The following is a 140,247-nucleotide window of genomic DNA, read 5'->3' as shown; positions in this document are numbered from 1 at the left end:
AAAAATATATGCATCTGTAAAATCCTTAGATTTGATGGAACTATAATTATTCGAAGTTAAAAACAAATATTTTGGAGCAATGTAGAAATTGCCAGGTAGCAAGTTTGGTGTTGTATCTGATATTACTGATATTGAAAGTAGACTTAAAACATAGAAAGTATGGGGCTGGGGTTGTGGCTCAGTGGTAGAGTGCTTGCCTAACATGTGTGAGGCCTTGGGTTCAATCCTTAGCACCACATATAAAGTAAGTTAAAAATCCATTGGCAACTAAAAAAAATTTTTTTTAAAAAAATAGAGAAAGTGTGAAAGCAGAGATAATCCAGCAGAGACCAAGTGGCTATTAAACAAACTCATCTCTTATGAAAATATAGCAAGATCTCATTTTCCAGGTTGTCTTAGTTAAATTTAACAATGTGAATAAATTCTATTCAAGGCATAGGAAAAAAAAATTCCCTGCTAATTCTTCCATTGAGTTTTAAATTTTTTCCTTTGGTATTTTTAATTTCAAGAGCTATTTTTTTGTTCTGTGTATATTTTAAAAATAGTATCCTGTTTGTGTTTCATGATTGCCAGAATTTCTCTGAGTCTTTTGGATCTTTGTTGGTTTCTGATATACTTCTTTGGGTTATCTATTGCCACAAGATAAACCACCTCAACCCATAGTAGGTTAAAACAATAAGAACTCTTTATTTGCTGATGATTTTGCAGTTTGGGCAGGGCTGCTTTAAGTGTCAGCTGGAGTTCCCTGTACAGCTAATCCCCCTGGAAGGTAGGCTGGCATAGACCTATTAAGAATGACTTCACTCTCCTGTCTGCAGTGGCAAGTGCTGGCTGGGCATTTCTCCCTCATTCTCATCATTCACTGCATGGTTCCTGGGTCCCAGGAGGCCTCTGTAGCCTAGGCCATGAATTGGCAGAGTCATTTCTGATGCATGGCATGAGTCAAAGTCGGTCACAGGCCAGCACAGAACTTATGGGAAAGAAAAGAGGCTCCACCTCTTGATGGAAGGAAGATTTTTTTTTTTTTTTTGGTGGTACTAGGTATTGAAAGGGGATATTCTATCATTGATCTACATCATTGACCACCACCCCCCCTTTTTTTTTTTTACTTTGACACAGGGTCTTGCAGGCCTCATACTTTTGATCCTTCTGTCTCAGCCACCCCCAGTAGCTGGAATTACAGGTGTACACCACCACACCTGGCTTACAACACTGTTTTTAAGTCATCTCTTTACTGCCCTTTTAATGGGGGCTGGGAAGCAGGTAGAAGTTCATGTTTGTGTTAAATCTTCCAATTTTGACCAGAGTAGCTTAGGATACCAACCTGTTGCATTTCTTCATCTCTAATTCCCCACAGGTTCCATCAATATCACCTTCTACTGCTGTCTGTGCCCACTTGGCCCTCTGTATCTGTGAGCTTTGCGTCTGGGATGTGTACCATGTAGTCAGGCCTATGATGGCTACACCTGTATTGAACATGGACAGGATTTTTTTCCCCCTTGTCATTACTCCCCAAACAATATAAGAATTATTTTCAGGGGATGTGGCTCAAGTGGTAGTGTGCTCGCCTGGCTTGCGTGCGGCCCGGGTTCGATCCTCAGCACCACATACAAACAAAGATGTTGTGTCCGCCGAGAACTAAAAAATAAATATTAAAAAATTCTCTCTCTCTCTCTTTCTCCCTCCCCCACTCTCTCTCTCTCTCCCACTCTCTCTTAAAAAAAAAAAACTTAAAAAAAGAATTATTTTCAAAGCATTTACATTGTATTAGGTATTATAAGTAATGAGAGATAATTTGAAGTGTACAGGAGGATTATGTAGGTTCCATGCAAACACTATGCCATTTATATAAGGGACTTACGCATTCACAGATTTTGGAATTTGCAGAAATCCTAGAACCAATCCCTTATACGAATGTCAAAGGACCACTGTCCTTATGTTGAAGCTGGGGGTATCTTGACAGAGCTAACATCTAAGTTCTTTTGGCTGAATTTTGTGGAAAGTTATGAGAAATTTAGGGATAAGCAAAGAGGTGGGCCCTGGTAAAATGATTGTCTTTGTTTTTAGTTTATTGTTTCATATCTTATTTGTTTCTCTAAGCTTGCAAAAATTATTTGTTAAAAAAGAAGAATGACAGAAGGTAGGGAAGTGGAAAGAATGAGGATGGATTATTATTTTAAAGGTTTTGCTTTGGAGGGGAACAGAGAAATGGGAAACTTATAAGGGGATTTGGAATGAAAGGAGAGTTTCTTTCAAGATGAGTGAGTGTTCTTAATGATTCTCTGTCCTGGCCTCCCAGTAATGACTAGGGGTGTTTCAAAAAACAATGCCGAGGTACCTCCACAGACTTTGGGAACTAGACCCAGAACTTAGGCTTGGTTTTGTTTTGTGGTCTCAGGGATTGAACCCAGAGGCACCCTACTACTGAGCTATATCCCAAATACTTTTATTTTTTATTTTTAAGACAAGTCCTCACTAAGTTGTGGAGGCTGGCCTCAAACCTGGGATCCACCTGCCTCGACCTCCCAAATAGCTGGGATTACAGGTTTGCACCTCCCTGCCCAGCCCAGGTATCAGTAAAAGCTTCTTAAAGCTTCCCTGGTATTAATCAGTTGACAAAAGTATCTGAGGTGATCAACTTAGAAGGAGGAAAGATTTATTTTGGCTCACAGTTCAAGAGGTTTCAGTCCACGGTCACTCAACCCCCATGGTCACTTAGTCTTGTGGGGCAACTGTACATCATGGCAGAAGTATATAGCAAAGGAGGATTGTTCACCTCACGGTGGTTGGGAAGCAAAGAGAGAGAGGAAAAGGCTGGGGTCCCAGTAACCCCTCCAAGGTCATTCTCCCAATGATTTAACTCCCTCCTATTGGTTCTTACCATTTAAGGGTTCCACCACTTCTCAGTAGTATCACAGACTAGGGACCAAACCTTTAACACATGGGACTTTGGGGAACATTCCAGACCAAAGTACAGCACCTGCAGATTCTAGTATCCAGCCACCATTGAGAACCACTGGCCCAGAAGCATTTTTGAGTCATTAGGAATGAGGGAGGGAGGCTGATGAAGGAAGAAAAAGGACCCATTTCAGGTGTCCCCAAGCAGATGTCCCCAAGCAGGGACACTAGCAAGAAGTAGGACATAACAAGTTCAAGCAACAGAAAATTCCAACGCGGATTAACTTCCACAGTATAATTTACTGTTGCAACCCAGGCATCAGAGATAGGGTGTATGACACCGTGAATGACCCAGATCATGTCATTTTCCCCTCAACCTTCCTCATAAAACAAAAATTTGGTTCCAGGACAAGAAGGTAGCCAGGGACCCCTGGGTGCTAAATCATGCTTGTCTAAGCAGAGTGTGACGGTTCTGCTCTTTGCCTCTCCAGGCTTGTGGTTATGCATGGCTGCCCCAGAGAAGATAAAGGGTCTGATGTCTTTTCATCTCTTCTCTCTGCCTTCTGCAGAGTTGACCTCACCCTTGAGCTCCACTTGGGCTGCTGTTCCAGAAGTAGTTCCAGACTCACGTCCTCACACCACACCAATCAGGAAAGGAGGAGTCCCACCCAACTCACCCCGTGGCACCCTGTGGAAGAGGGGTGATGCTCCTTTTTTTTTTTTTTTTTCAAAATCCTAGCAAATGTCCTCTCACCCTCCTTTTTTTGTTTTTCTCCGTGGGTTACACAAGAATTCCTGAACAAACCAGTGCATCCAGGAGAATGAAATGCCCTGCGTAGCTGAAGCCCATTGTGGTATATCTCAGGAATCAGGAATGGAATCAGTCCCACCCAAACCACCCAGCTGAGAATGGAAATGGGTGGTGTTAGCTTTTCATCACTGTGATCAATACCCGAGAAAAACACTCACGTGGGAGTTAGAGCAAAATATGGGAAGGAAATCAGCGTTGATGGTGGGATCCGATACCGTAAATATATAGGGAAGATCAGTGGACTAGTGGAGAGAGAAATAGAAGGAGGGAGGAAGGATGGGAAAGGGGAGGAAATATGAATTGAATTTAACAAAAGCATGGTTCAATGCATACATAAAGGCACCAAAGGGAATTTCACCTTTATGTAAAAAGTATCAATCAAAAATATATCAATCAAGGAGCAGAAGGAAGACTAACAGAGCACAGGAAGGAGACTAGGGGTAGGGAGGAGGGGAGGAAAGGGGGGGTAGGAATTGAAATCAAGTTCTTTGCATGTATGATTTGGTCAAAATGAACTCAACTATGAATAGCTATCATGCTCTAATAATAAATTTAAAATGTAAAAACCTGAGAAAAACATCTTAGAGGAGGAAAGATTTATTTTGGCTCATAGTTACAAAAATTTCAGTTCATGGTCTATTGGCTCCATTGCTTTGGGCCTCAGGTGAGGCAGAACATCATGGCAGAGGATATAGCAGAGGGAAGCAGTTAGCTCACCGCAGCCGGGAAGCAGAGAAAGAAAAAGAGAATTCCAGCCACCCAGGAGGCTAGCCTCTGCAAATTAACAAGGCCCTCAGCAACTTAGTAAGACCCTGTCTCAAATTAAAAAAAATAAAAATAAAAAGGGCTAGGGATGTGGTTCAGGTACAAAGTGCCCTGGGTTCAATCTCTAGTACCCCCTAAAAAGGGGGTTGGGGCAGGGTCTAGGGACCAGAAATATCCTTCCAGGACACACCCCTATGACCTACTTCCTTCAATCAGCTTCCCATAGCCTCTACCACCTCCCAGAAATCTATTCAGCTATGGATGGATTAATCTACAGATAAGATCAGAACCCTCATTATCTAATCCCTTCCCCAAAGCCCCACCTCTGAATATTGCTCATTAGGAACCTGAGCCTTGGGGAGATACTTCATTTCAAAACCACAGGAAGTGGTTTCATAAGGAAAATATTAGGTGCAGGTATCAGAAGGAGAGGACAAGAAACCCCATTCACAACAGAGAGGGACACTCCAACGCTTGCACTGGGACATGCCTTGTATCTTAACAGACAATGGGTTAGTGCACATCAGTTCTGTGGCAGATGGTCTGTAGTCTGGGGAGAGGGATGACAGGTGAGCTCCTTGGTCAATGAGACCTGGGCAAAGTCATTCACTGAGAAGAGTCTGTTGTGCTTGGTGCTGGGGATGAAAGGATAAACAGAACAAGTCCTTGCTATCTAGCAGCTCTTGATTTCATGGGGGGAAAAACACAGACCAAGGGAACAAGTAAGAATTTGTGGATGGCAATATCCATTCCTCTTATTTTGGTAAAATCCAAAGGGCTGTGGTGTAGCCCTTTTTCTATTGGACGTTCCTACTTTCCTATAAGAATAACCTTTCCCCATTCTCAGCCCGCTCAGTGGCCCTAACTTCATCCTCTGGCTGCAAGATAGGCACAGGATCAAGTTCTGCCCAAACAGTTTCAGGCAGAATTTGGGAATTGGTCCAGGGATGTGGCCTTATTTTATTTATTTATTTATTTATTTATTTATTTATTTATTTATTGTGGTATTGGGGATGGAACTGGGGCCTCACATGTTAGTGCTCTACCACTGAACTACACCTCCACCTTTTCCATTTTATTTTGAGACAGTGTCTTGTTAAATTGCCAAGGTTGGCCTCTAATTTGCAATCCTCCTGCCATAGCCTCCTAAGTAGTTGGGTATAGACATGTGCAACCATGCCTAGCTAAAATAATAATAATAATAATAATAATAATAATAATAATAATAATATTTGCTGGTAGTTGGACCCAGGGCCTTGTGAATACTAGGCAAGCACTTTATCATGAGGTGCATCTCCAGGCCCTATTTTATTTTTTATTTTAAGACAGGCTTTTGCTAAGTCTAACTGGCTTCAAACTTGTGATCCTTCTGCCTCAACCTCTTGAGTAGCTCTAAATACAGGTGTGCACCACCATGCTCAAATAATTTTTTTTTTTGGTACTGGGGATTGAACCCAGAGATATTTAACCACTGAGTCACATCCCCAGCCCTTTTTTATATTTTATTTAGAGGTAGGATCTCACTAAATTGCTTAGGGCCTCGCTAAGTTGCTGAGGCTGGCTTTGAACTCACGACCTCCTGCCTCAGCCTCCTAAGCCACTAGGTACTTTTAAAGCCTTTCATTAATTAGGAGTTGCTAAGATGATGAAATGAAGCAAAACATTAAGCTCTTGCTGGTCATTTCTGTCACCATTTGGGGGAATCCCACCTGAGAATAAAGAATACAGAGGAAATGTTGCTGAATAATACACACACACACACACACACACACACACACACCCCTCTTTTTTATTAAATTATTTATTTATTCTAATTTGTTATACAAGATGCCAGAATACAATTCATTTTATATTACCCATATAGAGCCCATTGTTTCAAGTCATTTATCGTACCCTATTCGACACACACATACCTCTTGTAAGCATCTGGATGCAGCCATGCCTGAGGGGAGACCTACTCTTTTTGGATACACAAACCTAAAGTTTTTCTTTAAAATAATATGGAATCCCTTTTAATCAGAAGAATCCTGATTTAAATCAGAAGAAACCCTCTTAATCAGAAGAATCCAGAGGTCCAGCTTAGGCAGCCACGGAGTCAGGCAGGTCAGAGAAATCTTCCTCAGGTAAGAATAGTCACCCTGAATTTTGTAGATGAGCAGGTATTAATCAATGTAAGTGAGAAAAGTGCTTTGTGAACTCCACCTGCCAGCACACCTGTGTCTTTGATTCCTGAACTGGGAGTATTGTGCCCCTCAGTCTCTTCTGTCCCACTAATCCTGGGTCATTCTACTCCTGCCTCATCCCACCAAGTGGGTCATTTAAAAATTGTTTTTGTCATATATTCATTCAACAAGTATGTCTTAGAGTATGGCAGGGGAGGAAGTAGCTGAATGTTGTATGGGAAGGGAAAGATGTGTGACATGGTGGGTGTTCAGCCCCTTCCCATTCCATGCTCATGGAAGACATTGCTAATCAATCCATGAACCTAGAGGTGGCCTCAGAATCTTTCTCATCATAGTACTCTAGACAGGCACCACCAACTGATTGTAGTTGACATACAAGACCAAGCATAGGGTTTCCCCCAGTTCCTTGACATATGCCTATCATCTCTGGCTCTCCTCAGATTGTACCCAGTCTCCTACCTACTTGGAAGACAAGTGGTCAGGAGAAGTGTGTGGGGTCTCCACTCCCTTTGGTAGAGGACCACAATGTGGTTGTTGGTGCTGGTATTAAATTATGATAATTCTTCTCTGCCCTCCATGAATGTCACTCTCACTGGCAGTAAAGTGTGCATTAGTTGAGTCTGTGCACAAATAAAGTGTGCATATACCTATGTCTGCTTAGGCATGTCCTTCCATAAAGGACCACTTTATCATAGGATCCTAAAAAACAGTCTCTTGACATACCTGGTAAGGACCAGACCAGTTATACATATACGAGTCATAGTTAAGCCAGTAGGTGCCATGATGGAGACTGAGTGGCTGAAGATCTGCTGGAAGTGAAAGACAGTTAGATTTCCTCCCGTAGAATGGAGAACCATTGTTTCATTTGGAGCTTTAACACCTTATAGCAAATACCATGACTTTAAAACCATATAGCAAAGCAGTGCTGGGCACGTTGGCTTATGCCTGTGTTACCTTCTTCCCCAAATGCTGAAGTATATCACCAGAGAAGCACACCGAGGCAAGTAAAGAGTGGAAAGTAGAAACTTTATTAAAGGACAGCAGAAAAGACTTCTCCCCGGAGGAAGAAGGGGACCCAAAAGGCGGAATCCGTGGAAGGGAGAGGTCTTCCCTCTTTTATAGCTAAGGTCTTCTTTCAGCTTTCCCACATTCATGTCCTTTATTTCTCTTTATCCTGCAGTGATAGAATGCAGGTGGGAAGGCCCAAAAGGTGGGAGATAGGTGGGCTGAAGGAGTAATCTGGGCAGGAAGGGCCTGGGGTCGTTTTTTGATTAGCACTTTCCTGTTTGCTAGGAGCTGCTTTATTGCAGTTCCTTAGGATGGGTTCCCAGCCTTGGGGACATTAACATTTCAATTTCCCCAAGTGCTGCTCTGGTTTCCTGGACTCCATTCTCTATAATGGCCTCCATTTTATTTATTTTATTCAATATTAGACCTGATTTACCTAACTATACTAACTACCTATCCTCAAATCTGGCTTCACCTGTAATCCCAGGGATTCAGGAGGCTAAGATAGGAGGACTGCAAGTTCAAGGCCAGCGTCAGCAATTTAGTGAGAAATTGTCTCAAAATAAAAGAAAATAATAAAATAAAAACAGTTGGAGAGGTAGCTCAATGGCAAACGCCCCTGGGTTTAATCCCCAGGACCAAACCAACCAACCAAACAAAAACCCTTATAGCAAAAGGAAAACCTTTCATCTTGACCTCTTCAAACTATAATAATGGATCCCTTTCTTAAACATCTAGAATTATCTATGCGAACATAAACTGTAAAATTGGATAAACCTGAAGATAGTTGTATAACAGTTGTTTTCCTTGTATTAAAAAAAAAGAAGGAAAAGAAAGAATGAAATGAAGGAAGAAAGAAAAGAGGAAGGAAGGATCAAGTGTCACCCTCAAGGCAAGATATGGCCCCGGGGAAAGGTGGATTCATAACAGAAGGGAGACTCTACTGCAGTGCCTACTTTAGAGACTGGGAAGAGTGGGTTAATTAGGACCCTTAGTATAGAAGTAAAGAGGTACTCACTAGAGAGAAATTGAGTGAAAAGGAGAATTATTATTATAAGAATATAAGACCAAAGGTGCAGTCAGAACTCAGGGACAGCCTAGAGATAGAGCTTGGACCATGTGAGAACTGAGGAAATGTGCTCTCTCCATCTCTCTCTCTCTCTCTCTGCATGTCTATTTTGTCCTCTTTCTCTTTCCCTTTTCCTCTTCCTGCCAGTTCTTTCTGGTCCCAGGTTCACACAGCAGAAAATGGCTGCAACAGCGTCTTGTGTTTCTATGTTCTCTGTTTAAGATACATGTCTGAGAGTGGCCCATACGTGGCATTCCAGCTACTCTGGAGACTGAGGCAGGAGGATCACAAATTCAAGGCCAAACTGGGCAACTTAGCAGGACCTGGTCTCAGAAAATAAATAAATAAATAACTTAAAAAGAAAAAATAAGGAGTGTCTTCATTCCGGTCCAGTTCTCCAGCACAGGGTTCTCATGACCCATTTTAGTTCAGGGATCCACCCCTGGTCCCATTACCTAGATGCGGTGGGGGGAAGTCAGAAGCTGCCAGGCTGGCTGTGTCCACCATAGCCACGAGAGTGACGCTGATGAATTGGGAGGTTGTGGGGAGATTATTTCTGGGTATCCAAAAACCACAAGCAATAAATATTCCCTATCTAATTCAAGGAAGGCTTCTTATAGGAGGTGAATTTTAAACTAGTTAGTGTTGGTATAGTTCAGTGGTAGAGTTCTTGCCTAGTATTCTCAAGGTACTGAGTTCAGTCCCCAGCACCATACACACAAAATATTTGTTTTAAAGATAAAAGAGGGCTGGGGATGCTAGGGTTGTGGCTCAGTGGTAGAGCGCTTGCCTAGCACGTGTGAGGCGCTGGGTTCGATCCTCAGCACCATATTAAAAAATAAATAAATAAATAAATAAAAGTATTGTGTCCATCTACAAATAGAAACATATTATATATATGTATATACTCACACATAGGTATTTTTTAGTTATAGGTGAACATAATACCTTTACTTTATTTATTTGTACGTGGTGATGAGGATCAAACTCAGGGCCTCACCCATGCTAGATGAGTGCTTTACCGCTGAGCCACAACCCCAGCCCAGCTGAAAATATTTTTTAAAAAGGACAAAAGATGAAAAAGATAAAAGAGGGCCCTTCTAAACTAAGGTACTAAAGCATTTCCTCCCCAACACCCTAAATATTCCTGCTATGCTGTCTTGCCCTAGATGCGCCTGGTTGAGCCCCCTTTTCCAGCCCAGCCCCTGCACTAGGCCTGCTGAGTCATATTAGAGAAAATAAGAACCATGCATTTGGGAGCCTCCCAACCCTGGGTGGTGCTTTTTCAAAGCTCTCTGCTGTGTTCTGTCAGACAAATGCAAATCATCTAAGACCTCAGTCAACTTTGGCTGGTGTTGGGGAGGGAAGTGGCCCTTGTCTCCAATAATCACTGAACAGGTCTCAGAGCTGCCCGCAGGTCCCTCTGACCCTTCTGGACCTTCCCTGATCATCTGCTTGCCTGGGATATCTCCAGGTTTCCGTGTTCAGCTTCTTGGTGTCCTCCAGTGCTGCTTGCTGTGCTCTTGAGGTCTGTGAACACCAGACACTGCAGAGTGGCCCTTCCCTCAAGGTCTCCATACCCAGGGATTCTGGATCTGGGAGGCTAAAGACCTGGGAGATCTGGGATTCCACAGAGACACCAACTAAGCCCAGTGTCCCCTAACTACCCCCCTTACCAAAGCCTTTTCACATCCTCACCTGATTTCCCACAAACTCATCTTACTAATGGCAGACATGTGGTCATCTTAGTTTCTGGTGACACTGAGGACGCCAGAAAAGAAAGCTCTTTTCTTCCCAGTAAAAACTGGTAGACTCAGCCTCTCCTCCTCCCCACTCTGCCTCAGAGAAAGAGATTTGTCTACTGTTGTCCAAAGTGACTTCCATTACCTTAGGGACTTGATCCCATATCAGGTTTTACCTCTCTCTCTTTTTTTTAATAGCATAGTGTCTAAGACCTCAGGAAAATTATAGTCCTGACACTCACTGAGTAACTGTTGTGACCTTAGGCAGGTCACACAGCCTTTTGGAGCATCAGTGTTCTCATCTGTGAAACGGAATTATAATGGGACCTGACTCATGGGTTTGTGGAGGATATTGAATGAGCTTTCTCAAGAAAAGTGCTTAGCACAGTTTACAATAAAATAGTGTTCCTCCTTCCTGTCCTCTCGCCCACCTTCCTGGGAAAACAGAAAGCTTTGAAGGACAGTTCTGGAAAATGAACCTACCTGGCCCACAGGGTAGCTACTCCCAGACCCAAACCATCCTACTGTAATCCTCTTACTAGGGTTTTCTCTCCTCCCATCCAAACGTAATCCCTCCTCCTGTGACGGTCTATCCCCACTTGACACAGGAACCTCCTTCTCTTGTCATTAGGCCCAGTGTCTCCTTCTCAGATTGCTTCCTTCCCTCAGCATGTGGATGGGCTCAAATCTTTCAAAAAAGATGCGTGACACCTTCACCTACTCTTCCTCCTTTCTGGCTCCTGAAGGAACATGTTATACTGTTGTGTCATCACAGGGAATGTTCTCTAGCCTCCCCAGGAAAGTACCGACTCCTGGAAGGATGAGTTTCTATAACCAGCCTTAGTCTTGGGGAAAATCCAAGATTATTCAGTTCAGCCACCTCAGTCTACATGGGGGTTGCCCCAAGCTTGGGCACCAGAGCCCAGAGACTCCAACAAGATGGAGACCAGGTCTGGGTTTGTTCTACAATGGCCAGGAGAGTTTCCAGAGGACCAAGGGCTCAATACTGGTTCCTCCTTGTTTCCTTTGGTGAAGTTTGTCTGGAGTCTTTCACCATGAACTCTTAATGCCATGGATGCAGTCCCTCGGGTCTTGTTTCAACTCCCCACCCTCAGCAGGAGTATGGCGGGAGTGCTGGGTGTCCATCCATCGTGGGATACAGTTAAAACCCTAGGAGAGGTGACCCCAGAGACTGAGTCACCTTCCAGTGACATGCATGAGAACCCATGTGGCCTCAAGTCAGACTGTATATTAATGGTGGTAACAGGGATGTCCTAATAGACACACAGCTTGGCAGTGGGTGCTCAGGACCTTGGGAGAGGCCTTGGAGATTACTTACAGGGCAAATAATAAAGGGAATGGTGGTGAGGCAAGGCCACCAAGCAGGTGGACATTTATTTGCTTGGCTTGGTGGTTTGGGTGAGGTGATGGTGGGGAGGGAAAGCCTGTTGTTGAGCTCAGTCATAAGCACATTGTGACCAAATGGACCACATTTGGTCACAGTGGGTCAAGATGAAAAGATCATAAAGGGTTTTTGTGGTATAAAAGTGAAATTATTATTTTTTTTTTCATTTTTAAAAATGGTGTGTGTTAAGAGACAGGCTTAGTGGTACAGCCTGTAATCCCAGCTACTTGGAAGGATGAGGCAGGAGGACCACAAATTTGAGGCCAGCCTCAGCAACTTAGTGAGACCCTGTCTCAAAGTTAAATAAAAGAAGGTACTGGGATGTAACTCAATAGTTCAGTGGTAGAGCACTTGCCTGGCATCCCAGAGGTCCTGGGTTTAATCCCCCGCACTGCCGAAAAGAAACCCAAAAAGTGTATGTTAACAACCCATGCTGACTGGGTCACCCATTCATAAGATGCACATAGTCATCCCCTCAGTAGCTACAGGGGACTGATTCTAAGACCCACCCCCTCCATGGATACCAAAACCCATGTACATGCAATTCATTATATAAAGTGGCATAGTATTTACATATAACCTACATTCTCCTGAATACTTTAAATAATTCCTAGATGACTTATAATACCTAATACAATATCAATACTTCCTAAATAGTTGTCACTCTGTATTGGTTAGGGAATAATGACAAGAAAAAAGTCTGGGGGCTGGGGATGTGGCTCAAGCGGTAGCGCGCTCGCCTGGCATGAGTGTGGCCCAGCTTCGATCCTCAGCACCACATACAAACAAAGATGTTGTGTCCGCCGAAAACTAAAAAAAATAAATAAATATTAAAATTCTCTCTCTCTCTCTCTCTCTCTCTCTCTAAAAAAAAAAGAAAAAAGTCTGTGCAAATTTAGTACAGATACAAGATATATGTGTATATACAGATAGAACTAACTACATGGTATAGATGAGTAGGAATGTAAAAATTTTTACCAATATTTTCTTTTATTTTTTATATTTTTAGTTGTAGATAGACATAATAACTTTGTTTTCTTTATTTATTGTTATGTGGTGCTGAGGATAGAATCCAATGCTTCATATGTGCTAGGCAAGTGCTCTACCATTGAACCACAACCCCAGCCCATTCACCAATATTTTCAATCTGTCATTTGTTGAATCTAAGGATTTGGAATTAGCAGATACAGAGGGCAGTTGGAATATTGATTTGCTATAATAAGGTATCAAATGAAAATTTTCCTGAAAACACAGAATTAGAACTAGGGCCCATGATTAAGAACTAAGCACTCCTCATTCTGGAGAGGAAACAGTGGTCCAGCTGGCCCCACCTTACCATTATCCCCAGGGCTTCTGGTCCTGTTGTAATCTATACTCCCAACTCCCATTGCCCACTTCTCAGGCCACCCAGTAGGGACTGTGGGGTGTGTTGCGGGGAGCAGGTGGAGAGAGCTGAAGTGGGTGGGAGGCAGCATCTGCAATGAAGGCAACTCTTCTCCCAAAAAACACCAAGTGGCAACTGTCTGGAAGAATCACTTATCTAGGATGGAGGAGCCTTCAAGATCAGGAGATGGGCATCTCATTCCCAGCCACAGAGCACAGTAAATAGGGATCACAGCACAGAGGGCTGGGAAGAAGATGGAGGTGGCCCCAGCTCAGCTCCCTGTTTCCTGAGAGAGTGAGGAGCAGGACAGTTCCCCTGGCTTCTCAGAAAGAGGAAGAGGTCAGAGGGCAAGCTGAAGCTGGACCACTGTCAGGACTCCCTGGGCTTCCCAGACAGCCATGGGATACAGAAAGAGATGGCACGTCTAGAGAGAGACATAGCTGTTTTCTTCTGAGGGTCCTTAATGATGAAGAAAGCTGGGGTGAGGCTGAAACCAACCTCAGGGAACCACATCCAGGGAGAGGGGGTAGATCCAAATGTAGACACCTGAAGCTTGTCCATTTTTGAAGATGTTCTTTAAGAGAAAGAATACAGCCAGGTACGGTGACACACACCTGTAATCCCAGCTACTGGAAAGGCTAAGGCAGGAGGATCACAAGTTTGAGACCAGTCCAGGCAACTTACAAAGACCCTGTCTTAAAATAAAAGATGGTACCAGTGAAGTAGCTCATTGGTAAAGTGCCTCTGGGTTCATTTCCCATTACCTAAAAAAATGAAAATCTATACAGTTGGCCCTCTGTGTCCTGCATCCAAGATTCTGCATCTATAGATTCAACCAACTTCCAATTAAAAATATTTGGGGAAAAAGATTTGCATCTATACTGAAAACACAAAGATTTTTTCCCTTTGTAATTATTCCTTAAACAATACACAATAATAATTGTTTACATAGCATGGACATTTCGTGAGGTATTATAAGTCATCAAGAGGTTATTTAAAATATACAGGGGGATCTGTATGAGTAAGAAAGTATGCAAATATTATGTCATGCTGAGCATCCTTAGATTTTGGGTCCTGGAATCAATCCCCCAAGAATACTGAGGGATGACTATACAAAATTAGGTAGGGGGACTTACAGGTGAGGAAATATGAAGCCTCTTTTTCACTTCAGGAGGAACATACCCTGCACATGCCTCAACTGGGCAGGGATGGCCTCTCAGGGACAGTAGCAACTGAGCCAAAGACAGATCAGGGGAATTTCCCCACCAAGAGATGACCAGTTAAGCCTTCCATCATGCTACTTACTTTGGGGGGAAGATCTAGAGATCAGGGGTCTGAGAATCAAATGGTACTCCTCACAAGGTCCCTCCTCTCCTGAGCAAGTAGCCAGAGTGGGAGGAGGTAACAGACACAAACTTCCCTCTTGGGTTCCTGGCAGGTGAAGTGAGAAACAGGCACTTCAAGCATGTGAGGGATTGCAACTCACAACTGGATTGGATTTCTGGAAACAGTGATTGGAGAAATGATGTTCACATTCCACCAAGTCAAACCCTCCAATAACCTGACTGCATGGATATTAACGTGGAGTTTCAATTGTACTCTTTGCAAAAAAAAAAGAATCCAGGTGTCATGAAGCAAGAAAACTGCTTGAAAGGGACACATTTCCAGCACATCCTGGAGAGAGCCACCTGAGACCCAGAGTCAGAATGTGCCCAGAATTTGCTTCCTCATCCCAACATTTGCCAGATGAGTATCCTTTGACAAGTCAGTTCTCTGCTGGAAACCTCATTTCTGTGCAAAATGGTTTGTGTGAGAACCAGAGATGGTGTGTAGGGTTGTGTTTTTGAATGATGGGATCAATGTTCCTGGTGAGCAGAGGGGATAGTTGCTTGGCTGAAAGATCCTTCTCTGAATCCAGAGCTAGACACTCAGACTCAGGTATGCATGGTGAGGTGGAATGTCCCCAGTAAAATGGACAAAACTGTCTTAGCTTGGATGGGTGAGTCTCCAACATGTGGCAAATCACCCCGCCCTGCAAGATTCTAGGCTTCGCAGACATAACAGCTGTTCTACCCAATTCTTCTACTCCCTTTCCAGTTTTGGGATCAGGGAGAGACATCTATCTCCACCCCAAATCCTCTGTCAAAGTCTGACCATTTCACTCATAAAAATGTCAACATAGTGCTGTTGTAAGCTTAGCAGATTGCACCACTCTCAGTTGCATCATTCCTTCTGACTTATAAATGATGATCCAGGACAAGTGTCCTGACAAGGATTATATGCTGTGCTGATTTTCTCACCCCAGCTCCTGACCTACCCCAGCTCCTGAACTTCCCCTGCTCAGGTTTCCTAGAAATGGAACAGTTGTGCTACAGGGTAAGGGATCTGGCCCACTCTGGATAGAGTCAGTACTTGATGACCATCTTCTGTTGGTCATTCACCTTTCAACCCTCTCTCCTCCCTAACTGTGGTTCTCTTCTTTCTCATTAAACCCCCAATGCTTTTCTCAATCCTTTTAGGGAGTATCAGGACACCTCAGGCTACAAAGAACAGAAAGCCCACATTAACTTCCCAGCTGGATCTGGCTTCAGGCCCAGTCAGGTATGGAAGCTCAAACAGTGGCAGTCAGGACTTAATCTTTCTCCCTCTGCCCATTCTGATCTCTGCCTTTGTGATGGCAAGATCCATCAAGGTCCCATCCCCTCAGCAACCCCAGAGAAAAGAGACAACTGCTTCCCATGACTCCACCATGCGGCCAGCGCAATGGTTTCATTAATGAGGTTCTTGGCATAAAAGTTAGCTAGCAGAGATCGAAATAAACACACAGACTCAGTTACCTTTTTCTATGACCAGATCCGAGACGGCTCCCCTCTCTGGTTCCCATGTCTAACTGCCCGGCAGGGCAGCAAGGATTACTCAGGGCTAGCAGGAGAGAGAGAGAGGGAGCACGCCAGGGAATAGCCTTTTATTGGGGAACAAGAAATTCAGGGGAAAATTCCATCCAATGAAGGTTGAAGGGGGGCCGCACTCCAAGGTCAGGGTCAGTGATTGGGCCCCCGGGGTCAGTGGTCAGTCACACCCCCACACAGACGGGTTCTCTCAACAGGAGAGGACCGGGAAAATTCCGACACAGCCAGAAGCCTCAGGCCCAAACCGGGAGTCACCCAGTCACGTTTGGAAATGGCTTCCGACACATGACTTCCAGCAACACCTTAACCACTGAACTTCCTTTGCAGCCCAGGTTATCTGCTGGTCCTTGATGCAATTTCCATGTCCAAAGGAATGGAATAATTTGGTTGGGCTGAGAGAGAAAGTCAGGAATCAGTTCTACCCAGTTCCACAGGTCTTGAGCAAGGGGAAAAGACAGTTGCTCACCATCCAGCAGGATGGATATTCATCATAAGTCATCATATCAGGAACATCAGGCTTAGAGCCAGGCACAGAGGCACATGCATATAATCCCACTCAGGAGGCTGAAGTAGGACAATTGAAAGTTTGAGGCCTGGAATAGAAACAGGGATCTCCAAGAAATTTCATGGACTAGTCACTCATGGGTGGCTTTGGGTGGTCTATTCTGTTCTAATCACCAGAAGCAGTCTCTGTAGGGCTGGAGGTGGTGGGTGATTGTTGGTGAGGTCCTATCAGAGATCAGTAGACATCACCTTCTCCATTTGGGGGCCCTGCTCTTTCAATCTCAGATTCTGGCTTCCATAGGTCATGGATCATGGTCATAGACAAGCTCTGCCTTTTTCTTTCTTCCTTCCTATCTTATGCCTATGGTCAAGGGATGAAGCCATGTCATCTACTTTCAGAGCCTGAGAGTCCTGAGACTTCCCTGCCTGCTGCCTTCAGAGCAGACCCCTTGAGAAGGGGAGCTCAGAGACTCCTCTAACAGCCTGGGGCCACTAGTCCCTGCTTACCCTCCCCTGCACAGTCATCTCTAGGGTTTGCCCATTCTGAAACCTTCCCTGGCAATGCTGTGACAAGGATTTAGTGGCTGCTTTTGCTAAAAACACTGACTCTTCATTTGCACCTGAAAAAGTATCCAATGAATAACTAAAACCAGGATGAAAAATTTGGCATCTTTGCTTCCATTTTGTATCTGTTTCTTTGCTCTGAGATATCTTGGACTGTAGGAACAGTTCTGATCAGTAAACACCTTGAGATAAGTCCAAATCACCCCACAGGCCACAGCAACTTTCTTATAGCCAACAACTTTCTTTTTGTCCACCTGACTGATCTTGAGATAATAATCAGTCAGACCACAGTGTGACCAAGACTGCCTGGCCATGTGTATTTCTGGTCCCCTTGTCTATATAATCTGGAAGCTCATGTCAGTACCCCTGAGGCCATGGCTGGAAACACAGGTCCCCTTTGCCTTCCCAGGACAGATACAGTGATTAAGGTTCCTTTCCTGCTTTTCACCATTACTTTTTTCCATTTGTTTTTTTGGAGCTAAAGGACAGATATGATTTGTTGGGATCCTCAGAATTGGGTCTCTGGCCTAGGACTCAAGTAACAATGCCAGGTTTAAGCAGTCCAGAGGTGGGGGTGTTCCAATCAGATCACCCTTGAGGCCAAAAGCACCACACACCATGCAAGAGAGCACACCTTTATTTCAACTCTTAGTATCCTAGGACCCAAACACAATGGCACATAGCCTGGTGTCCCCACTGCAACGTTCAGAAGATCTTGGTGAATATAGCCCTACAATTTAGTGTCACAAATCCCTGGCAAGGAGCAGCTCACCCCACCTCCCCAAAGGAAGGTACCTGGGGTCCAGGTGGGAATGGGGAACAGGACCCAGACCCCAGGAGCAGCACAAAGAAAAGACGCCATGTGAGTCCAGAGACATGCTGTGGGTTCAAAGCAACTCTACCGGAGGTCCCTCTTTGGCCATAATAGTCCCAGCCTCAGAGCCCTCCCAAGGCAAGGATAGCCCCAAATGTGGGTTCCTGGTGCAGGTCAGCTGGCAAAGATAGTGTAAACACATGTGAAGGTAGGGAGTGCCAGTGACCAGGCCAGGTGCTCACAGGCTGGGAGTTGCCCAGACTCCAAGAGCAACAGGATGGGGAACTGGGGAGGAAGTCAGTAGAGCTCTAAGATTGATAATTGGACTAGGCCCAGGAAAAAAAGTGTCACAGAAATGGGAGAAATGGCAGAGAAAGGCAGGGAGAAACTGCTGGGTAGAAAGGGGCCTGGGGCTAGAGAGACAGCAGAGTCAGAGGAAAGACACAAAAAGGGATAGAGAAAGGAGACTGAGGGACAAAGAGGACGGTGAAGCTCGATCTTTCCCCTTCTCTTCTCCAACTGACTCTTTGGATTCTGGTGGGGGGATGGTCCCAGGCCTCAGCCCCATCATATCCAGTTATTTGAGATCCCAGTTGGCCTGGGAATGAGGCTGAGTCAAAGGTATGAAGGGACCTGCTGACTCCTGTCCATTCCACCTCTACCCTGAGGTGGGGTTTAAGACCCAGCTCCCTCCTCCTCCTCCTCTTTTTGGGTGCCCTGCGCAGGCCTGCCCAAGCCAATCTTCCAGCACCTAACCCTGGATGACTTTCTTGAGGCTTTCTGAATCAAACACCATTAACCACCCTAGGCCCTAGCAGAACAGAAAGGAGGGATAGAGGAAGAGGAAGTGGGGGAGGAAAGAAAGAGCAGGAGACTGAGAGCTACAGCCACACTATCAGGTCCACACTGTCAGGAATCTGCCCTCTAATTCTGGGAAAATCTTAAGGGAGATACTTAACAATGTAAATAATTTTAAAAAATGTGTATGTGTGCATGTTAGGTTTTTCTTGTTTTAATCTTTAATTCATCATCTTTGAATGTAGTTGAAAATGTTTTTTTAATTGCACTAAATTATTCACTATAGTGTCACCAGCTTAGGTAACCAGAACTTATAAATGCTGGATTTACTATTTCTGATAAATTCTTTTGTTATCTTTAGGAAAGAAAAGGAAGACCCCCAATCATCAATTAAAAAAAAAAAAAAGTAAAGCAACCTTCAAGAGCATCTGTCATTCTAACATCTACTGCTCCTGGAGTCCTAACTCAAGTTCTACAGGTGCCAGATGTAGGAAATGTTCCAAAAATCTTGATGCTTTGGAGGCTGTTGGGACTGTTAGAACTGAAGTGTGAAGCCCTGGATTAAACCTATTGTTGCTCCTTAGCTCCTGCAGAATGTTGCTAGGGGTGATGCAACCCCCACCTGCTGATTCTGATTTCAGAGGAGGAAACTCTGTTATAGTTGGTCCTGCATATCCTTGGATGCTACAGTCACAGATTCAACCCCTGGTGGATCTTGGACTATGTAGTTAGACCTATAATGGTTGCATCTGTACGGACCATGGACAGACTTTTTCTTGTCTTGTTTATTTCTTAAACAATACAGTAAATCAAGTATTTACACAGCATTTACATTGTATTGAATATTATAAGTAATCTAGAGATGACTTAAAGTATACAGAATATTCATAGGTTCTATGCAAATACTATATCATATTATGTAAGGGATTTGAGCATCCGAGGATTTTGGTAATGGGAGTCGTGGAACCAATCCCCGGTGGATATCAAAGAATGACTGTACATTTTTGTTTGTTTGTTTGTTTTTGTACTGGGTATTTTAACCCAGGGACACTCTACTACTGAGCTACACCTCTAGACCTTATTTATTTATTTAATTTTGAGACAGCATCTAAGTTGCACTGCTGAGGTTGGCCTTGAACTGATGATCCTCGGCCTCAGCTTCCCAAGTCACCAGATTACAGACATGCAACACCACATCTGGCTTTATATTTTTAAAGTACTTATTTGGTATAGCTGGGCACAGTGTCCTATACCTGGGAAGACTGAGACAGAAGGACCTTGAGTTTGAGGCCAGAATAAGTAAGGTTGCAGATCCCCATCCCAAAAAAAAAGTGATTTAAATTTGATTTTTAGGTGTTAAATCAAAACAAAAATACCCTATAAGTCAGTCAAAGCAATTCTACTAGCTCGTTTCTAGCCTCATTTTTAATGAAATCTTGAAGATTCTAAGAGTTAAGGAATCCTACAGTCATTGAGTGCTGTTATGCTTCATAAATTTTAGTGTGCCTAAAATATTTTGAGGGATCTTATTAAAATGCAGATTCTAATTCAGTAGATTTGGGACCAAAAATTTCTACATTTTAACAAACTCCCAGGTGATGCTGATGCTGCTGGCCCACCAGCCAATATTTTCCCAGTAAGGACTTGGTTCATCTTTCCACCTAGGAATTCCCTCTGACTGCCACATCCTTGTTTACTAACATCTCCTGTTCTGATTGCACACCTCCAAGGGATGCATGCTGTCTACTAGTGGGTGGTTGCAGCTGCTGCTAATTTCTTCCAGGGTGTGTGGCAACAGCAAATGACACCAAGAGTCAAACATGCCAAAGCCTAGGCTCTGGAACACCAGAGGAAATTTCAGCTAGGGACTTGCCAAGACTGAGCATTGACATTTGTAACGAACATCTAAGCAGAAGGAATTTTCTGTCCAACTGGCTTTTCAGTAGCACCCAGTGAAACAGAATATGATGGTGGTGCAGGCCTGTAATTGCAGCACCTGTGGAGGCTGAGGCAGGAGGATAGCAAGTTCAAAGCCAACCTCAGCAACTTAGGGAGGCCCTAAGCAACTTAGTGAGACCCTATCTCAAAATAAAGAATAAAAAAGAAGGGGCTGGGGATGTGGCTCACTGGTTAAATGCCCCCGGGTTCAATCCCTGATACAAAACAAAACAAAACAAAAAAACAGAGAATATGACTATTCCTCAGGTTTTCTGGTTAGTAAAAGTTTGGTGCAGTTTAATTTTCTTTCCCCAAAGCATTGAAGTAAACGTTCCTCTGCACTTGGGTAAGTGACTTGGTTTTGTCCACTGGAGAAGGAACCAGTTTCTGAACAGGGAGCAATGAAAATGAAAATGAGGCTTGAGGCTAAACAGAAGCCATGACCTCCCCACACCACACAACAACCCAAGCCTGGACACAATACACAATGCCTCCACTCCAGGGCATCCAATTATAGATCCTTCTTCCTGGAGCCCAGAGGGGCTCTGGAAAATGGGGAATGCCCCACCCATAATCTCCTGATGGGCTCAGGATCATTTGGGCTGGGGGCCACATGCCACAGTGTCCAATATCCCAAGGCCAGCCATTCTAAAGCCCAACTATCAGGGCCACGGGGGTGCTGAAAATCACTTAGGCCCCCCCTTCATTCCACCACTGGGGGTGGAATCCGAGCTTGGAGAGTGCATGAGACTTTTCCAAGGCTGGTTTGCAGCTGGCTCTTGTAAAGGCTCAGAATCCTTGGAGGCAGAGCTGGACAGAAGCCAGTTCTTAGTCAGACTTTAGGTCACCTATAGCAGCAACTTCCAGGAAAAACATCTTCCAGAATAATCCTGAGGGAAAGATGAATGTCTCAGAGGGAGAAAAAGGGTCATGGGGACTCACCTAGGAAGGGGACGGTCATGGTCAGAAGTTTTCCAAGGAGGGCAGTGAGCAGGTCTCTGCTTTAACAGAACTCCAGGGATAACTTTCACACTGTCCTCTGGCCAATGTTGCCCCCTAGAGTTCTGTCTCTTGTGCAATACACAGCCAAGTGTCCTGGGGAGGCCTGATATGTGCTGTTTGTGAAGGGTAGGGTCAGAGAAGTGACACATGGTCACAATTACAGGATTCCCTAAACCTGGATTCCTGGACCAGTGCAGGCCTACTGAACCAGTATCCCTGTAGCAGGTGCTTTCCTCCCAGGGTAAATCCCTGGGTTTAGGAACCAGCCTGGGCTCACTAAATCAGAGATGGATTAGGACACCTGGCTTAGGTGGGACTTTCTTCAGAAGGTGCTAGACCCTTAGGCTAGCAAAGGGGCACCGGTCTCCTAAGAAATATCTCCCACAAGTGTGTGGTCCGGGAGACTGAGGGAAGAGCTTGCACCTGTCCTGGCAAGGCTTCACTTCTAGGAGAACTGGCCAGGCCTCGCCTTCTCCAGCTTCTGGCGCCGCTCAGCGGGTATCTCCTGCAGGCTGATGCCATGGTTGCTGGCCCTGTGTCGAGGGATGGCAATTATCAGGGAAGGGGAATTCAGATGGGGGAGGGCAGGGTCCTGGTCATCGTAGCTTCTCGCTGGGGTCTGACACAGAGCCAAAGGCAGGGAGAATGCGTGAAGGGGCCCTACCCTGCTCGCGCCCGTCTCCCCTGCCCGAGCATGCCAAACCCTCACCCCGGTTGCAGGTCCGGAGGTTTGGGGATAGGCTTGTTAAAGCCGATTTTGCCCACCAGCCAGTACGTGTCCTCAGCGCCCTTGCCCTGGAAAGAAGACACGAGAGTGGGGAAACTTAGGCGGACTGAAGTGAGCGACGGAGAATCTCCAGATCTAAGTGGAACTTAGAGACCCTGGGTCCCTAAGAGTCCCTCCCCAGAAGGGGGCGGGGCCAAGCCTCACCTTCAGCTCAGTACGGCCTCGCAGCTCCATCTGGAAGCCCTGGTCCAGAGAGCGGAGAATCCGCACGGTGCTCATGTTCACGTGGATGCGGTAAGCTGGGACAGTGGTGACTTCGTGAGCTCTGAATTCACCTCACCTGACCTCTCAAGCTGTTTCCCTCTCTGGCTCCTCCCTCCCTCCCCCAGCTCCTCCCGCCTCTGTCACACTCACGCAGCCCGGTGGACTCCATGCGCGAGGCAGTGTTGACCGTGTCCCCAAAGAGGCAGTACCGCGGCATGGTGAGACCCACCACGCCCGCCACGCACGGGCCTGCGGAGATGCTCGAGTTGGCGGGCAGCAAGGACTTGGACTGAAACTGACAGCGCCTGGCAGCTAGAAGTGCCCAGCACCTAGGGTCTTGGAGGGACCTTAGCACTCTATACTTTCTATCACCTCTCCAAATAAACACTCTCAAGGGTATCCTTTTCAAGGCAAGCCCCCACCCCCACCCAGCCCCATCGAAGTCCGCCTCCTGTAGAAGGAATTTGGAACAAATCCCCAGAGAAGAGTGGCCGAGAGTTACCTGAGTGCAGGCCGATGCGTATGCGTACTGGCACATCGGGCATATGGCGCATGCGAAAAGAGCCCACCGCACTGAGGATGTCCAGCGACATGTTGGAAATCTCTGCCGCATGCCGCTGCCCATTCCTCTGGGGCAGTCCGGAGGCCACCATATAGGCATCCCCAATTGTCTCCACCTGGGAGAAGGAGTTGTACCAGTTCAGTACTGAGTGTCCCATCCCCCATACACAAAGCCAATGTCAATATCAAAAGGCTGAAACTGGGATTAGTGTAGATATCCTGCAAAGCCAGGCTGCAAATTGGAGACTGAGCTGGAAGAAGAGATTGGGGAGGTACAAGAGGGTTGGGAAAGAGTACTGGGCTAGTGGCCTGGGGCAGATGGGCTGGGATTGACAGAGTTAAACTGAAGGTCAGGACGTCTTCCCTGGCACACTCCACCTTATAGACATCGTGGGAACCGATTATGGCATCAAAGAGTGTGTAGAGGTCGTTGAGCAGGTCCACCACCTCAATGGGCTCACTCATGGCTGAGATGGTGGTGAATCCCACAATGTCACTGAAGTACAGTGTCACCTCCTCAAAGTACTCTGGCTCCACAGGTGTCCCCTTCTTCAGGGCCTCAGCCACAGATCTAGGCATGGCAGGCAGTGGGGTCACCTGGAGGCAGTCCCAGTCTGGCTGGGCTCCAGCTGCCCTCTCCACCCCCCTCCTCGCCATATTGGCACCCACGGAGGCAGCATCTGCGTGAGCAGCCGGTCTGTCTTCTGCTTTTCCAGCTCCAGCTCCTCCGTGCGTTCCCGGATCAGGTCCTCCAGGTTACTGGAGTACTGCTCCAGCATACGAAGCATTGAATCAATGATGTTCGTCTTCCGTCCCTTGTTGATGCTCTTGAACTATAACAATAGGGAGCAGGCAAAGCTGCTGAAGATCTGGACCACCATGCCCTTCTCATGGACATTTTATGGGACTATATTCCCCATCCCCTTAACCACCATTCATCTTCTATTCATGAAGCAGTCCTGGAGTGCTAGGCACTGTGTATTCAGACATTATTAGGAGGCATGTGGGAAATGAGGGTTCCCAAAGGTAGTCATTCTCAGGAATTGACAGGCACTGGAGCAGCTCAGCCTTTGGATTCCCAGACTAAGGTTCTTTTTGTCACGGTAAGCCAAACAAATATTTGGTTTTTAATTAATGTTATTTGAATTGAATTAAATATTTGTCTCACTCAGAGCTCTGTTTCCCACTTCAAAGGCCTTACAGTCCCCATTCTAGCTCACCCCCATGCTCCAGTCCTCAAGCTACCCCTTAGGAGGTCACCTTGAAGGTTAAAGATCCTTCCTGCCTGCCTCCCTGCTTGTGACCTTCCTAGGTTACTAACAAGAATCTGGGGTTCCCAGGGACCCGCCCAGCCCTCACCCAATCCCAGCCCTAACCAGGTCGAAGGTGCGGTCCATGGAGGGCCTCAGTTCTGGCTGTTCTGCCCAGCACTGTGTCATCAGATGGATGCACTCCACAGGTGCCTGGTCCATGGATACCGAGGGCCGACACAGCGGAGGGGGGCTCTGCACCCTCTGCACCACTTCTGGAGGCATAAGGAGACCGTGAAGGGTGAGCATTCCAGGACAGAAGACACCTCTGACCCTGGCCTGACTGATGAAGCCCAAGAAAGGATCCTTTAAACCAGAGCTTCAATGGGAGGGGGAGTTTAGTGTGTAAGGGGGTCTCTAGGAGTAATAAGAGGACCCTGAACCCTGGGATCAGTAAGATGTGACACAGACAAAGAAACTAACATTTATTGCATGTAAGAAAAATGAGAAGGTAATGAAGTAGTTTGCTCAGCGTCCCATATATATGGATTTGAATCAAATGGGACTGTGTTTTTATCCCAGCTCCCTGCTGCCTCCCTGGGACCTTTGAGAACTACAGAGGAGCCTGCTGTGTCACACAGGGGAACAGGTTGGGTCCAGCATCAGGACAAAAGATACTTCTGAGGTCTGGGCCCTGAAAAGCAACCCACCCACCCACACACCATCCTGATGCTTGGCTTTCTACTGCCCTGGCCCTTCAGACTCCAGCTTTAAGGGCGCCCCCACATAATTAAGTCTTATCATCAGGCTTTGCTTTAGAGAAAAAAGCAAGGCTGGGTCTGGGATGGCCCTGTTCTAATTGTAAGATGCCTTTCTGGCCCCAATTCGCCTTACCCTCTGCTGTCAACTCCAGCATGGCATAGGGGGGGCTGCGGCACACGACCTCCTGCATGATGATACCCAGACTGAAGACGTCACCCGCCATAGTTCCCCGGCGCTCCAGAGCTGGGTCCCGAAGCAACTCTGGGGCTGTCCATAATTGATCTGGGATGGGGAAGGACACATGGTCACGTGGAGAGCTGTGGGGAGCTGAGGACAGACCCTCATCCCTGCCAAAAAAAAAAAAAAAAAACCTCCCAAACTCACAATCAAGCCCCGCAGCCCTGCAACAACCCCAGGAGAGATTACCTGAAACTAAACTGTCTCAGAAGTCCTGCCCTCACAATAAGCCCCGCCCCTCAAACAAGGCGGTGCCCGGGAAAGACTCCATCTCCTGGGCACAGGCTCCCGCCCTCAGGCAAAGCCCCTCTTAGAGCCGACTGGGATGCACTGTCAAGAGCTCAGGCACAATCCCACCCCCTGGCCAGCCCCACTCCCCAGACAGATTCCACCTTCCAAATCTTAGAGGTCACCTGACCTTTTCCGTAGCAGTCGCGTCCAAGGGATAAGGAATGGGGAGAGTGCGAGGAAGGGAGCAGGGGACCTTGAAATTATGTGACTCCTGGGGCGTTAGTCCCTTGCGCGGTAGACCGCGGGGGACTCCTACCCTCGGCCGTGGGAGGCTGCGGCAACACCCTCTGAGCCTCCAGCAGTTTCCCGTGGCCGTGGTCGGTGATCTTGAGCACAAACCTCCCGTCTACCACGCAGTTCCGCGACTTAAGCCGCCCGTGAGCTACGCCGCGGTGGTGCAGGTACCTCATTCCCTTGGAGGAGGCGGGGTGAGAGGCAGCCTCAGCCAGAGCGGTTTCTCCGCTCCCGTCCTCCCAGTCCCCAGGACACGCCCCACTACGACCTCCCCCCTACCAACCTCCCCCTCACTTTGATGAGGTCCAGCAGGAGCGAGGACTTGAACATCCAGTCCAGCTTTATTTCTCTCTGGGCGAGGAGGTCGTGGAGGGAGCCCCGGGTACAGTGCTCTGAGACCACAGCCAGGACACCCTCCCCGGGGGCTGCAGGGCAGTCTGCGGCTTCCCCCAGGAAGAGCCCTAGGTACAGGGCCACGTTCTCGTGCCGGAGCTCTCTGAGCTTAGAGGAGAAAGGTTGACAGGCATTTTCTGCCCTGATAGCAATGTGGGGAGTGGGCCGCTATTCAAAGTCTGTTTTAAGGTATCTAAACTAGGAAGATGGGATAAGAGTGATGAATGAAATAATCTAAGACATATATAATATGTGTGTATATGCGTGTGTGTTTTGATGTTTTGATGTGTGTTTTGGGGTTCTTCTGTTGATTTTATGGAAAACAAAATTGTCAAAAGCCACAGTGCTCAGATACTGAATATGGCTGAACTTAAAGTTATGAATGAAAAGACAATCATGCATTGGTGATAAGGACCCAGAAAGGTTCTGATTTATTAAACATCATTCTTTGAACTGTCCCAGAGTTGTTCCTTCTCCTCCTCCTTCTTCTTCCTTCTTTCCCCCCTTCCCCCCCCCCCGCTTTTCTCCCCTCTTCTCCTCCTTCTCTTCCTCATCCTTCCTCTTCTCCTTCTCCTTCCTTCTCTGTTTTCCTTCCTTCCTCTCCCCTCACCTCCCCCTGCTTCTCCTTCTCCATCCTTCACTCTCCTTCTTTCTTCTTTTTCTTTCTCCTCCTTTTCTTTTTCCTCCTCCTCCTCTCTACCATTTCCTCCTTCTCCTTTCTTTCAGTTTGGGGACTGAACCCAAAGCCTAGCACATTGGGCTACATCCCCTGCCCTTATTTTTATCTCACAACAGGGTCTCCCTACATTGTCCAAGACTGAGGTAGAACTTGAGATTCTTCTGCCTTGGCCTCTTGCATAACTGGGATTATAGGCCTGCACTACTGCATCCAATTGAATGGCCTCAGTCTTTTTTTTTTTTTTTTTTTTTTTTTAAGTCAAGATCTCACTAAGTTGCTGAGGCTGGCCTCAGACTTGTAATCCTCCTGCCTCAGCCTACTAAATTACTGAGATTACAGGTGTACACCGCACATATCTGGCTGAACTGTCTCCATCTTAAGGGAAAACACTATATGAGGGAGAAGCCCCTGCCATTACCACCTTCTCCTTCTAAATGTAACAATCTCTGTGGAGAGGCACTAGGGCTTTCTGAACACATCAGAAATAGCTTGTGCCTTTAGCCTGAACTGGGGCTGCTCTATTTGGTGTTGCATCCGTGTTTCAGATGCTTCTGAGATGCCATACTCCCCAGGTTAGGTAGGACGGGACTGTGAAGCCAAGTCATGGTCCTAGAGGAGCCATCAAAAGATCATACCTACTTGGTAGGACAGAAGGCACTCAGACACTGGAAGAGTGGGGGCTAAAGGCTGACGGGTGCCCTTTCTAGATTTTCTTGGATTTCATTTTAAACACCTGGTTTTAAGTGGTGACTTAGTGTACTGACCCACAGTCTGTCCATTTAAATCATTCCACAGCTGTGACCATGAGTACCTGTCGGAGGCCTCAGGAAAGTAAGCCAGACAAAGATTTCATGGCATGGGGGTGGGGGGGAGAAGAGGAACATTGAGGTTGAAAAGATTAGAATCAGCCAATCTATTATCTCCTTGCCAACTTTCCACTCTATTAGGCACATATCAATACAACTAGGGCCATTTGGCATATGTGGCCTGACAGAAGTGAAAATTCATTTTCTATCATTCATTTAGCAAACATTCACTGGGTCTCAGTAATATTCCAGATCCTGTGTTGGGTGCTGGGTATACAATGGAGGGAAACTCTCACTAAGCTTGCAGTCTACAAAGGAGGCAGAAATAAGTCAGCCCATAGGTGAACATATAACTTATGTATAAGTTAATGTGTAATTTATCACATATAAGTTGTGATAAGATTATCAAAGAACTAGTGCCATGAGACAGAATAATGAGAAATCTGCTCTAGAGTGGAAGGAACACTTAACTGAAACCTATTACTGTATGCTGCTGTAAAGAGAAGGAAAGAAGGGAGGGACTGATGACCACCCTGCACCAATCATAGGATCACCTCTTACCTTGGAGAAGGCTGTCTTAGTTGCTGGGCGGATGGCTACATGATGATCCCCTGGGAATTTCTTTAGCCAAACCCAATCTCCCTGCAGAAGAGAGGATGAGGTTAGGGAACTCAGTTTCCTAAAGCCTCATGATACATTTCCATTGCCCACATTTCCATTGCCCACTGTCCCAGAACACATCTGCTATGTGACAGCATCAGAAGCAGGAGTTTGATATCTGCCTATCTGCTTCTCAGCCAGCTAGATGAAAACCCACCCCCAGGTGAGAGAGAAGCAAAAGACCTATACAGTTGTCTTCCCCACCCCCAGATGCACCCATTAAGTGAACTGTCACAACCACAATGTCACTGACATCACCATCCCTTGCCATGACAGAGCACCATGCTTTGAGTCAGGCATCTGGGTAGATGAGGCTTTAATGTAAACTAGATGGGAGGGGTAGGGAGCCTCCTTGTCCTCAACTATTGGCAGGCCCGGTTCCTCGCATGTAATTCCTGTGGCTGCTCAGAGGGTCCAAGCTTGATTCAATGATCTGCTGCTATCATCTCAAATGAGTGAAGGGTCTCTCCTACTTATTTTATCCTGCATCGTGCAAATTATATAAGTTTCCCTGACTGTTGGAAAGGAATTTGAACTAGAAGGGAGTTGTGAAAGTTTGGCATTGATCCTTACAGAGCACTTGGAAATAAATGTGAAGACATTTTTAATTGTCACAAAATTGCATTTAGTGGATAGGGCCAGAGACAAGAGAAACTAAATATTCTTCAAGGGACAAGGTCATCCTATGCAACAAAGAACAACCTGTCCAAAATGGCAGTAGTGCCTTCTCTGAGAAATGATCATGATGGTCTCTAGGTGACATAGTAGGAACTTCTGCATTCTCTCCATGACCTGGAGCTTGGGTACTCTAAATTTCTACTCTCTTTCTGATTAGTTGAGCTCTTTCTAGGCTCCCTCTGAATCTTTTCTCAGTATCTCTCATTCAGCCCATCATATTCAGATTTCCTGGCCCCACAGTATCCTAATGTCCTTGTGATGTTCTTACTCTAGGGCTTGCTGTTTCTGAGTCTGATCTGAATTGGATGGGAATTATGAGGGGGCAGGGCCAGGGGCTTCCCGGCCTCAGTGGCCACACCAGCCTGCATGCTAGTCTCAGTACACTGCTCAGCAGCTCCAGCCTGTGGTCACTGTGTCTGACCTTTGAGGAGTCCTCCCTTCGATCATGGCTAAGGGAAAGTCCTGTAGCAGAGAAGATTCCCAGATGCAGAATCAGGTCAGGATTGAGGAATCCATGACCTCTTCCCAGGTCCCACTTGGCCTCCCGCTGCCTGGAATCTGCAGGATTTGACATGATTGCATGCCTCCCTTGAGAATATGCCTACTCTCTCCCCAGGCCTGAGCACCTTCTCACTTCCCCTTCTGGAGTACAGCCCATCCTGGCTCAGGCTCACCTCATAGAGGCCAATGTTTGTGCTGTCTGAGGGCTGGCTGCGGATGCTTCGAATGTCTGCCGTGCTGAAGGCAGCCAGACTGGATCGACTCCCCTGGATCATCTGGGAGGCAGAGTGCAAAGAAAGAGTCAATATACTCTGACCCCAGAGTTATATTTTAAACCCTTGGATTGAGGTTAGGCTGAGTTTTGTGAATTAAACAGGGGAAGGGAAGAACTTTCAATGAGGGAAGATGATAATGATAGTACTTCCGAAGTGCACAACACTTTACAAAACAAATATATTCATTTTCTTGTTGCACCTTCACACCATCCCAGGAAAGTAGGAGGACAGGGGCTGTCACTCCTATGGCACAGATGAGGTTGCTGATCGCCAGAGCTCAGACCTCAGACACAGCTGGGGCAAAAATCAGGCTTTCTTCCTGGGGTCTGGGAGTGGCTGGGACGAGGACTGGTTCAGGGAAGGGAGAAGACAGCTGGTTCCTGGCTCCCTGCTTTCCTGACCTTTCGAGAGCTACCCCCATATGGATGGAGGAAGGTGATGTCCTCCAGAGACAGGATGATCTTGTTGGGGCCAGAAACCATTTGGATATGAAGGAGCCGGTGCCTGGTAATGGAAAGAGGTCATACTGGCAAAGAGGGCCAGTTTCATCTGAATAGGCGAGTAGGAATTGGGATGAAGGGATGATGTGAGCTCAGGGGAGGTATACTGGAGGGAGGCCATCCCCAAACCAGACATTTCCTTGGGACTCTGCCAGCCCTTCAGGATCCCTATCTCCCGCCCCAGGAAAAATCCTCCCCTCTTCTACTCTTGAGTAGCTGCTGTCTTTGCTGCAAAATTTCATCCCTGGCAGTGGAGAGCCATGATCACATCATACTTACCTCGCTCCCCTACTCACCTCACACAGTGGGCCAGGAAGATCCCGGCAAGCCCCATTCCTACCACCAGGAGGAAGCCTAGAAAGACAAGAGCCGGCTCCACTCCTAAAGGGACAATGAAAGGATGGATACTCAGGACCTTAGTAAGAAGAGGTTCCCTTTCAAATCCTGGAGTTCCGGGAAATGGGGATGGTAGCTGGAACAGCCTCTATGGAAAGTCACAAATTCCTCCAAGTCTGGAAATGCTAGAAAATTTCTCAGAGGGCTTTCAGACTAAATAAGTCGGGGCTTGGACAAGGGGATCCTGAGCTAGTCGGGGCTTGAAGTGGGGCCTGGAAGGGTCAGGAAGGACCTGAAAGAACTGAAGGGCAGGGCTGGGGCTTAGTGATACAGTGCTTGCCCAGGATGTGTGAGGCACTGTGTTCGATCCTCAGCACTACATAAAAATAAATACAATAAATAAAGGTATCATGTCCATTTACAACAAAAAAAAAAATTAAAAAAAAAAAAACTGCAGGGCAGGAGTTCACTCTCTTTCACAATTTTGTGGACAGGCTATACTGACTGTCCCAGAGGGGACTGGGATGCTCGCCCTCACCTCCATTGCAGACGACATTTGGCTCAAACCAGCACGAGGGATCTGGCCCTGGAGCGGGGCCACCGCGAGGGAAGTGCACTGGGGTCCCTGCAGAGCGCAGGGAGCCGCGGACAGGGTCCAGCACATATGTGGTGAGCAGTCGGTTTCCAGAGGCGTCCGTGTCCAGAAGTACGTAGGAGGGCTCCTCGGTTTCTCCTAGAGTCCCACAGAACCCTGGGACTTGGGCATTCCCGACGTGCCTGGCTACAGCTGCTCCAGACACCCAGCCCCCACCGGCGGCTGCCCGAGCTCCCGCCATGCCCCTTGCCAACAAGAAGACCGCGTCGTAGATGGTGCCAAACAAGGGGGAGACCTGGAGAAGGAAAGCAGGGACTCAGGTCTGGAAGCCACAGCCCACAGATAGATGGGAATTCACCAGCCCCGCCTATTCGCTCATTGGGCCCTTGGGGCCCTGCGCCTATTGACCAGTTCCCATCTCCTAATTAGTGGTTTCCCCTGAGGCTCTCTCCTCCTCTCTCCCCATTGGCTATCCCACTTGGTCTTCCCTACCGACTATTCCTCTTTTCAGAACTTGGGTTCTTCTCTCATTTTTGGTTGCTTGTAACTCTCCATCCCCTCTAGTTCTGTCCTTTCCTTTCAGTTGGTTGCCCTGCATATAGTTTTAATCTCATCACCTACCATTCACACAAAATCCTTCTTTCCCATCCTTTGTTTGTCTTCTATTTCCTATTTTCCCCCTTGCTTCCCCTTAAGGTTACCTCCTGATCTCATCAGGCCACTCTCCTATTGGCAGTTCCCATCTCTCAGAGTGCCAGACACTGTGTAAAGCCCTAGAGATACACTGGTATATGAGACCATCCCTGCCCAGAGGGAATTTTCATCTAGTTAGGAAAACAGACATGGTTGTGAAAGCAATGCAGTGAGTAGAGGCAGGAGAAACCGAGAAAGCTTCCTGGATAAGAATGAGGGTCTCCAACTCATGTGGTGAGGTAGAGCAGGAGGCTTCTAGAAGTAGTGGTCATCCCTCAGGGGATGAATCATAATCATCCAGGGGAGGGATGGGTAAAAGAGAGGAAATCACAACAGCTCAGAAGAAAAAAAGGACACATTTCCAAAATCCAAAGTAATTCAGCAGGGTTGAAGTTCACAGAAGACAGAAGAGAAGGGAAAACACAAGTTCTGATAAACCTTGTGAAGCAACCTGCATATATATGGGAAAAGTGTCCCCAACCTAGGCTAGAGGAAGGTTACCCAGAAGCCACTGTGACATGCTAGAATTTTCCAGATTTCTAAAGCTTGATCTGGTTGTTGGGTGACAAGAAAAGGCCTGAGCTAGGAGAGTTGAAGCAGAGACCATTTAGGAAGATTATGTTGTGAGATTTGGGCCAGAGGTGCTATGGCTTGAACCAGAGCAATGATAAAGAGGATGGAGAAAGTGAATGGATTCAGATGATTTTTAGGATATAATAGAACTAACTTCATGTCTAGATGTGGGGTGACAAAGTGAGAGGAATCAGGGAGACTTCCTTGCATCTGACTTGAGCAGCTGGTGGAAGGTTATGCTACTCACTGAGAACTGAAGAGTTTCCCTTCACTTTCTTTGCCCCTCTTTGTTGACTGATCCTCCCTCCATCCCATATCATTCTTATTCTCTCATCAATTATTCTCATCCTCTCTATCCATTGGCTACTCCAAATCCTCTTGGGAAAGACTGGGGACATTTGTGGGGACTATTTCAGTTCCCCTTGACCCACAACTCTCTCTGATGTAGTCCCTTTCAAGTAGGGTCTTGGTGGTGGTTGATTTCCTGCAATTGATATCTAAATTCCCTTCTATCTCAATGGTTTCTAAACCTCCCTTTGTAATTGGGGTGGATCTAGATGGTCTGAACTGGAATTCTGGGAACTCAGAATCCTGAATATGAGCTGGATGTTGAGAATAAACTTTGGATCTGAATATGGGAGCCCTTGGCTCCACCTGGGGATCTTTCTGCTCTTGCAAGATGCCAAGGCCCTCAAAAAGTTAAGACTGTCAGATGAGGTCCTAGAGGAAATACCTCCCATGTGGGCATGAAAAGTTGAACACCAACCATTTATTGTGTTTTGTGTATTAAGGTAGTGGTGGAAATGGGTTTACTTTGAAGCATACTGGAAATGATTTTGCGCTTTAGAGTTTACTCCTTGGAGCTGGGCTTGAGAGGTCTCATTGCCTGTTCTCTGGAAAATAATTCCCCATATAACAAGATCCCAAACAAGACCAAAGGATCTATCTACATTACCCAGGAAATTCCAGAATAGCTAAAGCACCTGTTCTCTCCCCATTGGCTCCATCCTCCTTTCCTCACTTTGACTCTTTTCCTGCCCCCTTCCCTCACTCTCCTCCCTTCTTCCTTGGCCCATCTACCTGCTGCAGATTGAGGTCAGAGGGCAACTCCCGGTGCTCTTGGGCTCTCCGCAGGCTGTCCAGCACACTGCCTTCCGGAGGACAGCGGCGGGTGAGGGTGAGCACAGCATCGTGGGCCCTGCGAAGCTGGGAGCTGTTGGCCAGTGGGGCCAAGGCTTCCGGGCCCGGTGACAAGGCATAGTGGAGTGTGTCGAAGGGCAGGAAGACCAGGGAGCCATCAGCCAGGCCCAGCTCCTCTGCGGCTTCCAGTAGATAGCGCTGCTCCTCTCCACCCAGTAGCACCGAGTGCATCACCATGATCACCACTGCGGACAGATTTGACTCCCTGAGGTGCCCAGCTGCAGGCAGGACTCACCATCTCCCAGTACCCCGCTGGAGAACCTACCTCTGACCCTGGGCCCGTCCCGGACCCTCTTCAGGGCCTCCCGGGCTCCAGACAGGTCGGAGGGCTCAATGGAGGTCACCAGCGTGACCGGCAGGCCCCGGGCCCTGAGAGCAGTGGACAGAGAGCGTCCCGCCTCCACCCATAGGTCCTGAGGGGCTGTCACCAGGGCCACGCACGCCCAGCGGAAAGCTCGAAGGAGGACGTAGAGAGCATCCGCCGCGGGAGTCACGGCAGGGGCAGTGGTGCCCGCTGCCGGCGACCCAGGGCAACCCCAGGGCACCAGCGCTACCCCAGCCTCTTGCGCTAGTAGTTCCGCGGGCCGGCAGGCTGCAGGATTCACCGGTCCCACCAGGCCGGAGACGCGGCTTAGCGCGGAGGACACAGCCCCCAGCGAGCCCGCCGTCCGGCATGGCTCGGGCAGCAGCGCGACCTCTAAACGAGGGCCGCCTTCCCGAGCAAGGTCATGGTTCAGGCGGGCGGCTGCCAGAGCCGCGGCCAGGTCCGGGCGGGCACTGGCAAAGATGGGGTCGCAATCCCAGGGGCCCAGGACCCCCACTTTGAACACCGCGGAGAGGGCAGAGGGCGGCGGGAAGAGGAGCAGGAGCAGGAACCGGAGCAGCAGAGGTCCGGGCCAGGGCAGCACCCGCGGGAGGCTTGGAGGGGACCCATCGCACGGCGCAGGGGCGCAGAATCCGACGTCAGGAAGCCCCCTGGTTAGGAGGGTGCACGCAGTCATTGCCAGCCTCTGTGAGCACAGACCGAGCAGGATGAGCAATTGAGACCCCCCCCCCGAAACTCTTGTAGGGCTTTCCCTGCAAACCTGTTTCTGAAAGCCCGCTTTGAGAAGTTCAGAATATCAGGTGAGGTGTCTCTGCTTCCAGAGCCCCTTCTGCAGACAGACGACTTAGATGCGGGCCAAGAGCAAGTCCTGGAAGCCCTCTCCGGCCTTCCCGCCTTTCCATTCCCAACTTGTTTGCCCCTCCCGCCTCATCAGGGCTGTAGGGGGTCGATGGGGACACGCCCACGCCCTTAGTCCTGAGGAGTAGGTGTCTAGGGGCATTTGCCACTCACCGGAAAGTCCGGGGCTCGGGCCCAGGGCCCGGGTGAGGGGTCACAGGGTCGATCCCCCTTCTCTCTCCCCTGCCATCCCATCCCAGGGTGGGGGTGTGGGAACAGCCGGCCAGAGCCCCTAATCTCCCCAAGCTGATTAGGGGCCTTTAATCAGTCAAGGAGGCGCTGACTAGTGGAGGATGGGAGCATCTACTGCACCCCTTTGGTATGGGATCTGTCTAGCTTCCAGGCAACCTGAAGTTGATTAGTGTTAGTCATATTGGCAGGGGTCGGGTTGGGGGGTAGAATTAGATCCCTATCTCACACCACACACAAAATCAGTTCCAGGTGAAACCAAAAGTTTTTAAATGATTCATTTTTTCCATCATCATGGCAAAGATTGGGTCTGGTAAGAATTATCCGTGGGTGCTAAAACTAGATGAGAATGTTGAGGAAGGGCAGAATATTTGTCTGGTTGTTTCCCTACAGATTGGCTTATGAGTTGGACAAGAGCATGTATATTTACAGCTCTTTTATGTGTGTCCCTCTCTCAGAGTGTAACCTCTATAGGCAGTTGATGTCCATATGTACCTTATTGATTCATTCTTATCACCTGGACAAAGTGTTGGCCTATTTCTCCATTTTCCCCATTCTACACTGCTTGTCCACACCCTTCCAACTCATAAGCAATCTGTAGGGAGATACTTTAAACTTATACATATAAAAATGCTGTAGTAAGAGAAAAAGACAACTGATATAATTGGAATATGGATTAGAAATTTCCTAAAACTTATCAATGTAAATTAATGAAGTTAATAACTACAGTAGTTATGTTAGAGAATATCCCTGTTCTTGGACAATACACACTGAAGAATTTAGGGATAAACCATCTAATGTATGTAACTTACCCTCAAATAGTTCAGAGGAATATTACATATGATGTATAATATTTTGTATAGGCTATATATTTATAAACAAATACAGTAAAATGTTAATAGGTGAATCTCTAAGTTGCTTAAGGCCTCTCTAAATTGCTGAAACTGGCCTTGAACTTGCAATCCTCCTGCCTCAGCCTCTAGAGTTGCTGAGATTATCGGTATGTGCCACCACATCCAGTAACACTTTGTAAATTTGCAGTTCTTTTGCAATAAAAAGTTGATAAAAAAATTTTTAGCTGGGCACGGTGGTGGCACATGCCTGTAATCCCTGTGGCTTGGGAGGCTGAGGCAGGAGGATTGTGAATTCAAAGCCACCCTCAGCAAAAGCAAGGCACTAAGCAACTCAGTGAGACCCTGTCTCTAAATAAAATAAAAAATAGGGCTGGGGATGTGGTTCAGTTGTCGAGTGCCCCTGAGTTCAATCCCTGGTGTACACACACAAACACACAAACACACACACACACACACACACACACACACACGCACACAAAGAAAATTTTAAAAGAAGATGTTTTGATCAACTCAGGTTAGGAAAGGAGTTCTTAAGACACATAAAGTACATGCCATAAAAGGAAAGATTAATACATTTTAAAACATTAAAATTTAAAATGTCCCAAGCCAGGTGCAGTGGTGCCTGCCTGTAATCCCAGGTACTTGGGAAGCTGAGGCAGGAAGAATACAAATTCAAGGGCTAGCCTGGTCTTGATTTGCCAGACCTTGTCTCAAAATAAAAACAAAAAGACCTGGGGATGTAGTTTAGAGGCAGAGCTCTTTCCTAGGATGCCCTTAGGCTGTGAATTCAATCCCAAGTACTGCAAAAATATTTTTTAAAAAAACTTTTTTAGGGTCGGGGTTGTGGCTCAGCAGTATAGCACTCACCTAGCATGTTCGAGGCCCTGGGTTCGATCCTCAGCACCACATAAAAATAAATAAATTAATTAATTAAATAAAGGTATTGTGTCCATCTACAACTAAAAAATAAATATTAAAAAATTTTTTTAGTCTGGCACAAAAAGCACACGACAATGAAAAAACATAAGCTAGACTAGAAAAAAATTTGCAAAACTCTAACCATGGATTGGTATCTATAACATTCTGCTTAGTTATACCTATAACTATCTATATCTACCTGCATTTACACCTCTATAAAAGATAAACAGCTCCGTATAAAAATGGGCAATGAAACGAGTAGCAGATCAAAGAAAAATCCTAAGGAAAATGCTAGGCCTCGCTATTAAGCAAGGAGATGCAAAATAAAACAACAAAACAATGAAATAACATTCACACCCATCAAATTGGCAAGAGCAAGGCAGTGTGATAATATCAAACTTTGGAAACACAAACTCTTAGATATTAGTGATGATAATGTAAATTGGTGGGCAGTTTGGCAATACTTAGCAGAGGAGAAGCAGCCCCACTTGTAGGAATCCACCCAGGAGAAACTAACATTTGCATATGAAAAGAATTGTTCAAGGAATCATTAATTTATTCATTCAAAAAATGTATTGAGAGCTGAGGATGTAGTTCAGTTGTAGAGCATTTGCCTAGCACACATAGTACTGGGTTCAATCCTCAGTACCACTCAAAAATAAATAAATCAAATAAAGGTATTAAAAATGTATTAAATTTCTCATTTGTGACAGATGATGTTCTAGGCTATAGGATACAGCAATGAAATAAAGAGTTAAAAATATCTGTTCTAGTGAGGATAAAAGATAATAAGCAAGATCTGGGCTGGGGTTGTGACTCAGTGGCAGAGGCCTCACATGTGAATCACTGGGTTTAATCCTCAGCACCACATAAAAATAAATAAACAAAATAAAGATATTGTGTCCATGTATATCTAAAAAATTTAAAAAGATATCTAAAGATAATAAGATCAAAAGATAAAGTATATAGTGTGTATGATAAAGCATGAAAATGTTAAGTTTTGATAGACAAATAATTGCTATAATTGGGGATTTTCTGTATATTCAAAATATTTTATCATTTAAATTTTTAATATTTATTTTGGTACCAGGGATTGAACCCAGGAGTGCTTAACCACTGAGCTATATCCCCAACCCCTTTTTATTTTTTATTTTGAAACAGTGTATTACTAAGTTGCTTAGGGCCTTACTACAGTTACTGAGGCTGGCTTTGAACTTGAAATCCTCCTGCCTCAGCCCTCTGAGCTGCTGGGATTAGCCACCATGCCTGTCTAAAAAATTTTAATTATTTTAAAATAAAAAGTAAATGTCTAAATTGTAATGGAGCCAATGTTCATTTATAGAGTTCTGTGATTTTTTACCTTCCATAGGATTATTTCCCCACATCTTCCCTCTCCTGCAATGCCTCTTAGAATCATGAAAACTCCACCAGATCTTCCATTTTTCAGATGAGAATGAGGCTCAGAGGCTGATTTGGCTAAATCAATAATCAACCAATTTTCCTCTAGAGTGTATGCACTGACAGATAATGTAAATAAGGATGAAGAGCAGATTTTTAAACATTTTTATAGTAAAATATATTTAACACGAAATGTGCCATCATTACTATTTTAAGTGTCCAGTTCTGTGGCATTCAGTACATTCACTTTTTTGTGCCCCCAGAACCACCATCTGTCTCCAGAACTTTTTCATCTTCCCCATCTGCAATTCTGCAACCATGAAACATTAACTCCCTGCTTTCCCCTCTCCTCGCACACTGGTGACCACCACTTTTATGTCTTTATGAATTTGACTATTTTAGATATTTTATGTAAGTAAAATCAGACAATATTTTCCTTTGCTATCTGGTTTATTTCACTTGGCATAATGTTTTCAAGGTTCATACCACATTGTAATGTGTCAGAGTTTCATTGCTTTTCAAAGCTGAATAATATTCCATTGTGTATGTATATCACATTTTATTCATCCATTCATCCACCACTGGGGTTACTTCCACTTTTGGCTATTGTGACTAATAGTGCTATGAACCAACAGATCTCTGAGTCTCTCCTTTTTATTCTTTGGCGCATAAATACCCAGAAGCAGAATTGCCAAATCATATGATTTTTTTTTTTCCTTGCAGTGCTGAGGATCAAACTATGATTCAAACCATGGTCTTGCTGGACAAGCACCCTACCACTTGAACTACATCCATAGCCCAAAAATTCTATATTTAATTGTTTGAAGAGCTGACCTATGGCTTTCTACAATGGCTGCACTATTTTATATAATATTCGAGAAGTACAATCTGTCAAATCCTGGTCCTCAGGCCAAGGTTACACTGACAGCTTCCACATACTATGCAGCCCCTCCCTTCCAGGGTTGCTTATCAGAGCTTACATACTTCTTGTCCACTGCCTGCTAATTTGTATTCCATCTGTACTGTACTGAAACAAAACAAGCCCTCTTACATAAAGGGCGGCACCAAATCTTAAAGTAGCAGTCACTAGAGTTACCAGAGGGCAGAATTATATTTAAATCCAACTTCTATAAATAACCTTAGCTCCAGCAGAGTTTCCTACTCAGGAAGCTCCTGTTTTCTCTCTTTCTTTAGATGCAAAAAGAAAATGTCTGTCTCTCTGGGATTCTCAGTCTCTCCCCTGGCTCAAGAAAAATCATGAAATTTGGAGGAGTTGACAGAAGGAGTAAGAAGTTTCAGTTTGTAAAATCAGTGCAGCAACATATGAGGAAAAAGTTATTTTTTATGTTTAATGAGGTGAAACAACGTTTGGAAGAAACCAGTTTGCCCTGAATCTCAAGAGTAGCATACAATTCCTGAAGAGTGGGGACAGGGAGGGTCTGATTCTAAAACAAACAAATAAATAAATATGATTCAAGTTAAGTTAGAAAGGGGTACTGAAGCAAAAATATTGGGTGAAAGCCAGGATTCTACGAAAGTGCAGTTGGTAATTGTTGAATGATGAGGAAGAAGGCTGTGGTTCTAGGTCAGTGGTAATGCGCTTGCCTAGCACGTTTGAGGCACTGGGTTTGATCCTTAGCACCACATAAAAATAAATAAATAAAAATAAAGGTATCGTGTCTATCTACAACTAAAAATATGTTTTAAAGAAAGAATATTGAGGAGGAAAGATATAAATATATCATTTCTCCATTAAATTAAAAATGCCCAGCATGTCCAAGGCCCTGGGTTTAAACCCCAGCACTATAAATAAATAAATAATTTAAAGTTGTTTTCATTTATGATTATAGAAACAACTATATCTTGTACTAAAACATACAAAATTTGTAAGTAAAAAAATAAAAAGAAAAAAAGAAAGACCCTTAAAGGTCACCATCATTAGCAGCTTTTTTGAAGGTACACATGAAGCCTGGAATGGTGACAGGCTATGTAGTCCCAGCTACTTGGGAGGCTAAGGCAGAAGGATCACTTAAACCCAGAAGCCTGAGGGTAGCCTGAATAATAATGGGGAGATCTTGAATCAAAAATAAAATAAAATGCATACATGAGAAAATACCTCACTATATGTACTGTTTTACAATTTGTTTCCTTCCTTAAAAATGTTTTATATTTGTTTTACGAGAATAAAAAATATAGTGAAAAGTTTCCCCCCTCCCTCTCATCTCAGTTCCCCTGTGAGGAAACCACCTAAATTAGCTTCTGTGTATCTTTTGGAGGTCCTTCTGGATGCACAAGAAAACGAGGGTGCATTTTTTATAGTTCCCTTTTTATATTAAAGGTAACATCATTCTGTACCTTGCTATTTTATTTTACCAATACCTTGGAGGTTTTGCTTCTTGTTTCATAGAGAGCTGATCATATATGCATAGTATTCCATTGAATAGAAACACTATAATGTGGTTAACCAATTAATCTTTGTTATTAGCAATACTGCTCCAGTAAATAACCTTGTAGAAACGTCATTTTGCATGCACGCCATACATTTGTAAGGCAAAGTGCCAGGGTAAATACACTGTAATTTGCAGAAATAAAGTTAAGTTGTCCCCAGTAGGGATTATAACAATATGTACCCCAAAGTATTACTTTGGCCACAGACTGGATACACAGTGCATTTTACATTTTTTTTCAATCTGATATCTGGGGGGTGGGGAAAGACATATCCAAAACACTAGTTATCATTATCATACTCTTGAGTTTTTTTACTCTTGCATTTTTTTTTCATGAACGAGTCTGAACATGTTTTCATGTTTGCAGTCTATTCACATATCATGTTCTGAGAATAGCCTATTTATACCTTTTGCTCACTTTTTCTTTGGGTTCTTGGTCTTATTTTTAAAGGTTTTTTTTTGCAGGGGGGCATTGAGAATTTAATTCAGGGCTTTGCACAGGCTATGTGAGTGCTCTGCCAACTGAGCTATATTATATCCCTAGTTCTCTTTTAGAACTCTTTATATGGTCAGAGAATACACACTTGCTGGTATGATCCCCACTTTTTTTTTTTTTTTTTTTTGATGGTGCTTGGGATCGAACCCAGGGCCTTGTGCATGCAAGGCAGGCACTCTACCAACTGAGCTATATCTCTAGCCCTGATCAACAATTTTTTTCTAGTTTGTATATATTGTTTGTTTAAAATGTGGATATGTTTTTCCAAGCTTGTTTTTAAATGCAGTCTTTTAAAATTCTTAATTGCCTTTTTGTATTTTAAGACATTAAAAAATTTGAGGTTATAAACCAATTTATTCTGAATGTTTCCTTCAAGGACTTCTAGTTTCTTTCGCCTCTACTTAAATCATGAGCCCTTTGGAATTTATCCTGAAGTGAGACCTCAGGTATGAACTCAACTTTGTTTACTTCTGGCTGGCTTCCAGTTATCCTACAATTGTTCATTGAATTAACTATTTTTAGTTAACAAAGAGAATTAGCCCCTGCCCACCTCATTGTCTCCTTGCTCCACCTTCCCAGATCTTTCTTGCTATTCTTTTTTTAAAATTAAAAAAAATTATTTTTAGTTGTTGATGGACCTTTATTTTATTTTATATGTGGTGCTGAGAATGAAACCCAGTGCCTCACATATGCTAGGCAAGTGCTCTACCACTGAACCACAACCCCAGCCCCTTTCTTGTTATTCTTGTGTGTTAACTTTTTCCTTGTTTTGGTCGTACTGGGGATTGAACGTAAAACCTCAGACATGCTAGGAAAGTGCTCTACCACTGAGCTACATCGCCCTTGTATCTTAATTTTTTTTTTTTGCATCATCTTTATGATCAATTTCCCTAGTTTTTTAAAAAATCACTAGTAATTTGTTATTATGTTAAATTTAAATTTAAAAATTTTTATAGTTGTAGATGAACAACATACCTTTATTTTATGTGCTTATTTTCATATGCAGTGCTAAGGATCAAACCCAGTGCCTCACACATGCTAGGCAAGTGTTCTGCCACTGAGCCACTGCCATAGCCCCTAAATTTAAAAATTAATGGAAAATTTTTTATGATAATAAATCTTTCTATGCAGGTATATGATATATGCTTTTCATTTATTTACCTATTTTTATATCCTTCTGCAATGTTTCAAATGTTTCTTTAAATTGGTTTAAGTTCCTTGTTATTAGAAGGTATTTTATCTTTTATAGTGCTCTCATAGGTTTTTTTTTTTCCTGTTATATTTTCTAACTAGCTATTGATTGTTAATTAGTATTTTTCACTTTACAGTATGTTTTGGACATTGCCTGTGTTCTTAGCTATATATTTACTTCATTTCTTTTTTTTAATTTATGTATTTTTTTAGTTGTAGATGGACACAATAGCTTTATTCATTTTCATGTGGGGCTGAGGTTTGAACCCAGTGCCTCGTGTGTGCTAGGCGAGCGCTCTACCACTGAGCCACAACCCCAGGCCCTTACTTCATTTCTTAAATAGCATTTCTCCACTTGAATGCATATAAAGCATGGAATATAGCTATGTGATGAGAAAGTTGAAGGATCTTGAGATGGGGAGATTATCCCAGATTACCTGAGTGGGTCCTAAATGTAATCACAAGTGTCCTTATAAGAAGGAGGCAAAGGGAGGGCTGACACAGGAGAAGAAGGCCATGTGACATGGAAACAAAATGCTTGGCTGCTAGAGAAAGAACTGCAAGCTAAGGAATACGAGGAACACAGCTCTAGGAACTGGTACGGGCCAGCCAATGCATTCCCCGTAGAGCTTCCAGAAAGGGCATCTTTTGGACTTTTGGCTTCCAGAACTGTAAGAGAATAAGTTGTTTTAAGTCACCAAATTTACAGGAATTTATTATAGTAGTCATAGAAAATTAATTCCAGGTCTTTCTTTAGTTTGTGCTGCATGTCACACCTGAAAATATGAACTCAAATCTAAAGTGACAGAGTTGGACTTACAGGCCATCAGGAAGGTTCTCATCCTAAAAAATGCCAATATACCAAATAATCTGACACCAAGTCCCCAATAATGGGGTACATTATTTTTTGTGTGTATGATACTGGGAATTGAACCTGGGGCCTTGTGTGTTCAAGGCAAGCACCTTACTGACTAAGCCATATCCCCAGCCCTAATGTAGCACATTTGAGACTCAGTCTTCACTGTTGCATTTCCAGAATTTTGTGTATTTTGTTCCCTTCCTTGACAACTGAACACATAGTCTACAGGATCCCCCAGCTTAATCTAGCAAACACCCTGCTATTGGGAAATATTTTTACCTTTGTCTCAATTATATAACATTTAGGAGAATTTCGCTCTCAGTATTCCCATTTCCCATAAGATAACTATTTTTGAATAACAGCAAAACAGGCACTGCTACATACTTTCCAAAATGAAAAATGAGGTTGGTTGACAGAACCACTGTGGGAACCTTCCAAATAGTTATCAGCTAGTGTCCAACAACCTGAATTCGGCATGAATTGGATGCTCTAAAGTTAATGAACCTGAAGGAAGTTCCACAATTAGAGATGGCATCCAAGTAGAGGAACCAGCTCATACAGTGGCAGCCATGGAGGGAAAATCTCCATCAAAAGCTTGTGTTGGCAGATTCTGGGTCTTTCTTATTGGTCCAGATTTTCCATAGCCAGGTATGCAGAAGGTGTTCAGAAAGTTCTGGCAGAATGTTACCAGGCTACCTTGCAGGGGGAGCTTTCGTTCAGACCACAGGGCTGGGGTGACCTCATACTTAATTCAGGACGAACCACATCTGTGAAGCCTCATCTGCATCTGGACCTGATTTGATTGCTGAAATCCTAGACTTTGAGTTGATGCCATAATAGACTGAGACTTGTATTTTCTTGTGGGAAGAATGTGAATTGTTGTGACCAGAGGGCAGGCTGTGGCAGACTGTATTTTCTAAAGCTGGCCACAACACTATCTGTCATGTCACACATATGTCCCACAATGTGACTTTGGCACTCTTCCTTGGGAAGCAATATCTATGTCCCATTCCTTTGAATCTAGGCAGGCCTTGTAGTAATGGCAAATGTGATGTCATGTAAATTTTTAGGCTAAGTCATAAATGCCTACCATGCAAAGCAGTCTGAAGACCCTGAGGTTGCTGTGCCGCAAGGGAGCTCAAATTAGACAGAAGAAGGAGGGAGGGATAGAGAGAAGAGGGGCACTCTGCAAGTTATTGTTTTGTTTTGTTAGTTTTGGGGTACTGGGGATTGAACCCAGGGTCTTTACCACTGAACTACATCCCCAACCCTTTTTATTTTTTATTTGATACAGGGTCTCTCTAAGTTGCTTAGGGCCTTGCCTCAGTTGCTGAGGCTGGCTTTGAACTTGCAATCTTCCTGCCTGGGCCTCCCAAGCCACTGAAAAGTTGCATTAAGTTTTTCAAACATTTAGCTACAACAGAAAAGATTTAACCAGCACACTCAGATGGACAGACAATGAAGACTCCTTATCCCTACAACTGATCTTTTCTTCCTTACTTTCTCATAGTGACAAGCAGAAGAAAATATATTAACTTGATAGTTAATGAGTACTGGGGATTGAACCTCCTCCAGATTAGATGCTCTCTTTGATGCTCTCCTGGTTTGAAACTTCCCTTAGCCTATATCCATGAGCTCCCACATACCCACTTGATAGTTTCACCATATCAGGAGTTGCCAATTCCAAACCAAGAAGGGAACATAACATATGGGCCTGATCTCTCTGACCTGCTTCTTTCTTTTCCTCTGTGTTTATCAGCTTTCTCTTGTTGTGACAAATGTTTGAGAAAATCAACTTAAAGAAGAAAAGATTTACTTTGAACTATGGTTGAGGTTTCAGTACATGCTTAGCCCTGTGGTAAGGCAGCACATCATGACCCAGGAGCGTGTGGCAGGGAAGGCTGCAACGAGAAGGCAAACAAAGAGAGACAAGAAGGAGCTGGGTAAGGGCCTGTCCCCAATGACCTAACTTCCTCCCACTAGGCACCACCTTCTAAAGTTGCCACCCTCCCAATGGCACAATGGGCTGCTGACTAAGCCTTTAACCCATGGCCATTGGGTTGAAAAATCTAAACCATAACACCCCCTTTCTATGGCCTCCAGGACTGAGGGGTTGGGCTTGCTCCCTGAAGAGGCAGAATTCAACTCTTCCTCTCAGCTGGCATTTCCCCATCTTGCCCTTCTGTTAGGGGCTCCATCATTGCCCTTCAGCTCTGAGGAGAACTGGAAGGGATGTTTTCTTTACATTCTGCAATAAACACTGTGCTTTTGAGTTGATGCCTGATTTATCATACTGGGGCCACAGATGGTTTGGAAATAAGACTTACTAAAGATGGAAATAATTATAAATCAAAATAGGGTCCTCAAAAATTTTCTAAGAGAGTTCTTGGCTGGTTTGTTTGTTTGTTTGGTACTGAGGATTGAACACCCCCCCACCCCCGGCACTTTAGCACTGAACCAAATTCCCCGTTTCTTTTATTTTTTTATTCTGAGGCAAGGTCTTGCTAAGGTGCCAAGGATCTCCTTAAGTTGCCCAGGCTGGCCTCAAACTTGGGATCCTCCTGAGTCACTGGGTGCTGACTCCTAGGCTGGTGTTCTAAATCATGATGTATTTAGAGTAGATTCCATTTCATTATTCTCTGCTTCTATTTAGTTTTTCTCTATAGTCTTTCTTTCTTTCTTTTCTTTTCTTTCCTTTTTATCATTAGGTTCTGAATTCCCAAGAATTCTTTCTTGTTCTTTGTTCCTTTTGGGGGGGGAAAGGGCTGTGGTAAAATACACATAAAATTTACCATTTAACCATTTACAATGTTTTTTTAGTTGTAGATGGACACAATACTTTATTTTATTTATTTATTTTTATGTGGTGCTGAGGATCAAGCCCAGCACTTCACATGTGCTAGGTGAGTGCTCTACCACTGAGCCACAACCCCAGCCCCCATTTAACCATCTTCAGTATACAATTTAATGGCATTAAGTCACAATTTTGTGTAATCATCCCCACTATCTATACCTGAAACTTTTTCATTATCCCCAAGAAAATCTCCATATCATTAAACAATAACTTCAGCATCCCCCCAACTCTCCAGCCTGGTAACTTTTATGCCACTTTCTTCACTATATGTTTGCCTACTCTAAGTTCCTCATATAACTAGAATCGTGCACTATTTGTTCTGTGTCTGGCTTATTTCACTTAGCATAATGTTATCAGGGTTCATAAGTGTTGTAACATGTTAGACTCTCATTCATTTTCATGCTAAATAGTACTCTATTACATGGATGTACCATATTTTGTGCCCTAAGTTGTTTTTTTTATTAATGTAAGGTGCTCCATTAATATTAATGAAGATATGAATTTGCATATCTTGCATAAATTTCCCTGGAGGTTGTTTTTGAGCGATCGTTCTTCCTTTTACATTTTTCCAGAATGTTTGATGGTCCTTACTTCTGGCGTGGTTCTCCACTGACTGTTCACAGTTGGCGGTGGAGGTGGAGGCTAATGGTGTTAGATAACTTTGTACAGATTTATTTGCTTTCTCCATCCGGCCCTCTCCTCCCATGGGGTACCACAGCTAAGGGCTTTGGTATCTGGGCTGTCCCCGCTCTGGATTCTGGGAGAGCACTGATAAACTCAGTTTTTCTGCAGAGACCAGATCAGCCATCAGGGGGCGCCCCGAGGACAAGGCGAGGATCGGCCTGGGCTTCAGTTGCATTTAGATTTAAGGGCATCAGGGACTAATCTGCCTACTGCTTTGTGGAGGACAGGGTGGTATAGGGTCACTCTCTCCCAGCCTCCCCTCCTCTGACCACAGTGGGTGGGCTTCAGACTGGTCTGGTACCGCAGGTTCTGGTAGATTTGGAAGTAGGGGTTGGGATGAGTGACTGGAATTTACAAGGTGCTGCGCCCTTCCTTCTCTGGCTTCTGCACCAGCCTCCGCAACCTTCTTCTCATGACTTGGTGAAGGAAGGCCAGTGCGATGGCTCCATCACTAAGCACCAGTGCAGCTCAGAAACCCTGCTGCCTGGGGTACTTGAACCCCACTCCCAGATCCGCTTCTCTGCTGGGGGAGACATTTTCACCTTCTTCCCGGGAGTCCCTCGGGTGAGCACTCAGCCTACAACTGCTTGACTTTGCTGTCAACGAAAACCAATAAATTTCTAGATATGAAAATTATTTCTTAATATTCTAGTGCATTCAAAACCCACTGTATGATTCTGGTATATATTTCATTTGGGATTATACTTCTGAACTACAAAATATCTAAGAAGGGGCTGTGTTCGGGATTATAAATAAAAGCAATTACGGTTTTTTAATTAGGAAAGATATTCTAAATTGACCTAGATCTACTACATAACAGACTACAGGGACCACACGCTGGATTAAAATTAAGGCCTGTTATCTAGACTCTTTAGAAAAAAAATTCCACTAGGGGGAGCTGTAGACTATGTCTGCAGCTTTTTCCTTCCTTACCCACCCCATTTCTTTGTGATGTGTGTGTGTGTGTGTGTGTGTGTGTGTGTGTGTGTGTGTACCTGAGCAAATTGAACCCAGGGAACTCAACCACTGAGCTATATCCCCAGCCCTTTTTATTTTTTATGTTGAGACAGGGTCATGCTAAATTGCTGAGGCTGACCTTGAACTTGTCCTCTTGCCTCAGCCTCCCAAATTGCTGAGATTAATAGGTGTAAATCACCAGGCCCAGCTCTTTCTTTCTTTCTTTCTTTCTTTCTTTCTTTCTTTCTTTCTTTATTTATTTATTTCTCTCTATCTCTCTCTCTCTTTCTTTCTTTCTTTTTTTTCTTTCCACTTTAAAGCATGATCTGATAAATTCACTAAGAGCCACAAGACCAACTAGGCTTAAAGTAGAAAGCTTGAACGGGTAATGGCAACTGAAAAATTAAGTTAACCAGATTCAGGCATTGACAACCGCAGGTCTGTTAGGGTTTTCCCCTCCTCTGTTATCAGATTTAAAAGGCCCTCCTCTCAGTGGCAAAGTGGCTGCTGCAGCTTTGGCCTCCCAGCCTTTTAGACTTAAATCCAAGAGACTCCAGTTATCTAATGGCTTCAACAAAAATATAAGAATTGAGTGTCTTGATTCTGTTTGGCCTGACTTTGGTTAAGCCCATCTGTCAATGGGCAAAGGATGGATTGACAATGTCTGGGTCTCATGGGGCTGAGGGTGGATCCAGTTTAATCCAGATGACAGGGACTGAGACAAAACTTACAGACAAAACCAGGCTCTTCTACTAGAAGCTGGAGGAATAGTGCTAGGCAGTCCTCAGGAAACAGGTGGAAGGGAAGGAAAAGACCCAAGGTAGATGGGGATTGTGGGGGTACGGGGAGAACAAGGGGGATGAACAGATTTCAGGATTAGTTTCAGATAGGAGAGACCTCTCACTAAGCCCTTGTGATGAGCAGCAGCCAGTCTGAACTGATAACTTCAGAGGTGGGGCAGTTCCAGGAGATGGTGCAGTTGGGGGCTGGTCCTTAGAGGGGGTGACTGATGGAATTGGAGGAGAAGGCAATCTAAAGTGGCTGGTTGATCATGGGGATATTGAAGTCACAAGAATGAGAAGCTCTTTATGAAATCTAAATAGAGATCAAGTATTCCTGATAAAAATTTAGCTTTAGTGTTGACATGTAAGTATAAAATTCACCCTGGGTTTCAAAGACTTGGTATGAAACAAATGTAAAATGTAAACAAAACGGGCTGGGGATGTGGCTCAAGCGGTAGTGTGCTCGCCTGGCAAGCGTGTGGCGCAGGTTCGATCCTCAGCACCACATACAAAGATGTTGTGTCCGCCGAAAACTAAAAAAAAAAAAATATTAAAAATTCTCTCTCTCTGTCTCTCTGTCTCTCTCTCTCTCTCTCTCTCTTAAAAAAAATTTTAAAAATGTAACAAAATATAGTTAACATCAGTTTCAAAAAAAAAAAAAAAGAAGAAGAAGAAGAAGAATGAGAAGCTCAGCTGGTGTGGTAGCCCATGTCTATAATCCCAGAAGCTCAGGAGGCTGAGGGAGGAGTAATCGTGAGTTCAAAGCCAGCCTTAGCAAAATCGAGGTGCTAAGCAACTCAGTGAGACCCCCGTCTCTAAATAAAATATAAAATAAGGCTGGGGATGTGGCTCAGTAGTCCCAGCCACTTGGGAGGTTAAAAAAGGAGTATCACTTGAACCCAGAAGCTGGAGGCAATCTCCTTAAAAAAAAAAAAAAAAAAAAAAAGCCTGAGGGTTTAGCTAAATTATAGAGTGCTTCTAAGCATGTGCAAGGCCCTCGGTTCCATCCCCAGCACAAAATAAAATAAAATAATAAAAACAAGAGGAGAGTGTGCTGTTCAGTCAGTGGGCAATGGATGGTTGTGGTCCCCAAGGATGGTTGACAGGGGGAAGAGATGAATGTCATGCCCTTCAAAGAAGTACTGGAGGATGAAGAGGACACTGAGCCCAAATCTCCCCAGTCTGGGGTTTGTGGAGTCTGAGAGTTGTCTTTGAACAAAGTCAGATCAGCAATAAAGAAGAAGTAGAGGGAATATGTTGTGAGTAAGAACGCAAGAGAAACTTTTAATAGAACAGATTAAATAGATCTGTTTATCTCCTGTCTCCCAAAACCCCACTAAAAGCACAACAGATGGATAAAAATTAGGCATAAACCCACAAAGATAAGAAGAATGAGGGAGGAAATAAGAACAGACCAAAGGAGTGAGCATTCTGGGAAGTGGGGAGAGGGTGGATGGCAGAATCCTGTGTTTTGTCTATTTATTTCTAGCAAATAAAATACCACAATATTGAGTGGCTCAAAGCAACAACTATTTCTCATTTCATGATTCTGTAAATGTGCTGTGGTCACCTGGGCAGTTCTGCTCCACATGATGCTGGTGGCGACTTCTAGGATGGCTTATGGACACGACAGGCAACTGGTGCTGCTGTTCAGCTGGGACAGTGATTTAAAGACTTTTCTACTTCATTGTGTAGGTGTCTCCATGTGGCTTGGACTTCTTGAAGCATAGTAGCATAGAAATTAGCCAATGGTTAGCCAAATCCATTTCTTTCTCCAGGCCAATCATTTTCCCAATATATTTGATTATCCATACCAGTTTTATCACAAGATCCATTTACATAAGATGTTTGAATATTAGCAACAAGGTTAACATTAACACAAAATTAAAGTGACAGTAGATATAACCTGGAAAATCATTGCTGAGCAAGGGCTTGCTGCCCAAGCCATGAAGATCATATTGTGGCAATCACTTTTTGATCATATTGTGGTGTCACATTTTGCAGAAAGAGTTTTGTTGTAAGTCGACTAAAAAGAAGAAAGGAGGCATGCTCAGATCTACCTCCTGATCAGCTGTTTGGCCAGTGGTAAAAGGAATTTATTTCCAGACTTCCATATGGTTCCAACAGGTTCTAAAAGCAGCACCGATCTTGGCCACATTTGGCTTTACCCCTTCAGGCCTCTGTATAGTTAAGCTAAGCGACAATGACATCACACGCTCTGAGCCTTTTGCAAGGTGTTGTTGGAGCATTGGATGTCCCTAATTTCATGCACATTTCTTTATTCTTTTACAACCATTCTTCTCTACATTTATATTCTACCTTTTCCACTTTTGAAGGAGATGGTAAGTTTCTCTGCTATGCAGGTCCAGAATGCTATTGGCTATATTATTCTAGCAAGTGTCCCTCTCAGTCCACCCCCATCCCTTCAGTATAATTGATGCAGGTACATAAATAGATAACCACCTTGAACAGAGGATGATAGCTATATTCACTGTTAACCCCAATTTTGCCAGATGGATAAAGACACAATCCACCACTGGGCGCAGTGGAGAACACCTGTAATTCCAGCAATGTGGGAGGCTGAAACAAGAGGATCGCTAATTCAAAGCCAGCCTCAGCAACTTAGTGAAGCCCTAAGCAATTTAGTGAGATCCTGTCTCAAAAAAAAAAAAAAAAGAAAAGAAAAGAAAAGAAAAGAAAAGGATTGGGATGTGGTTCAGTGGTAAAGCATTCCTAGATTCAATCCCCAGTATCTTTCCCCCCAAAAGACACAATCTACCTCATTTAGCCCTTGGAATTTTTAATTTTAAAACTTTATGGTTTAAAGAATAATTGCAGATTCTCACTTTGGAATCATCCCTGTTTCTAGCACTCACAGTTGCAGCCCTAGTCTGAAAACCACTTCATCAGGTTCAAAAAAAGAAAGTAAGGTGAGGTGGGAAAGCATTGGGTAATTGTGTCAGCACCCCACCATGCCCTTCCCCCAGGTCCCCCAGAGAAGTGGAGGAATCCATTCCTTGGCCTCATATTGAGGGTGAGCACATACTCACAAATATGTATCAGACTTCCATGCTCTTATCTCCTCTTATTTTAGACAACAAATGCTTCAATTGTCCATTCTAATTCCTATCAAGCAGGGAACAGTGATGCACACCTGTAATCCCAGCTGCTTGGGAGGCTGAGGCAGGAAGAGCATGAGTTCAAAGCCAGCTTCAGCAACTTAGTGAGACCCTGTCTCAAAATAAAATATAGGGCTGGGGATATGGTTCAATCCTAGCATGTGTGCGCGTGCGTACCCACACACACACACATACACACAATCCTATCAAAACATTACTCTGAAGATGAAAGTGTTTTCCATGGTCTGAAGAAATATGACTTGACAGTCTAAATTAGTGTGGTAGTCTCTATTCCAGTCCTTTTGTGGTATTTTAAGCATTTGCATTTACCACTAGGCATGCAAAGCCTGGTCCAGAGTTGAGTGTCTATTCTGTTCAGGACCCATTTATAACTTCCCTGGGCTACTGGAATCATCCAATTTGCCAATTATATGCAGGCTTCCCCCAGAGTTCTCTACCATCTCTGTCTCTTATTGGTAGACAGACTGTTCTTATTGACATTTTGTGCCTGAGAGAGTGCACAGCCTTAGATTCATCCCATCTCTGTGTTGCTCTAATTCTCCCATGGCCACTCATTTTGTGGACCCAAGTGGCCATCTCAAGCAAGTATAGCAGAAAATCCACTGCATATTCCAGTTACCTTCCAGTCCTGGATGGACTTTCTTCTGATGAACATTTACATGTCCTACTTTAGTATTGATCTTAAATTTCCATAGTAATTTTCATTGTGCCTTGCTTCTCATGAGGATCCCCTTTCATAGTCCACTTCCCATTACCCTTCTGCCTGACCCTATGACCAGACCATTAACTACTACCCATGAGTTGGTAAAAGCTCAAATCCAAACATAGGGCCTGACAGTATGCAATTTGGCCCACAGAGCTGATTTGTTTTTACATTCTTTCTTTTTTTAATATTTATTTTTTAGTTTTAGGTGGACACAATATCTGTATTTTATTTTTACGTGGTGCTGAGGATCAAACCCCGTGGCTCATGCATGCTAGATGAGCACTCTACCACTGAGCCACAACCCCAGAACCCTGTTTTTGCATTCTTTAATCAAAGTGATCATCTTCCGAATAGAGTGCTGTCTGTCCACCTTGGAACTCCCATCCATAAATCAAGTAGCTTTTTGTTGGCCAACAAAGAGCTGTTCATAGGGCATCACTTAAGTGGACTAAGTGGCTATTAGATCCAGCAGAATCTCAGATGGCTCTAAAGTTGGCCCTCAGGGGAAAGAGCATAACTGCTCTTGAGCAACTCCTTGCACTCCCATGGTGGTGTGTTCCTCTGTAAAACATTTCCATTCTGTGGTGGAACTATTCTGGGCACTTTCCTTCCTGTTACAACATTTCCCTAACAGCACCCAAGACATGGGTGTTTCAAGTTTTGAAATTATGTCCTTCAATCATACAGGCAGTTTCAATCCATGCCCAATAGCAAGCTTGTAACTGTCTCTCCAATGGAAAGTTTCTGGTTTAAAATCCCAGTGGTCAGGGCTGCAGATGTGGCTCAGTGGTGGAGCGCTTGCCTAGCATGTGTGGAGGCACTGGGTTCAATTCTCAGCACTGCATATAAATAAATAAGGAAAAAAAAGGCCCATAAAAATATTAAAACAAAAAAAAATCCTAGTGGTCATTGCTGGTTGGTGCTTTTGCCATAGCCCAAGTCTGATACTGGTTCAGATTAACAACCTGTGTAGGCTTGGAAAATTTTTATAGGTCACGCCGTTTAGTATGATCAATCAATATTGGCAAAAGGGCCTTCTGTTTTACAATGCTAGGCAGGGAAAGTATATCCCAGTCAGGCACTTCCATCTCCATAATACCATCAAGTAAAGGAGACAAAACCACTTCATATAAAGTCTGTCTAAACATTTCAATTTCCATCAAACTTTCACCTTAATCCCATCAAATATTATATTTCCATATCCTCCAAATCTAACTACAGCCTCCATTAAGACTCCCCAACAGGTTGGAACCATAGTATGTAGATTTCCATGTTCGGGAGTCCCAGAAATGTCTCTTCTCCATTCCCTGACCATTTTACCTGTTTGTGTATATATGGTCTTGGGTCCCCATCCAGGGTCAGGCTAAGGGACTGAAGCTCTTCAAAAGTCCTTTGCTTGATTAGAATGTGGGGTCCCATGTCTCAGGCAATTCAAGATCAAGTTTCTCATAATCTTTATCTTCTGGCTTTTAAAAATGCTTGAGACTAGGATAAATTAGGCAGATTTATTTAGGGCCTCTCAAAGTTGGGAGACCAGCAGGGACTCCCATTGGTCCACCCAACTTCCGAGAGTACTTCACTAAGACCTTTGTTGTGACCCCATCAAGATCTGCAAGCTTGCTTGCTTGCTTTATTTTTTTTTTTTTATTTTGGTGGTACTAGGAATTGAACCATTGGCCTTTGTACATACCAGGCAAGCGTCCTCCCAGAGAGCTATACCCCTAGCCCTGCTTTCTTTCTTTAATTTGCTACTGGGAATTGAACCCAGGGGTGCTTATCCACTGAGCCACACCCCCAGTCCTTTTTAATTTTTATTTTGAGACAGGGTCTCACTAAGTTGCTTAGGGCATTGCTAAGTTTCTGAGGCCGGCCTTGAACTTTGATGCTCCTGCCTCAGCCTCCCTACTCTCTGGGATTGCAGGTGTGCACCACCATGCCCAGCAATGTCTTCTTTATTCATACCACTTCTTAAGAACCATTTAATGAGTCCCTTGACTCTCCATTTTCTCTTTCCTCATCCTCTTACAAATCAGTCTTTCTTTCCTATCTGTTATTTCAGCTTAATTTTCACTATCTGTAGCAACTCCAAGATTAGCAGTTATAACTCAGACTAGCTAGAATCCAGTAAGATCTACCCCCAACACTCTCCCTTCATTTTAACTATTTACAGAAAACAATAACCAAAAGATTATATATTTGCTTGTATCTTGTTACTTTGCATTTTCATATATATTCAGTATGCCAACTACTCAAGGGTTAGATCCATCATTTCTAAATTCTGTTATTTTTACTTCCAATTGCTGACCACGATGAAGTTACATGCAGTTCTATGACATGGGCAGCTAGCAATAAAAAAAAATTTAACAACTCTCATCCTCTCATCTTTTCTCTTTTTCCAAACCACATGTTATAGTGAGTTAGAATCAATCCCACTTCCGATGCCAACTGCAAACATTTAAGCCAACTGTACGGTTAGAGGAAATAGTCCCCATACAAAACTGCCCTCACCTCTGACACTGCTTGCAAGTCTGGGGACTTCTCAAAACCACTGTGTGTGTGTGTGTGTGTGTGTGTGTGTTTGGAAAAAAATAGTTTATGCTATTTGTATTAGAAAGTCAACAGATAATTTCTAAAATGGAAAAATGAAAAAAAAGAGCAGTATCTGCATATTATTTAAAATTAAGAAAATAAATACTAGTAGCAGCTACTAACAAAGACTGTCCTCTGTGTAGCAGGCCCAGACCGGAGGAAAGGACAGGATGGACCACTATTGTTTTCACCATGAAACTTTTTTTTAATTTTTAAAGAATTTATTTTTATTTTAAAATATTTTTTAGATGTTGATGTTGTTATTTCATTTGTTTATTTATATGTGGTGCAGAGAATTGAACCCAGTGCCTCACACTTGCTAGGCAAGCACTCTACCACTGAGCCCCAGCCCCAGCTCATGAACCTTTTGTTGTTGTTGTTCTCCTTAGTTATATATGACAGTAGAATGCACTTTGATACATCATACATAAATGGAGTATAACTTCTCCTTTTTCCAGTTGTACACCATGAGCCTGTTAATAGTTTGATGATTTGACTGAGTGAATGCCTGACCTAACCAAACATAGAAGTCATTTTTTAAATCTATGTCGAGAAGTTTGTTTACCATGTTCAGTATTCTAAAGGCCATATCATGAAGATTTGGTGATGGGTGAGTGATGGGTAAGAGATGGATGCAGTGGAAGGCTGTATAGGGAGCAAGGAACAAAGACCGAAAAAGGAGAGGGGAGTTGGTGAGGGGAGCCACAGCTCAACTGGATTTCCATTTGTCCTGAGCAAGTCATGATGGTGGCCAAGCATGGGAGTCATGAATTCTGACCAGAGGGAATGGAAAGAATTTGTGGAGGCTAGGACTCAGAAAGGCCCTAAAGAACAGCTTTTTCATAGAGAAGGGGCTTCCAAAGATTTTCCAAATCTTTTCAGTTAGACTCAGGTGCTGCCAGGCTAGGGAGATGGCAGCTGAAACAAAGGACAGACAAGCTACAAAAATCAAATGCAAGAGCTTAAAAAGAAAAATCTATTAGCAATGAGGAGGAAAGACTCACTTGCATACTGTGGGAATCCCTGGTAACCATCCTTTGTCATAATCCAGGATAATTTTTTTTTTTTTGAGGGGGTACAGGAGATTGGACCCAGGGACACTTTATCACCGAGCTATTTTTCATTCATTTTGTTTATTTTTTGTTTTGATACAGAGTCTCATTAAGCTGCTGAGGCCGGCCTCGAACTTGCAATACTCATGCCTCAGTCTCCCAAGTTGCTGGAACTATAGGCCTGCAATATCGTTCTTGGTTCAGGGAGATTTATTTTTATAATCATGGTATCGAGTCATTGGGAAAGTTGATCTATGTTCAGTGGGCTCTGCTTTTAGGACAGGAAGTGTTTTAGAACCATGTCCATTGAAAATGGCTTAAATTATTTACAATGTGTTATCCTCATTTGTCTGGACAATCTGCCTTTTTTTTTTAATATTTATTTTTTAGTTTTCGGCGGACACAACATCTTTGTTTGTATGTGGTGCTGAGGATCCAACCCGGGCCCCACGCATGCCAGGCGAGCGCGCTACTGCTTGAGCCACATCCCCAGCCCCTGCCTTTTTTTTAATATTTATTTTTTAAGGTGTAGATGGACCCAACACAATGCCTTTATTTTTATGTGGTGCTGAGGATGGAACAAGATCCTGCCCATGCTAGGCAAGCGCTCTACCGCTGAGCCTCAATCCCTGCCCCCAATCTGTCTTTTTTTCCTCCTAGTTCCCTTAGGAATTTCCCTTGCCCCTTTGCCCCTGAGTGCAAGAATTGCTCCTTCATCTCCATGGGTCTCCCTAGCCTTGCCAGGACTGAACAAATCAGTCCCATGTTCTGTCACCTTGATATAAAGCCATTCAGTAAGGGCCACTCTCTGGCCTTGCTGGTCCTAAATGACCAAGATGCTGGAGCTAAATACCATGCAGAACCTGTAACCCACTCAGCTATAGGGTGACCAACTTTCTGGATAGCACCAGGCCTCACCTGATGTATACTACCTGGTCAATGATAAAGACTTATTGCTGAAGAGCTACTTTCCTTAGAAATCAAATCCAGAGATTATTTCACACTATTCACTATGAATCATTAGACAAGTGAATTCATTCTCTGCTCAGGTCTTAGGTGCCCTCATTTTTCTGAAAAATAAAAATACAGAATTAAAGGGCTAGCGATGTGGCTTACCAGAGCATTTGGCCAGCATGCATTAGACCCTGGGTTTGATCCCCAGAAACACAAAAACAATTAAGACACAAAACAAGACGATTCTTTTTTTAAATATATTTTTAGTTTTCAATGGGCCTTTTTTTATTATTTATTTATATGTGGTGCTGAGAATCAAACCCAGTGCCTCACACATGCTAGGCAAGCACTCTACCACTGAGCCATACCCCTGGCCCCCAAGATGATTCTTAAGGTTGCTTTCTTCCCTAATATTTTCAAACTCAACTATTCTAGCCATGGACCCCCGAGTTCCTGTGATCATCTGCCTTCCCCAAGGATGGGGGATGAGATTATTCTGCCCTTCTCTGTGGACCATCTCTAAATCTGAGAATCTTTTTTTTTTTTTTTTTTAATTTTAACAGGGTTTTGCTAAATTACCCAGACTGGCCTTGAAATTGAAATCCTCCCACCTCAGTACTGGAGTAGTTGGGATCATGGGTGTGTGCCACTACTATGTGGCACACATCTTTTGCCCACTATATGACTGGACTGTAATCTGTTCAACTGCTCCCTCCTTACTGGACACTTGGATTGTTTCCTCCCTTTTGCTATGTCAGTGAATGAATGAATATCTCTGTACTTATGTCGTTTTCTGCATGGATCTGTATCTTCTGCACAAAACTTAGAGATGAGTCTTTCAGGCTGCACCCAAGGGACCAGCAGAGAGCATTTCCCTAAAGCCTCACCAATGGAAAAAAGTTGTTAGATTAAAAAAATATATATCTTACTAGAGTTTTAGTTTGCATTTCACTTCTTTACATGTGCTTAAGTGTGGAGGACTGTCTCGCTGAATGATTGGCATTCTCCTTCCGGTGATCGGAAGAGCCTCTGTTGGTCACTAGTGACCTCCATATTGCCCCAGCCTCGAAGTAGCAGAATGTGTCTTCAGGCATAGGCGTGCCTTCCTGCAGCCCCAGGGGTTGAATTACCCTCACCTGTCCTTTTAACCCTGACCCTCCTGACCTTGTTTTGGATGGAACTTTCTAAAGAATGAGGGTTCCCCCAATAAAAGCTCACTTACAAATGTGCTAGCTCTCTCGCCAGCCTCTCTTGACTTTCCTCGATCTTCCATTTGGGGAGCTTGAGGTCGAGAGTGGAGGAGCCATCCTGAAGCTTAATTTAAAGGTAAAGTATGTGTCTGTGTTTTATTTGATATCCAGGAAATTCACACAAGCATCCTTAAGTTCAGCTGCCTGCACTGGTCAGGGGCGGCACTTAAGATATATATTGAGGTTGTGGTTGTGGCTCAGTGGTAGAGCACTTGCCTAGCACGTATGAGGCACTGGGTTCAGTCTTCAGCACCGTGTAAAAATAAATAAGAAAAATAAAGGTACTGCATCCATCTACATCTAAAATATAGATAGGTAGATAGATAGAGATATTGTATCATCTCATCATGACCTTTACTTGTTTTATTTGTTTTTTTTAATTGAGCTAATATTTTTTCTTAATTTCTTGAAGCTCTTTGTATTTTATAAAGTAAGCTCTTGGTCTTTGATATGAGTTGTAGATGTTTACCCTCAGATTATTGTATGTCTTTTGACCTTAAGTGTAGATCCACATTAACAATTGTTCAGAAATATGGCACATCTTATGTCTCCTTTGCCCAAATCCTCCAATGGTAACATGCTACAAAATGATAATACAGAATATTTTTGCCACACAGAAAAAAAAAAATTGTTGTTGCTGTTCATTTAGTGGAATTAATCAGTCCTTTCAATTGTAGCTTCTGGATTGACAGTTACAGACTCCCTTGCAATACTTATGTCACCAGTAGAGGGAGCCATCACTTCCGTCACTCAGTTTAGTAGGGAAATACCTAGAGATGTCCTTTTCCCTGAGAATGGTCTCTCCCTCCAGCTTGACTTTGGCTCTCCCCACAGAGCCCCCTCGTGTTGTAGCTCCATGCTCTGGACTTGGCCTTGGCCTGGGGGGTACAGTTTCTGGTGACACAGACAGCTCAACTCAGCTGAAGATGGCAGTGCTGAGAGTTCCTAAGAAGGCCTCATGTGCCTGCCTCTAAGTCCCTCTGGCCCTTTAACTACCCCAGTCAGGGCCAGTTAACTGGGCAGGCAGGTGTGGGCAGTTGACATTTCAGTGCCCTTTCTGTCCAGAGTCCCCTGGGCTTGGGGCAAACCTCTCATGGATGGTTCTTCAACTCCACAAACCTTGTTTTCCTTCTCGGTCCTGCTTTTTCTTCTCACTCTAGAGTCAGGGGCTGTGAAGTCAAACTCATCCCCAGGCTTCTATCGACCACCTGTCATTTCTGCTGCTTAAGCCACAATTACCGGGCTTCCTACACTTGACCTGTAATTGAATTTCCTTGGGAACTCAATGACAAGATTGATTCAGCCTAATTGAGTCAAAGATCAACTCTCCAAGCCATTCATCTAGTCCTTGTTTCTGCCTGGGGCTGTCTGGACCAGGGCTGTGAATTTCACAGTGTTTGTTTAAATAGTGAAGAACCCAATTGACACCTTTTAAACACCTTCAAAGGATCCTATGAATGCTGACCTTGTTTTTCCCCCTTTCCCTCTTCCTGGCAGCTGAGGGCAAAGGAAACTTCTGCTGTTAAATTTGTGTTCTCTTCACACGAATGTTCAAATGCAATTCTAAGAAGAAGAAAAAAAATCTAGACTTCAAAATCAAGTTTGGAAATGAGTAAAAACATCAGCTTCTAGGAAGTTAGCAGCTTGTTCTTTTTAAAATTTTTCTCTATATGACTCAATAATTAAAAGACAAATGGGGGAGGGAGGGATGGGGAAATGTTGATCAATGGGTACTAAATTACAATTAGTGGAAGTAAAACGCTCTGGTGTGACTTTAGATAACGACAATGAGTACCATATATTTTAAAAAGAGAGATGAAAGGACGTTTAATGTTTTCACCATAAATGATAAGTGTTTGAGAAAATAGATATGTTTAACCTTATTTAAATATTATGCAGCATATGTAGGTATTAAAACATCACAGGGTATCCCATATATATGTGCATATATATAGATATAGATAGAGATAATTTTTATGTTTTTATGTATCACTTAAAAATAAATTTGAGTGCTGGGGTTGTGGCTCAGGGGTAGAGCGCTTGCCTAGCATGTGTGAGGCCCTAGGTTTGATCCTCAGCAGCACATAAAAATAAAATAAAATATATTTTAAAAAATAAATAAATAAATTTGAAGTCAGGCATGGTGGTACACTCCTATAATCCCAGCTACTTGTGAGGCTAAGGCAAGAAAATTGCAAGAATAAGGCCAGCCTCAGCATAGTAAGACCCTCAGCAACTTAGCAAGATCATATCTCAAAATAACAAGAACTGGAATGTAGCTCAGTGGTAGAACAAGCCTGGCTAGTCTGTTTGAGGCCCTGTATTCAATCCCTAATACTTAACAAATATATAAATTCAATTAAAAATTAAAAATATAAATGACCCAATTTTAAAATGAGCAAAGAAGCCTGATGGATTGTTGCATGCCTGTAGTCTCAGATACTCTGGAGGCAGAGATGAGAGGATCACCTGAGTCCAGGAGCTGGAGACTCACCTGGGTAATATAGCGAGACACTGTCTCAAAAATAAACAAATAATAATAAAATGAGCAAAGAATCTGAATAGCCTTCTAAAGAAGGTATTTTAAAAAATGGCCGAAAGTCACAGGAAAAGATGCTCAACATCATTAGCAACCAGGAAAATGTAAATTAAAACCACAACAAGATATCATTTTACAACCACTAGAATGGCTATAATAAAAAAGATAATAACAGGTCAGAGCAAAGTTGTTGAGAAATTGGGACCCTTATATGCTGCTGGTAAAAATGCAGAATGGGGTAAGCCCTTTGGAAACAGTAAGGCAGTTCTTTAAAAGGCCAAATGCAGTTACCATATGACCAGGTATTGTATGCAAGATATGTATATATATACAAGAGAAATGAAAACACACTCCACATACAATACAAACTTATATTTAATGTAGCCTTATTTATAATAATAGCCCCAAAGTGGAAACAACCCCAAAGTCTATCAACTGATGAATGATAAACCAAGTTTGAATTTCATTCATCATAAAAGATAATGAAGATACATGCTACAAGATGACCTTGAAAACATAATGTTATGTGAAAGAAACCAGACATAGAAGACATACATTGTATGATTCCAATTACATGAAGCATCCAGAATAGAGAAACACATAGAGACAAAGTAGATTCCAGGAAAGCCTGAGGAGGTCATGGGGATGATGGATAAAGGGTGTGGGGTTTCTTTTTGAAGGTATGAAAGTGCTCTAAAACACATTATGGTGATGGTTGTGCAACTCTTTGAGTATATTAAGAAACTTTGAGGATGGATGCGGTGACGCACGCCTGTAATTCCAGCAACTCAAAAGGCTGGAGCAGGAGAATTGTAAGTTCAAGGCCAGCCTCAACAATTTAGCAAGATACTGTCTCAAAAAATAATAAAAATAAAAAGGACTGGGGATGTGTCTCAGTGGCTAAGTGCTCCTGGGTTCAATCCCTAGTATGCCCCCCACCAAAACAAAAAACAAAAAACATTGAATTGTACACTTTAAATAGATGAGTTATATGGTGTATGAATCACATTGCAAGATGGCTGTTAGGGGGAAAATAGTTAATGCCAAGGGAGGACCTTTCCCAGGAAAAATCTCAAAACAGAAAAACAAAACAAAAAATGATGAATAATAGGTACTGAAGACTCAGGCCCCTCCCAGACCAAGGATTCAGAGTCTGCATTTGAACAAGAACCACAGGCAATGTTTGTATTCACAGTGAAGTTTGAGAAGCACGAGATTAGACAACATTCTACAGTGGAAATTTTAAAACTATCCCTCATCAGCCTGGTTCTGTCTTGAGTATTTTTGCAACTTATATGAGTGCAGTAGACAGTCTCCAAAGATAAGGCAGTTTGAGATAGGGAAAAAAATCAACACTTTATAGGCATTTCTGATACCAAAATTTGTGGGGTGAAGGGGATGGGCTGGGGATTCCCACATACTAAAGCAGTTCTCCAGCAGACACAAGCCGGGCCTCCTCTAGTTCAGTTCAATTCTGACCCCACAGGTTAAGGGCTCAGTCCCACCAACCTTCTCCCACAGTCCAGTCTAATTCAGGCCTCAGATGTGCTGCCACTGCACATACCTCAGAGAGATTGTTCAGGTGGATCCTTTCAAGACACAGAACCTAGAGCAACAATATAACTTTGTTTAAGTGACTGTTTTAGGGTGGTTTATTTTGTTTCTATGGGGCTGGTAATTGAACCTGGGGTTGTATCCAGGCTGTCCCTACTCAGTTTTGTTACAAAGTAATATATAACAGTGAGGCACTTGGAGGAACAGTAGTACCTGTGATTCCTGTGAATTGAGAGGCTGAGGCAGAAGGATGGTGGTAAGTTCAAGGCCAGCCTATGCCCTAACCAATTTGGTGAGACCCTGTCTCAAAACAACAACAAAAAACAACCCCTTACTGTGCCTTTCCGGCAGTTACCCAGTTCAAAATGTCACAAAAGAGGCTGGGAGTGTAGCTCAGGAGTCGAGCCCTTTCCTTGCATGTGTGAGGCCCTAGCTTCAATCTCCAGCTACTTCATAAATAAAATGAGGATAGTATAAAAGTTAGAAGAGAAAAGGAAAAGGGACAGCAGAGGAATGGGAACAGCATAACAACCTAAGTGCCAGAAAAATAAGTGTTCAAGCCATATGTATATATATTTGGTACCAGGGATTGAAACCAGGGGCACTTACGCACTAAGCCACATTCTCAGCCTTTTTTTCTATGTTATTTACAGACAGGGTCTGGCTGAGTTGCTTAGTGCCTCCCTGAGTTGCTGAGGCTAGCCTTAAACTCATGATCCTCCTGCCTCAGCCTCCTGAGCAGCTGGAATTACAGGCATGTGCCATGATGCCCAGCAGTTTTCAAACTTTCTTAAACAAGATGTTAATGCTATCCACATGTGATGTACCTCTAACAGCAGTGCTTGTAAATAACTGATGCTTATGAGTGGAAAATGGAAATGAAAGACAATTCCAAATAACCAGGGAGGTCTGCTTTTGCTGCCACCAGATGAAGCCAAGACTCAAGAGACAGAGAGATGAGACTAGAAGGAGTCTTAATGGCAAGAAGACAGCAGGTAGAAGTCGGAGGGCCTTGATAGGAGTGCATTAGGCAGGGTCACAGGTGCACAGGCTTATGTGGGGAGCCCAATTTTAGCCATAGCCTGGTAGGTGCAGAAAGCAATGGTCCTTAATTCCTGTAGTGATCATTTCTCTTGACTGTTGGTTTTCTCATTGGCCCTAGGTCACTAGGTGTCCTTGTAAACCTAAAGAAAGATGACTGATAGGGAGATCACATGATGGTGGTATTCTCTGATATTTTCCTTTATTCTTCTTTCCAGGCAAAGCATCAGGCTTAATTGGTTAATTATTTGGGGAGTGAAGTAAAACAGAAACCGTGGAAAAGCAGTCTTACTAGACCTAGAAGCTACTTAAGTCATTAACTGGTTTCAAAATCAAAACACTAATCAGTGCCTTATTTTATTTTTTTAAATATTTTTTTTTTTACTTGTCAATGGACCTTTATTTATTTATTTGCTTGCAGTGCTGAGGATGGTACCCAGGGCCTCACACCCGCCAGGCAAGCACTGTCCTACTGAGCCACAACCCCAGCCCTCAAGGCCTTATTTTAAATATTTGAGAACCAAAAAGGTCAATGAACTGTTAAAAAATATTCCATTTCTGATCACAATAAAAACCTTTAAATACCTGTAGAAAAAATAATTAGAAGTTTCCAGGACCCATAGCAGTAAAATTATGAAGCTTTACTAAAGAAAAAGAATTTTAAAAGTGGGGCGAAATAACAAAGATGAGAGAAGCATCATCGTGAAAATAAAAATGCTCCCAAATTAATTGGTATCACATCTTATTTTTTCCTGATGCTTTCAGTTGTTATCTCTAGTAATTGCAAAGTGATTTTCACTTCATTTGCAAAATATGATAGTTTCATTTCTTCCCTTTCTTTGTGTATCTCTTTCTCGGATAGCTTCGTCAGAATTTCTAGAGCTAAGGTAAATAAGGAACATAATTTGGCCTTGTTTTATTCCTATTTTATAGAGGAATAATTCACACTTCTCCATTAAGTGTAATTTTGACTTTGGGTTTTCAATAGAGTCCTTTTGTCATGTTAAAGAGGCAATCTTTTATTGCTTTTAGGAAGAATTTCAATGAAGAATCCCCTTTGGGCATTTATGGAAAAATTAGAGGCATTTTTATAATTTTTCCAATAATATTATTGGAAATATCATTTATGCTGACACTTGAGCTTTGGTGGTGAATAAACTAGAAATGGTTAAAGCATATGTTCCTTTAAAAAAACACATTCTATTCTGATTGCTAAAATCTATCTCAATTTTTTACATGTCAGGTAATTCATGACATTACCACTTAAAACTATAATGTTATAATGTTATTCTTACTAGGTGTGATAATCAAAATCTGCTTCATCTGGGCTGGGGTTGTGGCTCAGTGGTAGAGCATTCACCTGACACGTGCGAGGCCCTGGGTTTGATCCTCAGCACCACATATAAATAAAATAAGAGTATTGTGTCAACTACAACAAAAATATATATATATATATATATATATTTTTTTTTTAAAAAAACTCTGCTTCATCAAAGAAAGTGAAACAATTTAGAAAGAAAGGTAATATCAATAGCAACAAAAAATTTAGACAGTTCCGCCTTGCTAGGAAAAGAAAAGAAATGCTAAATAAAACCATAATGAGATACCCAAATTGACAGCAAGTTTTAAAATAATTCCAGTTCAGAAAAAAAAAAAAAGGATACTTTCCTTGCACAGAAGTATAAATCAGTACAACCTTAAAATTTTATGTACATAGCCCAAATCCAGTAAACTCAGGAAGGGGAAAGAAGGTGGTCAGATATGAATACTTCTTGATTTCTTCTTTCTTGTAGTTCCCAGATTTTCTACATATATAAAATTTATTCATTTCATAATTAAAATGGTGCATAGTCAGATTACAAACACAGTGAGGCACTTTTGCACATCCACCAGAATGGATAAAACAAAAAGAAATAATATTAATGTTGGTAATGATGGGGACCCCTGGAACTTATTTTATTTGTTTTTGGTAATGGGGATTTAATCCAGGGGGCTTTCACCACTGGGCATCCCCAGTCCCACCTTTTTTACTTTACTTATTTATTTTTTATTTTGAGACAGAGTCTCACTAATTTATTTAGGGCCTTGTTATATTGCTATATTGCTGAGTTTGGCCTTGAACTTGTTGTTGTCCTGTCTCAGTCTCCCGAGTCACTAGGATTATAGGCATGTGCCACTATGCCAACCGCCCCTAGAATTTTTTTTTTTTAATATTTACTTTTTACTTATAGGTGGACACACGTCTTTATTTTATTTTCATGTGGTGCTGAGGATCGAACCCAGGGCCTCACTCATGGTAGGCGAGCGATCTACCTCTGAGCCAGAACCCCAGCCCAGCCTTTCTATTCTTAAACATTAGTTATAGGTGTATAAATTGGTTCAACTACTTTGGAAACCCCTCTGACAGTTATTTACTAAACTAAACCTAGACCTACCAGCAATTTCATTCCTAAGTCTGTACTCAGCAGAAATAAGTGCACACATCCACCAAAAGACCTGCGCAAAAATGCTCACCATATGCTTACACAGGTTTATTTGTGATAAAAACTTTAAACAATTCAAATGTCTGATAAAAGAATAGATAAGTCTGGTACATTCAGGCAAACCCAATCCTGCAAAACAGAAGAAGGAATTCTGAATATGTGTAACAAAAGGAATGAGTTTCACAAACATGTTACAACAAAGAAGCCAAAGGCAAGAATGCATATGGGGGGACTGGGGTTGTGGTTCAGTGGTAGAGCCTTCCCTAGCATGTGTGAAGCACTGGGTTCAATTCTCAGCACCACATAAAAATATATAAAATAAAGGTCCATTGACAACAACAACAACAAAAAAAAAATTAAAACAACAACAACAACAACAACAAAAAAGAGTACATACTGGTGGTTCTTTTAAATTAAGTTCAAGAACAGACAAAAGGGGGCTTGGGTTGTGGCTCAGTGGTAGAGCACTTACCTGGTGTGTGCAAAACACTGGGTTTGATCCTCAACACTACGTAAAAATAAATAAACAAAATAAAGGTATTGTGTCCATCTACAACTAAAAGCATTAAAAAAAAAATACCGACAGAAGTATTCATTAGTGAAGGTAATGGTGGTCATCACTGAGGGGTGAGTGAGCCTTAAGTGAGAGGAGATAGCAGGGGACTCTGGTTAGAAATGTTCTGTTTTGGTTCAGACTGTGGCTTCTTAGGCATTCACATATGCAAAAGTTTATTAACTTTATTTTAAATTTATGCACTTCATGAAAGTTATTCCTCAGCAAAAAGAGGAATTATGAAACGTTTTTACTTCCCCCCCCACACACTGGGGATTGAGTCCTGCCCTTGTGCATGTGATAGGCAAGAGCTCTATCACTGAACTACACCTTCAGCCATTTTTTAATTCATTCATTCTTCTAAGTATTCTGTATTTGATGCTTCAGGGAAAAGGGGGCACATCTGAACACACTAAAAAAAAAAAAAAAAAAAAAAAGATAAAAATCTTGCTGGCATATAAACTTTCAAAGTCTAGGCCCTGTGGAAAACAGGAAGGAGTTTGGCAATCAGTAGGCCAGGGCAGAGCTCTCCATTCCCCACACAGAGGAGAGAGGGGAGGGGAATGTGTGCAGAGTGCCCTTCACCCTCACACCAACATCTGGCTGCTCAGGGACAGAATCAGAAATCCCAGATAGGTTTGGGGGATTGTTGGGGTAAAGGGCAAGAATTGCAGAGAAAAATTGGTTGGTGATGTGCTCAGACCAGACCCCAGGACAGAGGCCCCAGGGGGCCCAGGGGGTCTAGCCTGTGAGAAATCCAAAAGGGCCTAAGGAGCCCTATAGAGTTTCCTCAGCACAGAGGGCAGCTCAGAGGGCCACAGGAGCAACAGACGGGATTCCCAGAGGATGTGGAGGTTTGGAGAAGAGTCACCAGCCTTGAAGAAGGATCTGGGATAGGAACACAGCACAAGCCGCAGTAGCATCTGGGGCTCCAGCGGGGATGGTGACTGGAGTGTGATGTGATGGCAGGCGCATTGGGACAAGCTGGGAGTGTTACCAGAATAAGGTCTGTGCTGCTTGCTGCTCAAACAAGAGTTGGTAGGAAAGAATCAGGTTTATGAAAGGGCCAGCCCTGAAGAAAATGGTGGAGCTATTGTTCTCAAAGCTTCATCTTCCAGAACTCAAGGGCCCAGAGGGTTTTTCTTTAGAGGGAAAGGAGGTACATGGAGACAAGGGGCAGGATGATACATGTTGAGCATGGTCTTCATCACCCAGAGCATGTCTCTCCTTTGTTTTTGTGTGTGTTTTTCTCTGACCTGAGCGCCACATCACAGTGGACCTTGACCTCCTGCGGACTAGTTCCTGCATTTTCTTAAAATAGACATAATTTTTCTACAAGTTAAAGCTCACAGCAATGTACTTGCTTTGGTGTGTGTGGTGCTGGGGATGGACTCAGGGGCCCATGCATGCTGGGCAAGCATCTGCCACTAAGCACATCCCCAGCCCCATGGTGTTCATGCTTTGTGTTAGTTGATGCATGAAGACTGAGAAGGGGCGGTCCAAAGGTCATCAGATGTCTGGGGTCTACGAAATCTAAAGAAAGTTTATATAGCGCTTATCTTAACCATTGAGATGCAGCTTCTCTTTTGAATATAGAATGCTGGCCAAAGGGTTGGGGTATAAACCTGTGAAAAGATTAGAGAAGCCTGGCCTGGTAATGGTCACACACCTGTAATCCCAGCTACTCTAGAGGCTGAGGCAGGAGGACCAAAAGTTCAAGGCCAGCCTGGGTATTAGTAAGACCCTATCTCAAAATAAAAAATACAAAGGGGTGAGGGTTGTAGCTCAGTGGTAAAACATCCCCGGTTCAATCCCCTGTAAATGTAAATATGTACATACCTGCATATAAGTTAAGAATTTTTTATCCAAAATGCTTGGGACCAGAAGTGTTTCAGATTTCAGAATGTTTTTCAGATTTTGGAATATTTGCACACAAATAATGAGATATCTTGGGGATGGGACCCAAGTCTAAGCAAGAAATTCATAGATGCTTACAGAAACAACAACAACAAATTAACTTTTGAGTCACAAGCACAGAAAAGCAACTCAGAATCAGAAAACTGGCATTGTTCCCTCTAATCCCTGTCTCTAATCCTCAGATTTTTTCATTTCACCGGTTGTCCCTGTGGAGTTACTTCTCTATAGCAAAATGGTCCTGTTCAGGATCATGGATAATATTTACTTTTCATATTTCTTTTGTCAGTTTTGGTTTGGAACATTTCCTTTGTCTTTTCTTGACTTTCACAACCTTGAAAATTTAGAAAATTAAAGGCCAATAGTTTTGAAGACTGTCCCACAGTTTTGTTTTTTTTTTAGAGAGAGAATTTTTTTTTTAATTTTTAATATTTATTTTTTAGTATTTGGCGGACACAACATCTTTGTCTGTATGTGATGCTGAGGATCAAACCTGGGCCACACGCATGCCAGGAGAGCGCGCTACCGCTTGAGCCACATCCCCAGTCCAAGTCCCACAGTTTTTGTGTGTCTCATGTTTCTTCATCACTGAATTCATATTATGGGCCTTAGACAGGAATATTGAAGAGATTCTGTCCATTGCCTAAGCACCCTATCATGGCCCATAATTTAGATTTGACCCATTAATGATGAGGTTCACATAGATCACTTGACCAAGCTGGTTCAGCCAGAGTTCTCCACTGTAAGGTTACTCTCTCCCCATCATAATTAGTAAGTACTTTGTGTACATGGTAGGGGGCTTTATTTTTATTTGTTTGTGAACATGGTAGGGGGCTTTATTTTTTGTTTGTTGATTGATTGATTGATTACAGCACAAGGAACAGGACCCAGGTCTTTGCACACGTTAGGCAAATGCTCTTTCACTGAGCTACATCCCTACTGTTCCCCCCAAGGGTACTGTAAAACCACGAAAATAACCTGTACTTTATCAAACCATGAATTTATTAACATTTATATTCATAGGAACTCCTGGTTTCTTATTTTTTTCAATGGAGTAATGCCTTCCTATCACGATTTATTTTGAAACTCAAGTTGTAGAGCTAGCTTCTGTGATATTTTGCCAAGTCCCTATCTTTCCTTGAGCATATCCTTATTTTCCACCTTGACATGATTTTCCAGGCTTATCTTATATTTTCCCTAATGTGAAGTAAATCAGCCATTTTCCCAAGGAGACCTGCTTACCATTTTTTTTTTTTTTTTTTTTTTTTTGCAGAGAATGATCTGGATGCTAGGCGTCTTCATTATTAATGGTGTTATTATGAGTTGAATTATGTCCCCCTGAAACATGTTGAGATTCTCTCATTCCCCTGCATGTGACATTATGGTAGTCCCCCCCTTATCCACAGGGGATGTCTGAAACTACAGTCATAAACCCTGTACAGACTATGTCTTTCTTTCCCTATGCAAATATAACAAAGTTTAATTCCTAAATTAGGCACAGTAAGAGATTAATAACAGTAATAACAACAAAACAATTATAATAATATATGATATTATAATAAAAACTGTGCAAATGTTCTTTCTTTCTCTCAAAATACTTTTGTGTGTGTGTGTGTGTGTGTGTGTGTGTGTGTGTGTGTGGAACTGGAGATTGAACCCAGGGCCTCACAAACACTCCACCACCGAGTTATGTCCACAACTCCTCAAAATATCTTACAATACTATACTCAGCCCTTTTTTTTCTTGTGATGATGTGAGACGATCCTATGCCTTTGTGAGGAGATGAAATGAGGCAGTGTTACCCTACTACCTGAGTCACTTGAAGCTAGGTGTAATGGGACATGCCCGTAGTCCCAGCTACTTGGGAGGCTGAGGCAGAAGGGTCACTTGAGCCCAGAAGTTTGGGGCCCGCCTGGGGAAACTTAGTGAGATCCTGTCTCTAAACAACAATAACAAAGAGTTACTTAAATTATTTATTTCTAGAATTTCCCTTTTAATATTTTTGGACTGTGGTTAGCCAAGGATAACAGAATGCAGAAAGTCACACTGCTGCCAGGTGTGGTGGCATATGTCTGTAATCCCAGCAGCTCAGGGGGCTGAGACAGAACAATCAAAGCCACTTAGTGAGGCCCTAAGCAATTTGGTGAGACTCTGTCTGTAAAGAAAGTATTAAAAAGGGCTGTGGATGTGGCTCAGTGGTTAGGCACACCTGTGTTCAATCCCCTATGCCAGAAAGGAAGGAAGGAAGAAAGCAAGCCAGCCAGCGACACTGCTTAGAGGAGGGTTTACTGTATTTGGAAACAGTGTTTTGTAATCAAGTAAAGATGAGGTCATACTGGATTAGGGTCAGCTGTAAATCCAGTGGATGGATCTCCTTATGAGAAGGTCATGGGAGGACACAGGGACATGAAACACACGATGATGGAAGCAGAGATAGGAGTGACCCTTCTACAAGCCAAGAAACATCAAGGATTCTGGCAACACCAGGAGAAGCCAAGACACAAGGAACATCATCCCCTAGAGCCTTCAGAGAAGGCATAGCCCCTGCCAGCATCTCAATTTCAGATTCAGTTCTCCAGGACAATAAGAAAATAAATTTACATTGGTTTTAAGCCACCCATGATACAGTGGCTGGGGGGAAACTTGGAGGGATATTACTAAAGAATATGTGAATATATGCACACCAACTTATTTTACCAGTATTTCTATATATATATACATTACCTCTATCTCTATATATTGAAGACCCTAAGTCTACATAGATGTGTTCAGTTCTAATGCAACACCAGAGTTCATTATAGTTTTTGCCTTTCCATATCTGTAAATTCTATATCGCATAGTGAGAAACCTGGCTCCCATCATTTGCCATCCATATGTCCATGTATTTGATCCATCTTTCATGGGTGACAATCTCCACCACATCCTCCTTCACACAGCTGCTCTGTCTCACTCTGCCCATGCTCTGACACCTGGCCAGATCATTCGCCAGAGGGACATTCTCCTCAGAGCCTGGCTGTCCCGTGTAGATCTCCTCCTTACCCTGCTCTGGTTCTCACACCCCAGGCCACACTGGACTGCTACATCCTGGTTTTAAAAATATTATCTAAATAATACACTTTGGAATTTTCTTCTGCAATCTGCATTTTCCACTCAAAATTATTCTTTTTTTTTAATTGGTTCTTTTTAGTTTCACTCAACACTGTTTTAGCAAACTTCATACACGTTGATGAACAGAAGTTTAATTCATTTACGCATTCAGTCATGGGATACTTCATTGCTCTGTATGGACATTCCATTGTTTGCAGGTTTTTGCTATGACATCTCTATCATCTGAATAATTGTCCCTTGGTGCACACTCAGGCAGGAATTTTTCTAGGGCACATCCCTGGGGATGAATTCACTGCATTATAGGGTGTGTGCTTCATCACATATACTAGGTAATGCCAAAATGTTTCCCAAAATGGTCTGATTCTCTCACCAGCTGAGCTCAAGTAGAGCTTCTATTGCTCAGCATCCTCAGCAAGACTTGATACACTTAGATTCTAAAAATGTTGCATTGCTGATGGTGTGAAGTGACAGTTCCCTTTGATTTCCATTGCCCTTGTTCTCCTTCCTGAGCATCTTTCCCTGTGTTTCCAGGACATGAAATACCTGTTGATGTCTCTCCCTTTTAAATCTTTTGTTAAGCCAATACCTTTTTATTGAGATTAATTATACTAAAAGTGACCTATTTTCCATGAATTTTAATATACCATTTAAATTTCAATGTGTCGCTTATCCTAACAGTTAACATAGCATTATGTTAATTTATCATTTGAAAATACCCATAAATTTAGTGTCACTTAAATATATTTTAAATATATCATTTAATAATCATTTGCATTGATATACTGCCATAAAAATGATTATGTAATCTGTGAATATTAGTACTATCATTTCATTTTTTCCCAAATTTGCATTATATTGCACAAGCAAGGATTTCACCACATATTAATAAATGCAATAATGAAGAGTATCTTTACCCTAGAAACATTATAGAGTATGCTTCCAACATTCCCCATTAAGAATGATGTTTGAAGCCCAGCATGATGGTGCACTCCTGTAATCCCAGCGACTCAGGAGGCTGAGGCAGGAGAATCACATGTTCAGGGTCAGCCTCAGCAACTTAGTGAGGACCTAAATAACTTAGTGAGACCCTGTCCCAAGAAAAACAGGCGGGGGGGGGGGCACTGGGGAAGTAGCTTAGTGGTAGAGTGTGCTGGGTTCAATCCCCAGTACAAAAAAATAAATTAAAAAAATAAAGATTCTATTTCTCCTGGCTAGAAGTTTTTGTTTGAGATACTGTGGAGTTAAGCCAGGGCCTCATGCATGCTAAGCAAATGCTCTACCACTAAGCTACATCCCCAGCTCTTTTAAATTTTTACTTTGAGATAAGTCCTCACTAAGGAATCTGGTCTCAAACTTGTGATCCTCCTGCCTCAGGCTCCCGAGCAGCTGGGATTCCAGGTGTGCACCACCACTCCCAGTGTGAGGAGGGTTTGGGGTTTGCTTTTGTTTTATAGTCATAAGTAGTCGCTGAGTTGTATCAAAGGGTCTTTCTGCAGCTCAGATGATCATATATTTTTCTCCTTTAATCTGTTAGTGAGGTAAATGTGGTAAATAATTATAACTATAGGCTTTCCAATGTTAAACTACCTCATATTTCTGGGATAAATACCATTCACTCACACATGCCTGTGTGGGTGTGCTCACAGGCACACACACCACTGAGGGACCCAGTCCTACAAATACCCTTTATCTGAAAAGCAAGTGTCCCATTTAAATTCTCATGTTCCTGCATTTATTTGAGGCATCGATTTTGCCGATTTATCAACATATTTAAGATTTTGAAAAAATAATTTTTATCTTTTATTTTTTTTACATTATTTCAGCAGGAAGGTCAGTTGGATTTTGTAGATTCAACTTATTGTGAGAAAAGTGCAAATTCAATTTCCCTTATTTTCTAGAAGCACAGCCATGCATTAAAAAGTCAGTCTTAATAATGATAGGATATAGGCCTAAGTATGTGAGGCATTGGGTTCAATCCTCAGCATCACATAAAAATAAAAAAGGTATAGTGCCCATCTACAACTAAAACTTAAAAAAAAATAACAATGAGATACAGATATAATTTAGGAGGGGACTTTGAATTATCCATTCAACCATATTTTCAGAATCAAAATTTTCTAATATTTATCATTTCTAGATATTTATTATCTAGTAATTTTATTTATCATTACTAGATATATATTTATTGAAAACTATTCTTTTTAAATTTTTTATTAATATATTTTTTTAGTTGTAGGTGGACACAATGCCTTTATTTATTTATTTTAAAGAGAGAGAGAGAGAGAGAGAGAGAGAGAGAGAGAGAGAGAGAGAGAGAATTTTTAAAAATATTTATTTTTTTTAGTTTTCGGCGGACACAATATCTTTCTTTGTATGTGGTGCTGAGGGTCGAACCCAGGCCTCACACATGCCGGGCGAGTGCACTACCACTTGAGCCAAATCCCCAGCCCCTTTATTTATTTTTATTTATTTTTATGTAGTTCTGAGGACTGAACCCAGTGCCTCATACATACTAGGCGAGCTTTTTTTTTTTTTTTTTTTTTTTAAAGAGAGAGTGAGAGATGGTGGGGGGAGAGAGAGAGAGAGAGAGAGAGAGAGAGAATTTTTTTAATATTTATTTTTTAGTTTTCAGCGGACCCAACATCTTTGTTTGTATGTGGTGGTGAAAATTGAACCCGGGCCGCACGCATGCTAGGCGAGCGCAATACTGCTTGAGCCACATCCCCAGCCCTAGGCGAGCTTTTTTACCACTAAGCCACAACCCCAGCCCCTGAAACTATTCTTTTTTTATTGTTTCTCTAATAATTTATATACTTTTTCCCTTCTAAACCCCAAACCTTTGTGCTACAATTTCTTCTTTTTCATACCAATTTTCTCTTCTCTTTGAGAATACTGGTTAAAATTGAAGTTTTTTGCTTTTCCCTGCACTAATCCTGTTGTGTAGGGGCTAGTTAGTTCAATCCTACATCTTGTGCTAATATGTCTAATGAATTTTTTCATTAGTCACTGCTAACAATTGGCATGGATTATCTCAGCAATTATTAATTTTCAATTTCTCTAAAGGAGGTCCCCACCTTCAATAGGACAGACTCCTATTGTCCACCAAGGACTAGATTCTGAGGAAGGCAAGGCCCCTTTGACTCTGAATTATTTAATTAGATTCAGAACAGGCATAATAGGATATAGACTCATAGTGTTTCATATCGATAAACGTTCAGGTTTTATTTCCTTCCACCTAAACCCGAGGGAAGGGGAAAAGGAAGAAAAGATGAAGGACCTAAATAACTTAATGAGACCCTGTCTTTGTTCTTATATAGTAATAGCTATAGGTGCATACAAAAAGACACATTTGTGAGTCTTTTGCAATCAGATGTGACCAGGTGACCAGGGGTTTGCCAATGAAATACGAGAAAAATGGATGTGTGGTATTTCCAATGGTAGGCTTTAAGATATTGGACATAGCTCCTTTTCCCTGATTATCAGATGAGAGTTCCACATGACAGCTTTGCTTCAACAAAACAAATGTGATCTAGGCAGAGCAACAACATGGAAGGAAACAGGTCTGACCTGACCATGTGGAGAGTGGCTCCCCCACTATTCTGAACCGTAATCGGGGAAATATACCTTTTCCAAAAGCTGCTGTGCCTCTGGGTTTGTTATAGAGATCAGGCTTCACTCTAATAGATTACACCTTTTTGTATGCCTTCAACTCCAGCCCAGACATGCCAGTGAGAGTTCTCAGGCAACAAAAATCCTATATTAACACCATATCTACTCTGAGAAAAACCTAAGCATTGAGACTACACCCATTTCCTCTGCATGTTGAGTTTTTTCTCTTGAAAAATATTATTCATTTTTTTATTTATGTTTGCCCTTCTCAAAATATTCCTAAAATGATTATGGAGCTAAAACCTGGTGGACTTCTTGGCTATGGGTTTTCTCTTCCTACCCAGAATCCAGGATGGTAGTCAGTGAATAAACAAACTGTTAATATGAGTGCAATATATACATTAAAAAATCAGTTGGATGCAGTGGTGCACACCTGTAATACCAGTGGCTTGGGATGCTGAGGCAGGAGGATCACAAGTTAAAAGCCAGCCTCAGCAACTTAGGAAGGCCCTAAGCAACTTAGTGAGACCTTGTCTCAAAATATAAAAGGGGATGGGAATGTGGCTCAGTGGTTAAGCATCCCTGGGCTCAAATCCCTGGTACCAATAAAGTAAAATAAAATAGAAGTTATCTGGTTATAATGACCTCACAAAATAGCCAAGTCAGCACTGTTCTCTTTTCCAATTGTTTTTTTTTTTTTAAGAGTTGTTTTAGGAAATATTCTCCAGATTGTGCTTCACATCAAGAAAAATGTAGGGCATGTTGACAATGGTGGCAGGCTAGAATCCAGGACATAATAAAAATGAACTGGATGCTCATTTTGCCAATTTAAAAAAAATGGTAGAAAGCCATCTCTTACCAATGACAGGGTGCCACAAACCAGCACACTAGTATGTACGAAATACCATTAAGTTGATCAAACCAATTGAATGCACTTGTGGCAAAGAAATGGAAATGCAAAAATTGTCATAGACAGGTATGCAGTCAGGCTCAAAAAGCCCCCCAAGCCTGTGCCATTCCTGTTCCCATTTGCATTTTATTTCATTGCTTGTATGTGTCAGAGAACACAGTCCAGAGTAAGGCTGAGGACCCAGCTGTCCTGGACACGGGTGAGCAGAAGCCATGTGATGGCAAATCTTCTATCTTGATCTTTTCTTCCTTTTTCTCTTCCCTTGGGTTTAGGTGGAAGGAAATAAAACCTGAATATTTGTTGATACGAAACACTATGTGAGTCTATATCTTATTATGTCTGTTCTGAATCTACTAAAATAATTCAGGGTCAAAATGAAGGGCCTTGCCTTCTCAGAATCTGTGTCAATTCTATACTTCAAATGCCCTTTGGATTTGCACTTCTCATCACCACCACCCACACCACGATCCAGAGCAGAAGTGCTGCCATGTCCTGAGGCTTCATCTTTCAGTTTAATTGAAACTGGACTACGTGTTTTTCAGTGTTTGTTCCTTGAAGTTGGGGCTCTTAGTTTCATGTAGATGTTATCTTCTTCTGTAATGTTATTTTACTTTGTTCATTTTGGTAAGTGTTAGAATGGTTTTAGAAACATGGCTTTTTTTTCCCTTCATGTCAGCATTCTAGTCTTTTAGACATGTTTTAAAGCCATTGAGTGAAAACGTGCCTGATGGCTGGAGCAGAATCTGCCAAACTGAATCCAACTATTGTCACCTGGAAGACTTACCTGCTCTTAAGACACCTCCCCTGGCTGAGCGCAGAGGCCCATGCTTATAATCCCAGTGGCTCGGGAGGCTGAGGCAGGAGGTTATGAGTTCAAGGCCAGACTCAGCAAAAGTGAAGCACTAAGCAACTCAGTGAGTCCCTGTCTCTAAATAAAATACAAAATTGGGCTGGGGGTGTGGCTCAGAGGTCAAGTGCCCCTGGGTTCAATCCCCTATACCAAAAAAAAAAAGGAAAAAAGACAGCTCCCCTATCCCCTGCAACAACCACATTTTTACTCAAACTTTTTATACCATAATTTACTCTTTTATTAAAAATTAGGGTTTTTTTATGATATTAAAATAACACATAGTTGTTTTAGAAAACTTGGAAAATACAAATATATATAAAAATGAATAAGAATAATCCATAATTCCACTACCAACCAGAGTTAATCATGCCATAAATATTAAACACTGAAATTTAAGGTTCACTCAAACTTCAAAAATCTAGTCATGGACTGTCTTCTTCCAAAGCATAAATGTCTTTTCCCATAGGAAATAAAATATAAATATATGACATTAAAAAACCATACTCAGAATAAGGTCTCTTTACAAAAGTAGTTTCCTACAAAATTTCCATTTTCCAAATTCCTCTGAGTTAGACTCTAATACAGACTACTGCACATTTATTAAAATAACAACGAGAAGAGAACAAAACAGAGGAAGAAAGGCAGGAGCTCATCTCCAGACTCCCCCACGACTCCTCATGCTACCACTTTTCTTCCGTGCAGGTTTTTCAGTCTTAGGGACTGTAAGGCGGCGAGGGACAGCCTGGGAAGGAATCTGAAAGTTGGGGAAAAGAGAAGGGAAAGTCAGTGTGATATACTCCCAATCCCCCCACCCCACAGAGGAAAGGCACAGAGAGGACCAGAAGCAATCACCAAAGGGAAAAGAAAATCTATGCTCTAGCAAGTGGGAACTGGGATTGGAGGGGCCAGGCAAGGGGGAGCTGGAGCCAGCCAGGGAGTATCAAGAGCTGAAGAAACTGGGCAGTGAGATATCTGCTCTCCCCTGGTCCCTGCTGGACTTGCCCTCACCTCTTTCCGGGGGATCTCACCCAAGCGGGAGTCTGTGTTTCTTCTGGGGATATTCTCCCCTCGGCCATCAGTCCTGCCACACACATCAACAGTATGAAGATGCAGGAGTTATCCCCCCAACTCTACCCAACACTGGATGGAAGAAATACTCCCCAATCTGTCTCTCAAGAAGAAATATCAGGCCAGGCGTGGTGGCACACACCTATAATCCCAGCGATTCAGGAGGCTGAGACAGGAGGATTACAAATTTGGGGCCAGACTCAGCAATTTAGTGAGAATCTAAGCAACTTAGTGAGATCCTGTCTCAAAATTTAAAAAAAAAAAAAAAAAAAGGGGGTGGGGGTGAGGGTAGGGATGTGGCTCAGTGGTTAAGTACCACTGGGTTCAAAGAAGAAATGCCAGATGTGGTAATGCACACCTGTATTCCCAGTGACTTGGCAGGCTGAGGCAGGAGGATCACAAGTTCAAGGCCAGCCTCAGTATCTTACTTAGTGAGACCCTAAGCAACTTAGCAAGACATGTCTCAAAATTATATGTGTGTGTGTGTGTGTGTGTGTGTGTGTGTGTGTGTGTATTTATGAGACTGGGGATGTATCTCAGTGGTAGAGTATCCCTGGATTCAATCCCCAGTACCAAAAAATGAAATAAAATGAGAACAAATGCAATGAAGCTGGGAATCAAATTGGAGGAGATATTAGTGGAATCAAATAATAAATTATATTAGATAAGTAAAAATCCTAGGATTCTGAGATTTGAGCTGCAGGGGGAAGAAAAGAAAAAACTAAAGTGCAGAGACATGGGGAAGAGGGTTTTGATATTGTCCTGTTTTCAGTAAAGAAAAATGCAGTAGAAAGGAAGAGGTAAAATAAAGTGAGAATAGTGAGAGAAGATTTGTGTGCCTTTGTCTCATCCCTCACTTTCCTCCCCAGAAAGGAATGGAAGACTCTACTCAATAAACAATATCCCCCTGCCTGATCCATCTTCCTAGTGCACATTCTACCCCCAAATCCCTCCTCCTCCCTCCCAGGCTGTACCCGCTGTTTTCCAGCCTCTTCAGATAGAGCAGCAGGTCCTCAGCAGGCAGAGCCCCCCAGCCCCGAGCCTGGTACAGTCGTAATAGCTGAGACACCTCCATCAGCTGGCCTGACGAGCTGAGACCATCCATACCTGTGAGACATGTCAGTGATTGTCATAACCCTAGGACACCTCTTCTAGGCTTCATCCCATCTCCCTAAGAATCCAAACCTGGGACTTTCTTTCTCTGACAAAACATGAACAGCTTACCTCTCTCTGGGGAACCAGTGCTGGGACCATTGCCTTGTGAATGGGATGAGGGAAGCTCCTGGACCCGGAAAAGACTAGATGCTGTGGCTAAGGGGACTTTAGTTTTATGGACAGGGGGTGGAAGGCGTGGCACTTGAGGAGCTTCCTCCCAAGATGGGACAGTCGGAGGACCTAGCAACAGAAAAGAGATCCATAAATAGAGAATGGAGCCAAGAGCCAAAGGAGTTCTACCACCTAGTAGCTCCTCAACATCCATCCTAAATCACTAACACCCACCTGTCCAGGTCCAGCCCCAACCTCCTTGAGGGCTGGAACTTACCAGACTTAGGGAGCAACGGGTCAACAGAGGGGTTCTCACTGCTCTGGGGTACTGTCTCCAGCAGCTGGGGGGATAAGACAGTAAGGTTCCCTAGGGGACTGATAAAAGAGGGAGATACCTAGGTATTGAGAGGAGTAGAAGCTGCTGAAGTAAGGGCTAAGGTCGTTGGCTTAAATTCTAGAAGAGAATTATGCACTGGGGATGAGATAGACTGAGAGAATATGAAGATGGGACAAAGAATTAGCCGTAAAAACTGAAGGAAGCCAGAGTACTGGATTCCTAGAGTGGGAAAGGAAAGGGAACAAATAAATAAGGTGGTCTGGGTGGAATCTTTTACCTGCTGCAAAAAATTCTTGAGGCCCTCCAGCTGAGGAGGAGGTGGTAGCCCTTGCTTTGGGAAGCCATCCCCATCGGATCCAGGATCTTCCTCAGGAAATGGCCGTTCTGCTGTGTGATCAGGATGGAAGGCCCCAAGGGCAGAGAAGGTCCCAGCTATAAAATGAAATAGGCATGCATGGGTGCATGTGTGTGGTAAGGGGAAGGGGCAGCTCCACAAATCAACTCACCAAATGCTCAGAAGAAAAGGGCTTATTAAACGTAAGAAGTACATCACAGCAAGGAGATAGACAATAGAAATTTAAAAGAGCTGGAGTAAAAAGGGTCAGAGGGGCCTGGGAGATAGTACAAGTGTATTCTAAGACACAAGTGTAGACAGAAAAAGAAAGCAGTGTGGCTCAAACTCTAGATAAAAACACCATAAACTCCTTAAAGAACAGAAAGACTTAATTCTGTTGCTTCACCAGAACATGTCCCTAATCTTTTGTTACTATTATTATTATTGATACATAATTTAAAAATTATAATAAATTTATACCTCATTCTTCTGTTTCTTATATTTTTAGTTGTAGATGGACACAATACTTTTATTTTATTTAATGTGGTACTGAGTATCGAATCCAGTGCCTCGCATGTATTAGGCAAATATTCTACCACTGAACTATAACCCTAGTTGTCATGTTTATATAACCCAGGACACCTCCAACCACAGATGACCAAACCTGGGGTGGACACCCACATCCAAGGTCAGCAGATACAATGGAGGGCTACCAACCCATCCCATGGCCTCTGTAAATAGGACTTAAGAAGCTGTTGCCAGTGTCTCTGTAAATGTCTAGAGCCTCGCTAGAGTCAGTTTCAAGGCAGGCCAACCCATGTGGAGGCCAAGGGTAAGAGGAATGAGAACCTTGAGTAATTTATAAGAGATTGTTGGTCTAGCAGGAGAAGGAGCAAGTGTGCAGGATGAAGCAGAGTCAAGAGACTATAATAGGGAGAGCACCCGTATTCCCAATACTAGTTCTCTTTCAGTCTAGCTACATCAAATTCCCATGAGATTGCCCTCCCTTTATCTAATCAATGTGAATGGGTTTCTGCTCCTTATACTTAATGATTATTAAGTTGTCTGGGAAACCAAATGTTCAAGTCCCAGCCAGAAAGAAAGCTAGGTAAAGAAGGCCATTCTGTGCATGAAAGGGGAACCCCAGTGACTTCTGTCCTCAGTTACCTGTGGGTGGAGTGAGATCTGGTTTGGGCTCCAGGGGCTGGAAGGAATGCTGGCTCTGGAAAGGGGGGCCCAGCAGGAGGCTAAGATCCGGGGAGGGGGTGCAGAGAACAGGAGGCACTCCAGACAGTTCATCCCTTGCTTCCCTGCTCTGCTGCAACACTGGCTTCAGGGCCACAGCTACAGAAGGCATGGTCCACATCCTCCTCTCTCTCTTCTCTGACTCTGGAAGGCCAGGACTACAGGGTCTGACAGAAGGAACCTAGCCAGGAGAGAGGCAGAAACAAGAATCAAAGTCCAGTAGGTTCAGGGATGAGACATGGTACAGACACTTGAACAAAATTATAAACTACTTCCTTAAAAGAAGATTGAGTAACATCTATTCACTTTCTATCAGAGTTTAAACTGTTTATTTTGGATCTTATAATTATTTCTACAGATCTTATGTAGTTAACAAAGACATACATTGTATTTTAATGATATTTACTATATATTGTTTATAGATGTAAAATATAGAAAACAACTTTATGGTCATCAATAAGCACTTGGTTGAATAAAAAGTTATACAGCTGTAGACATAAGGCAACCATTTGGGATGTGGGGCAAGCACAGTGGGTACAAGGAAGAATGGGAGATGCTCAAAACACCAGTTCAGTGGTTGCTTCTTTGGAGGAGACTTGATAACCTGAGGCACAAAGTTAGGATGGAGATTACTTTTCATCATATATCATTTTTTTTTAAAGAGAGAGAGAGAGAATTTTTTTTTAATATTTATTTTTTAGTTTTTGGCGGACACAACATCTTTGTATGTGGTGCTGAGGATCAACCCCGGGCCGCACGCATGCCAGGCAAGCGTGCTACTGCTTGAGCCACATCCCCAGCCCTCATATACCATTTTAATGGATTTTTATTTTTATCATGTGCATATGATTACCTATTCCAAAAAAACATTTTAGTTAATAACAAAAATTTCATAATTAAGAAAAGGAAGTAGGAGATGCCCACGTAAGAAGGGCTAAGGGGAAGACTCCTTACTCTACTGTAGGGTAGGACTTAGCAACAATTTTTAGTCCTTACTCCCATAATTCATTCAGCTGTCATTCCATCATATGAGTATTGCATATTATTCATCACCTTTTGGTACTAGGAGAAGACAGTTATGTTCAATGGAATGGGTTTAGTTCTGGGTGAGCTATGGCAATAGCAAAAAGGTTTGTTTTGGTAAGACTTTTGAAAGGTCACAGATTTTTCCCCTCTGATGTAGACCTTTCTTATGATTTCCCTTGGGGGGAAGCTAGACTTCCATAAATGGAATCTAGAACACAACCCTGAGAAGCTTAGCTCATAGGGCAATGCCTACCGGAGGGTTAGGAGGTGGGAGGGTAGTGCTGAGCAGTTGGTTGGCCTCCTCCCAGTGGGCCTGCAGCATGGTATGGAGTCGCTCCACCAACTCCACCCTTTGCTCCTCCAGCTGTTGGTTCCCACTCTGCAAGTCCCGCACTCGTGCTTGCTCCCGTGCGAGTCTGAAGAAAAGAAGAGAGGGTGACTCAGGACTTCAAGGATGCACACACCTCATAACCCAGGTCTACCTTCCATTCTACAAAAATTTTTCCCTCTGCTTCCAAATGCCACCCTCTCCTTATTCTATCTGAATGAAGAGCTGGAATAAAATGTCAGACATATGAAATTCTGAAAGGTGTTATGCCAATTTAGAAGACAGCAAATCTACTGAGGGACGGCTCTTTATCAATTCCCAGCCTGGGCTTTACTAACTAGGAAGGGACTCAGGCCTAAAAGGGACATTCCAGGGACCAGTACCTGAGTTCATAGTCCTGAGCCACTTGCTGCTGCCGTTCTTCTCGTTCTGCCATTTCCACCTTGAACTGAGCCAATTGAGTAGCCAGTTCCTGCTGGTGCTGTCCATTAAGGTCCTGCAGCTGCTTCCTAGGAGAGCCAGGGTGAGAAAAGGAAGGATGAAACTGGAGACAGAAGAAATGATCATGGGCTGGGGTTGTGGCTCAAGCCGTAGAGCGCTCGCCTGGCATGCATGCGGCCTGGGTTCGATCCTCAGCACCACATACAAACAAAGATGTTGTGTCCGCCGAAAAACTAATAAATAAATATTAAAAATTCTCTCTCTCTCTCTCTCTCTCTCTCTTTAAAAAAAAAAAGAAGAAGAAATGATCAATGAGAAAAAGACAAAATATGTGCAAAAGAGGGAGAGGTGAATAGCCACAGTCAGCCAGCCTGGCCACAGCACAAAAGAGATATGGAAAAGCTGGAGATCTGAAGATGGGCTCCCCAGAAACAGACACTGTAGTGAGGATTTATGGAGAGTGATTTATTTAGGAAGTGTTCCCAGAAAAAACTGGTAGGAGAATGAGGTGCAATCCCATGGAACAGCTCTAGATATAGCACAGGTCATATCTCAGTATTGTCCCAACAAGGAAGCTGAACACTTTCTAGTCTGGCACCCTGGATGAAAGTCCCAGAACTTCTGACTCTCCATGAACATCTGATACAGCACTCCAAAGAGCACTGAGGTCCTGATTGAAGGGAGCAAAAGTACACTGGGGCCAATGTTTGGAAAATGGCAAAGACCTCTGAGAGAACATATGGGCACAGCACTAACAACACCTGTTGCAGCATACAGTAAGTCCCAAGTACCTGTGATGCTCCCTGAGGGAGGCTGCTTGCCGTAGGTTGCTCTCCTGAGCCTCAGCCAGCCGCTCAGTCACCCGCTGCTCCAGCTGCACAGCCAGATCTGACTCCATCTGGATCCGCTGGCTCTCATACCGGGCCTGTGATTCAGTAAAATAAGGTGGGATAATAACTCAATTCTGTTGAGCTTAGAAGAGAATCTAGGATATTATGTAGACAAAAATCTAAGACCAACTCTCCCCTCACCTGCAAAAGGGATGAAGAACAAGAATTTTGCCATAGGAATAAGAGGCTTTCTTAATAAACTATGCATATCTTATATGTACAAAAAAGCAAAAATGACTTTGGACAAAAGAAACATATTTTATTAACCCAAGGCAATGTTTGACAGAACAAATAAATCTATGATATACACCTGAGATAACGTATATAGTACCCCTAGTACAGCACCTGAAACTCAGTAGGCACTCAAAGTCAGCATCTCTTTCTCCATAAGCAGTCAGTTTATAATTGCTATCTCCATTTTCTCACAACACATTCCTTCTTCAACTCACTGAAATCTGATTTCTGTTTCAGTAGAGTTTAATTCTAAATTCTATAGGTTTCATTTCTCAGTCTTTATCATATATATAATCTTACTGCAACTCCTGGCACCACAGGTCTATGCTCCCTTCTGCAAACTTTCTGCCTCAGCTCTCCTTATACTACTCTCTCCTAGTTTTCATTCTCTCTAGAGTCTAGATGACTGTTGTGCCTCCCACTGCCTGGAAAGGTATCCTTCATACTCTTCTGCCATATGCTAACATTACAGTTGCTGATGATTTTACTTACACATACATGATAAACTTTAGCATTTAGGCCAGATTTTTGCTACAATTTTATCTTAACACTTCCTAAATCTTTATTTTTTTTGGTGCTAGGGATGGAACCCAGAGCTTTGTGCATGTTAAGTGAACACTCTACCATTGAGCCACATATCCCCATCCCCATAAATCTCCTTTTAAAAAAATATATTTTTTTTTGTTGTAGTTGGACACGATACCTTTATTTTTTTTATTTTTATGTGGTGCTGAGGATAGAACCCAGTGCCTCACACATGTTGGGCAAGTGCTCTACCAGTAAGCTACAGCCCCAGCCCATTAATCTCCCCCACCTTTTTAAAAAAATATTTATTATTTTAGTTTTTGGCGGACACAATATCTTTGTATGTGGTGCTGAGGATCGAACCCGGGCCACATGCATGCCAGGCGAGTGTGCTACCGCTTGAGCCACATCCCCAGCCCCTCCCCCTCTTTTTTTAATATTTATTTTTTAGTTGTAGGTAGACACACAATATCTTTATTTCTTTTTTTTTTTAAGTGGTGCTGAGGATCAAACTCAGTGCCTCATGCATGCTAAGCAAGCACCCTATCACTGAGCCACAACACCAGCCCCTGTAAATCTCCCCTTTTAACTTAGACATTTTATTTAAGATTTAACCCCATATACCAGTAACCAAATAATGAGTTAGACACATCTCAAATAGACCACACCACCCCAAATTCAGCGCATTTAAGTGTTTTTCTTTCCTTTTTTTTTTTTTTTTTGGTACTGGGGATTGAATCCAGGGATGCTTAACCACTGAGCTACATCCCCCCAGCCCTTCTTTCTTTAACTAGAGATTGAACCCAGGGGTACTTTAACACTGAGATACATCCCCAGTCCCTTTCATTTTTGATTTTGAGATAGGATCTCACTAAATTGCTGAGGCTGGCCTTGAACTTGTAATCCTCCTGCTTTAGCCTCTCAAGTTGGGATTATAGGCGTACACCATGGTACACAGTTCTACTCTCTTACCTTCTCTTCCTATTATATTTCTTGCCTCAGTTAATGGTACCTCTGCCTACCAATATATACCTGAGCTATGTGAAACCTGGAGTTATCCTTGGCCCTTCTTACTTCTTTACTCCCTACTGGTCATTCAATTTGACTTCTTGACTTGTTCTCAAAAACCCATCAATTTGCTCTTACCACACAGTTTACACATAAAAAGAGGTCCATAAAGGCCAAAATTCTAATTAAATGTAGAACTGAATATTTTGACTCCCAATTCAGTGCTCTTTGCTCTTCAATATTATGTCTTCACTAGACTCTGTCCAACTTTTTCCTCCATTCAAAGGATAAGCAAACTACAGCCCAGTTCAGCCCTCCACTGCCTGCTTTGTAAATAAAGTTTTACCGGGACACAGTCATGCTACTTGTTTACAGAACTATCTACAGCTACTGGTGTAACAGCATAGTCAAGTGGTTGCAACTGAGACCACACAATTCACAAAGCCAAAAATATTTACTGTCTGGCCCTTTACAGAAAGTTTGCCAAGTCTTGCTCTATTACATGACAAGGGTCTGTCTATTTTGACTTTAAAATTCAAAATAACACTATGTGGAAATTATTTTTCCAAGTTTAATTATATCTGACAATTTGTGATACTATTCTGTGCCAGGTCGTGAGCTGTTCTGGGACTTTCATAAGTAAATAAAGGAATCATTGCCCTTCTGGGTCCCTAGCCTACTCAAGAGGAATTAATACAAGTTATTCAAGTAATCAGTTACACAGCAGACTGTTAAGATTGGAATCAGGTCTCTGACAAAAGCTTTCACCTGCTCTTATAGCTGACCATTAGGTGTAGTGTCATCTCTTTTAAAATAACATGAAGTTTTGTTTTGTTGTTTTGGTACTGGAGAATGAATCCAGGGATGTTTTACCACTGAGCTAAACCCTTTTATTACCTCCAGACCCTTTTATTTTTTAATTTTGAGACAGGGTCTTGCTAAGTTGCTGAGACTAGCCTTGAATTTGCAATCCTCTTGCCTCAGCCTCCCGAGTTGCTGGGATTATGTATCTGGCATTCCTAGGTATCTTAAATAGATTTCACTCTATTTAAGTCAATTTTCTGCTAAAAACAACACTAGGTCAGTCCGATATTGTGGGAAACCATCACTCAGTGGAAAATGGTCTTATACTTTTTTACTTTTTAAATTTTTAGTTGTACATAGGCATAATACCTTTATTTATTTTTATGTGGTGTTGAGGATTGAACCCAGTGCCTCACACATGCTAGGCAAGCACTTTACCACTGAGCTACAACCCCAGCCTGGCCCTGTGTTTAAGATAGAACACTATTCACACTACCTAGAGACCACTGATGGAATGAATCCAAAATACCTGCAAAAAGATTTTCTGTCATGACTACTGAGAGGTACTCTGCCTCAGACCTACTTCTCTCAACCAGAAAAATCCTCAAGAGCCCTCGGCTGCTGACCTGCACCAAGCTCATTTCCAGCTGCAGTGCATCTCTCTCTCTCCGTGCTGTGTCTAGCTCCCCTTCCAACCGCCGCACCTCAGACTGTACCAATGCCAATTGCTGCTGGGCCTCTCGGGCTGCCTGGGCCTCCCTCTGGCTATTCCCCTAAGAAAGAAAAATCAAATGTAATAACATACCTCACATCCTATCTCCTGGTTACCTCTACTCCCCAATTCATCATCCCAGGCCCTAAATAAAACCCAATTTTTCTCTCTCCTCCCATTTATTTCCCATCCTTGTTTAATGTTGCTCTTCAGTCTTCCACATATTTGATATTCCCAGCCCTTCTTGCTAGCACTATACTTACTCTCAAGCCTGCTTTCCATGTATAGCTCTTCACTTTCCACCCCTGTCCCTCTGTCCCTATTTATACCTCATATTCTGGCATCCAAATCCATCCTTTAAATTTCCCCTTCATCTGTTCCCATTCCCCAATTCTTCTAACTGCTACTTTTACCTTCTCCCTTTCCAGCTGTGCCTGGCCTTCCCCCTGCAGTGCCTGGTAGCGTTCCTTAAGCTGGTGTTCCTGCTGGGCCCAGGCCTGCCGCTCTTTTTCTAGGGCAACCTGAAGTGCATCCAGCTTTAGATGCTCATTGAGTTGCCCAGCCCGAGCCTCGTCCAGTTCTTCCTGCAGGGCGCGGCACCGCTGCTGTTCGACCTCTAAGCTCAGGGTCAGGCCTTGCCTCTCTTCTTCCTAAAGCCCCAGGAGAAAACCAAGATCCCTAGTAAGCCCTTAAGAGATCATCAGCTTGCCACTGCCACCTCCATAAAAGGTGCCCACTAAGAATGATGCCCATTAAAAATATGACAGTTGACAAGTTCACAGGATTATAATATAGTAGATAAGAACTCCTGTCCTAGAGTTCAGTAGACCTGGATTCTGAATCATAGTTCTAGCATTCATTTATACTATGTGTTCTAAGTCACATTATTATAATCCTGTTAGCTTGTCAACTATTATGTTTCTAATGGATATAATTCTGAGCAAATTATTATCTACAAAATATTATCTACAAAATGTAGATAATAACAGGGTCTGCCTTGTAAGGATTAAAAGAAAAAGAGTATATATGTAAAGGATTGGCACAGTGTCTGGCACACGGTAAGTACTAACACTTAACAATTACCACCACCATCATCAAAAGGAATTCCACAAAGATTAGAAAAATCCCACCTCTAGTCAGGAACCAACCAAACAGCAGCCACCATCAGCAATGTCAGAAGTGGCCTAAGTTGGCAAGTGCCAGCCTATTGGTAGCAAGTATTTATGTGTCACAAGTTCCAAACATGACCATTAACTCACATGGGCAATCACCTGATGACTTTAGTGCTAAGAAACTTGAGTCTCATCCCAGACCCTTTTTGGCTATGCAGAGATTTACCAAACTAGCTGAACAAAATCACCTAGAAAATTTCTGAAAATGTTCCAATTCACCAACCCACAATATAACTACTGAATCAAAGTCTTTGGGGATGGATTCCTGAAATCTGTATTTTAAAACAATTCCCCAGATGTGGCTTAGTGGTTGAGTGCCCTTGAGTTCAATACCTAGTACCCGCCCCACTCAAAAAACAATTCCCCAGATGATTCTAATATTCCAATAAGGATACCATTTGCAGCATCTCTCAACCTTACTTGGTGGTAAGGACTTTTTTGGTAGAATACCTAGTAGAACTAGTGTTCTAAGGAACACAGCTTGGGCAACACTATCCTGGCACAACTCAAATTATAAACTCCCATAATCCACCAATAGCCCATAGTGCTCTAGAAGTAACAGTCTCCACTGGAATTACCCTAGCCCAGTCTTCTCACCAGTGCCTCTCTTTCCCGTTGCTGCAATCTGGCACCTTCCTGCTCACGATTCAGGGCCTCCAAGGCCTCAGAAAGACTTTGTTCCAGGCGGGTTACTGTCTTCCAGGGAGAGAGAAATACAGGACAGAGGAAATGAGGAAAACCTCTCTATACTGTGCTTCAAAAATCATTAAAAATATAAACTTGAAACTTCAGCATTAACTAAGTGACATGAGGGTCAAAGAGGAAACTACACGGTGTGGGGAAAACTGGGAGGCCAACTGAGATAGCAGAAACAAAGAAGGTAGAAGAAAGAGAGGGCAAGAAAAACTGTCAGAGCAGTACTCCAAGACAGAGGTCCATCTGTTGGGAACTCTTAACTCCAAAGCTATTTATTTCCATCTAGAATCTGTAACTTAAGTTATAAAGCCATATGATCCAGGTCATCCACCTCCTGCTGTTTGCTTCTAGTGAGTTCTGCTGCTTGGCGTTCCTCTTGAAGTCCTCGAAGCACTTCTGTCCGTTCTGCCTCATGCCGATTCCAGCCCTCCACCACACGGGCCAGGGTCTTGAGAAAGGCAAGTAAGATAGAATTTCAAAATAACTTTTTTGTCCTCTTTCTACCCACAGGGGCAGGGTCAACAGTCATCTTATTCCAATGGTCAGTAAACCCACCCCTCATCCTAACTCTTGGCATGCACAAAAAAACAAACCCTAACCTCCCTTAATTACTATTCCTTAATGATCTCCATGGACATACCCACCCGCCTTTTGCTACCCTGGCACCTTGTCCAGTTGCTCAATCATGATATCTTTCTTGCGGTCAGCAGCCACAGCCACGGCTAACTGTTGCTGTAGCTCCAGCACTCGGGTCTGCAGGCTCTGAATGTGGCGCTCACAATGCTGGGAAGGAGAGTGAAGAGTCTGGGTATTGCTTATCCTTAGCACCAAACTTTCTAGCTCCTCTATAGAGAAATGGGCTAGAGAGAGGGAGCCTGGGTCCCAAGAACAAAATAGGTTTGGAGAGGGAGAATCAGTAATTCTAAAGCAGGAAACTTGAGGCCTAAGACTTCTAATACCTTCTAGGTTTTTCCCTTTCCTGATCTCCTGAGAAAAATTTCCATAAACCTTTTGGAAGAGGCATAGTAGCCTATACTACAAAGCACAGTAAGTTCCTTAAGGAGCTCAGCAGACATAGTGATTAAACATAGCAAGGATAGTGGGCATGGTGGCACATGCCTGTAATCCCAGCAACTCAGAAAGATGAGGCAGGAGGATTTCAGGTTTAAGGCTAACCCCAGTAATTTAGTGAGGCCCTCAGTCATTTAGTGAGACCCTATCTCAAAATTTATTTAAAAAAAATTTTTTTTAAGGGCTGGGAATGAAGCTTAGTGGCAAAGTGCTCCTGAATTAAATCCCTATTACCAAAGAAAAAAAGGAAGCCTTTATATCTCACCTTGCGACGGGTATGCTCTGAGTCCAGTGCATCTTTCAGCCCCTGAAAATCTGGGGGATTGAGTGGGGGCCCTGGCCGAAGGCTAGTATATCGAGGAAACAACTCCTCCAGGGCCTGGGCTGAGCTGGATGGAGATAAATCCTGCAGGGGCCGGGTGCTGAGCAAATCAGATAAAGAATGTTAGGGTTGGAAATGCCTTTGATATCCACTAGTCCTACAATGACAATTTATAAATAAGAAAACTGAGACCCAGAAAGGGCAAGAGGCTTCTCCAAAGTCATAAAGCTAAATAGTGCTAGAGCCATAAATTGCAAGCACATTAGTCTATGATTCACTCTATAATGCTCCTTCCTCTATACCACACTCTCTGCAGTAACCATCCCAGCAGAAACAAGCTAACTGTTCTGGAAGAAGAAGGGCTGATGTTAAGAGATAGCCAGGTAGTAGGTGGCTGCTTCCCAGGTGCCAGAGGGGTATAAAGGAATAAAAGTAGGAAAGAAAATATGAAAACTGAAAGCTAAGTGACTTCTTTCCTAAGAAGTCCAAAAGCAGTCAGGGGAGAACTAAGAAATAGAACACATAGATTCCTAGTAAACACATAAGCCAGGAGGACCCCAAGAACTCACTTGAGTAAGGTAGCTGTGCTGTCACTGTCAAAGGAGTCTTCACCCCGTCTCTCTGAGGCAGCACCTGAAATGAGGGGATCCCCTGCACACAGCCCAAGGGGACCACATAGCCAGGGTCAGATAAGGATAAGAACAGTGACTATTTGAAGAAGAAGAGAGGAGAGGGACTTCCTTTCTACTTCTGCCACTCTTCACCCTCTCCCCCAAAGAACAGATGCCTTTAATCCTGAAATCTCTTGTCTCAGAGGTCTCAGTTTGCACCCATGCTTTCTCCTCTAGTTTCTCCTACCCCTTACGTCTAGGCTGTCCTTCAGAACTGTATGGAAGGGGTTTACTCACGATATACTGCATCACGTGAGGTTTGGAGCATGGTCTGAAGCTGACCTCGAACACTTTCCATCTCAAATATATGCTTAGAACCATCCTAGAAAAAAAAGCCCCATGGAAATATATATAACCTTATAATCTACATTCTACCTACTGTCAGGGTAAAATTTTTACTTTAGCACCAGAAAATCTAGAAAAGTGAAACCAATCCATAAGGTCTTAACCTTTTTTTTTTTTTTTTTTTTGGTTCAGGGATTGAACTCAGGGGCACTCAACTACTGAGCCACATCCCTGGCCCTATTTTGTATTTTACTTAGCGACAGGGTTTCATCGAGTTGCTAAGCACCTTGCCATTGCTGAGGCTGGCTTTGAACTCATGATCCTCCTGCCTCAGCCTCCCAAACGGCTGAGATTATAAACATGCACCACCATACCCGGCATGGACTTCTTAAATCTTGAGTCAGAAACCCAAAGGCCTATAGAAACCATAAAAATAGTGCAAATGAATAAAGTGGGTACATGTAAGAAAAGGGTAGTAGAAATTCTTGCTAACTAAAGAGCAAAAGCCCTAAAAGTCATGTAGCTCATGGTTACCAGAGTTCAAATTCTGGAAGTCCTAACCAGTCTGTACATTGATTATGACATCTTTTCTATCCAACACAAATACATATTTTCTTTATAATAGGTATAATTGATTAAACCATGATTCAGGGATTTATATGCCAAATTTTGATCCATACAATCAAAACAGAACTGAGCTGGAAGGATCTTAGCATACTTTGCTGCTATTCTTAAGTCCCCAGTTCCCTCTTCGGACCAAGAAACCTTATCCCCATTCCCATGTCCAGGTCCTAAGTTATAGGACACCAACCTACCCCACAGTGTGTATGTCTCTGATTTAAAAAATAAACAAAAAAAATAGGGAGCTGGGAGTGGTGGCATATGCCTGTAATCCCAGCAGCTGGGGAGGCTGAGGCAGGAGGATCTCGAGTTCAAAGCCAACTTCAGCAAAAGCGAGATGCTAAGCAACTGAGTGAGACCCTGGCTCTAAACAAAATACAAAATAGGTCAGGGGATGTGGCTCAGTGGTCGGGTACCCATGAGTTCAATCCCCAGTACCAAAAAAAAAAAAGGGGGGAATTTTTCATAATTTCCCAAATTATGTGTTCCATATCATTGCCTGCCTCATAAACATTTATTCCCAGGAACAAGCATGACTGAATATGTAGTGTAAAGAAAATTGAAATTCAATCAACAGAGCTAACTTGCAATCCCAAGGCTCTTGTGTCTAGTACCTTTGGGGTTCCTAAGACACACCTCCTCACCTTTTTCTTCAAGTTGTTCTCCAATCCCAGGGACAAGCTGTGACTCAGCTCTTGGGCCAAACCTTCTAAGGCCTCATGAGGAGGTGAGGAGGCAGAGGCTAAATACAGCTGGGCTCGGGCTGTGGCCTCTGCTTGACGGCTGAGTTGCAAAGAAGCATAGAGCTGGGAGGTCACCTCGGAGGACACTTGGTTCAGCCCAGTGGGTTCTGACGAATCACTCAGGAGATCCTCTGGCCGGAGAGGTGAACTGGGTCTGGTAGCTGAGGTTGCCATAAGTATACATTAAAAATAACCGGTGACAACAGAAAGCTGAGAGCTCCTGGTTCAGCTTTGAGAGAGTCCAATGGGAAAACTTCCTTGGAGAAGGAAGATTTGGGAGAAGGAAGGAAGACTCCTTGGTGGATCCCGGCTGAACAAGGGTTTCAAGGCTTTCTGGTCGGATGAAAGGTTTCCACCGTTTCTAGAGGCCATGGAGAGGGTAAAGGCATTCCTTTTCCCAGCTCCTGGGAATGGTGGAAAAGGAGAGTGCAGCACAGGGGAGGTAAGGACATAAGACCTATAGAGAGGAAACAGCACCACTGCAGCTCCTCTTCGCAGCTAGAGTGCTGGAAGCTGCAGACCAGTTTCGGCACAAGTTATCTCTAGTCAACTGGGCTCTTAATTCTCACACCCAGAACGTGCAAATTGAAAGGGACTCCAAACCAGTAAGGTCCAATGTCTATACCACAAGAGCTCCAGTCTCGCCCTTTGTCCGTCCCCGCCCACTTCACCTGTTCTACCCAGGGTCAGTTAGTTCTCTTGTATTTCTCCTCCAATCCCTCCTAGAAAGTCAAAGAGAGGATCCCTAGAATCACTCACAATTGCCCCAAAAGAAACCTTGTGAACTTTCAGTCTCACTCTGAAACATCCCTAAAAAGCATGTCGCACTTAAGCTTGAGTTCCTTTACCGTGACCACCCGATTCCGACCACTCTCCGCGACTCCAGTCCTCAGCCCCCAACTTGCCAAGGTGGAGAAAGGGACTGCGGCCCTAACCTGAGCCTGGGTTGGAAAAGACCAAGGTCCCCCGATTTTGCGCGGTCCTCCACGATCAAAACCGTTGGCAGCCGCCGGCCGCCGCCCCGCCTCTTTCCTTGATGACGTCACCACGCTCGCAGAGGCTCACACTGCATTTGAAGTCTGGGAACCTGATCGCGCGTGCGCAATCCTGGCGGCCACGGATTGGTTGATGGAGGGAGGCGGGGTCTGATGAAAAGTGTTGAGGCGGAGTTAATGCCCCGGTTTTGCAGTTAGAGCGCCCAATGGGGCGGGGCTGCTAGGAAACCGGAAGTAACTGCACCACGACTCTCGTAGCAATTCCGGTGAATCCGGGGTTGGAGTCCCCACCTAGTTGGAGGGATCTGCGGCGGAGAATCCGAGCCTACTGAGTGAGAGCGGTCCTGGAACGAGGTTTACAGTCCCTGTCCTGTCGATGACTGTCCACAACTTATACCTATTTGACCGGAATGGAGTGTGTCTGCACTACAGCGAGTGGCACCGCAAGAAGCAAGCGGGGATCCCCAAGGAGGAGGTGATGAGAGGGCCCCGGCTGCAGTCCGGGTGACCTCGCACCTCCAAACGTACATAGTCCCAGCCCAACCCCTCTTCTCCAAATCCTGGCTGATTCTCAACCTCCACCTGGTCTCTTCCGACAACCAATACCTAACTCTATCCCTCTCCCTCTAGGAGTACAAGCTGATGTACGGAATGCTATTCTCTATCCGTTCGTTTGTCAGCAAGATGTCCCCGCTAGACATGTACGCCGTGAGAAGAAGGAGGGCTAGTCTTGGGAATTTGGGGGCAGAGGGGATTACTTTGTAGAATGAAAGGGAGATTGGCTCCCAAAGCGGGGAGGAGAAATTAGAGAAGCTTAGAACAAGAATGTTGAAGTTTGCAGGAAGGGGAGTAGGGAAGTGGTGAGGTGGTGAAGAGGTTGGAAGTGGGGGCTAAACTGAGGGGTGGAGATGGGAGGTGTCTACTCAACTAGATTCCTACAAACTATATGCTTAAACAAGAGGGAGTCGACTTTGAAGAATCAGAAGTATTTCTGCCATCTTTAACACCCTCCTCATCTCTGCAGGAAGGACGGCTTCCTGGCCTTCCAAACTAGCCGTTACAAACTCCATTACTACGAGACGCCCACTGGGATCAAGGTTGTCATGAATACTGACTTAGGCGTGGGATCCATTCGAGATGTGCTGCACCACATCTACAGCGCGGTCAGTGTCCCCTTGAGGGATCCGTTCATCAGAACCCCTTAATAGCCATAGACAGAAACCCCCCAAAATCCCTCAAGTTTCCAGCCCTAATCCTACTGTGTTGAACCTCTGTTGAATTTAAGAGTTTTCTCAGAGGTCTTTAGATCCTTAGACATCCTTAGACAGTTTCTCTTAAGGGAGGGCTTGCCTCCCAGTCTTGGTTCCTTGTGAGTTCATACACCCTTGAGGTTATATTACATTGGGGGTTGAAAATTAGAAATGTCCAGAAAGCCAGGATTTCACACTGTCTTTCTCCACAGCTGTACGTGGAGCTGGTGGTGAAGAATCCCCTATGCCCATTGGGCCAAACTGTGCAAAGTGAACTTTTCCGCTCCCGGCTGGACTCTTACGTCCGCTCTCTGCCGTTCTTCTCTGCCCGAGCGGGTTGAAGCGCGCTACTTAATTCCTCAGGAGAATCTGAACTGCCTGGGGCCCTTCCTAACTTGTGGCCCCCGCTGTAAGCCCCTCTGTCTACCCTCCTCGAAAGCGAAAGCCCGTCCTCCATCCTGTCCCCTCCTCTTCACAATGAAGCCCACAGGAGTCCCTATATCTCCAACCCGTTCTCTTTCCAGTTTTTAACCCTTATATGACTCCACAAGAAGCCCAGAATAAACTTTTTGTCACCTTCTGCAGCCTGAGCATGTCTATTTGAGTGGGCCCGCCTGGTCCTGCCCCAGACAAAAGCAGAAACTAGGGCGGCTGTACCCATCAAGCCTGCAAAGAGGTTTTGCCCAAGGAATATTCAATAGCCGCACCGTTGACACTTTGAGCTGGAAATTCTTTTTTGTACTTTGTAGGATTTTAGCGGCAACCCTTTTTGCTAAAGGGTACTAGTAGTGGTACATCCTTCCTCACCCCCAGTCGTGACAATCAGAGTGTCTCCAAACCTTGTCACATGTTTCTTGGGGGACATATTCCTCCCAACAAAGAACCACTGAGTAGAGGGAAGGCTGACATGCGTCGGGTCCAGAAAGTGTGGCAACTACGCGCCTAGGATGGATCTCTCTTCTGAGCACACTAAATAATCAAGTCACTGAGCCTTCAGTAGGCGGGGCTCATGCAGATGTGCCCCTGGTCTGGCTGGGAGGCGGGCGGTTCTATGCAGACGAGGGGGCGGTGCCTGCATGTTGATAAGCTGGGCCGGCTGCCGACGCGGCTGGGAGCCCCAGTAGGTCCCGCTGCGGTTCCGGCTAAAGTGGCATCCCTCTCCCGCCACCCTTTGTCCCTGGGTCCCTACCTTCTGAGGATCGCCCTTGATCTTACCCTCATCCATTTCCTATTCCCTGAACAGCTCCCCCCGTATCTGAATATCTCCACTCCTGGAGCCCCCAGCGTTTCTCCCTTCCCGCCGCAAACCCCACGACCTCCAGCAGCCCGCCCCCGCGGGCCCTATCTGCCAGGCGGCTCCCGCCGCAGCCTCCTCAGCCTTCCCGCTCTCCCAGGGATCGCCCTATTACAACCCCAGGTGTCCGCGCTGGGGTGTCCCTGCTTCTTCCTCCTGTCCCCTCAGAGCCCCCTCCCTCGCCCTGGCCAGCCGGCATGCAGGTGTCTATCGCGTGTACCGAACAGAACCTTCGCAGCCGAAGCAGTGAGGACCGTCTGTGTGGACCCCGGCCGGGCCCTGGGGGCGGTAATGGAGGGCCAGTCGGCGGGGGGCATGGGAATCCTCCGGGGGGTGGCGGGTCCGGCCTTAAGGCCCGAGCCGCTCTGGTTCCCCGACCTCCAGCGCCCGCTGGGGCCCTGCGCGAAAGCACCGGCCGAAGCACTGGCATGAAATACAGGTATGGGGTGGCCGGGCAGCCTGCCCATTTGCTCCCGGTTCGGGACCCCTGAGGCGTCCTTGGGATGGCCGCCAAAACCCTTTCAAACTTTGGTAAAAATGTTCCTTCCGGTCACCGGCACTCTCTTACTTGGTCCTTCTCTTGTTCTCCATCAATACTCTTAACAGGATCAAGTTTAGCAAGGTTGAGTCCTGTCAAACCCAGGGGATGCTCCTGAGTTTCCCTCCTTACCCCTAGGAAGGTTGTGGATACACGGACCTCCAGGCTGCGCCCCCCTCCAATAGTGTCCTTGGGTCGGTGTCCTGGGGAGAGGAGGGAGGGAAACGACTTCTCACTCTGGCCTGCTCTGAGTGTCTGACCCAGATATTGCCCCCACCAGCCCCGAGAGCTGGGTTTCTTTTGACCTCTCAGGGGTCAGGAAGGGGAGGGGACTGGGGCCGGTGGGAAGTAAGGACTACTATCTTAAGTCTCAGGATAAAGGACTGGTCTGGATGGAGGGCGGGCTTAAATTTGACATTATCTTAGAGAACTGAGAGACAGGGGCTCCTGATTGGTAGTAAGTAGAGGTCACTAATCTGACCTGGCTTTGACACCTGAGTAATCTCATACCCTCCATGTGTCTGTCCCAATTGGGAAATTGAGCTGATTACCTGGATGGGACCCCTTGGGAGGAGAAGTGGGCTCACTGGTTAGGAGATAGTCTCCACAAGACAATGGGAGCTGAGAGATGGAGAGGGGAAGAGGCTTTCATGTCACATTCCCTGCCAGGTCTCCTGTTATGTCTTTGTGGGTATAGCCAGAGACCCTGGACTGAGTACCTGAACTTGACTTGGTTTACCTCTGCCATCCTGGAGTCAACCTAAGCATGCCATTCTCTGAAGGGTCTGTACTCACCACAATATCCACATTCCCTGAAACCCCCTACTCCACACATCCCACAGATTATTCAAATACAGGCAAGAACTCACCCAGAAGAAAGACAAACCAGACAGCACATCTTCAATGCGATAAGAGGGAATAGAGGCATCCAGCCATTTATTTGTTCACTTGTTCTTTTAATAATATTCTTAGGGAATCTGCTATGGTAAGTACTGCCCAATCCTATAGGCCTACTGAGTCGTTTCTTTGGACTGAGACACCTTGAGGGCTTCTCAGTCTAGAAGGAAAGGAGCTGGGGGCTGATAACCTAGGTTCATAATGGAAGAGCCAGCCTTTCCTTCTGCTTCTGTATCCTACAGGAATCTAGGAAAGTCTGGTCTTCGAGTGTCCTGTCTTGGCCTGGGTGAGTCAGAACGGGAATTAAGGGAAGGGGGCATTCTTTCATGGTCCACTTGCCACAGTTCTCATGTATCTGGCTTCTCTCCTGCAGGTACCTGGGTCACATTTGGTTCTCAGATCTCAGATGAGGTATAAGTGATGGAACCTAGAAGCAGGGTGGGGTGGTGGTAAGGAAATCAGAAAAAGGGACCTGGAAAGGGGTTTGAACAGCAAGCATGGGGAAGGAGGGATCTGAGGCTGGAGACTGCAGAAAAGGGAAAGAATATAGAAATAAGGAATGAGGTGCCACGGGTTGGAGTATAGCAAGGGAAGTTACTGAGGGGCAATGGGTGATCTTCAACTCTATCTCTCACCTTCTAGACAGCAGAAGATGTGCTGACAATTGCCTATGAGCATGGTATAAACCTGTTTGACACCGCTGAAGTGTATGCAGCAGGAAAGTAAGGACTGGGGAGAAAGAACTAAGTTACACTTGGAAGGCTGAGGGAACATCAGGGCTTCTTATTTCCCACTAAAGAACTCTGGGATTTCTGGGGAAACTAAGGTCCAGCCTTTCAGGACATGGGTCCCCAAAGCATTATAGGAGTTATAGTCCCAGCATCCATCCCTCTCTAGCTTACAGGCCAGTAGGCATACTGTGTAAGTCACATTAAATAAAACTAACAAATAAAAAAAATTATCTTGAAGGAAAAAAAAAAACCTAACAGCTGGGTGCAGTGGCACAACCCTGTAATCCCAGCAATTCAGGAGACTGAGGCAAGAGGATCCCAAGTTTGAGGCCAGCCTCAGCAACTTAGCAAGACTCTGTCTCAAAATAAAAAATGAATGAGAATGTAGCTCAGTGGTAAAGTGTCCCTGGGTTTTACCAGTAACAAACAAACAAATAAACAAAACCCCAACAAACATATCTTGAGTATCATTATGTACAACTACATATGAACTACAAAGTTGTATTTTCATCAGGCCAAATAATATACCTGTGGCTTCTCATTAGGAATAGCCAAAACCTAGAATGCCTATTCTGCCTCTTCTCCATCTTGCAGACACTTCTGCTCATCTTTAAGACTTAGCCTAAATGTCAGTTTCTCTAAGAAGCTTTTATCCAACTCCCCAAAATTGGTCACCATCCCCTATAAGCTTACTGCCTTCTGACACAATTAATTACTGGTTTAACTAGCTATATTTGCTGCTTATATCAGAGGCTTTTCCCTCCATGGAACTTGTCTTGCTCTTCCACAAATCCCTCCACAGAGCCTAGCACAGAGCATTATTCTGCTATAAAATCAACATGTTCTCAAAAAGTGCACAGTGTAATCCCAGCAGTTTGAAGGCCATGGCAGGAGGATGGAAAATTCAAAGCTAGCCTCAGCAACTTAGTGAGGCCCTAAGCAACTCAGTGAGACCTTGTCTCTAAATAAAATACACATACAAAAAAAGGGCTGGGGATGTTGCTCAGTGGTTATGGGCCCTTGGATTCAATTCCCATTAAAAAAAAAAAGTACACAGTGGGCCAGATATATAGCTCAGTGGTAAAGTATTTGCTAGCACACATGAAGCTCTGGGTTCCATCCCCAAGGCCAGCCTCAGCAACTTAGCAAGACCCTGTCTCAAAATTTAAAAAATGAATGAGAATGTAACTCAGTGGTAAAGTGTTACCAGTAACAAACAACATTGACAAAATGTGTATGGTCTAAGTGGTTACAACAAAAAACACAGGAAATCAAACAATAGTAAAACATTTCAGTAAGAGTTCACCATATTGCACTGTTCGTAACCTGTCGACCTGGTTGTAGCTGGCAGATTCCATTCCAGTGCCACAACATCTCCAGCAATACATTACTGACCAGTGGCTTTCAGTTTCAGGTCTTGGAGTGTTTTATGAGGCACTGTGGGTTAAAAAAAAAAAAGAAGACGAAGAAAAGAAAAGAAAAGAAAGAAAGAAAAAGAGTTCACCATAACAATTTAAGACTTGGGCTGGGGTTGTGGCTCAGTGGTAGAGCATTTGCCTCGCATGTGCAAGGCCCTGTGTTTGATCCTCAGCAGCACATAAAAATAAATAAATAAGATAAAGGTATTATGTACAACTACAACTAAAACATATTTTTTTAAAAAAAGCAACTTAAGAGTTGTCACAAGTTAGCTCATAATTATGTGCTAAAGAATTGTGTAACCAATTCAAATGAAGCTAACAAGAAGGACTGATCCATAGACTGTGGCCATCACAGCACATTCTATGAATGAGGCAGAATCTGAACTGAGCTTAGAATGGTGGGAAGTTCTGAGAAGGGGGAAGGCAACCCAGATGGTTGAAACCAGACAAGGCAGTGTTCTCCCTAATTCTACCAGTCTGTTCCTGTTCCCTCATCCTATTCTATTCCTTTAGCAACCCACAATAGGGCTTGATACATAGTTGATACACAAGAGGTATTTGTTGAATTAATAAATGAATATTGTATGACTATACCCCTAGCTCCAGAAGTCACTCTTATTTAGTCCAAAATGAAGTTAAGAATCCAAATGGGCTTCTGTTTTTTTGCTTTACAAAAGAGCAAAAGGTGGGGAGGAGGGGAAAGAATTGATCCACCTTGGAGAGATCAGTGTCTTTGCATTGTTTTTCTTCCAGGGCTGAAAGAACCCTAGGTAACATCCTCAAGCACAAAGGATGGAGGTGAGACCATGTTTTGGAGGGTTTCTGGGGACATGATCATCCAAACATCCTTTACTTTTTGCTTCTCCCATTTCTCTTTTGCCAGGAGATCAAGCTATGTCATCACCACCAAGATTTTTTGGGGAGGACAGTAAGTGACTATTCCACTGTGACTGGGGAGAAGTGTATGGGCAGGGGGTGAGGACTGCTGTCCCATACTTGCTATTGTAGGTCCCCGTCCTGCCTGTGAGGACTCATGCAACCCTCATGGCTCCAGGTCAACCCTGGGCCCCTATCTTTGTCACACCTCTTCTTTGACTTACCTTTTTCCTATAGGGCAGAAACTGAACGAGGCTTAAGTCGCAAACACATCATTGAAGGTGAGAGTTAGAGACTGGGGAAACTCAAGTGGATGGGCATAGAAATCAGAGGAGTTGGGAACATTTTCGAAAGCTTTGAATTGGAGGCTTTAGGTGGCCATGGCAATGGGGTAGTCAGAATTCATAGGAAACAGAAACTGAGGAACTTACCGTTTTCTCCTCACCCCCACCTAAGGCTTGCGAGGATCCCTGGAACGCCTCCAGCTGGAATATGTGGATATCGTCTTCGCCAATCGCTCAGACCCTAACAGTCCTATGGAGGGTAAAAGTAGCACTCCCAAACCTGATAGCCCTTCAAAACTGGGCACTTCCTTAAACCCTCAAGAAGCTAGCCCCAGCTCAGAAGACCTCCCACACTCCACAGCAGAAGCTTAGACTCCAGGACTTGGACAGGAGGGAGGTGGAGAATAGATATACCTTTTTGGCTGCATGGAGATACCTGGGGGGATCTTGGTGGGGCAGGCAGAGGTCTGCAGATCTGGTAGATTCTAGAGGTCTAGCAGTGAAGCTCTTCCTTTCCTGTGTGCCTAGAGATTGTTCGAGCTATGACCTACGTCATCAACCAAGGGCTGGCCCTATATTGGGGGACATCCCGATGGGGGGCTGCAGAAATCATGGTGAGTCTGTGACCCCACATCCCCCATCCCAAAACTGGTTCCCACTTTTCACATGGCTACTCCAGACTCCACTGCACTGGAGGAGGAAGTGAGGAAGAAAATGGAAAGAGTGTTCTGACTCCCATGTCCTCTCCACCTCACCCAGGAAGCCTACTCCATGGCCAGACAGTTTAATCTGATTCCTCCGGTGTGTGAACAAGTGGAGCACCACCTATTTCAGAGGGAGAAAGTAGAGATGCAGCTGCCTGAGCTCTATCACAAGATTGGTGTGCAGCCCCACATCCCTGCCTTTCACTCAGCCTCACTTGTGGCCTAGGTCCCTTTCCCATACCTAGTCCTCTTGCTCTTAGGTGTTGGTTCAGTCACTTGGTCTCCTCTGGCCTGTGGTCTCATTACTAGCAAGTATGATGGGCGACTCCCAGATACCTGCAGGGCCAGCATCAAGGTGAGATCTGAGATGGTGGAACTGGGGCCATCTGGCATGCTATGTGTGGTGGTAAAGTCTTTTGCTGATACTCCTTTTCTTCCAGGGCTACCAGTGGCTCAAGGACAAAGTACAGAGTGAGGATGGCAAGAAACAACAAGCCAAAGCCATGGACCTTCTGCCCATTGCTCACCAGCTGGGCTGCACTGTGGCCCAGCTTGCTATTGGTGAGACACTGCCAGTCCTGGACCCCTGTCTTCTCTTGAAACTTCACAAACCTACCCTAAGACTGGTTTGTCGCTAGGAATTACCCTCTTCTTCAGAAATAACACTGAAACCTGTGTGCTCACTCATCCCCATCAGTTCTCTTGTTTTTGTTTTTTCCTCCTCTGGCTCCAGCCTGGTGTCTCCGCAGTGAGGGTGTCAGCTCAGTTTTGCTGGGGGTGTCCAGTGAAGAGCAGCTGATAGAACACCTGGGCTCCCTACAGGTGAGTTTGGAGACTCAGTGGCAAGGTTCATCTCTGTCCCCTTCCCCAGGAGTCAAAGCTACACAGTCCAACCCAGAATAGCCCGATGAGGTTAACCACTACAAAGTCCTCACTTTGCAGGTGAGAGGTCCAAGATGACAAAGTGCGGCAGGGTCACAGCTGTGACTTGCTTTTTGCTAATGGTCCCTACAGTGGTGCTTCCTCCGGTCTCTGAACCTCTTGACTTTCCTCAATACCCGGGATATACCGCCTTGTCCAACACCCCATTCTCCTCCAGGTGCTGAGCCAGCTTACACCGCAGATGGTGATGGAGATAGACGGGCTCCTGGGGAACAAATCACATTCCAAGAAATAGTCCCTGGGGAGCGCAGAGACTCAACCTGATGCCGCTGCACCCGCCCAAGAATCGCATCTCCGCAGCCGCCCCTTCACTCCACCCCTGTATCCCTCCACCCAGCGGCCAGAACCAGGGTAGCCCCGCCCACTACAAATTCTGGCTTAAGTAGCGATGCGCATGAACAAAGCCATATCCCTCCGCAGTGGGGCTTGAGAGAAAAAGTAATCCGCCCACCCCGTGCTGCGTCCTTTTTAGGCCTTCTTCCTAATCCTGGGCATGAGCTATGGGCGTACACTCTCTGCCGTTTGGTCTCGCTTCTTTCTCTCTTCTCCCTTGTGCCGGGGCCCAGAAAAAACACGGCAGATGCAAGAACATGCAGAGTACCTCAAAAGTGACCCTTGAAATGTCATCAAGGGGTAAGGACCTAATAAGTGAGTTATAATGTTATCTGGGACATAGGAAATGTGGTTTCACGATATTCCACACAAAGGCAGCCAGGCTGGTCCTGGCTGGAAGAAAATGAAAATGTCTGGGAAACCAGAACTCTACCTCCCAACTCGGAGGTGCAAGACTTCAATCTAGAACTACTGTAATACCTTGTTCTTGCAGAGAGGGGCCAGAGTGGGGGAAAACAGTGACAGCACCGGCAAAAGCAGAGGGAAATTTGATAGCAGATGTACAGTGTGATCTGGCCAAAATTGCCCAGGTGGCTCTTGGAAAACAAAGTTGGGTGGTGCTTTTGCATTAATGATAGTCTTTGGGCAGAGAGATGGGGCTGACAAAGACCTGGGAACAAATTTTTGAGCCTTGAGCTGGACTTCCTATCTGCCAGTAGAGGACTGCTGTCTTCGTCCTGCAATAACCCTAAAGCAATAATGATGGCCCGTCTTCTGTAAGATTTCCCAGGGAACTGTAAATAAAATTTCAGCTTGATCCTCACAGCGTCTGAAATTGCAGGGGATGGAGGGTAAGGTTTTAGCCTCACATACATGGTCCTCTTGCCCCCTGTCATTAGAAAACTCTCAGCACCAGTTTTCTCTTCATTCGCTCAATGACGCAGGCACGGGGCTCCTGGTCACTGCTAATGAAGGACTTAGGCTCTAGGTACCCCAGGCATGGGTCTTATTCCTTCCTTTTTTAGCGCCTAGTGATCTGGCTTCCTAGTTTTGTTGCTCCTCTGGTTGGTTATTCATCCAGAATGAAAGTCAGTTGCCTGACACTCTTGCCCTTTTTGTGTTTTTAAAGTTTTATTAGTTATACTTCTTACTTGACTTGTACTTCTTCTTTCTCTCTCACCCCGTACCCACACATCTAAAGAACTGTAAGAGTAGTTTTCTCATTGCTAAGTAAAAGACTGTTCTGAAGTAGAGGCTTCAAGATTTAGAAGAAGAGCCGCACAGTGGTGGCACACATCTGTAATCCCAGCAGCTCAGGAGGCTAAGACAGAAGGATCTTGAGTTCAAAGCCAGTCTCAGCAATGAGGAGGGGCTAAGCAACCCAGTGAGACCCTGTCTCTAATAAAATACAAAATTGGGCTGGGGATGTGGCAACCCTAAATTCAATCCCTGGTACCCCCCACCCCTCAAAAAAAAAAAAAAGATTTAGTGGAAGAGAGGTCAAGTGCAGAGAGAGGGAAAGAAGTGTGTGAGGGGGGTGTATTTGTGTATCTTTGTACTGTGTATTGATCTCAGGAGTGCTTTACCAGTGAATTACATCTCCAGTCATTTTTATCTTTTATTTTGAGACAGGGTCTTTCTAAATTGCTAAGGTTGACCTTGAACTTGAGATCTTTCTGCCTCAGTCTCCTGAGTTGCTGGGATAATGGAAGAGTTATCATTTTAAAAGGAAAAAGAAAGAAAGAAAGAAAGAAAGAAAGAAAGAAAGAAAGAAAAACAGTGATGTGAGAGTAAAAGAAAAGCAGAATCAAATGGTGTGATGTCAGATACTGCTCCTATTTTCTTCCCCAAAGGACTCTGATTTCCTGGAGACAGAAAGTGGGTGGAAAGTTACAACCCTCAAAGATCACAAGGCAGAGGAGGATGAGATCTGCCTTCCTTAAATACAACCTCACCATCTCCCTTCTATCCCCCTTCATCCTGCCTTGATCCTGAAGCTGGGAGCACAGAGTAAAACCTATTTCCAAAAGAGAGAACACAGGAGCATGCCATTTACTGGATTAGCAACCAACAAGATCAACTAATTAATACTTACATCCACCCCTATCATCTCCCACTCATTTTGGAAGACTGTGGAGGAAACAAAGAAGTAAAATGTATGACTAAACTATGATTAGTTCTTCTGTAACAAACACACAAGAATTTATCAATTCAAAATAGTATTCTCCTTAAATAGTTCTCTTGGAGAGTTATGCATTTCTTGTAATGTTGCCTACCCCATTACTGAATACATTTTAAAACTCCTCTTAGAATTGCCTTCAGAGGCAGTTTAGAAGCCCCTTGGGAGGGGGGAACACCAAAAATAAAAACCTTCCTTTACTGTCATACCTCCTATGTATATAAACATTAGCCATATTTCTCACCCACCTTATTCATGAATTTAACAAGTATTTGTTTATTGAGTTCTGCTATAGTATGGCACAGGGATATAGTGGTGAACAAAACCAGACTCAGAACAACCGCTGTGCAGTTTACTGATGGGAGAGAGAAACAACCAAATGACCACCAACCAAATACAAACTTCAGTTGTCCAAAGTCCAGAGGGGGAAAAGAGGGGAGGGATGAGGGGAATAGCATACACAAAGGCCTTTTGAAGAAGGGAACTTGAAAGCTGTGTTAGCTTTTCGTTGCTTTGACAAAATGCCTGATTAAACAACTTAAAGGGAGGAAAGATATTTTGGCTCATGGTTTCAGACTTTTCAGTCCATGGTCACTTGGCCCCTTGTTTTTGGACCTATGGTGAGGCAAAATATCATGATGAAAGCATACTGGAGAGGAAACTCTCATCTCATGGTGGTCAGGAAGCAGAGGAAAAGGAAGGGTCCAGATCCCAATATCCCCTTCAATGCCCCAGTGACCCTAACTTCCTGTTATAAGGCCCCACCTCTAAAGATTGTACCCTGATAGCACCTCCAGCTGAGGACCAAGCCCTTCAACACATGAGCTGTTCTTTGGGTGACAATTTAAGATTGAAACCATAACACAAGTCAAAGGTTTCCACAGCAAAGGTTTCTGAGGCAGGAACAGAAGAAAAATGTGAGGCATGGGTGGAGTTGGAACACACAGAGCAGTACAGAGCGCTTTAGAATATCTTTATCCTAAGGACAGCAGAAAACCTTTATATCAGTTATCTTTTGACACACAACAAATCACTCCAAAATTTAGTGGCTTAAAAAGTTATTTTTTTTTCCATGATTCTGTGGGTTAGCTGGGAGTTCCTTTCTGTTTTCACCTGAGTTTGTTCATGAGGCTGTGTTCAACTGGCTGGTTAACAGCAGAATTCCAAGATGGACTCATTAGCATGTCTCATAGTTAGCACTGACTCTTGGTTGGGGCACCTCTGTTCTCCTCCACGTGGCCTCATCCACCAGTGGTCTAGCCTTACTTCCTTGCATGGTCTCAGGGCAGCCTCCAAGGAGACAAAGACATAAGCTGCAAGACCTCCGAAAGACTAGACCCAGAATGCACATATCACTTCTGCCACATCCTATTAGTTAAGGCTGATCACAAAGCCAGCCCAGATTCAAAGTATAAGGAAATAGACCCCAATTTTTGATAGAGAAGCGGCAAAGCTGTGTTGCAAAGGAAATGGGGGACATTGAACTATCACATTAAAAGATTTTTAACAGGAATGGAAGGACTATGTGGTAGGACATGATTGAGTCTGACATTTGTAAATATCTAAAAGCCTACAGAGGCCAGAGTGTTTGTGGATAGACTGATTAGATGGTTTTGTTAAGGTCTAAGCAAGAGATGATGGCATGGGATGGGAATGGGAAAGACGGTAGAATGAATCAGACATAATTTTCCTATGTTCTTTGATGAACAGTGTAACTCTACACCATGTACAACCACAAGAATGGGAAATTATACTCCATGTATATATAATATGTTAAATTATATGGTGGGGAGGAGGTGGCAATTAATAAGTAAATGGATTAGAGAGATGAATTTAAAGCAGCAAAATGACCCAAGCTTGGCAATGGGTCAATAAAAGAAGGTAAGGGAAAAGGAGGTGTCAAGGGTAACACCTTGGTTTTTGGAGTTGGGTCAAGGAAGGGTTGGGAAACACTAGAAGTACTAGCTTGATTAGGGAGATAATTACTTTGTTTTTTGTTTGTTGTTTAATTTTTGGTATGGGGATTGAACCCAGAGGCACTCTACCACTGAGCTAAATCCTCAGTCCTTTTAATTTTTTATTTTTGGTACCAGGGATTGAGCCACATCACCAGCCCTATTTTGTATTTTATTTAGAGTGCCTCACTTTTGCTGAGGCTGGCTTTGAACTTGAAATTCTCCTGCCTCAGCTTCCCCAGCCACTGGGATTATAGGCATGCACCACCGTGCCCTCCAAGTCCTTTTAATTTTGAGACAGGGTCTCATTAAGTTGATGAAACTGACCTTAGACTTGTGACCTCTCATCCCAGTCTCCCAGGTCGCTAGGTTTACAGGCCACCACACCTAGCTATCAGTCTAAATTAAAGATAAACAAGAAAGGCTGTGGAGCTAGCAATGGGATACATAAATCTGGAGCTTGGTCCATTGGCTGTCAAAAAAATTGGGAACATTCATATAATAAAATCTACCTTAAAAGACTAAGATCTGGGGGGAGGGAGGAGTGGAGGTTCACCAGATTGGACAGGGGAAATGGGGGGAAGGGAGAGGGGATGAGAATGGGAAAGATAGTAGAATGAGACATAATTTTCCCATGTTCATAGATCAATACATGAACAGTGTAACTCCACACCATGTACAACCACAAGAATGGGAAGTTATACTCCATTTATGTAGGAAATGTTAAAATACATTCTGTCATGTATAACTAAAAGAACAAATAAAAAATACAAGAAACTAAAATGAAAAAAAGACTAAGATTTATCACCAGTTGAAGATATTTAAAAACGTGAGGCACACCTTTGCAAAGGGTAGTTCCAAAATGTTTTGAATTATGATAGCATAACTGGAATAAGTAGACAGGTTCCAAGTGACCATGAAGACAAAAAACTCCAAAGTTCTGAAATGTTTGCTTAAAAATAATGGTATACCTCCTCACAAGACTGTCTTCTAGGTTTAAACAACTTAATGAAAAAATAAAACCAGCTCTACATTGTAATAAGCCAATAAATACCCTGGGTGGAAAGAAGCCCATCTTATATTAACCAAATATAAGATGCATGTTGAAAATATCTGGTATTGAGAAGTGAATATAGGCAGGGAGCACACGATGACAATAATAATAGCTAATGTCAGGTGCAGTAGCATAGCCTGTAATCCCAGCAATTTGGGAGGTTGAAGCAGGAGGATCACAAGTTCAAGGCCAGCCTCAGCAACTTAGTGAGGACCTAATCAACTGAGCAAGACCCTATCTCAAAATAAAAATATAAAAAGGGCTGGGGATGGGGCTCCGTGGTAAAGTGTCCCTGGATTCAATCCTCAAGGCAAAAAATAAATAAATAGCTAATACTTGGTATTTACTATGCAATAAGCACCATTTTAAGCCCCTATTTACACAAACTTTTCAGTCCTCACTATTGTTATCCACATTTTGTAGACAAGGAAATCAAGGCCCAGAGAGATTAAGTAACTTGCTCAAAGTGCTGCAAATGCTGGTGGAGGTTAGGGTTTGTACTCAAGCCAGTTGTTTAGAGGCTGAGTTATTACTCTCTCCAAGAGAACCTGGGAGATAGGTCAAGAGAGCAGTGTGAGGAGGCAGCTGAGTGTGGGTGCCACACAATGAAGGAAGTAGGTTGTGAGTACCATGTCCTGTTTACCTGGGAGGAAGTCAGCCTCCTGAGTCAGAAGTCATGTTGGATTGTTTTGCTAGAGCCATCACACTGTGTGGGTGTCCAAGCCTGGATACTCTGGAGGGTACAGATTCCCAGCATTCCTAAGTCTTAAGGTCCTGGAATCTAGGTCCCTCTCTTAGGCTGAGAAGTGGGTTGAACAGTTTGGGGAGGATGAAATTTGAGAAATCAGTCTTAACAAGAACACAGGGAGGTCCTTTGAGGGCTGAGACACTGGGTTGCATCCATGCAGATATCCAGGAGCTCACTACAGATTGGCAGAACAGGCACTATGACTGGCTTAGTAAATCTCTTTGAGGAGACTCTTGAAAGAGTGAGCAACTTAAAAATAAGGCCGAGGGACCTTTGGTGCCAGTGACTTAAGGCAGGAGTGCAAGAAGGGGCCTGGGGATTTGCAAACAGTATAGTTAAAGAGTGTTGGCATTGTGCTGGAGGTGAAGAAGTTCCAGTAGGGGACAATGTAAGGTGTGCCCCCCAGGATAATCCCGACACCTCCTGGCCCTCCTCCCGAATTCCGCCAACGCTGGCATTCCAGGCCTCGCGCCTCCACCGCCCCTACGCGTGCCGCGGAAGGGAGTGGCCACACAGCCACCTGACGCCTCGAGGGCAGAACCTCACTATTAAAAGAGGCGAGAGGCCGCGGCGCGGGCCCCAGGACCGGACCCGGCCCACAAGAAGGTTCGCTTGCTCTGTCTTCGGATGAGTGAGCGGCACCCTAAAATCTGTGGCGGGTACGATGCAGCTCCTGGTGAGGGTGCCCTCTCTTCCCGAGCGAAGCGAGCTGGACTGCAATATCTGCTACCGGCCCTTCAACCTCGAGAGCCGCGCGCCCCGTCGCCTACCTGGCACCGTGCGCGCCCGCTGCGGCCACACGCTCTGCACCGCCTGCCTGCGCGAGCTGGCGGCGCGAGGCGACTGCAGCGGCGCGGCCGCGCGCGTGGTGCGCCTGCGCCGCGTCATCACGTGTCCTTTCTGCCGCGCGCCCTCCCCGCTTCCGCGTGGCGGCGTCACGGAGGTAGCTGTGGACCCAGACCTATGGTCACGACTGGAGGAAAAAGCGCGGGCTGCGCGAGAGCTAAATGAGGCCGGGAGCCTGGCCAAGGAAAGCGGCGAAGGAGAGGCAGACAACGAGGAAGAGGCGTGCGAGGAGGGGGCGGGCCCTAGAAGCGCGGGGTGGCGCGCTCTCCTGCGGCTCTGGGATAGGGTCCTGGCGCCCGCGCGCCGCTGGCGGCGTCCGCTGCCTAGCAACGGTGAGAGCAGATCCTGGGGGAACGCTAGGGTTCGGTTGCTTCCTTCTGCTACTAAATCTTCTTTCTCATAGTGCTCTACTGTCCAGAGATCAAGGACATTGCCCACGTGACCTGCTGCACGCTGTAACCGAGTAATCCGGAAGCTATGGCAGAAGAAAAGTGCGAGCTGCAGCCTCAGGCGTGCTTTAGTACAGGGGACTGATGTCAAGACTACCCCCTCCGATCCCGGTATTGGCACGTGATGGAGTTGAGCCAGGGCAGAAGGAAACGCCCTGGGAGATGTTGATGCTGAGCTGGGAGCCTCCTAGACAAACTCGCCCCCATCTACTGATTGCCAGCATTACATTTTCAGGCCCAGGGATGATATAAACAAAGTCTACATTACTGTGGGAAGAAAACAGACTGTTTTCTTAGCTGTGACTTTGGCTTTTGTCCAGGGCCGCTGTGATGTGTGGGAGCAACAGGTCCCATTTTAGCAGTTGTCAATGGTTTGAATATTTTAAAAAGATGGAATGAGAAAGAGGCTAATTTTTATGGCATGTTAATTTCACTTCTCTGGCATGTAAGGATGCTGGTATGCCTGTTGTCTCCCTACTCCTAGTTCTGTTCCAGAAATTACTGAGATGCCTCCCTGCCTATGATTAGGTCCTTGCTTCATTTCACAGTCTCTCTTCAGTCTGCTAGGGCAGGTATTCGAAGGGCCAGAGCACATCATATGAGACACCTAATTAGGGTTTATCAAGGGTAGCTCAGTGGTAGAGCGCTTGGCTCGCACGCGTGAGGCCCTGGGTTCGATCCTTAGGACCATATAAAAATAAAGATATTGTGTCCATCTACAACTAAAAACCTTTTTTTTAGAAGACGAAAGGAGAGTCATTTGGTAAAATCATCAAAATATAAACTTTTTATATTATCTGTATTTTTTATAGTCACAGGGACATCCTGGCACTAGTGAAAAAAGGCGCTTTTATAATTTTAAACTTGTGTCCTGTAATGAAAACCTTACCTATTGCATGCTGTGAATGCTATTTTATTACATACCTATAAATATCTTAAGAGTAGAGTCATGGTCAAAGACCAGCAGTGTTGGTGTCAGTGTGGAGCTTGTTGGAAGTGTAGAATCTCAAGATCCCAAATTTACTGAATTAGATTCTGATTCTGTGTGATCTGTGTGCATGAAAAGTTTAAGAAGTACTGGTCAAGATCCTAGACACTCTAAGATATCATCTGTGGACAGATGATTTAAAACACAATCCATATATTATCTTATTGAAAGGTCTAAATATCATTCTATTGCTGAAGAAGTTATTGTATTACTTTTTTTCTGAGTTAAAAATGTGAATTTAAGCTGGGTGTGGTGGTTCATACCTGTAATCCCAGCTACTCAGAGGCTGAGACTGAAGGATGGCAAACGCCATCTACTCCACCTCAAAAAAGTGACAAGTATGGATCCTGGTTGTTTAGCTTTGTCTCTAAGCTTTATTATTATTGACAAGTTGTGAAAGTATCCATTTATTTTTAGACTAGAAACTTTTTGTGTGCTACTAGGGATTGAACCAGGCACTCTACCCTTGAGGTACATCTCCATACATCTCCAACCCCCTCCCCCTTTTTATATATGTTGAGGCAGGGTCTCACTAAATTGCTGAGGCTGGCCTCCTCAGCCTCCTGAGTCACTGGAATTACAGGAATGCTCTACACCTGGGTAAATCTCCATGTTCTTGGATTTATTTTGCTTGTTTTGCAGAATTGGGGATTGAACCCAAGATACTTTACCTCTGAGCTACATCCCCAGCCCTTTATATTCTGACAGGATTTTGCTAAGTTGCTTAGGGCCTCAATTTGGGAATCCTCCTGCCTCAGCCTCTCCAGCAGCTGAGATTACAGGTATGTGCCACTGTGCTTGGCTTTTAAAAAATTTTTGATTTTGAGACGGTCTTGCCAAGTTACCAAGGGTGGCCTTGAACTTGTGATACTCGTTTCAGCCTCCTGAACTGCAGGGATTATAGGCATGCACACTACACCCAACTAAACATGTATTTGGCATTTTCCTGTTCTTAACTCTCAGTTTAAATGTTCCCTTTTTTGAGCGCTGTTTTCCCCATCCTTTGTAACATAATGGCTTTTTCCTTTTATTTTCTGATATTTCACATTTTATGGGTGTACTCTAAGTAGAAGCTACATGGGAGCCTTGACTAACTTGTGACTTTTATCTCCAGGGCCAAACACAGTATTCATGTACAGTAGATATTCAATAAATGTTTGTTGCATCTTTCTCATTTTTTTGAAATAGCCTTAGGAATAAAGGGTTTGGCCTTGCTCAGCTTCTGAAAGCTTCTGTTAGTGAACAATACATGCCAAGGTAGTGTCTTAGCAGTTCACATCTCTGACACTATTGCAGGTCTGACCCCTAATCCTTAAAAACAACAACAACAGAAGTATCTGTACTTCATATGAAATTGAACCTATGGAGCTGTAGTGACCTCTACTGACTTTTACGGGAACTAAGCATTAAAGGGAAGAGGATGATCAAAGGACTTGAAGGCAATTTTGACTCCTTGAAGGCACTCCTCCCACTGTACCTCTGTCAAGGAAGCCTGCTCCCTCTCTATACTCCATTGAAGCCACAAAGCCACACAGGGATCCTGCTCACCCTCCTGTACACTGAGCTCATCACACAGCTGACATTGGAAAAAGGGTCCAGTTTTAGTGAATGATTCAGAGACAAAAATGAGGTAAAGAAAAGTCACAAGTTAAAAAAGGTGTGTGTGGGGGGGAAGACAGATGATAACGAAATGGCAGAAAGCAATAATTTTTTTTTATCCCTTTCCCACCCAAGAACTCCCTCAGCCAAAATAACAGAGCACACAGAAAGGAAAGTATAATTTATATGTACAACCAATAAACCTGATACAGAAGAGGGGACTGGGACAGACCAGGAGTGGGTGTGAAGAGACTGGGAAAGGGGCAGCAAGAAAGTGAAGGGGCAGCAATGAGGAAGTGGGAGGTTCGCCATGCAAACTGCCACTCCCCAACCCCTCCTAGAAAGGGGGAATGCCCACATCTCCCTAGCCTGCCCTCCACTATGTTGCTCTGGTCCCACAGGCAAGGTAGTCCCCTAACTAGGTCCCCCTGCCTGGCTCACTCACATTTAGTCTGTAACCAGGCTTTGAAAAGGAAAGGTAAGTCCCTCAGGAACCTGAGCGGCAGAGTTGGGGGCTGCCCCCATGTCTGGCCGGCATATTCTCTCCCCGCCTTTCTAGGTTACCTGGGTTCCTAGATCAGATTGGGGAGCTCCTCTTTGGCTTGAGGGAGTATCGCCCAACCATTACTTTCTTTGTGGGGGTGGTCCTTGGTACCTAGGGAGTGGGGTAAGTTTCCCAACACAAGATGGCGGTACACAAGAGGTAACTGAGCCAGTGAATGGCGCCTTTATTCTGAGGCTGAACAGCAATAGACTCCCTCCCTCATAGCTGCTCCACCCTTCATTTGGGGAGAGGTAGGGGAAGGTAACATGCAGCCACCCTTCCTCTTCCCTTCTCCCTCCCAGGGCTCATTTTCATTCCTCTCTAAAAGTACCCCTCCCTCTCTTTGAAGCTCTTCTTCCCACAAAAGTTCCTAAACGCCAGGCAAGGCTAATCCCCCACTTCTGCAAGAGGTGGAGCTGATATGGCAGAGGCTCCATCTCTTTCCTCCTGACAACCATTTACTGGGAAGCTGTGTATATTTGGCAGTGGGGGAATAAAGGTACTTGGAAGACCCAGCTAATCATCTCCCACCCAGACCACTTCACACCAGCACAGCCTTCAAAGCTTGGTGGGAAAGGTGTATAAGGATGGAAAGACAAGGGTCCCTTCTTGAAGAGAGGAGTTATAGAGGGGCAAAGGGGCTTTTAGCCCAATGGCGGCCCAAGGGGTGGAGAAGACGGAGAACTGGCAGCAGGCCCCAGGGCCTGAGCAGGGGGTCGGCCTCTGGGACGGGGCCTGGGTGAAGGGCAGGCCTGGGATCCAGTCAGTCGTCTATACAGATCACCTCCCCGGCTCTGGGCTCCTTCCGATCCAGCCCGTCTGACACCAGTGCCCCCACCATTTCCTTCTCCTTCTTCACCAGCACTGGAGGGCCGTTGGTGGCGGCTGTTTGGAAAGGAGTAAGGAAAGATCAATCCCCACATTGCTCCCAAATATTACTTCTGAACATTAATATACTCTTACCACTACCACTTCCCAATTTTCTTGGGTAAGGGTGGGAAGACCAGGGCGAAGCTCCCTCCCTAAGATTCTCCATATGACTGAATGCATGTTCCAACTCTCACTCTACCCCTCTGAATTCATGTTCACTTTCCCTTGAGGTAACCCAGATGGAGGAGGCTGGTGTGGGAGATACCAAGCCACAGAACCACTAAAATACTGGGTGAGGTTTTTTGACAATGGGGATAGAAGAAGAGTTAAGAAAGGGATGGATAGAATGAAGCCCAGAACAACTCCATTCCCTGGTACTGGACACATGCAAGGAAATGAGATAGCTACAGCAGGACAAGGAAGTTGAGCAGGGATGAAGCTTGGCAAAGAAGAAGTGGGAGAAGCGGGAATTAGAAGCACCAGCTGACCTGTGATGAAGGACCCTGCAGGCATCTGGCTGTAATTGGCGCCTGCGGCGGCCAGGGCCCCTACGGGTGCGGCGTTGAAGGCCGCTCCGTACCCCGGAGGTGTGGCGTAGGGACCCGGGGGGAAGGCCTGAAATAGAAAGCAAGCTGAGGTTAGTTAATCCATAGTCTTTAAGAGGAAAGATGGATGTATGGGAACAAAAGCCACATTCCAGAACTACTGAGGGGTGTAACACAGGCAGGGAGACTCACTCAAGGGTGAAGACTGAGGTCTAGCAGGTGGTTTTTCCATATAGTTTAGGATTCTGATGGAAGTGTTTGTGTGTGTGAAGGAGGTGCACCGAGAGGGAAAACGAGTTGGGGGAAAGAGGGTTACCGGTGTGGGGTGAGGCTCCGTGCCCTTGCTGGCCAGCCGGCTGAGGATGCTGCGCTCGGACATCTGAAGGCGGGCTGCGATGGGGGGTATTCGGGACAGCGTGGCTGGCAGGCGGGTCACGTCCGCCTTCATGTCGCTCAGCAACTCCTCCAGCTGGTTCAGAACTGGGGCCCGGGCCACGGAGAAAGAAGGGCAAGAGAAAGACAGGGAAAGAGAGAGATGGAGCCAGGAAAAGTGACAAGGAGTCAGATGGACAGATAGTCAGAAAAATAAAGAGGAGGACACAGACATCAAAGAACCAGAGACAAGTGACAGAAGCAATAGAAGAGAGCAACAAAAAAGTAGACAGAAAAAGAATGACTCAGGAAAGTGTCAGGAAAAAGAGAGAGACCAGATCATCACAGAGGACAGATGGAGAGAAACAAGAAAAAGGAGAAATGGGAGAAAAGAGAGGTAGGGGAGGATATTGGAAGACATGGGGGCGGGGAGTTGTCAGAACATCCCATACTGGAAGAGTGAGGTTGGGGGATTGGGGATGATGGGGAGGAAATAGTCAGGAGGTGTGGGAGGTGGTCAGTGGTATCCAAGGTTTAAGGAATCAAGGTTTTAATATGTAAGGGGAGAGGAGGTTAGAGGGTCAGCATTATAGATTCAATGAATTAGAACAGGGATCAAAGGGGCCAGGAGTCAGTCACTATACCAGGCAGGATTACATGGTTAAAGGGCTTTGGTATTTAATCTATAATCATCAAGGTAAGAGGGTATGGGAAAAGGGTTGAAGGTCAAAGGGAAGTTTCACAGGGTCAGAGGGTGGATGGGTGGCAATTTCTGCCTCCACAGGGTGAATATGTGAGGGAATATGATCTGTGAGACAAGAACTAAGGACCTTTGTGGTATATACATAGACCAAGACCTCAAGTTGGATGGCATTAGCAGTATGACAGGTGTGTGAAATTCTACCACACAGGAAGAGGCCCTACTGTGTAGACAAGACACACATCGGGAGGAGTACCTCTGGTGGGCACTGACATGACCACTATCAGGCATGGAAGAGGGCTGACTTGCACAAGTGCTAAAAGCTAAAAACTAAGGGGTCAGGGATAGGGTTAGAGGTCAGAGGGGGATGGTTCAGAGGGTAAAGGGGGTCAGAGGGGTGGGAAGATTTTGAGGGGTGCGGGGTGAAGACTTACGCAGCGTTGTGGGCCCTCCCCCGCGCGGGGCCGCCGCGGCCCTTACCCTTGTGCAGGACGGCGTTGGCCGGCTTGTTCCCCGCCAGCGACTCCTTGGAGAGGTGCTGGTGGCTCTCGGCTAGGCACTCGGCCTCGGCAAAGCGGGCGTGGAGGGCCATGGCGGGGTGCGCCGGCTCCTGTGACAGGTTCAGGTAGGCCGCCCGCCGCAGCTGCTCCTCGATCACCAGCGCCTGCTCCAGGAGCTGAGGGCACAGGGTTGGGGTGAAAGCAGGGTTCTACTATTCAGAAGTGAGCAAGATGATGGACCAGACACAGCACTGGAGACCCATCCTCCCTCACTGCTGGACCAGGGTACCTGCTGCTCCATACTAACTGCAACCCCAGTGTCAACCCTGATTCAGACCTCAGTCCCCAACACAAAGTTACACTTTGGTCTTGGCCTCAAACTTTGCCACAACCCTCAAAGTATTAATTTTCCTTCCCTGGGTTCCAATCAGATCTGGTCCGAATTTTGACCTGTTTCTCTTCAACCCTATTCCTTTCTTCCCTTGTCCCCACCTTGAACCTCCGGGCCAGGAACTTATTTTTCATCTCCAGAAAGTTCCCCTTATTGGCTTCAGTTTTAAATGGTTCATTGATAATGGCAAATTGAGCATCATTCTGGATGTCCTGCCACCGTGCATAGCCGTGGCTGTTGATTAAGGAAAGGGGACCATCAAGGAATTTAACAGGGATGTATTTGGCTATAAATACTTTTTTCCTTTTGGTCTGATGTCCCCGAAGTATGGTACAAGCCTCCCTTCCCTGTGTGTGGACTCATCTCCCCCTGTAGTTACCCTCTCTCCTGGTTAAGAGAACCTTTGGTACTGGTATCAAAGGATACAGGACAATCCCAGCCAGAAGCCAGTAGTCATGTCTTCGGTGCCAGATCTCATTGAGTTTCCCAGAGGAAATAGCTGCCCGTTCTTCATTCTGCCACAGGGTATGAAGCTCTGGAGAGGACAGCAGACAGAGGCATCAGGGGTTTGCAAACCACATCCTTCCTGACAGACAGGTATAGATGAGAAAATGAAAAATTATAGAGTACTAAAGTCTACTTAGGGGGAATGAATAAAGCTGACTTAGAAGTGAGGAATAAAATTGATTATGAACAAAGTCATATTCTAAGATTGAGAATAAAGGTGAGATTAGAGACGTGTGGAGTTTGGCAGTACACTTAGGAAGACTTAAAGCAAGGATCAGATTCAGCATTCACCATTTTAGAATTAAAAGTAGCTTCAGGCAAAATGAGAAACCCTAGGAGGTTGGGCAGATCCCAGTGAGAAGCAGATACCAGGAAGAACCTCTCCCACCTGTGAAACCACCGTCAGCAATATTGAACATGAACCGTGGCTTCTCCACCTTCTCCTCACGGCGCCCGTTGGACCTCGGCTCATGAGGCCCAGGTCGAAGCTCCCGGTCCCCTTTTATATCTTCTGCTAGGGCAGATAGGGCAAAGCTCACACCTCAGGACACCTCCTCCCAGTTCCCAAAACTACTTACTACCTGTACTGTACTGGCCTTTCCAATAGCTACCCACCCAGGACCCAGGCCATTTGGTCTCCCAGACTCCACCTCCCCTGATCCCCTCAAGGACCCAAGCGTCCAAGTGTCCAGTCCTTCCACCCATTACCTCTCTTGCCCAAATCCCCCGTTTCCCCCTCCGGCCTCTCCCTGTGTTCCTGTCCATCCAACGGCTTCTCCTCCCCCCTTTCTCCTGGCGTCGACTCTGTGGCTGTGGGAGGGGGCAGGGGATAGGAAGGATGTCACCCTCATCCCCTGACACCAGAAAAGGGAACTCCCAAATTCTAATCCTCCCATCACCCTTAGGGCCAAGCACCCACCTGACTTATCTCTGTCCCCTCGGTACCCAGGTTCAGGCTCCATCTCTCCAGGCACTGGCACTTCATCCTCTAGAGGAATCTTCCTTGGCTCTAGCCGCTCCCCAAGTGATGGGACTGGGCTTGGGGCATCAGTCTGGAGGAGGATAAGAGAGTCAAGATCAGCCAGAGGACTGACTCCCAGGTACCTGGCTACTGAGACACATCTCCCAAGACCCTTCCACCCCTCTCCTCAGAGGAGAGGATGAAGAGAAGACATACCTCTGTCTCCATCTTCTCCCCAATTTTGCTATTCTTCTCTGGCTTCTCCTCCTGGTTGCCAGCTTCTTCCTTATCAAGAGGTGTCTTTATGCCATCTCCTTTCTCACTTGGAGCAGGAGTAGCTATAGGAGGAAGGCAGAACAGTACTATGGTTTGGATGTGATTGAAGTGTCCTCCAAGGGTTCACATGTTAAAATTTAATCCCCACTGTGAGGTACTAGGAGGGGGGACACTTAATCCAACCATGGTGTGTAGAGGAGAGTCTTTGGGAAGTGATCAGGATTAGGTGAGGTTATCAAGGTGGAGCCCCATGATGAATCCTAGTAGTTTTTAAGAAGTGGGCTAGAGATCAGAACAAACATGCACTCTCTGTCCCCTCCTATGTGATGTTTTACCCTACCTTGGGACTGTACTAGCAAGAAGGCCATCACCAAGTGTGGCCCTTTGACCTTGGACCACCATAATCATGAACTCAAATAACTCTTTTAAAAAAAAGTTAGTCATAGGTTTCCTGTTATAATCATGCAAGATTGACTAATACAATGAGGAAAGCAGGGGTTCCATCTCTGACTCTTGACCCCATCTCTGTCTCTCCTGACACCTGGAATCCTGATTACCAGGTTTAGAGGTGCAAGGACTATTGGTAGCAGAAGCCTCAGGAGTGGTGGGAGATGTTTTGGTAGGTGAGGAAGCTCTAGAAGAGCGCTTGGAGTCAGCGCTGGGATCAGGCATCAGCTCCGGCATTGACCAGCGCCCATTGATGTGTTCAAATTCCTGTACCTGGGGAAAGGTTATTGTAGAGACAGGGGTTAGCTCCAGGCACTAGACAAACAGGATGCTCTGGTCCCTTCTGTCTAAAACCAGCCTGAGCCCATAATTTGAGGACAGAAGGCAGAGGAAGAACAGAGCCTAAGTGGTTGCCCTGATTCTTAGGGTGAGGGAAGATTGATACCTTCTTCTTGACAAGAGACATGACTCCAATGCGGGTCAACACCTGCTGGCGACTCAGTCCCTCCCGAGGGACTCCATCAGCAAAGGTTTCAGAGCCATCTGCTCCAGGCTCACACAAATGGCGCATGAACAAAGACACATAGGCCCTGAGGAGCATGGGGGTGGGAGGAAGGTTAGGGAGACTTAGAAAGGATTTAAGGCACAGATTATTGAACCCCTAAACCCCAACTCCCCAGGTACCTCCAGGGCTCTCATCCCCATGGGCCTCTCAGCTCTCAGCCCTCCAAATCCTAACTCTCCTATTGACTTCTCTCTCTGTATATGTATCCTGGGTTTTGATACTTTGTTCCTGGGCCCCATCAGTCAGTTATTCATCCTTTCCACCAGCTCCTCCTGCCAGGTTATCATAGCCAAGTAAATGTGAGGCTAGGCCAGCCCAGGTGAGGCGCCTTCCTTAAATACCTCTCCCATGAAGGAGGGTGCCTGGCCCCTCTACTCTAGGCTCAGCTGAGGGGAGGTGGAGTAGGCTGAGCCCACCCCCAGGAAACTGAGCCAGGAGACACAGCATGGCAGGGTAAGTGGTGATCAGGTGAGTAAGATAACATCATATGGCGGCCAAGAAAATCAAAGTAACACCCAAAGTTCTTAACCCCTCAACTGAATCGCCCCTGAATCACCCATACTCACTTGAACTCCTTCTCAGTCTTGCCCCTCAGGTCTCGTACAAGCCACTGTGTGGTGAAGGCATCCTGTGGCGGCATCCCCCAGCGCATCACAGCATTGAGGAAAGCCTTCCGCTGACGGGTGTTGAATCCCAACACCTGAGGATAGGGCAAGAAGGTAGGGGTTATGAATGACCAGGTCTTAAGTCTTTGTCCTTTTTACTTCAGTGATCCAGACCTCAATTTTCAATTCTCTCTCCCTGCAGCCCTCATTCTCTCCTTAGAGAATACACAGGAGCCTGGGCCCAATTCTCACCTCAATGTTGCCCCCAACTCGAGCCAGCAGTGGAGGCAGGGGCTTGTCCTTCTCATTTCGGAGCTGCCTTTTTGACTGTCGACGCCCTGAGGATGGGGGTGACCCTGATTAATAGATCTACCTCCTCTAAGACTCAGACCTCTTCCACACCCCTTCCCACAGATTGAAACATAGGAATAGTTGTGTCACATTCATTTCTAATTTTCTTCCAACTACTTGCAGAACTATCAACCCAGTAAATCTAAAAGAATCAAGTCATGTCAAATATTTATTTGACACAGGCAAGATTCCTTGTGGAAAGGTAAAATGATAGAACCACTTTGGGTTTGTTGTTTATTTATTTATTTATTTTTTTGCAGGGGGACAGGGTGTTGCTATGTTGCCCAGGCTGGCCTCAAGTGATCCCCCTCCTGACTCAGCCTCCCAAGTCACTAGGATTACAAGCATGCACCACCATGCCTGGCTGGGGAGATTATCAGCATTTCTTCCTTTTTGCTCATCTGCAATCTAGTTTTTCTACCCAAAACCCCCCTCAAAAAACAAAAAAAGCACTTTTATTTGTTCAAAAACAGTAGGCCTAAAAAGGAAGTTGGGAAGTGAAATGGGAAGAGCTGAGGGAGAAAGGAAAATGTGCCACCTTCAGGACGCTCGTCAAAGTCTTCATCTTCCTCCTCTGACCCTACTGAGTATTCTGATTGGTTATCTGTGAGGGTAGAAAAGACTCAGTGGTGACTCCTGGATTAGCCATGCTGGGACCCTTTTTGCTTGGATTTCTCCCCTCCACCCTGGCCTTAGTCCTCATGAGACACTGGGGTCACTGCCCACAGCCTGACTCTGGGTCATGTATCTTGAACTATTTGTATTCACTATTTGATCCCAAGGCATCTTCTGCTCCACCACCCTGCCTTCTGCCAAAGCTACTATAAGCAACCCACTGGTAGTTAAATTGCATGCCAACCCACCTGGCCTTTGGGTAGTTTCTACTGATCCTTCCTAACCACTTTCTCTTTCTGCAGGAAAAGACCCTGACTTCTTGGCTTCTCTTTCCCTCTAAGCAGACCCAGCCTCCAAGTTCCTACTCATCATCTCTTTCCTTCTCATCACCTGCATTGGTGCAGTCCTTACCTTGGTCCTCCTGAGCAGCATCATTGTAGTTGACTTGCTTGCGAACCCTTTTGCCCTTGCCTAGGTTCCGGGCGAGGTCTTCCTGCTGCTGCTCATAGTGATGCCTCAGCAGCTTTTCCCAGTAGTCAGGGTCTACATTCTCCTCCTGCTTGATGATCTCTCGCTCGATCTCCTCAATCTGAAGGGCAGCAGAGTAAAGGCTGGCGGTCTCCTTCCTCACCAGTCATTTGGCATCATCAAGAGCCCTATTCTCCTGCCTCAATCAAATCCTGCTTGCTGCTCCTAGATCCCTTTCTCAGCTCTGCTTCAAGTTTTTGGACATCAATCATTTCCTGTATCATTTATTCTATGCAAGGTACTTCTCCTATCTTTTTGTTTTTTGGAGGTACTGGGAATAGAACCCAAGTTGCTTTCCCACTCAGATACATCCCCAGCCCTTTTGATTTTTTTTATTTTGGGTCAGTCTTGCTAAGTTGCTCAGGCTCTCACTGAACTTGCCATCCTCCTGAATCAGCCTCCTGAGTAGCTGTGATTTTAGGTGTCTGCCACTGTACCTGGCTCTCTGCCTCTTTAAGCCCTCTTTTCTAACTTCTTCTATACTTCCATCTTCCTCCTACATTGACTCAGGAGATACTCTCCTAGGTTTACCAGAACTTTCTATGTCCAAGTTTCTCTCCAAAGTCTGGTTTAACCTATTAGATTAATAATCTGTTTGACCAAAGGCCAAACATTCTGTCTGAAATGTGGAAGCTAACACAAATGGATGGAGGAAATAGAAGTTCATTGGATTAGATAAAGGAAAATGAAGGGAAATAAGGGAGGTTGGGAATAGAAAAGACAGTAGAATGAATCAGACATAATTTTCCTATGTTCATATATGAATACACAACCAGTGTAATTCCACATCATGTACAGCCACAAGAAGGGGAAGTTATACTCCATGTACGTATAACACACAAAATACATTATAATGTCATGGTGCAACTATAAAGAACAAGTAAAAAAATATTTAAAAAAAAGAAGTTCTTTGAGGTTCAGTATTGCTCTTTGCTAGAGACTAATATGAGAGAATAAATAAAAGAGCAAAGGAGAATCCTACTTCCAAGGTTTGGTGAAAGGACACTGCCCTTGAAAGATGACCTGTGATAGACAATGCCTGGCCCCCAAACCTCTCACCTTGTCTTCTTCCCGAACAACATACTGTGCCACCTTGAAGGAACTGAGATACTCATTCATGTTCTGTACATCAGTATCCTCAGTTGCATCCTGGTTCCGGTCCAACAGCCGAGCAATGGCCTCATTGTCATAGTGGATCACACTGCTGTCCTCCTCTTTGTTCTCCCCTGGTGGGGATGAGGAACAAAAGAGAACTTGGGGTTCCAATCAGAAGCTCAGGCATCACCTTTTCAAAGATGGAGAAAAGGATATACTCTGGGGGCCCAGGAAGGAAGGCTTTTTTTCCTGGAAGCAATGTCAAGGGGTTTTTCTTTTGTTTGTTTAGGAGGCTAACCCTCCTCCAAAGACCACTGGAAAGAAGACTCTTCTTCCTTCATAGGCTACAGAGGAGTGTGTGCTTTTCTCCCAGGGTGGGCTGAAGTGGAGAAGTGCTCAAAGGACCTGGCTTCACTGAGCAGGGGCTGGCTTCAAGGAGCTGCAGAAAAGGCTCTCACCCTCATTTTCATCTTTGAATAGCTCCTCAGTGCCAAATTTGAGGATGTCATCAAGCTCCTGCTTGGACATAGACCCTGCCTTGGAGCCCAGCCCGGGCCGCACCACCAGGTGTGTCAGCATCATCTTTCTCTTGGCCACCTGTGTGATTCGCTCTTCCACGGATGCACGAGTCACAAACCGGTAAATCATCACTTTGTTGGCCTGGCCGATCCGGTGAGCCCGGCTGAAAGCCTACAAGGATGAGAGAAAGCAGGGGTGGGCCAGGGGAATGGCACGGAGAAGCTGCCACATGCTCAGGAAAGGCCCTCTCCACTCCCCAAAGAGGTTTATTTCTAAGCCAGCCCACAGCATGATACACTTTTCTGTGAACCCACATCTCCTTGTTGAATGGCACAGGGGCTCCAAGATGCAAGTTCCCACCTGGATGTCATTGTGGGGGTTCCAGTCAGAATCGAAGATGATAACAGTGTCAGCAGTCGCCAGATTGATGCCTAGGCCCCCAGCTCGGGTAGATAGGAGGAAGCAGAACTGTTGGGCCCCAGGAGCTAGGAGGTGAGAATTAGGAGGCTAGGTTTTTCCTGTACCCAGTAGTTCTGTCCACCTGCTGCTAGATGTTCCTTGACTACAAATGACTATGACTCCAACTCAAAACCTAGGTGTCCAATATCCCCCTGTACCAGCTCCCCTTTTGTCCCAGGGACCTGGCACAGGTTTCTCAGGCCTTACACACCCACCAGCAACTAAGGGATCTCCCTCTTACCATTGAACCGATCAATGGCTTCCTGCCTCAGGGCACCAGTAATGCCACCATCAATGCGCTCATATTTGTAGCCTTCGTAGTCTAAGAAGTCTTCTAGCAAGTCTAACATTTTGGTCATCTACAGCAAGGGAAAAGAAAGGAGTCTGAAATGCCAAGGCGGTGGAATGGGCCTGTCTCTTCAAACTATCCCTTTACTCAAATTTGACCCCAAGCTTTACACCTGAACCCCTGCCCTATCTTAAGCAAATTGAGTGTATTCCCTCCTCCCATTCCCAGCTGCTCACTGTTCTGCATTCTTGCCATATTCTCTTGATTAAAGACCATTTCTACTAAGACAGGTTCCCTGAGACCTAAGAAAAGGGTACATAAAGCTGGATGTGGTGGCACACACCTATAATCCCAGCAACTCAGGAGGCTGAGACAGGAGGATTTTGAGTTAAAATCCAGCCTCAGCAATAGTGAGGTGCTAAGCAACTCAGTGAGACCCTGTCTCTAAATAAAATACAAAATAGGGCTGGGGTGTGGCTCAGTGGTAGAATGTCCCTGGGTTCAATCTCTGGTACCAAAAAAAGAAAAGAAAAAAAAAAAAAAAAAACAGGGTTCATAAGATTTCTGAAAATCTGTACAAAATGATGTAACTGTATGTGCAGTTTTCTGGAGAGCAGAAGTGTAGCTTTCATAGGATTTCTAAAAGGTCTTTGTTCCTTGACCCCACCTACCAAGAAGGTTAGGAAATGGCACTAGTTCCAGAGGCCTCCTGGAGGCAGATGGCTCTACCGCACCCTGCCCCTAACCAGCTAAACAGGAGCTGGACTCTAACTTCCCAAAGCCTTAGGAACATGGACCAGAAGCCAGGAATGAAGTAGCTGTGCTGGGCACCCTTATGGGTAGAATCTCCTAATCCATCACACCATAGCAATCATAGAAAAGACATCAAGAATTAAGGTCTGGCTGAGAGGGAGGAACAGAAAGCAGAAACAGAACAGAGGGGATGGGTCACCTGCGAGAAGATGAGCACTCTGTGTCCTTGCTCTTTCAGCTTCCGCAGCATCTTCTGCAGTAACATGAGCTTCCCTGATGATTTAATAAGTGCTCCACCCTCATAAGCCCCACTGGGGAGTTTTGGGGACTCCTGAATAGGAAGCAAAAGGAAGAAAGGGTCAGGAAACATGCCTCCTTATCCTTACTGTGCCTGGAAAGCCAGAAACCCAAATCTACCCCACCTTTCAAATTCCTACTCCTCAAGGATCAATTCTTTGGCCTTCTGGTCTAGCTCCACCCTCATGCAATATGGTCTCTCCCAGGTTTTCAGAGTATTAGCCATTTTATCAGTTCCCTGCTCTTTGTATCTACCATAGCAGCCACAGGAAAGAGGTATGGGTGATTGCAGCACTTCTTAAGATCCATCATGATGTTAAGCAGTGACACTTGGTTCCCACCGCCTCGTGAATTCAAGGCCTCAAAATTTCGAGTCAGGATATATTTGTAGTATTTCCTAAAGACCAGGTCAGGGGCATAGAGGAGACATATAGAGAAAGCAATTATGATATTGTATTTGGTCATTAACTCCTGGAAAGCTACCACCAAATCCCCAACCCCCAGTAGCCTGCTTTATGTCTCACTTCTGCATGGGGCTCAGCTCCACTCGAACGATGAGTTCTGTCTTGGCTGGCATATTCTTAAAGACATCCGCTTTGAGCCTCCGCAACATGTGTGGTCCCAGCAAATCATGCAGTTTCTTAATCTGGTCCTCTTTGGATATGTCAGCGAACTCCTCCAGGAAGCCTTCCAAGTTGCTAATAGACAGGAGGAAATAAGGAAACGAACAACTGTCAAATTCTTTGACCCCAATATCAGGCTTTATTCTCCAATCTCCATCTAAGATTCATTCTCTACCAGCTCCCGAGCCTCTGTGGCTTTCTCTATGCAGACTACCCTTAGTGAGAAACTTACTTAAACCTCTCTGGGGTGAGGAAGTTTAGCAGATGGAAGAGTTCCTCCAGATTATTCTGCAGTGGGGTTCCTGTCAGTAGCAACTTGTGATCTATCTTATAGCCATTGAGGACCCTGAAAAACTAGAAAATGGGGCAAAAACAGGCAGGAGAAATGGCTAATCAGTGACAAATGTTTGATCCACCACATTGACTGTTCCCTTCCCCCAACTCCTTTTTCTCTCAAAAATCAGAGAGGACAAATCCTTAGACTTCTCCCTCCTCTAGGCAAGACTTTCCCTGAGAAGTTCCCAGGAACTCTACCTCCCAGAACTTGGTTTTTATTTGTTTCATTTTGTTTTCAAAGACCAAGGCAAGTTGGAATCCACAGTCTCAAATTTCTCAGGTCTGGGACTCTTACTCACCTTGGACTGGTTGTTCTTGAGTCGATGGGCTTCATCCACCACAAGACAGGCCCAGCGGATGGAGCCAAGAGCTGCCTGATCAATGGTGATCAGCTCATATGATGTCAGGAGAACGTGGAATTTCACCTGTGCCTCCCTCTGCCAACACAACCACTGCATGTTCAGCTGCCACTTGATATCCATGCACCTATACCTCCAGCCCTCATTCTTTACTCAGATATTCTGTGCTCCAACTTGGGACCCCAAGCAGAGGTCACTGAATATGATCCCTAAACTTTCACCCACCAGTCCAGCACACAGATCCATGGGGGTCAGAGGCATGAGAATAGGTGGAACAAAGGATAGAGAAATGCAAATGGAGAATACAGGAACTGAATTACTGGTTGAGGTATAGAAATGACAGATCTGAGGGTCATAAGAGATGTGAGGTAAAGGGGCTTACCTTCATCTTAAAAGCTTTCTTGCCGCCTTTGATGGCATTGTCCTCAAAAGAGAACTCATTCTCACGAATGATAGCCCGGCTGTCCTTGTCACCCGTGTATGTCACCACGTAGAACTTGGGTGCCCACATCTGGAACTCCCGCTCCCAGTTAATGATGGTAGAAAGTGGGGCACTGACCAGGAAGGGACCTTTTGTGTGGCCCTAGGAGTCAAGGGTGGGGAGCACATTAGTTTAGGCTCCAGGGTATACAACCCAACCTGCTACCTGCTATGTAGGTCCATCCTCCACCCCACTTCCCTATTCTAAACTAGGTCTTAGCCCAGTTGCCCACTTAGGGTCCTAGAATGCAGCACCTCCTTATAGAGTGAGTAGAGGAAGACGATGGTTTGAATGGTCTTGCCCAGCCCCATCTCATCAGCCAGAATTGTGTCGGTGCCCTGGGCCCATGAAAAACGTAGCCAATTCAGCCCTTCCAGCTGGTACATGTGCAGTGTTCCTCCAGTAGCTGTGATAAACCGTGGCTGAGTCTCATATTTCACTGTAGGCTGTAGAGTCAAGAAATCAGAAAGCTCAAGGGAATAGTCAGGGCTCCTCTGTCTTGGTCTTCTCCTCCCTCTCTGCCACCAGTATCAAGTTGGATTATAATTCTCTCTGCTATGTCCTGAACTTATCAAAGTTCTAGTCTTTAATTCCTCTCTTCACTCCTTAAAACAACATGTAACAGCACCATGAGGAAAGGCTAGATGGTACAAGAGCCCTACTGGGCTGCTATCTATAGTAGCTCTCACTCTTATGCCAAAATTCCTAGCCTCTCTCAGGACAATGCTGAACACCGAGAGAAGATGCTGAAACCCTGGGAAGCTGTGTCAAGAGTCCCATGAAAGACTTCAATCACCATGGCTGCAGACAAGAGAAAGGCCAGCTAAGAGAACTTACATCATTAGTAGGAGAATTGGGAGGCCCGTCACCCTGCAGTTCCTTCTTCTTCTTCTTATACTTGCGGGGTTGGGCAGGGTCCTCTCCCATAATAAGTTCTCTGGGAAAAGAATATGTCTGAGTGAGGCCTGGTCCTTGAAACCCCTCCCATTTTCCTGATCCCACTGTCTGTAACCTAGATTTTCTTGTATTTTTTTTCTCCCAGTCTCTATACCATCACTTTTTATACTTCACCCTGAAAGCTAACCTTCTCCACTCCCAAGCATCCTCTTACCTATTGCTCAGGACAGATCTTATTTCTATTCCTTGTACTGGCTGTTTCCTGACCCCACCCAAACAACCCAGCCCAGGTTGCCACTTCCCTAAACTCTAGCTTGGCTGTGTCCCTACTTCATCCTCATTTAGCTTTCAGGTGCCATCCTTACTCTCCCTCTAATCCATGACCTGGTTCCCTCACCGATGTCTCCAGTAACTTTGCTTATGATCTTCATATTCAGGAATGTTCATTTCATCTTCTTCCCATGTGGACTGGTCATAGGGCAAGTCCCTCCATTTCACAAGATAGTGGTAATTCCCTTTTTTATCCACACTGTGTAACAGGAGGAGGAAAATAATCACAAAGAGCAAGAAGTCCTGATAAATACAAGTATCAGCAGACATGAAGCATTTGTCACCTCACCCTCAATGGCAGGCCAAAGAAAGGGAATTCAGAATGATTTAAGTACTATGCTAATCCTTTTAGGATGGCAGGTAAATATCAACTTTCACAAAATATTCCTGAAGACTCCTCCATCCTTCATTCTTCCAATTAGTATTTACTGAGCATCTACTATGTGCCAGGCACTGTTCCAGGTACTAGATCCAGCAATGAACAAAACAGACAAATGACCCTATCAGAGAGCTCACATTCTACTGGGAAGGCAGCAATGAATATATAACATAACATTAGGCAGTAATAAATACTATGAAGAAAAAAAGAATCTGGATGAACTGTGCTTCTCATGTTTTATTTTCTTGCCCCCATTCCCAGACCCATGTGGGAATCTCTTGTGCTATTGGGAAATTAGTGACAGCAAGGACAAATGCTGGGCTGGACTTTCCTCCTGGGTTCTCCTGCCCCATAGAGGAAGCTAGGCCAGAAGGCTAGAGCTTTAGCAGGAGTAATCAAGTATCATTCAGTCACTTAGTCTATTAACAGATATTAACACAAGATCATCTCCACAGTAAGAACAGTATCATATCCCAGATTGGCCTTCCCACAGACCAAGGACTCACCTGTGGTTGATGATACGATGGACAGTCATCCACTCTGGCTTGATGCCGAAACGATAGTACTTCTCCTCCATCTCTGCATAGTGTGGATCTTTCACCTTGCGCTTGTCACTCTTCCCATCATCCTCACCAGAGCCATAATCCAGGGGCGGAGGCTCATCCATGTCATTCTTCCGTTGGTAGTTTCGGTACATTACCAAGTGGAAGATTTCCAGCTGATGCACAGAGGGAAAGAGAAGAGATAGTCCCAACATCCAGAGAGGACGAAGGGTGACAGAGAAAAGGCCTGCTGGGAGAAGAGAATGACTTTAAAAGAGAATAGATGAGCAAAAAAAAAAAAAAAAAAAAAAGCCAATACCAAAGCAGGAGAACAAATAAAATGAACAGATGGAATAGTCAGAAGACAGGGCCTGGGTGGGGCCAGGAAGAGCAAAACACAGGCAGAGAATATGGTTATTAAGAGTATGGATGGGCTAGTATAGCTCAGGGGTAGAGAGCTTGCCTAGACTTTGCCAGGCCCTGGGTTTGAATCCAAACACACAAACACACACACACACACACACACACACACAAGACACAAAATTGTGGAGATTGATAAAACATGAAATTAAATAAAATGAAGAAAGGCTTTTTTATCTCTAAGGAAAAAAAGCTAATGAAAATGAAGAGAAAGAAGACTGGAAACCTATGAAAACCATGGAAGTTGCAAGGATATGAGAACAGAAGCCTAAAATGAGAGAAAACAAAGGAAATGGAAGACCAGAGTAGAATGGCAGTAGTCAAGGTCCTAGAAGAGGGGCAAAAGAAGGGCTCTTGTACCTGAAGCTCCTTGGCCCAGGAACAGTGCCAGTAGGATAGTCCTACCCACTTGACAAAAAATTCTCGCTCAGATCTGCCTTGAAGAGGGCGGGGGGGTGGTACATCTGGATTCCCATCTGCCTGTTGAGGGGCTGGCACTGTCACAGGTGGCTCCCCCCATCGCCAATGCAGGATCTTCTGCACACGACCCTTCAGCACTGGACACTTCAAGTTGGACACACATGAGAAAGAAGAAAGGCAGAAAGAACCCCTTGTTAGGAGAGAAAGGTGCCAGAAGGGGAGGGGGCAGAGAAAGGAAGACCTAAACATCTGGGCCCCAGAGATGGACAAAGGGGTCAGGCCTCATGGTAAATGCCAAGAAGGTGGTTCTACTCACTGTGCATCGGGGACACAGCCATTCACCATTGGGGATGTCAGGCAGGGGAGGGTTCAGGCAGTGGATGTGGTAGGAGGATATGCAAGCGTCACAGCACAGGAGCTCCCCACCATCCTTGCACACACGGCAGTACTCCATGTGATCATCCTCTTCCTCCTTCTCCCCTTCCTCCTCTCCTTCCTCTTCATATTCTTCATCTTCCTCCTTGGCCTCCCACTGTACCCCCTCCTTCTCCTAGAAAGTCAAGTACAGACATAAAGGAAAGGATTAAGGAGTGAGACTGGAGAATAGAGGCAAAAACAGGATGCCTGAATCCTAGAAGTGCAGAGAAGACTGGTGGAAACTAAGGAATAGAACACCCCAATTTCCAAAAATGTTGACTATGGGGGCAAAGAGATGGGGGAAAGCACCCAATTAGATCCTGGATGCTGAGACATCCATTACTGAGGAGCCCAGGCATTTGGGGGTGAAAAAGAATAACTGAAAACAAGGAGGAAAAAGAGGTGGGTGGGTTCCTAGGGGCATGAGGTACTCACACAGTGGGGGCAACTCCATTTGCCCTCAGGAGCCCGGTCAAGCTCAGGATCAAGGCAGACGAGGTGGTAGGCACGAGGGCAGGTGTCGCACAGAATAATTTCCCCACCCTGCTGGCACACCTCACAGTAATCCTGGTGATCCGTCTCGTAGCCATCAACCTCCTCCTCCCCGGCCACTGCAGGACAGCCCAGGACTGTCATATACCCCAGTGAAGGCAAAGGGAGAGAGAGAGAAAGCACAAGAAAAAAAAGGGTATCCAGGGAGAAAAAAGGATATCCAGGGAGGAGGGAGGGAGGGAGAGAGAGACAGACACACACACACACACACACACACACAGAAGAGTTGAGTAAGAAGTCAAAATTGGAAAGAAGAAAAACGGCAAAGGGAGAGAAAAAGGCAGAATGACAGACTCACATAGAATAAGCACCCCTTACCCTTCTTCTTTTTCCTTCCTGGTCGGCCTCTCTTTAGTTTCTTGGTGCGGACAGGGCCATCAGGCCGGCCTGAAGCACTGTGGACACTGCCACTGTCCAGGTCTGACTCCTCAGCCTCTGGTTCAGGGCCCTCATCACTCTGAAAAACATACTGCCCGTGGTTGTCAGCGAGGCAGACTTGATTCCACTCCCCTCCCCAGGCCTTGGGGTCCCAGGTCCAGCTTCCCTTGTAGACCTGTCTCTGGACCCTAGCCCTTGATGCCCAGGTATTTAGCAGAAACGAAGGGGTCACTCACCGAGCCTCCCTTTTTCCTCTTGCCACCAAGCAGCCCTAGTTTGATTTTAAGTGGTGCCATCTTCTTTCCCCGAAGCTTCTTACGTCCATCAGGCACTCGGGGGCTCTTACTCCGCCTCTTATGGCCTGGACCTGAATGAGGGTAGAAACGAGGAGAGAGAAACCAGAAGTCATAACACATCCTGGTAAACAAATGTCATGGGGATTACTCTGTGGGCTATGGTTTCACTAAGACCCTCTTTCTGGAAAATGTTTCTCTTCTAGCAATTGGGGCTGGGAAGGCAAGAGTTCTAGGCAGTTTGGAGGGTGGAGTGACAGTGATTGAATAAGCGCATTTCCTACCTTTGCCCTCTTTGGTTTTGGCTCTTCGGATGGGTGGGGGCTGGATATCAGCAGCAGGGGGTGGTGGAAGGGCAGGGGGTCCAGAAGGTGCTATGGGGGTGGCTGAGGAGACAGCAGCTGACACCTGCTCAGCCACAGCTGCTGCTGCTGCTGCTGCTGCCGCGGCCACAGCAGCTGCTGACCCCTTAAAGGGGTTGTTGGCGCTGAACTCTCTCCACTTGGCCCCAAGGATAGTCATCATCTTAGACATTGGGATCTTAGGATTCTTCTTAGCAATTAGGGGCCTGTAAGTATAGAAGCAGAACTCAAACCCTTCACAGATGGTCTAGGAATACTGCCATCTTCCCTCATCAATAGTGTCTAGGATTCCTGGGTGATAAAAATATATTCTATTAAGAAAAAATCAATTTAAATAATAAATAGGTGAAAGGAAGTTTAAAAAAAACAGTAAGAAAAAAGCAAAATAAGATTTCAAAGCCAAAAAAAAAAGCTAAAAAGAATAAAGTAAAAAAGAATAACATAAACTCAAATGATTTACTTCTATATACTATTTCATAGTTTAAAACACTTTTATATAAACTCTCATTTCATTCTCACAATAATTCTTGCTATAATTCACTGCATTTTACTAGTTAAACTCATGGAACCTGAAAAAAGGTTCCAGTAGGAAGGAGTCTGATAAATGAGGATTTAATAAGTAAGCAAAGGAAATTCTGGAACACTGATGGCCACATTGTTCTGCTCTTGTGAAGACATGTGTGGCCCTGAGTGATAACAAAAGCACCATCTTTAGCAGTAAGGTAAGTGAAACTTTACTAAAGACAGCTATCAGTTAACACATCCTGGGGCTAGATACCAAATGTACTGGGCTTTGTACTCATTATCCCATCAAATTCACAGACTCCTGTCAGTAAAACCATTATTATTCCTATTTTACAGGTGAGGAAACTGAGGATCAAAGAAATTCAGTAACTTGCCCAAAATGAGACCAGGGCCTGAACCTCACAGCAGTTGCTTCTAGGATAATAATTTCTATTAAAATGCCTCCTTCCCCAAAAGACTATTCTATACTTTGAGGGCCATTGTAGCTTAGGCCCACTGGCAGCAAAGCAGTCTCCATTGTTACTGGGACCTAAGGAAGGGGCAGAGACTCGATAAATGAGCAAGGGAAATTCTGAAACAAGGATGGTACCTCCCAGAATGAGTTTAAAGAGGTCATGGAGGGGAAAATGGGACTGCTGGGCTAGGAAAGGACTCATTATATTCTGTTGCTAGACAGTTCCCTAACCTAGAACTGGAATCATGATCTCTGTCCCTCACGCCCCTCAGTGAAATATTCTTAACTGGAATCCTGGGATACTTAGGAGTCCAAGAATGCCTTGAAATTATGGTGTTAAATTTTGTGAGCATGGGCTGAGAATTTCTCTGGAGAGTAATTTCTTTGCAATGATCGGATTCCAGAGGGATTCAGGACCTCCCTAAAATTGTCTGTTCAAGAGGACTCCCAGTTCCATCCCACCTCATGAACTGGCTGAAGGCTTTGTAGTTGGTGAGTGTGTGGTAATCCTCCTCAGAGAACACATGCTCCACGTCCTCCAGGCCCCAGGTCAGAAGTAGAGTAGCTGATGACTTCTGTTCCACCTGCTGGGTAGGGGGAACTTCAGTGAGGTGGGCACTCCCCGGGCTCTTTCCTGGGCCCCCACACATGCCTCAATACTTACCTACCAGCTTCTTGCTCCCTTCTCTAGTCCAACCCTATCCCTCACAGACTACGCCTCAGGGAATTCCCTTCCTGCTCATGCCTGTTTCTCAGATGTTAGATATGCCTCTCTAATGCTGACTACTCACCCTTGCTCTCTAATCCTACTCACCTTTTGGCCCCCATCACCCTCCCCCTTTTTCCTCCGCTTTGTCTTCTTTTCCTTTTTTTCTCGGTGCTTCCGTCTTCTTTTCCGACCTGGTCCAGTTCCATATTCACTACCCCCACTCTCTGACTTCTCCCGGTACTCATCTCGCTCTGAGCCAAATTCTTCCTCACTGTCCTAAAGAGAGAGAAATAAAAATAACATTTATTCATCCTTACAATGTGCCAAGAACTGTTCTTAGCACATTACATTTTATTTCCAACTTCACAACAATTGTATAACAACTGATTTGTTTATCCACTTTACAGATGAAGAAACTGAGGCACAGGGAGCTAAATAAATTGCCCAGGAAGACAGAGGGGTCTGAACTCATACAGTTTTCCTCCAAGACTGATTCTGTTGGGCAAATCACATCAACAATGACCGGGCTCTTCACCAGGTTGTAGAGAGTGAGTGAGGTTAGGGTCCTAGATCCAAGAGATATAAAGTAATGGGGTGTGGGGGGATGTGAGAGGGTCAAGCCTCCTTGACTTCAGGACACCTCCCTACCTGGATAATCAGGAAAAAAGAAAATGTGATTCTCTGGGAATGGTCCCTGAGGCTTGCCACAAAATTAGGAATCCCTGTCACTTACAAGTTTCTTGCGTTTGCGGGGTTTGCCTGGCTTGTTTTCCTTCTGTTTCTTGGGTCCTCGCTTTCTCTTCTTCACACCCAATGCTGAAGGCAGCAGCCGAATGTCATCCTTATCTTTAGAGCAGAGAACATCAGAAAACATAAGCCTCTAGGTTCCTAATCTCTAAGGCCCTTCCACACCCCCTTCCCCACTGCCTCAGTCCCACTCTCTAGGAACTGGGCATTAACTCCTCCAAACCTTGCTGCCTTTCACTGGATGCAAACAAGAGTGTGTTGAGTACTCTGGGATGCTCTGGTTCTCAATGGGAGGTCAGGGGTCAGAAAGGAAGAACGCCAAACCACTCCCTTCTCTCCCCTCCTACTAACAAGGGACCAGGCTCCAGGCCACGGGCTCTGACTGTGGCAGGTCCTTTCAGTCGCCGCCAGGACTCCTCCTGCCTTCCCCTCACTTCGCCAGCTGGCATCCTGCCCAGGAACTGGGGGAAGCCATGCCCAGCTGCTGGCCTGGCCTGACCCCAGCACTTGGAGTGGGGAGACACAAGCTGGCAGCTCCCTAAGCCAGATGCTGAGAAGGGAGAGCCAAAGGTGGACACCTGGGTTCTCACACTAACACCCTGGGGGCTGACATGCTTTTTGCCAAGAGGGAGGCCTCTATTTACATTTCCTCGGATAATCACCGGCATCTTGTCACCCCAACATAGTCCTAGAGGAAAAGAAATCCTCAGCCAGTCATTTTCATTTCTTGCCCACAGGATCATAGTGTCTGCCTGCATTCTAACCAGAGAGGAGGAAATCTCCAGAATTCCCTTAATGATATACCTCCTCCCTACTAGCTTGAAATCTGCTTCCAAATCTATTCCCATATTCTTGCTCCCTTTGAGAACCCAGGGGCTGCACCCTTTATCCCCTGATTTTACTCTTCCCCTCTATTCTTTGTTCCAGACATCCTGATCCATCACTATACAGACAACCTAGGAGTCCAAATGAAACAAAGATATAGGTAGACAGAGATGCCCAGCATTTGTGTTTTCCAATGTACACACACTCACGGGCACAAATCCAGGAGTCAGCCTGTACCTGCTTCTGCAGGGCAAGATCCCTGACTCTCTCACCAGAAGCCTCTGTCAAATGGCCCTGGGCAGGTTCTTCCCTGATGCCTCCTCCACCCCATACTCCATGACCCCTGCCAGTCTGCTGAGGCTTGGGAGTCAGTGTTGCTCCTAAACAGGAAGAGGAGGTGCCACACAGACTGATGCCACACAGACTGGGCCCCTGTTAGCCTCTGGCACCTAAGCACTAGACTAACCAGCCAGACCTGTCTTGTCCAGGCAGAGGCAGCTGCTGCAGGAGGGGAAAGCCTGGGTTTGGCCCAGACCCTTGCTCTAGGACACACAATCCTCTTTCCCTCAACAGCAAGGAAAATTAGCCACAATTAACAACCAGAGGCCTGGGTTTCCATTCCCTCAAATTCCTGGCACCTCCCTCCTTTCGCACTACCTTTTCTCCTAACTCTGGCAACCTGTGTCCTCTTGTGCTGAACCAGGAGGACACTCTAGCACTGGCTGTGGATATGAAAGGGGGCTGCCTACCTAGGACCAGGGTGTGAAAACCGAGGTGGGGGATTGGTGTGTGTGTGTGGGGGAACTGTAGTAGGAAGTCAGGAGGACGCCAGGCTCCTCTGAACCCCAGGGACTTGGGTTAACACGAACATGGAAACGGAGGCTGCCGGGGCAGTGGCAAGGGCAGGCCAACTGGCGAAGGATCAGGAAAGTGGCCTGGGTCACTCCCAGCTGGGGGTGGGGGCCCGCACAGCCTGTGAACTCCACCACCCACCCCCCGCGCAGCAGGAGGTTCCCGAACTTGGACGGACGTCCGCGGCGGGGAAGGCAAAGGAGAACGGGGCGAGGGGAGGCAAGGGAGGGTAATAAAGCAAATCTAAGTCCTAACCTCTGTCTCAGCAGCCACTCAATGCTGGCCTGGAGCCCAGACTCTCCCACATCCCAGCTCAGATCTCGGGAAGGCGGGGAGGGAGGGTGGAGCCTGGCTGCTCAAGCCCGGGGGAGGAGCCTGCGCGAAAGCCTCGCCTCCCACCCGCCCCTCTCTCCTAATCTCACCATCAATCTCTCACACATATATTTATTTTTTCTCAAATTCCCCTCCCTCCCCCACAACGAACCTCCATAATAGGTCTGCTGCACATGCGTACTGCACGCAGGGGGTGGGTTTGTATTTTCAGACCTTTTGCAAAGAAACTACCAGAATTTTCCGCACCACCCACAATCATTCCCCACCCCCACCTCAAGGAATCACATCTATATATTATGTTATATTATTTCTCTAGACTTGCCAGAAGGGGGAGGGAGAAGAAATGAGTTTTTTTGGCTTCCTGCTCCCTTCCCCCACCAACACGAGTGCTATTATTTTAAACGTTTAACAATGTAAGGAGACTGGAGCGAGGGGGAAGGGATAAAATTGGTCTTGAGTAAGAATGTAAAACAAAATGGTGAGAATCAAAGCAGTCGGACTGAAAAACAATGGAAAGCTCTCAGATGTACAAATTCATGTTCCAGAAAAGGATGAGGGAGGGCAGCCTGAGCAGATCTCCTCCGAGGAGGCTTATTCTCCCCACACTTAGGTAGACAGAGATAATGAGCAGGCTAAAAATATTTTCCCAAAGTTTTACCTCAGAAAGTCATCTGAGGGGGTGTATCTGGGTCACTCATTTGACTCGGAGGGCTGAAAGGGAGATAGCATTGCCCAGGGAGAGAGGAGAGGTGGAATTTCACTTTAGATGTAACACTTTAAAAGCGTCTGACGTTTCTTCACGATTCAGAAAGCGAAGAGGGAAAAGGGGAGGGAGTAGGACACAAAGACCCATCTCAACCTTAGATTCTTTCATGCGCCCCTCTCTCTCAAACCCAGATCCGGGATCAAAAACACCCAAATACCAGATTCCAAGTTCAGAATACAAAATAGGTGAGGGCTGCTATTCCCCTAACTCACCTGACATCCTTTCTTTTCCTCTTTCGGCACCTTGCTGTAGGCAACCCTACAGGCAACCCTTTCCCCACGACTCTTTTATTTCTTTTTCCTCCTGTGAATTCTGCAGGCTGGCTCTCTGGGATAACTTTTTAAAAACTTTTCCCTTTATAATATAGACAAGCCTGGGGGCACAGGGAGACTTGAACCAGTCTCCATTAAACACACACCCCCACCCACCCCCACAAGAAAGCACTCCCTCACTGCCTCCTCAAAGGTTGCCTCAACTAGATAAGAACATGTGCCACATAAGCCACACGGATCAATATGACAGTTTTACAAAGAGCATGATGGTAGACGTTTTGAAGTCTGGAGCATCTGTACTGCTCTGCAGACACCATAAGGCTCACCTATCCAAAGGAAGCCCCAAAATCCCTCCACGAGGAGGGTGGTCTGAAGGGAGCCACTGCTGGGCTCCTGATGCCAGGCAGCAGTCTATCTCCATCACTCCCGGAGAGTACCGCCCAGAGCGCCGGATGACTTGTCATCCAGGGAGAGGGGTGCTGAGTGATGGTCAAGCTGCAGACCAGCTGGGTGGGCAGGTTACGCCCCCCCCAGCATGGTCAGGGTGTGGGTAGTTTCGGTCAAAGAGTGAGTGACAGTGAATGGCAGCCACGTGAGAGTCACAGCTGGGCAGTTCAGCCAGCCCAGACTGACAGGGTCCTGAGGGGGAGAGGGGGCCCGCACTTGACACAAAAGAGCCCGAAGCAGAAGAGAGATGAAGGGGGTGGGGCCGGGGACATCTGGCTCCCCACTTTCCTCTCGTCCCCCAATCTTAACTGACTCTCACGATCCCCCAGCTGGGGAAGTGGGGGGTAGCTCAAGTCTAACTCCAGGAAGTGGTCTGAATGGAGTGTTGCCGCTACCTGCCTCTAGTCATCAGCCGCCCACATGTACGCGACCCCTTCCCCGCGTGCCACCACACGCCCCAGAGCTGGAGGGCACCTAAGTCCCCGCAGGTGGAAAGGGGTCCGATGGACACTGTCATCTTTCTGCCGGCCCAAGTGCCGAGTGGAGTGGGGTGGGGGTTTGCTCCACACCACACATAGAAACCTCACCTTGCCTCGGTGCAACCCCACCGGGGTCGCAGCCCGAGGGGCGCTCGTTCGGCCGCCCCTCCCCCACGTGCCCCTCCCCCACGCCGCCGGCCGGCCGCCAGGGTCTCCGCGGTCCCTCGCTCGGCCAGGGAGGGGGCCCTGGCTTCGCCTCGGCCGTTTCCTGCCTACCCCCTCCCCGCCGAGGGTAAAAAAAAAAATCTCCTCCTCCTCCTCCCCCGAAAGCCGCGACCGAGTGGCCCGGTCCGCGCGCGCAGCTCGCGCCCAGCGCTCTCCAGCCCGGGCGGCAGCAGCGGCGGCGGCAGCAGCAGCGGCGGCGGCGGGGGAGGGGTGCGGCGGGGGAGGGGAGGAGGCCGGGCCCCGCGGCCGCCGCCGCCCGGACCGCCGGGACCGCCAGGACCGCTGCAGGGCGCCGGCCCTAGACGGTGGCCCGCGCCCCGGATTCTCCTCGGCTCGGCCGCGCGGTGGGTGCCCGGCCCCCCGCCCGGCTTCGCGCGCCCGCGGCTCCCACTCGGGTTGGGGGGGGGAGTCGGGGCAGCTGCTTACCTGGCGGCGGGGGCGGCGGCGGCGGGGGCAGCGGTGGCGGCGGTGGCGGCGGCGGGAAGAGGTGGCAGCCGGGGGGGCTGTGGCGGTCGCGGCCCCGGTCGTGGCCCGGCCCGCGCCCGAGTACTCCCTCGTCGTCGTCCTCCTCATCGTCCTCGTCGGCCGCCTCCACCTCCTCCTCCTCTTCGTCGCCCTCTTCTTCCTCCTCTTCTTCCTCCTCCGACACCACCATCTCCTCCTCCTCCTCCTCCTCGTCCCTCAGAGGGGAAGCCATCCTGTGGCTCTGGCCCCCCCACCACCCCCCCACCCACCGCCCGCCCGCCTCCCCCACCGCTACCACCTCCTCCTCCTCCTCCTCCTCCTCCTCCTCCTCGGCGGCGGCGTCCTCCTCTTCACCGCCTCCCCCAGCCCCCCAAACCCCCTGGCCACCCCCCTCCAAAACCCCCAGTCTTGGGGCCGCCGTCTGAGGAGGGGGGCCGTACCACCCCCAAAAATGTTCTTGGAAAATTTTGAGGAGAGACTTTTTTCCCCCTTCTCTTTCCTCCCAAGAGAACAAGAAAGGGGATTTTTAAAAAGAAAAAAAATTATATATATATATATTTATATATATATGTATATATATATATATATATATATATATATATATATATATAAAAGTTTTCGACTTCTCTCTACCCCCCTCTCCGTTGCTTTAAATATATTTAAATTCTGAGGGGGGCGCTCAGAAATATTTCTCAGAGCTGAGGCACTAAGATGGCCGCCTTGAAATTATTTTTAAAACAACCCCCCCTCCAGCACCGCCACCCCCTCCATAAAGAAAGAGAGAGAGGGGGAAAAATCCCCTTTTAAAACAAAATGGCTGGCTTAATATTTCATTTTTCACCCCCCCCATTCTCCTCCCTGTTACACCCCCATCTCCAACCCTCTACCCAGAAACCCACAAATTTCTTCCTTTTTTCATAACTGATTAGTGCACAGATTAATAGAGATATTTTCCTTGTGTATTGAAGTGTGTGTGTGTGTGTGTGTGTGTGTGTGTGTGTTGGGGGGGCATGAAGGATTTCTGCATAAAACAAAAATGGCTGCTGTGACTAACTCCCCCCCTTATAAAAATATTTGGGGGGGGCATTAATCAGTACTCATGCTCAGTCTGACATCAGCATAAATTGTTAAAGGTTAACTAGTTAGATACTAGTCCAACTAGATTGAATTTTTTTT

General features: G+C 45.0%; 6 protein-coding genes and 2 non-coding genes across 21 annotated transcripts; 4 read left to right on the top strand and 4 right to left on the bottom strand.

Moving 5' to 3' along the window:
- Positions 1 to 19,621: 19,621 nt before the first annotated feature.
- On the bottom strand, positions 19,622 to 35,010 carry Gucy2d (guanylate cyclase 2D, retinal). The gene is made up of 19 exons (XM_076869672.1): positions 34,275 to 35,010; positions 33,890 to 34,194; positions 31,487 to 31,838; positions 30,909 to 30,993; positions 30,514 to 30,616; positions 30,011 to 30,112; positions 28,560 to 28,640; positions 26,415 to 26,621; positions 26,143 to 26,299; positions 25,491 to 25,640; positions 24,723 to 24,871; positions 24,016 to 24,179; positions 23,725 to 23,917; positions 23,288 to 23,462; positions 22,936 to 23,034; positions 22,726 to 22,820; positions 22,504 to 22,589; positions 22,218 to 22,327; positions 19,622 to 21,682 (listed from the first exon to the last, which is right to left on the bottom strand). The coding sequence occupies exons 1-18, from the start codon at positions 35,008 to 35,010 to the stop codon at positions 22,240 to 22,242; spliced, it is 3,327 nt and encodes a 1,108-aa protein (XP_076725787.1). The 3' UTR covers positions 19,622 to 21,682; positions 22,218 to 22,239.
- A 42,530-nt stretch (positions 35,011 to 77,540) lies between these two features.
- Positions 77,541 to 93,931, bottom strand: Cntrob (centrobin, centriole duplication and spindle assembly protein). 7 transcript variants are annotated; one of them, XM_076869380.1, is made up of 19 exons: positions 92,813 to 93,924; positions 91,500 to 91,584; positions 91,161 to 91,242; positions 90,535 to 90,691; positions 89,865 to 89,981; positions 89,530 to 89,646; positions 89,100 to 89,198; positions 87,744 to 87,980; positions 87,245 to 87,391; positions 83,949 to 84,082; positions 83,100 to 83,225; positions 82,642 to 82,804; positions 81,285 to 81,543; positions 80,061 to 80,215; positions 79,724 to 79,787; positions 79,405 to 79,575; positions 79,155 to 79,287; positions 78,121 to 78,193; positions 77,541 to 77,866 (listed from the first exon to the last, which is right to left on the bottom strand). In XM_076869380.1, the coding sequence occupies exons 1-19, from the start codon at positions 93,083 to 93,085 to the stop codon at positions 77,762 to 77,764; spliced, it is 2,697 nt and encodes an 898-aa protein (XP_076725495.1). In that variant the 5' UTR covers positions 93,086 to 93,924; the 3' UTR covers positions 77,541 to 77,761. The 7 variants fall into 7 exon arrangements, with proteins under 7 accessions (XP_076725495.1, XP_076725498.1, XP_076725496.1 ...); XM_076869383.1 differs by having other exon boundaries at positions 91,496 to 91,584; positions 92,813 to 92,888; XM_076869381.1 differs by having other exon boundaries at positions 77,746 to 77,866; positions 78,141 to 78,193.
- Positions 93,932 to 94,136: 205 nt separating this feature from the next.
- Trappc1 (trafficking protein particle complex subunit 1) lies at positions 94,137 to 95,736 on the top strand. Of its 2 annotated transcripts, XM_076870461.1 has the most exons (4): positions 94,137 to 94,381; positions 94,537 to 94,607; positions 94,931 to 95,069; positions 95,369 to 95,736. In XM_076870461.1, exons 1-4 carry the CDS (start codon positions 94,283 to 94,285, stop codon positions 95,495 to 95,497), a joined length of 438 nt encoding a protein of 145 aa, XP_076726576.1. In that variant the 5' UTR covers positions 94,137 to 94,282; the 3' UTR covers positions 95,498 to 95,736. The 2 variants fall into 2 exon arrangements, with proteins under 2 accessions (XP_076726576.1, XP_076726577.1); XM_076870462.1 differs by lacking the exon at positions 94,537 to 94,607.
- A 576-nt stretch (positions 95,737 to 96,312) lies between these two features.
- On the top strand, positions 96,313 to 104,011 carry Kcnab3 (potassium voltage-gated channel subfamily A regulatory beta subunit 3). The gene is made up of 14 exons (XM_076869841.1): positions 96,313 to 96,889; positions 98,128 to 98,171; positions 98,259 to 98,296; positions 98,528 to 98,607; positions 100,791 to 100,835; positions 100,921 to 100,965; positions 101,151 to 101,194; positions 101,370 to 101,456; positions 101,726 to 101,811; positions 101,957 to 102,077; positions 102,162 to 102,256; positions 102,342 to 102,462; positions 102,635 to 102,723; positions 103,001 to 104,011. The coding sequence occupies exons 1-14, from the start codon at positions 96,648 to 96,650 to the stop codon at positions 103,076 to 103,078; spliced, it is 1,215 nt and encodes a 404-aa protein (XP_076725956.1). The 5' UTR covers positions 96,313 to 96,647; the 3' UTR covers positions 103,079 to 104,011.
- On the top strand, positions 99,927 to 100,045 carry LOC143411094 (small nucleolar RNA SNORA54). The gene has a single exon (XR_013092810.1). It is a non-coding gene; the product is annotated as a small nucleolar RNA SNORA54 (small nucleolar RNA).
- Positions 104,012 to 109,776: 5,765 nt separating the features above from the next.
- Rnf227 (ring finger protein 227) lies at positions 109,777 to 112,569 on the top strand. Its single transcript, XM_076869843.1, has 2 exons — positions 109,777 to 110,290; positions 110,362 to 112,569. Exons 1-2 carry the CDS (start codon positions 109,777 to 109,779, stop codon positions 110,415 to 110,417), a joined length of 570 nt encoding a protein of 189 aa, XP_076725958.1. The 3' UTR covers positions 110,418 to 112,569.
- Positions 112,570 to 113,195: 626 nt separating this feature from the next.
- Chd3 (chromodomain helicase DNA binding protein 3) lies at positions 113,196 to 139,303 on the bottom strand. Of its 7 annotated transcripts, none has more exons than XM_076871242.1 (40): positions 139,033 to 139,303; positions 134,394 to 134,506; positions 133,766 to 133,936; positions 133,414 to 133,538; positions 131,895 to 132,178; positions 131,554 to 131,684; positions 131,258 to 131,408; positions 130,823 to 131,016; positions 130,287 to 130,520; positions 129,911 to 130,114; positions 129,095 to 129,306; positions 128,277 to 128,408; positions 127,820 to 127,919; positions 127,237 to 127,428; positions 126,884 to 127,084; positions 126,442 to 126,579; positions 126,039 to 126,160; positions 125,708 to 125,881; positions 125,439 to 125,580; positions 125,086 to 125,217; positions 124,086 to 124,203; positions 123,746 to 123,870; positions 123,325 to 123,556; positions 122,831 to 122,997; positions 121,655 to 121,832; positions 121,167 to 121,232; positions 120,530 to 120,615; positions 120,239 to 120,372; positions 119,553 to 119,697; positions 119,218 to 119,380; positions 118,601 to 118,722; positions 118,343 to 118,475; positions 118,132 to 118,233; positions 117,812 to 117,934; positions 117,343 to 117,451; positions 117,018 to 117,150; positions 116,460 to 116,701; positions 115,270 to 115,433; positions 114,897 to 115,023; positions 113,196 to 114,423 (listed from the first exon to the last, which is right to left on the bottom strand). In XM_076871242.1, the coding sequence occupies exons 1-40, from the start codon at positions 139,301 to 139,303 to the stop codon at positions 114,183 to 114,185; spliced, it is 6,333 nt and encodes a 2,110-aa protein (XP_076727357.1). In that variant the 3' UTR covers positions 113,196 to 114,182. The 7 variants fall into 7 exon arrangements, with proteins under 7 accessions (XP_076727357.1, XP_076727364.1, XP_076727359.1 ...); XM_076871244.1 differs by having other exon boundaries at positions 114,217 to 114,423; positions 116,506 to 116,701; XM_076871245.1 differs by having other exon boundaries at positions 114,217 to 114,423; positions 116,506 to 116,701; positions 117,812 to 117,937; positions 131,258 to 131,396.
- On the bottom strand, positions 119,968 to 120,106 carry LOC143411106 (small Cajal body-specific RNA 21). The gene has a single exon (XR_013092820.1).
- Positions 139,304 to 140,247: the final 944 nt, after the last annotated feature.

The sequence above is a fragment of the Callospermophilus lateralis genome, chromosome 11 (assembly GCF_048772815.1).
Source record: "Callospermophilus lateralis isolate mCalLat2 chromosome 11, mCalLat2.hap1, whole genome shotgun sequence".
In the NCBI taxonomy this organism is placed as follows: domain Eukaryota; kingdom Metazoa; phylum Chordata; class Mammalia; order Rodentia; family Sciuridae; genus Callospermophilus; species Callospermophilus lateralis.
The sequence above is the reverse complement of the archived record's forward strand: the minus strand, read 5'-3'. Positions and strand labels throughout refer to the sequence as shown.

Excerpts from the sequence above, each read along its gene's own strand:
- Rnf227 (XM_076869843.1), top strand. The coding sequence starts at position 109,777 with ATGCAGCTCCTGGTGAGGGTGCCCTCTCTTCCCGAGCGAAGCGAGCTG. Across the intron at positions 110,291-110,361 it reads GCGTCCGCTGCCTAGCAACG|TGCTCTACTGTCCAGAGATC; the intron begins GTGAGAGCAGAT and ends TCTTTCTCATAG.
- Kcnab3 (XM_076869841.1), top strand. The coding sequence starts at position 96,648 with ATGCAGGTGTCTATCGCGTGTACCGAACAGAACCTTCGCAGCCGAAGC. Across the intron at positions 98,608-100,790 it reads GAAGTGTATGCAGCAGGAAA|GGCTGAAAGAACCCTAGGTA; the intron begins GTAAGGACTGGG and ends TTTTTCTTCCAG. Across the intron at positions 101,812-101,956 it reads GGGGGGCTGCAGAAATCATG|GAAGCCTACTCCATGGCCAG; the intron begins GTGAGTCTGTGA and ends CACCTCACCCAG.
- Chd3 (XM_076871242.1), bottom strand. The coding sequence starts at position 139,303 with ATGGCTTCCCCTCTGAGGGACGAGGAGGAGGAGGAGGAGGAGATGGTG. Across the intron at positions 131,017-131,257 it reads AGGAAGGAAAAAGAAGAAGG|TCCTGGGCTGTCCTGCAGTG; the intron begins GTAAGGGGTGCT and ends GGTATATGACAG. Across the intron at positions 118,723-119,217 it reads TCCTTGCACCTCTAAACCTG|CTACTCCTGCTCCAAGTGAG; the intron begins GTAATCAGGATT and ends TTCCTCCTATAG.
- Cntrob (XM_076869378.1), bottom strand. The coding sequence starts at position 93,085 with ATGGCAACCTCAGCTACCAGACCCAGTTCACCTCTCCGGCCAGAGGAT. Across the intron at positions 90,692-91,160 it reads AGCACAGCTACCTTACTCAA|CACCCGGCCCCTGCAGGATT; the intron begins GTGAGTTCTTGG and ends TGATTTGCTCAG. Across the intron at positions 82,805-83,099 it reads GCTCAGGACTATGAACTCAG|ACTCGCACGGGAGCAAGCAC; the intron begins GTACTGGTCCCT and ends TCTTTTCTTCAG.
- Trappc1 (XM_076870461.1), top strand. The coding sequence starts at position 94,283 with ATGACTGTCCACAACTTATACCTATTTGACCGGAATGGAGTGTGTCTG. Across the intron at positions 94,382-94,536 it reads CGGGGATCCCCAAGGAGGAG|GAGTACAAGCTGATGTACGG; the intron begins GTGATGAGAGGG and ends CTCTCCCTCTAG. Across the intron at positions 95,070-95,368 it reads TGCACCACATCTACAGCGCG|CTGTACGTGGAGCTGGTGGT; the intron begins GTCAGTGTCCCC and ends CTTTCTCCACAG.
- Gucy2d (XM_076869672.1), bottom strand. The coding sequence starts at position 35,010 with ATGACTGCGTGCACCCTCCTAACCAGGGGGCTTCCTGACGTCGGATTC. Across the intron at positions 26,622-28,559 it reads CTAAGACAGCCTTCTCCAAG|CTCAGAGAGCTCCGGCACGA; the intron begins GTAAGAGGTGAT and ends TTCTCCTCTAAG. Across the intron at positions 23,463-23,724 it reads GTTCCCACGATGTCTATAAG|GTGGAGACAATTGGGGATGC; the intron begins GTGGAGTGTGCC and ends TCCTTCTCCCAG.